The sequence below is a fragment of the Arvicanthis niloticus genome, chromosome 1 (assembly GCF_011762505.2).
Source record: "Arvicanthis niloticus isolate mArvNil1 chromosome 1, mArvNil1.pat.X, whole genome shotgun sequence".
NCBI classification, from domain to species: Eukaryota; Metazoa; Chordata; class Mammalia; order Rodentia; family Muridae; genus Arvicanthis; species Arvicanthis niloticus.
Window position 1 is genome coordinate 143,977,248 of NC_047658.1, and position 116,226 is coordinate 144,093,473.

The following is a 116,226-nucleotide window of genomic DNA, read 5'->3' on the forward strand; positions in this document are numbered from 1 at the left end:
ATGAGAAAGAGGAGGGCAGGGGAAGGGAGGGGAAGCTACACACTGGTCCCAATTTTGAAGTGAATTTTTCTGGTTTGGTTTTTGTCAGCTGACTGAGCAAGTAAAATGGTAAAAAAAAAAAAAATAAAAAAAATAAAAATCTGTAGATACAATGCCATATAATTAGATGGATAAGATACATTTGTATCCACGAAGTAATTTTAAAATCAGTTTCTGACATTTTCTCCAATAAGAATTTGTTGGAGGGCAAGCAACAGGACCAAGAATAATTTCACCTACCTTCTTTCTTTTTGGACAGGGTCTAGCTGTGTAGCCCCAGCTAAGCCTAAAACTTGCAATCCTCCTGTGTCAACCTCCTAAATTCTGGAATTACAGGTGTGCACGCCTAGCTCTTGCCACAGTTTTGCTGATTTCTGTATTACATAAATGGGAGTTGGCTTTGAAATCAGGCTTTGTGTGGAACACTCTGATCGAGAAGTGCTTTGTCTCCCCCTGGTGGTCAGAGCTGGCTCTGCACTGTCAGCGGCACCCTTCCCCTGGCCAATTCAGTCAGAATGGCTAGCATAGGACCTAAGAGTATCATCTAAAACACAATGAAAAAGGCAGGCATAGTGGCACACTCCTTTAATCCTAGCACTTCGGAGGCAGAAACAGGGAAATCTGTGTGAGTTCAAGGTTAGCCTAGAATAAACAGTGAGACCCTGGCAAGATGGAAGACGGTTCAGCCAGTAACTCACTTGCTGCCAAGCCCAAGGGCCTGTGCCAAGCCCTGAGACACACATGGTAGAAAGAGAACCACCTGCTTATTATCCTGCTCCTGCCCTCCACATTGGTGGTGTGGCATGGGCACCCCCCCACACACACACACCTCAATACACTCACAATTTTTTTAACTTTTTTTTTTTTTTTTTTTAAGCCAGGACAACTTAGCTGGCCAGTGAGCCCCAGGACACTAAAGGATGCTGTTTTAAAATAAGGTGTAAAGCACCTGAGGAGTGACACCAGAAGACCCCAGCACACTCCCATGAACACACACATTTAAAAATATTAAAGTAAGAAAATAAAAATAATATTTCATAATTGACCACAGTGTTCTACAGCAGAGACGATCTCACCGCTGGGATAGAAGCCAGTGCCTCCCTGAAGCCGTGTTACACATCTATATGCACTCCCTGTGGTTTTGTTTTCTTAAAGACAGTTTCTTCCAACAGAGCCATGGCGACCCTTGGGGCTCGTGTCTCTGATTCCCCAGTGTTGGGATCACAGGTGTGCATGGCCAGGCCTAGTCCAGGACAAACTCTAAGACTTGTATTTCTCACCTCAAAGGCTTACCAGCTTCTTAAGACACATCCGCGAGAACTTAGAAGTTTATGCCAACCATTAAGGACCTCAACTAAGTAAACCTAAACTCTTCTTTTGGAACATACTTCTTAGCCACATGGTAGTACAGGCCTGTAATCTGAGCACCAGAGAGCAGGAGGGGAGGGTCAGGAGGACAGCCTGAATTTCAGAACAGCCCTCATAAGCAAGTGTATCTCATCCTGTCCTCACCCTATAGAGACAGGGTCTTACTGTGTAGTCCTGGCTAGTTAGGAATTCCCTACGTAGACCAGGCTGGCCTCAAATTCAGAGGTCTATTTGTTTCTACCTCTGTTGGGCCTAAGCCATCATACCAACTCCATTTGCCTTTGAAGGCATTCCCCAAGCTCCACACTCTCCTGGCCTGCTCAGCCACAGGCCCTCTCTGCTCTCTCATGACCTGGTTACAATTTTAGTATTTAACTTCTCCATGTTCTTATAACTATATCCTTAAATTCCCCATACTCTGACTTATTGAAACATTAAATTGTAGCGAGCGCAAGCACGCACCCACCTACACACACACACACACACACACACACACACACACACACACACACGTATTAATGCTGACCTCTCTCTCGCCATGTCTCCCTCAGACCTTGTTAATAGCAATTCTGAGGATTCTTAATGATTTTTTGGTGCACATGATCACACTGCCCACGAACAACTTTTAATTTTTCCCAGTGCTGATACCTTGCTGCACTGTCTAGGACCTCTGAGACAAGTCTGACTAGAGAAGGCGACCTCACGAGGGCCTTAGGAGAAGTGTCAGCGACCCGGCATTAAGTAGTAGCTGTATCTACTCCAGAAAGTCCCCTAGTAAGGCAGAGGCAGGTTCTGCACTGCTTTCATCATCAAAAACTCTTATTAACCTATTATTACATGCTGTTTTTCTCTTCACTTGGTTACTATGATAAATAATACTAATTGAGTTGAGAAGGGTGCCCTCTGTATCTATTAAAATACTGTTAAATTGGTGTTAATTTCTTTATCTGAGTGTGGGAGAAGAGTTTTAACTATGAATTCACTGAGTCGGTGACACTGCTTAGCTAGAGCCTGGTCTCCAGCATGGAGGCCCCTATCTTACAAGTTATCTACAAGAGTCTGAGATGTAGCTGTCTACCAACTGCTGCTACTAGGTACCAACAAGCGCACTCTGTGTACGCATACAAGCACACCCACGTCCACTGCTTCCTTCAACAAACTAACAGAAGCAAGAAGTCCTGTTAAATCCGAGTGTTGACAGGGAAGCTGAAGTATTTCTGAGGAACTATAAAGTAACACAACACAAAGCACAGAGTTCCAGGTCAGATTTATTGTAAACAGGAAAACCCTAGGAGCCCGCCACACTGGCAATGTCACATGCTCTTTCACACTGACTGATTAAAAAGACTTTAAGTCTCTGGCAACTCATGACTTTTTCACAAACCTCCCTTGCGAAGCTCGAGTACACAAAGTCTCTGGATAGCATGTTACTGTTCACGGACCACACCCTGGACCCACGGAGATGAACCGGTTGGGATGCCAAGTGACACACGGGAGCTCTGGAACACACTGAACACCACGTGCAGATTCATGGAAGACGACATGGGATTGTTTCCAATCTCTTCAGGTGCCTTTTCTCATACAGACAACAAACTTTTAACCGTACCCATTTTTTTTTAAAAGAGCTAAGTTACTCAACGGCATGTGATCATTTACAGAAAAGGTAGCAGACTGTTGTTTGTTTTTACAATGATGGATTCAAACACTCAGAACTAAGTTTAGATTCATCTTGTATATATTTTGCAGTTTGATGAAAAGCTGCATAGTCACACTGGGCGGGGTGGCGCACGCCTAATCCCGGCACTTGAGAGGTGGAGGCAAGAGGATCAAGGAGTTCAAAGTCAACTTGGCTGCTTGGCCAATTTCGCAGAGGAGAAGGCAGTGTTGACTCACATCTTCTGATGGGATGGACAAAGACAGGCTTCTCACCGGGAGACTCTTAGAACATGTGGATAAAAGACGGTCGGTTGCAGCACCACGGGGAGAACGGCCTCCAGAGCCGCCCAAGTTCACCGTATTTGGAAAACGTGAAACTTAAGCTGTGAAAAGCCGAGATTCTACAGCAGAAAATCCTGGCAAATCAAGTAATATGGGGCAGGAAAATGTCACTTGGAAACACCATTCTGTACTTTGCCTGAGCTGGTGGACAAACAGGAGCACTTTCTGTTACATTGCCTGTGTGTGGAAACACAGCCACGCTTGTTCTTGAAGCAAGTTTTAATAATAGCAAATACTTTAAAACAGCTGTTAAATCTACAGTAACATTTCCACCTAAAATAGTATCTTGTGAAAAAAATATTTTTTTAAAAGTTCACTCCAGTCATCATCTGTATGTTTATATTCATATATTCAAAAAAATAACACTTAAGGCAAGATGAGACTGGGAGCAGCAGGGAGTTTGGAGTCTGGGGAGACTGGCTGTTTCAGAATGCAATCATTTTATATCTCCACAGAGGTGGCTTTGTATCTGCTGCTTTTTAAGTCCCTAAAGGGGCAAATGTTTAAGTTCACACACTGATCACAACTTCAACCCTAGGAATTCTGGGGAGTTACAGCAGCTGGCGTTAGCACAGCATGTCTCAAGCTAGTCAGCAGTACAGTGTCGGCTTCTGCTGACAGAGCACAGCAAACCAACTACGAAAAACAGAAATGTCAACAGAATTCGATGAGAGAGGACCCATGGGAATCCTGAGAAATTCCGAACTTGGTGTAAGGTTAATCTGCGTTTCTAGCACTGAAAGTTGGGTATTCTGGGGTTTCCAGCATTTGACTAAGAAGATTTAAAAAAGACACCCAAATTTTATAAAAACATTTAAAACCATGCCTTAGTTAATCAGCAAGTTCACTAATAAAGGAACATGGCATTGCTTTGTGCATTATCTGCTAAACATAGTGTTTCCTGTTGGTTTACAGGAAACCATCACATAGAAAGCAGATCTGAGGATAGGTTCTTAAAAAGGTAATCCTTTCTAAATGTTTTGAAGCCTTTAAGAAAAAAAGCTCTTTTTTTTTTTTTTCCAGATAAGTGACTATTTTACAGAATAAAGAAGAAAGATTGTATTGGGATATCTTTCTTCAGATTAAGCAGTTAATATAAGGGCATTTCTTTATATAAGGAATATAAAGGAAAAAAATTAAGATATTTAAGAGATTTTAAAAATATTCTACATCTATAAGATTTTATAATTTTATTACTTTGGGTTTTTAACATTTCTACATAATAATGCCTGATAACTCTGTTCTGTTTGTCTCTCTAATAGCAAGCCAGAAACTACTCCAAGTTGAGACTGCTTTCCCAGGCCCTGGCAGACACAGGAACGCATCTCCTCTCTTCAGAGTTTCGCAGCCATGAAGTTAATATGTGGTTTCACCAGGGGAAACAGCGGCAGGCCACGCTTGAACTCAGTCATGTTATGAATCACTTCAGGCTGAAAAGGGAAAAGGTTTTCTTTAGTGCACTATATTTAAAATTATACTAAACAGGGTATTGATTTTGGGGGAAGGTAAGATAGGGTATAATATAATATGGGTCATAGATTAAGTCTGTTCTATGGTACACGGGACTCTGAGCCAAAGGACTCTTGGCTTTCACTGGGCATACATGGGCTGGTTAGAACACCCAGCAAAAGCCTGATGCGGCTGCCCCGCTTGCTCACCCTTCAGGGAAATGCTAGTCTTTGAAGATGAGTAAGTATGGAGGTACTCGGAAAGAGCCACACACTGCCACCCCAGTGTTGGAATCTGGGAGAGATATGGCTGGAGATGACTCGGCACACAGTGACCAGGTTCACACCAGAGGTGAAGCCAGGAGTAGAGGAATACACCCATAAGCCTAGAACTTGTGAGGTTGAAGCAGGAGAATTAGGAGTTGGAGGCAGCTTCAGCTACATAAGGAGTCTGAGGCCAGTATGACCCAAATGACCATGACAGGCAGAGGCCGAATGACGGGCACTAGAAAAGACCTCAAATAGTCTCAACACCAGTGACCTGAACCTCCACGCTCTCATGTACTCTGATGAACAAACTCCTCTAAGTACAAAGGCCTCAGGTGGCCTAAGGTTTCTTACTTGTGGCAAGGGTGGTGCTTCAGACAAGTTTATATCATTCTGAGAGGGAAACTCTCCAACCACAGGACCTGTAAGAAAACAGTCTTTACTCTTTATTTATTTACACAAGAAGAATTTTCAAAGAAAAATCTAAGCTAGATTTATTCCTTTTACGAAAACAACTGTACCAGGCCCTTAGCACTTCTTAGTTGCTCTCACCCTGCTTTCTGCAAGGCCTGAGTGCTTGCCCAAGTTCTGCTCAAGGGTGTGGCTGGGAGGCCATGTCCTTAGCAGCTCTACTTATCTGCTCTGACTGGGTTAGATCTGAGTGAGGCTCTGCCTCCTGAAAAGCAGGCTAGGACTGTGCAGATGACAGCCCTCCCCTGCCGCCTGCAGGTGGTTCCCTGCAGCTGCAGCGGCTTTTGGAGATGGTGCCCAGATTGGCACAGCCGCCCTGAACAGGCTTTCTCCTCTATCACTCCACTGCCTTTCCCCCAAATCTCTGCTTCAACAGAACAGAACCTGCCTCAGGTCCTTTTCTTTAGACCTTCACTTTTGGTGCTCTATAAGGTGAGTGACTATGGGGAGGGACAGCCATCACATGGCTCAATATCAGATTAAAAATGGAATTTTTAAAAAGTCAATATCCAATACTTACAAGAATCCATTTCCCTGGCAAGAACATGGACGGATACTTTATGTCTCCTTGGTGCATCCACAGCCAACATTTCCTAAGCACAAAGAAAGCCAAGGTCAGGCTCTTGAACCACTAAGAAACTTAAAATGAAGTTCTCTCTGGAGTTCTGAAGAATCAACCATCATACACAGATAGATTGATCAATCGATCGATAGATAGATAGACAGACAGAAGCTTTCTTTTCTTTCCTCTTACATGATTTTACTCTAAAAGATTCAAGAAGGCAAGCAAGACTTAATTTTGGTGCTTGGAATTGAACCTAGAACCTTACACATGCTAGGCAAATGTTCTACCACTGGGTTATACCTACCCCAAGCACTACTAAAAATTACTCATATTTCATAGGTGAGGAAACTGAAGCCCAAGGTAATTAAGTGATTTGCTTAAACTCATAGTTAGAACTTGCTATATAAACCAGACAGGCCTTGAGATCCGCCTACTTCTGACTCCCAAATTCTGGGATTAAAGTCATGTGCCATATGCCTGGCTGATCTTTTTTCTTACATTTATTATTTGTGGGAGATGGGCACACTTGTGGAAGTCAAGAGACAACTAACTATACGATGTCCTGTCTACTGTTTGGGGTCAGCTTTATGGTAAGTACCTTTACCTATTGAGCCTCCTCATGTCTGAACCACCTAGTGATCATAATCCATTCTTTTTTTCCTACCCTTCCATCCACCCTTCTATCCACCCTTCCTTCCTTCCTTCCTTCCTTCCTTCCTTCCTTCCTTCCTTCCTTCCTTCCTTCCCTCTTTCCTTCTCAGACAGACAGAACATTGCTATGTAGCTCAGGTAGGCCTTGAACTTCAAATCCTCCTTTCTCAGCCTACCCAGTGCTAAGATCATGCCTGTGCTGCAATGCCTGGCTCTTCTAGTGCTCTTCACTCAGGACAATCACGACCCTTGTTCCTCTAAGCACTTCCTCCAATTCTGTCCTAGAGGTCCGCTGGTAAGCTGTGGCTGTCTCACCTATCACAGGATGGGAAATTAATACTTGGTGAGTCCTGCCTTGTATACAGCATTCGGCTGCATGAGTTCACATCATTCTCAGTAAGCTGTCATGGTGCTTATCTCAAGGAGAGAAATGCTGTACCTCAGTCAACGGCATGTAAGTGTTCCTAGCATCTCTAGGCTCTTCTGAGGGACTCCCTTTGCTCACAGCTGCAAAGGCCAACAGAGTAAGCCTGGTGTGCAGAGCAGGGAAAGCTTCTCCTGACCTTCCCTAATGCCAGACCTTTCTAGCTTTTTGCCAAAGGGATAAACATTGTGATAAAGCTTCCTCTGATGCTTTAGCTGATGTTACACATCATCTTCTCAGAGGGAAAAGATTACGGGTCAAACCAAATCCACTCAACAGCTGTGAACAGACTCTGATTGTCATAAAACTGGTCCTAGTGATCTAAGGAATCCTTGCTGCTGTAGTATAGTGCCCACGGCAGCACCCACCCCACCCCCGAGTTCCTCACAGCACTCCCAAGGCTGTTCTGACAAACCTCTTTTAGAAGCTTAGAGGCCTGTCTGCATCAAGTACCATGCAATAACTCATCTGAGAACTTCTTTCTTACTCTAGTAAGTTTGCTTCCAAAGTTTGCTTTGGAAAATCTTCCAAAAGAGACTTAGGCAGAACAGGATTCTCTTAACACTGTGCTGGAGGCCTCTGCAGTGCCTCTCTTCGACACTTCCCAGGAAACACAGACACAGCAAACTCTGAAGCTGACTGTGTACTGTTTCCTCTGCTCCCCTGCCCCCTCTGAAAGCTCAGCAGTGATTTTTACACAGCATGGCAGAAGCAGAACAAAGAAAGGGAGCCTGCAAAGCCCGAGCTGCTGTAGTCCCTGAAATCCAGAGAGACTGCACCTAACAGTAACCGGCCAAATCCTTAATCCTATAAAAACACCTTCAGAAACCCAGTCAGAACAGTTCAAAGCAGCAACACACAGTGCAGCAAGTTCACTGTCAACCAAAATTGAGGAGCCAGAGAGATGGCTAAAGTGTGCAAAGGCACCTGCTGCCAAGTCTGACAACGAGGGACCCACATGCTGGAAGACAAAGCACTTCTGCAAGCTGCCTGACCTCGACATGCATGCACCCCCACACATTAAATACATAAATATTAATCAGAAAACAAAAGAAATCTAGATTACAAATCCACTGACCTTGTAGAATTTGATGATATCGTCCTTGGTAAGTGTCTTTAAATATGCAACTTCTATGTTATCTGGAAAGGTAACCAAGCAGTAATTTATAAATATTTTTATACCTTACACAGTCCAAAATATTGCACTGAAAGACAATGCATCTCACTTTAAGCTTGTTGAACACCTACAAGTTTAAAGATTTGACATTCAATTTTTGTGTCCTTGTGAAAGTCACAAGCAGCTTTTGGTTGGCTTTCTCCTTCCACCTCTTGGTTCCAGGAATCAAGCTTAGGTTTTCAGGTTACAGCAGGCATCTGTACCTGATGCTCTTTTCTCCAGCCCAGTTATCCATGTTTTAAAGCCACCAACTACTATCTAAGTGGGCAGGAGACAGATTCCAAGTAAAGTAAGTGTCCATGCTACAGGAGCTAAGACTTGGCCTGGGAACCAGGTTTGGTTCATACACAGTGAGATGTTGGATCAGGGACCAGTTAACTTTGAGTTTTCTAAGCTTTAGTTTCCTTTTCTGGAGGTTGAAGGAAAACAACCACTGAGTAAGATTATAATGACAACCATGAAAAAGACATTTGATAAGTGATGGGAGGCACTTGGGAGTCACCAATATCATTAACAGTAGACCTGACTGCTAGAAAACCACAGGGAAAGAAAGGTATGGTGGTGCACACCTCTAATCCCAGCACTTGGGATGCCGGCCGAGCTCCATGCGTTTGAGGCCAGCCCAATCCTACATAGCAAGCTCAGAACCAGCCAGAGATATATATCGAGACCTTGGCTTAATAAAACAGAACAAACAAACAAACAAACAAAAAAGCCACAGGCAAGAAAAAGGAGTTCACACGGCAGCGACTGGTCTAGATCTTCAGTTTGGTGGTGCCAGAAAGGGAATAAACCTGTCTCCTGGTTTCTACTATGGTTTGGCTTTGTTGCTTTTTCTCTCCTGGAATGAAATAGGAAGGGAATGATACGCAGGAGACTTCGGTTCTTCTAATCTGAAAGCATTGGAGAGCGTTGGAGACCCTGAATTGCTCAGGGATAGCATCTGGAAGTTTAATCCTCTCCTCCCCCTCCCGTCAGTGCTCAAGTGTCTCAGGCTACACAGACATAATAACAGAAACAGTGAAACACACAGAGCAGCTTTAGTTTGGGAGAAGACAGTTTCTAGAAGGAAACTGTTGTTACATTAAATAATAATTTAAAAAAATCACTTTTTAAAGAAGTGTCATTTACAAAATGAATCACCATATGGAATGGCTTGGATGCCCTCAGATTTTCACGGATTCATTACCTCTGTCATAATTGTACTGCTGTGAGATGATTTCCCCCCAGTATTTAGCACACTCTGCAGAGAGTTTCTTTGGTTTGTCGAGTCGGCGAATCGCTAATGCTTGAATGTGTTTTTGGAACGCCTCCTCTGTCATGTCCTCTATGGCCTTTTCCATGGTGAGCAAGAAGGCTTCCACTCTGCTTTCCAGGTAGTGAGGTGGTTTTTCTGACTGGATGATGAATCGCAAGCCCTGGATGCCATTGGCTCGACGGGGTCCACTGAAGACAATGTAGCCTGAAGAGCACATACATACACAGCCCATCAGGATCCCAGCACTGGACTCAGACCACTTTTAGTCTTTCAGAGCAAGTAAAACCTACTTTAGCTCACTCACGTCTGAACAAATATGACCTTTTAGATAGAAGTCCTCTTCCTAAGGACCAAGCAGAAAGGCTCCCTTGAAGAAAACTTGAGGCTGACCTTTTCTTAAAAAACAAAAACAGAAACAAAAACTCACCAACCCACAACCCTCTTTATCCTCCAAACCCTGTGACTTCTCTGACACTGATGTCTAAGCTCAAGTTATCTCCATTCCTCCAAACCACGGAGCTCACTTTCATGCCCTAGCCAAGTCCTCACACAGCCTGTCTCTACAAAGGACTGAGTGGATAATCTATCCCTGGAGCAGCTCGGGGCAATCTGACTCTCTAGGACAAGCTAACTGAAGGTCACACATCTATCATCGTACGTGCTTAGACAGCGCCCCTCCCCCAACACAACCTCCCTCCCACCTCATCGTTTGCAGACTCACAGTATTTTATTTCTAGTTCACAGCCACTCTACCTGCACCTTCCTGCTCAAGTTCAGTAGTGAAACCTATAACATCAAAATCGCCAGGGCAAGTTCTAGATGAAGAGAGAGACTCTAGTAGCCAGAAGGAGAGAAGTCCACGTGGATTTTTTTCCTTTGAGTTCTGAGTCTATCAGAGGTGGGTGGATGGGTGCTACCTTAAGGAGAACCACACCGGGGTCCTGAAGGCCTGTGCATGGGCAAGGTGTGAAGGAGCCGCCCACGTGAAGCAACAGTGCTAGCACTCACTCTCAGAGCAGGGCACAAGCCTTCTGTTACAGCAGCCGCTGTCCAAAGTATCTCGAACTCATAGCAGCCAACAGAGGCATGTTTGCTATGCACTTCAAAGACAGGACTACTGATCAGGTTTGTGGACAAGAGGATGTTTGCAGTATGTTGCACCAGTCATTACTGCATGATGTCAAAGTAGCATCAGGCCTTCTTGGTGCATAGTAAACTGCATGCCCTTGATGGCTCTCAGGATCCAACACTTGCCATGGTGCATGTGAAGGCGCACTGAAGCATCTTAGTCACTTCACTAGTCAGCAGGTCTGCTATCTGGCAACCAACATGCTCTTCTAGCTGGGGACCTGCAGCAAACCTGGGTATAGCAGTTTCTGACAAGGATTTTGTCCTTGCCCACCTTGATGGTCTGTCCTGTCTCCTGCGTGTCGCTAGGCCTCAATGATGTCAGGTAGCAGTGTTTGCAGTCATAGAAAGCCACCTTCCCAGGATGGAATTCCAATGTATAACTGGTGTCAGGCTCAGCCTGTGGCACTTGGAACCCATTGTGGCCTGGCCCAGGAGCGGCACAGAGCAGGAGAATGTGCTGAGTGAGCCAGGGCCTCAGAGCTTTGTGGGGCCAGGGCATTCTCATCTGTCAGTCACTAGGTCAGGCTCTAGATACAGGCCTGAGAGTGCGTGGAGTGTAGAGGCTCCACTTTAGATACCAACAATGTTTGAGGAAGAACAGGCAGCCACAGAGAGTGAGGCAGCCCCTGTTCACTTCAGACAGCAGCAACCACTGGGCATCAGTCTCTGCCATGAGGAAAAGTGACATTACTCACAGGTGCCAGCTGCCTTGCCCTCACGGGTAACATTCCCAACCCTTTTCTACATGTAGCTCTTGGCTTTCCCTCCATCAGCTCTGCGCAGATCTGCTACCGAAGATGCTCTGTGCCCCTGGGGTCTCTGTGCCCCTGGGGTCTCTGTGCCCCTGGGGTCTCCGTGCCCCTGGGGTCTCTGTGCCCCTGGGGTCTCTGGGCCAGTCACAGTCTTCAGGAGATTTGCTACTTGAACACTCTTACAGTGACACTGAAATCCTAGCAGGTCAGCCATTTTGACTTGAGCTCTTTAGAAGGAAGAACTGAACTGGTCACAACATGTCCAGCAGGGGGATTGCTTTAAAATGGCAAGAATGTGTGGAGAGACACACCCATATCCTTTCAAAATTTGTCCACCAAACCAATTGGGGGGAGGGGTGTTCTTTGAACTCCTCTTTGTTCCTGCTGTTTGGTTTTTTGGGACGCCTCCTGCTGCCCAGAATGGTCTAGAACTGCCTGAGTAGCTGAGGATGATGCTTCCGCCTTCCAGTCTAAACTTCTTTCCTCATCCACCAAACCTGCTAGGCTCTCCAGGACTTCGAACCAGGTCTAAAACTCGAACATTATCTCCTGCACCTGGGATCCAGAGACAGGATGAGAGGAAACACCTGCCTTCAGATGCTCAACGCCTGTAAAGCTAAGCTCGGCCACAGGACTTGCTTCCCGCTGCACTACCTACAGGCCTACCCTGAGCATTCTTTCTTCCCCTCTACCTAAAACGGAAGATGTCCTTTTTATGGCAGGAAATACCATCTCAAAGAATCGCTTTAACAGCAGGGCTAAGGAGATACTTCCGTGGCAGAGGACTTGCCCAGCAGGTAAAAAGAGGAGGCTGAGTCTAATCTCCTCACCATAAAAAGAAAGGAAGGAGAGGGTGAGGAAGGGGAGGAAGAAAAACACCAGCAGCTCCTGTATCTGCAAGACGTTAACTGCTCATCTGTGAGAAGCACCTCCAAGGTTTTCACACGGTTTCCCTACAAACAAGATTTTCATATCTAAATAGAACAGGCTTGATACACAGTGCCATGTGACTCTATAAGTGGGAAATGTTGGCTGAGAACAAAAGCTGACCATTAGTCCCCGGTACCCTGCAGCCCCCATTTTCCTCTCACCCAGCTGCTCCTTGGTGCGCAGGGTGTTGAAGCAGGGCTCGGAGATAATCTGGCAGAAGAGCTCCAGGAACATGTTCTCCGAGGTGCTCTGCATGTCCGTCTGGTAGTAGATCTCGATGCCACAGTTGTTGTGAACCTCATTCCTCTGCTGATAAACAAACCATCCTCCTAAGAAGTTTCAAAAAAAAAAAAAAAGGCTCAAAAATTATCTGTGGTGTTAATAAAGTCAGTGATATACTTGCTTACTTGATTTTTTTTTTTTTTTTTTTTTTTTGTCTTAGTATTTTTTGAGACAGTCTCAGCACGCAGCTGAGGCTGGCTTTGAGCTGGTTAGTATTCATCAATTTGAGGCAAGTCTAGACATACTTGGGAATTTCCATTCAGGAACTGCCTCCATCAGACTGATCTGAGGACATGTCTATGGGGCCCTTTCTTGATTTATTGGGGAAGAGTACAGCCCACTGTAGCCCATCGTGGGTGGTGGCACGCCTAAGTATGTAGGCCTGGAAAGTATAAGAAAAGTAGCCAAGCTGGGTGTCGTGGTGCATGCCTTTACTCCCAGCACAGCAAAGCTGATCTTTATGATTTTGAGGCCAGCATGGTTTACCTCGTGAGTCCCAGGCCAGCCAAGGTTACACTGTGAGACCTTATCTTAAACAAAACCCCTCAGAAAAGTAGCTGGGTGACCCACAAGAAGTAAGCCAGTAAGCAGTGTCCTTCCTGAGGGTTTCTGCTTCAGGCTCCTGCCTTGAGTTCCTGTCTTGGCTTCCCTAGATGATGGACTGTACCCTGTGAGATGAGAAATCCTTTCCTCCCCAGGATGGTTTAGGTCAGTGTTTTATCATAGCAACAGAAAACAATTAACACAGCCAGGCCTGCTGTGGGATCCTTCTGCCTCTGCCTCATGAGAGCTGAGACTACATGTGTGCTCAACCACACTATGTCTGCCTGCTCCACAGACAAGTCTTCTTTCCTTAAAAAAACAGTTTTTATTTTTGAGACAGGGCCTCATGTAGCCCAGCCTGTTTTGAAGTTGCTATCCAGTTGATGACGGCTTTGGACCCCTGCTCCTCCCATCCTAACCCACCCAGTGCTAGGATGTTAGGCACATGCCAGAAGGCTTGGCTTCAGAAGCCACTTCCTGATGTACACTGGCAACGCTGTTTCTCATCAGAAGAGGAAGGGTTTGTGGGCTTAAGTTCCATCTTTCCTCTTCCAGTTTTTCACACATATCTCAAAATACTTTCTCCTTCACAGTGCATAAGACTTTGCTTTTCAGCTGTCAATGCCTTCCAATGGAGAATCAAGGGTTACTTAAGGCATCCACATCTGATCAGCTGGCTACATCAGAGTAATTTTCTAACACCTTCATTTTGAGACTGGGATGTAAGCTGTGCTATTTCTGAGCTCGTGACAAGATGACAGAGAAATCAGAAGGCAAAAGACAGGATTCTAAGAGAGGAAAAGAAGAGGCATGAAAAATTCACTCTGACATTCTCTTTCTAGACTGGCTCACTTTACTACATCTGCATCTTCCTTTTGGTTTGAGGCTTGAATCCAGGACACACACACACACACCTGCCATTAAACATGGGCTCAACGTCAGAGCTGCATGCTCAGCCCAAAGGGATGGTTCTTGGTCAGCAGATCCTAACTCTTCCTCTCTGCCAGGCTTGCAGTGGCCGAGGAACACACTAGAAGCAGCCCATAATAACCATTACCTACTGTGTGATGACTGGCCATGCGCAACAGCAGAACTAGCTGTGCTCAACAAAGGTGGTGTGAAGTAATCACATATCTGGGTTGCTTTTGTAGCTACTCAAAGCAAACCCCTGGCTTTAAAGGAACGTATAATCTCGGAACACAGTGACGCCCTTTAATCCACGAGAGCCAAAGTGCTGAGAGCCCTGGCGTTTCAGAGAAACTCCCCAGTGGTTACTCCAGCTGAGGAGATCAGAAAACGGTTTAGTGGATGTTACAGCCTGGCCCTTGCACATTCTGGACAAATGTTCTACCACAAAGCTGCATCCCTGTCCCTACAGAGCCTGGTCCCCAGCCTTGGGCACCATCAGAAGGTGGCAAACGCTTTAGTATATGGTGGGACCTAGTGGAAGGAAGTTCAGTCTTCTTGGAAACACGCTTGAAAGGGATACAGGGACCCTGGCCACCACCCTTCTCTTTACTGCCTGGCTGTCTTACGGTGAGGGACTCCTTCACCGAGTGCTTTTATATACTATTTGGTTTTAAGTACAAGAGCAAATGGCCAAATACCCATGATCTGAAACTTTCAAAACCGTGAGTCCCCACATCTTATACTGGGTATTCTGTCATAGAATACCCAGTGTACTGCTCCCCACATCTTATACTGGGTATTCTGTCATAGCTGTATGACAGGCCAGGGGAGAGGACAGAGCACAGACACGTCCTGTGATGCGAGGCAGGGGACACCAAGAGCGAGGAATGACCTTTAGTGTCAATGCCCTCATTCTTGTCTACTATGTCCCTGCTACAGCTCCACATTGAAACTATCAAAAGAAGCCATGTCAATATAACTATGATCTAACATAAATCCCAACATATAAAAGTATTTCCTTATATTGTCCCCTTATAAAAACATAAGGAATATGTTGTTATCTGCATTTGTGACTATTCTAAATGCTTAGTTTTCCTCAAGTTTTACTTTTGGAGACAGAGTCACATATTCCAGGCTGGCTTCTAACTCATTATCTTGGTGTCTCATCCTCCTGCCTCCACCTCCAAGTGCTGAGATACAAACATACACCATGTCCACTTTATTCTGTGCTAGGATCAAACCACCGGCAGAGTGCTAGGCACCAGGCAAGCACTCTACCAGTTAAACCACATCTCTAGCCCAGCTTTCTCTTTCTCTTTTAGACAAGATTCTCACTGTGTAGCCCTGGCTAGCCTGCAAGTTACCATGTAGCCCATCTTGCCCTTGAACTCACAAAGATTCAATTGACTCTGCCTCCCAAGTGCTGGGATTAATGAGGTACATCACCATGCCCTACATGATTTATTTTTGTGTATAATGTGATGTGTGTGCGTGTCTGTGTGTGTGGTGTGTGTGTATGTATATGTGTATCTGTGCTCATGAATACAGGTACATATGGAGAATAGAGGGCATCAGATGCCCTCAAACTGGAGTGAGTTATAGGTGGCTTTAAGTCCCCAACATGGATGCTAGGAATAGAAGTCAGGTCCTCCCCAGGAACAGTACATGCATGACCTCACCAGATGAGTCACCTTTCCAGGCCACACAGTTCATATCTCATTAGCTGCATAGGAGTTTTATTCTCTGATTCTTCTATATGCAAGTACTAGTCAATCCCAATGTCAATCTCCTCAAAATTACTGCCTGCCTTCAATTTCACAGGGAACTTTCTGGCAAAACTACCTACTTGTAATCATATTCCTATAAATGAGGCTTCCTGTAGATCTCTGACATGAAACCATGTATTATTTCCAAGCATACTCAACTCATATAACATGCCACATTATTATAAAGCACATTTCAACTTACGGTCTGGGAGCTGAACTTCTCTGTACCGGACTAGCTGACTTGGAAGGAGAGGTTTGGTGTGAGCATGCTCAATAAGCGTGTCTTCTACCATCTGCATAACTCCTAATGCAGCCTGGAGGAAAGGAAATACCACAGTGTTTTATATAAAAACACAAGCACATCTTGTCTTGTGGACATCAAAACAGCATACTGGATAGCCCATTACAATAACAAAAATATATGGTCACAAAAACAGATTTTAAATATTAAATTCATTTAATCCTATTCAAATGGATAAAAACTGAGTTTGTCAACCAATACAGTAGTAGTGAAAAGAAACAGAAGTCCAAGCAACTGTCTACATGGTACTGACACAGGAAGTGAAGGCCTTTCTCAGGATAGAGAGGTACTAGGAAGGAAAAGTTAGCTCCATGCCAGTGACCTTGACCACAGAAGCAGAACAGAAGAGATAAACATAACGAGGTACTGTGAATTAAACTACCCTGGGCAAGCATCTGACCCTGGGCATATTGTTTTTGAGGCCACATATGGAGTGGTAGAGAGTCCGGGCTCTGGAGGCAGACTGTCATGGAAATTTTGTAGTGTTTTCCATGTGCTATTAACTAGGCTTGTGATTTGCAGAACAGAGAAAACAGATTTTCATAAGATTACATATCTAGTATGTAGCGGTGTCAAGGCTTGAATGCAGGTCCTGATTTCTGCATTCTGTGAGCCTACACCGCGTAGGGATAATCAGTTCCACTTCTTCTCTGACTGTACAGGCCAGGCAGCAGCAGCAGCAGAGACAGCAAGAGCCTTAGTTAACTATCATAAGTCTATTTCTTGCATGTCTCTGCTTCCACAGAGAAAGCTGCATTACTTCTAATGTGTTTAGCATTGTGCTGGTTAAGTCTTGAGACAGAATAGAGGAAATAATCTCTTACAATGATCCACAAAAGCCTGCTAGAGCTTCACCTCGCACCTGCTTTGTTATGTTTCCATGGAGAAGTGCTTCAATGTGCATCCGTGACAGTAGCTGAGGTATGAAGGCCTTAAGTTGGGGGAGGGTAACATCTGAAAAAGAGGAAGAAATAGGAAGATGTGCATACAAATTTAAAAACAAACAAAGCTTTGTATCTGAAATAGTTTCAGGTTTATAGAAGACTTGCAAAAATACTAGTGTTCCTTTATACCCTTCACCCAGTTTTGTCTAATATTATCATCTTTCAGTAACCTTAATATGATTATCAAAGCCTGAGCAATCGATCCTGACAGTCACTGTTCGGCCTTGCATGCACTAGGCAAGCACCCCACCACTCAGCTGCACTCCCAGCTGACACATTCTGCTAACTGCAGTACAAGCTTTATTTGGATTTTTAAAAGTTTTTTGAAACAGGGTCTCACTGTGTAGCCCTGGGCGCCCTAGAAGTTGCTAAGTAGACCAAGCTGTCCTTAAACTCACCAGGATCTACCAGTCTGCACCAGAGTGCTAGGATTAAGGTGTGTCCCATCAACCCTGGCCTTGGATTCCATTATTACACTAATGTTCTTTTTCTATCTAGGATCTAATCTAAACTCCTATATTGTAATTACCTGCCATACACCCTCACTGTCTCTCACTCCTCAGAACTCCTTTATTTATCTAAGGCCTTCTCCAGGTCATATTACATGTATGTAATAGCAGGGAGATGCACTAGGGAGGCAATGTGCATCAAACGTGTGCACAGGCAAGTCACAGCACTGGATATGTGACCGCAAACTGCTTGGCTCAGGTGGTGTCTGCCAGGTGTTTTCATTGTAAATGTACTGCTCTACTCTGGGTAATGACGGAGTGACCTGTGTATGTTCCACAAGCAACTTGGAAGTGCCCACCACTAAAGACTATCAAAGGCAAATTTTCCCATTATAATTAATAAATACCGGTTGGGGAAAAATTTGAGATTATATAAATATACAGATTTCCCTCAAAAATTTTAAATTAAATTTTTTTACATTAACCATTCATTCATTCACTCATTCATCTAGTATGTGTGGTGGTCCAGAATGGGGAGTAGCAGTTTATGTATGTGGTGGTGTTGAATGTATGGGAAGGAGGGTAGGGGAGGGCAGAGGGGGGAAGCAAAGGACAACATATAGAGTCAGTTCCCTCTTCCTACCACATGGGAACCCAACTCAAGTCATCAGGCTTGGTGGCAAGTACGCTTAACCATTGAGTAATCTCACTGACTGGATTTCCCTCAAATCTTTACTAATTTTAGCGTCTGTAGGTGGGCACTGCCTGGGGCGATTATTATTACAGTATCCCAATAGTAATTTTCCTACTTTTCCCATTCCTTTTCCACGTATAGGTCCTTCTTTAGGAACTAATTAAGTTAATTAATTAAAAATCTATGATAGGTCAGGCATTCTACAGATACTATCTTTCAATCCAAAAGTATGTGCAACTATCTTAATTTTAAAGGTTTAACACACACACACACACACACACACACACACACACACACAAACACACACACCCTTGGAGTCTTATGTATCCAAGTCTGATTTAAAGTCCCTGAGCTCAAGTCACTGCAGAGCTAGAAACATGGTCCACTCCCACTGTGTTGCCTTGGGGATCCCTTCTCTAACACTACCGGCTCCATCTCCATCGAGATCATCTTTCTACTTGTGCTTCTCAACCCTGGCCCCTGATCCAGAAATCCTTCTAACTGACTACTGCTTAATCTATAGGCAGGGCTGGGTGTGTAAACATTTGGTAAATGTCACTAGATCATACTGAGTTGTGAGGCTCTTCCTACCTACCTCAGAGAACAGAATGACTAGAATCAGGTGTGATGGTTTGTATATGCTTGGCCAGGGAGTGGCACAGTTGGGAGGTGTGGCCTTTAATACCCTAGTCCTAGGTTCCTGGAAGGCAGAATTCTGCCTTCAGATGAAGTTGTAGAACTCTCAGCTCTGCCTGTACCGTGCCTGCCTGGATGCTGCCGTGTTCCTGTCTTGATGATAAAGAACTGAACCTCTGAACCTGTAAGCCAGTCCCAAATATATGTTGTCCTTATAAGAGTTGCCTTGGTCGTGGTGTCTGTTCACAGCAGTAAAACCCCAACTAAGACATCAGGGTAGAAAATTAAGTAGAAGAGGCTCACCATCGAGGGCTTCTTTTAACTCATCTTTGGTCCAGGCCACTTCGGTCATCAGCAGGCGGAGGTAGTACATGGCATGCTGGTGAGGCTGCTCGGCCCGGAAGTTATTGAGAGATCGCATATACTATCGAGGGGAAACACAGCTTCATTAATTTTCAAAGTCGACTTAGAAAATCAGCTATAATCCAACTTCTTTTATGTAAGTTGTATAACTAGAATGCAAGGATATTTGCTTCTTTCTCTTCTATACAGTTAAGAACAATACCTATCCTCTGATTCTGAAACTACAGGACATGCATTTTCATTGCCCAGGCCACATCTTTACACATACATACATACATACATACATACATACATACATCTACATGCCTTCACTATGGGACATCTTGCATGCCTCGGAAAGGAATTCCCCAGTCTGCAGGGATCCTCAGAACTGCATATCATCAAAGTCTCCATAAGCAAGTAACATGGGTAGGAGCTACTGGATGCTCAACTGAAAATTCTTCTGGTAGGCAGCCCTCTGTCTGAGGTGAAGGTTGGAATAAAAACTATAAAAAGTTTCTCACTGGAGTTTCCCCCAGAGCCATAGCAGGTTTTGAAGCTGACAGTCAGGTGTATGACTACTGGGTTCAGCTTTCTGAGTAGAAAACAGGATTTAACAAAGATAACTGCATCAGGATCATGAATGCTTTTTTTTTTATACTCTCTCCATTATTAGCAATTTTTATAATATGACAATATAGGGACTGGAGAGATGGCTCAGTGGTTAAGAGCACTGACTACTTTTCTAGAGGACCAGGGTTCAATTCCCAGCACCTACATGGAAGCTCACAACTGTCTGTAACCCCAGTTCAAGGGTTCTGATACCCTCACATAGACATATATGCAGGCAAAACACAAATGCAGATGAAATAAAAATAAATAACTTTTTAAAAATATGGCAATATAACTGTATTAATGAAAATTATAAAGCATGTTAGTAAGACTTACCGCCTCTTTGATAATTTCAAATCTTTTTTTATCAATTTCAAAAGTAGCCATTTTCTCTGTGATCTTCTTTAGCAAAATTGGTTGTTTGTCATTGTAACCTTTCACTGAGAGCTACAGAAAGAGGTGAAGGTATTAAAAAAAATTCAATAGCTTCATCTTAAGTTTGACTTTAAAAACACTTTGAAAATCCCAATACTAGGTATATTATGTAGAAAATAAAACAAGGAACTCAAGCTTAGTTTAACACTAATCACCTTCATATTCAATAGCATCTTTTCCCAATAAAGTCGATAGTAGGTGAACTCCCTTGATGCCTAACTATAGCGGCACCTACCATATCACTCATGTTCTCACACTATGAAACTTAATTACAGAATGCGTCTTAAGTTTTGTCTTTTTCTTTCTGGTGTTGGAGACTGAACTCCAGAACCACACTAAGTATATCCTTTGCCAGGCAACACTCAAAGCCCTACATTTTGTCTTAAGAAAGACTCTCTAATTAATAGTTTAACTAATACTTTTATGGATGTAGTAAAGAGGCAAATATCCCAGGAGACTGTTACTGGACACATTCCAAAACTGTTTAGAAATATTTAAATAATCAGCTCTGGCTGGAAGACATTGGTAGGCGAGGCAGCTCCATGTCTGAGGCCAGTCTGCTTTACTCAGCCAGTCTCAGGCTATCACACAGCAAGATCCCATCTCAACTTTCTGCCTCCTCTAAGGGAAACAAACAGCATCATCTTTGGAAAAGTAAGGCATCCCTAATTTTATTCCATAGCCTAATGCTGCTGTCATTCTGTGTTATCCAACGAGGAACCATAACCCTAACTACCTGCCTATTTTACTAGTTCTGCTGAAATGCCAATGACAAATAAATTTGTAGGGAAAATATAATGTATATACTGTGAGGATTTCGCCTGAGAATCATTGACTTTAACAGCTTTTCAGAAAGCCTCACATTGGGAAAGCACGGAAAAGGAAAGGCCGTGATTCCATCTCTGTGTGCAGCACCTGGAGCAACACAGGATAGATACACTGTAAGGAGAACTAGCCTGTGAGGCTCCTGACCGGCAGGAACCATGCAGCAAGGGTCCTTGACCACAGAAAGCATGCTGTGGACCATACAAACCACAACTTTTTCTTTCTGGTGTTGGAGACTGAACTCCAGGGCCACCACACTAAGTATATCCTGCACCATGCAACACTCAAAGCCCTAACTTTTGTCTTAAAACTGTCAAGGAAGCCAGTTTTATCACAAGTATATGCTAATATGCTGAGAAAAGGTGCTAGGGAGAAACGAACTAGACAATTACTTATTCTTGTGGTTTAACGTTGACCTTTGAGTCTCAACCTGTGGAACCTGAGAACTGTTAGACCGAATCTATTCTTACACATAAAACAACAGCTACCTGAAAAATAATTTTGGTAAAAAGAAAAAGAGACACAAGTAGAAAACAAATGCAATTTAAAGCCTTTTGTGTAACATTTGGGACATGCTCTCATCTCAGCTGTTACAAAGCATGTGCTTTCCCAGACCCGTGGGAACGAAGTGCGCCATTAAACAGGTGTTATTTTGGAATTGAGATATCATCAAGGGTAGGATGTATGTATAACGCATGTAAAACAGTTAATGAAACATGCCACAAAATAAACTGCCAGGTGGATCTGAACACAGGAACTTCTGCCACTGTCCACAGAAATAAAAGATGCTGGTGTATTAGTCAAATTCAAGCACCACAATAGTAACAAATAGCTTTTACTTACAAGTAGAAAAGGACTCAAATACATGGGAAGAAAAACATGCTTTTAAGATTAGTACATTAAACATCTCAAACAAAACATGCACATACAAGTAAGCACACATACATGTGCACAAGATGCTCTGAATTTTCTCAGTCATTTATTAGTAGGCTAATACTAATTTGAATCCTTCAGTCATTTAAAAGGTACAAGGAAGAAAACCATCAACCTTCCTGTTTAAAGATGCACAGGTTAATAGTTCTCCAAGCTCTACAGAAAGCTTCAACAGTGTGTTGCCTTTTCCTTGGTTTGCATTTTACTTACAAGTATTGCATTCATCCCTGATGCAATGGCATAGCTCAAACCTGACAGGCGTGCTGCATATGTATACTCTTTTAAATCATCCTTCAATAACCTGATAAACAGGTATGTCATGTTGCAATGGAGAGGATCAGCATAAATGTAGCGACTAACAAAAAGAGAAACAGAAGAGATGCTTTGATACCTCAGGTGTGGCATGACAATGGAGAAACATGACCGAAGAGTATGGATATGCAGCCTCGTGATCTGACCTCTAAGGAAGAGGGTAGGCCAGCCTCGCATTTCACAAAGAGAGGGCTTCATTCTGTTTTTTTCTGAAGCTCAAGAGTTCAGATACAGAATGGGTGAGAGCTAAACCTCGACCGGGCAGTTTGGATTGAGGAGAAAAATATGACATTCTGATGAAAGATGTTAAAGAAAAAAAAAAAAAAAGGAACTCTGCATACTATGAATGGTACACAGTGGAATGTTAGAATAAAAGCTAACTTAAAAATTAAATGAAGAGAAAATATGATAAGCAATAAAGATTTTTAAAAAGAAAACTCATACCCACAATTTAAAATGCTTCCATCAAATCAATATAAAAAACGTGATGAGTGGAAGGCTCTAAGACATGGGTACTTACATACATCCCATAGATGGTATTTTGGAGGTCATAGCCCAGGCCTGCTAGCTCTGCTGCATATGCATACTCGTTGAGTGAGTCTTTGAGGAGCTCAAGGTACAAATAGGCCATGTTACAGTGCAAGGGGTCCACATAAGCAAACGGGCTGCAAGAAAACGTTCACATAACAGAGCTGGTTTATTACTTCCCAACGTGCTGCGGCCTCTTGAGATGGGTGAAGAAACTCAATAACAGTTCGTATAATTTCCCAAGGACATGGTTAATTCTTGAATCTGTTTCTTTTTGTCACGAGGAAAAAAAAAAAGGCCTAAGAGAGAAGATGTCAGAAATATCTACGTGTGTGCACTGGTGGCATTAAAGTGGGAGCTGATGGTCTCAAGTGGTGTAGGACTGACAAGTCAGAAAGGAGAGGCAGGGGAGAGTATGGAAGGGTAAACTGCAGGGCTGTCCTTCAGCTGCCCGGAGGAGACATGACGACGCTAAGGTGATCCAGCATCTGTGTGTCCTCTCTCTTGGAGTCCAGAAATATGAGACTGGGAAACCTGTGCACGCTTAACTGTATGGCCTTAAAAAGAGAAAGACTGAAGAGAATTGTGAAAGTGTTTGCCTACCCCTAACCAATAAAGCTAGAACACAACTGGAACATTAATCAAGTTCATCATAGAACTGCAGCTAGAAGTAGAAAAAAATTCCACTAGGAAAGTATTTATGCGAGAGTGTGTGAAGAGAGAAGAAACAAATAATAGTATCTAACAGTTAAATAGAAGCAGGTATCAACTTTCCATCTCTCAGATAGGAAATTATTCCCCCTGGCTACCTGGGTTGGCAGCAGCGAAGTTTGGGATTCAAACGAAAGTTAAATAACCCACTTAGTTGACTGTATAACACTGCTTACCTTTATCAGCACCAAGAAAGAGCCATGAATTCAACAATATATATTATCACACGATTTCTATAGCATTCCCCTCTAGACTCTGAGAGCAGATAAGGGGTAACTCAAGCAAAAGCCCTGTGTGCTCAGGACTTAGAATTAACTGGGAGAAACAAGCCATAGGCTTAAATCTGCTACACCAGGTGGTGACAAGGTTATGAACAATGATGGACAGAGGAGGCAGGGAACAAAAATTACTCCATTAGATAAGACAGTTAATCAGGCCATGGTGATACAGGGCCAGCTGGGACTGTCCCTAATGCAAGCAGGGGAAAGCCTTGGGGAGATCTGGCAGGGGGACAAAAGAACTCTACTGACTACTGCTCCAGACCCAAGTGATGTGCTTTCAGCACAGTTACTACGCCACACTACACTACACACCTGTGTGTGGAAAGAAATGTTAACTGTTTTATCCAAGCTAGTAATAAAGCAAGAACACAGGAAAAATACTTAGGCACTTAAAAAGTTAAAACCAAAGAGAAAAATCTAAATGGATGTTGCCATTAATTCTTTGAATATGTTTGCACGCACACATCTATCACCTATTCTATGGCATGCATATTTAATTCATAGGTCAGCTTGTGGTAGTTGGTTTTCTCCTCCCATGTGAATCCTAGGGATTGAACTCTTGGGGCAGCACCTGTACCTGCTGAGCCATCTCTCTGATCTTCATTTAATTTTCTTACAGTAACAGATGAAATGACAAATCTCTTTAGGCATTGAGCAGCTTTAAACTTAAGGTGCTGTACGTACACACACACACACACACACACAGAGAGAGAGAGAAAGAGAGAGAGAGAGAGAGAGAGACAGAGACAGAGACAGAGACAGACAGACAGACAGACAGAGAGCGCACTAGTGCCCATTAAAACAAAAGACCACAACAAAGTCATCTCTCTGGCAACGAGAGCATCAGGTGGGGCTGAAAGTCAGGAGCACCAAGATTAGAGGTTCAGTGTCACATGACTCAAGCCGAGAAGAGAATTACAAGTGTCCTAGAATACCAGGTCATACAAATGTGTGCTAGGGCACTGCAGTACTTCTAAAACTTGACTTTTAAGAGACACCATGATTCCACAGAAATATGTAAATTCTGGCTCAAATACATTGTAATCAGATACTATACAGATACATCTGTTCATAAGGCCTTGAAAGCTGTGACTGTTACACAGAATTGAATCTGACTTCTGAAACGGTGAAATTTGCAACACACATGTACAATTTGTTTTCTAGTTTTTCTTTTTTTTTTTTTTCCCCTCTATGTTTTAGTTTTTGAAGACAGGGTTTCTCTGTGTAGCCCCAGATATCCTAGAGCTTGATTTCTATACCAGGCTGGCCTCAAACTCAGAGATCCACTGGCCTCTGCCTTCTGAGTGCTGGCATTAAAGGCATGTGTCACCACGTGTGACTTACAATCTCTATTCAAATGTATGTATGACAAGGTCAACAGTGATTCTCTAGGGAAAAATAGATCAGGGGAGGGAGATAAATCTGTGGGAAGCAAACATTTTCAATTTCAGACACTGTGCTGAGCAAATCCGAGGAGAAATATTAGAGTTTCTCAAAAGCTATTGTGAAGCAATCAAGTATTATAGAGACAGCAACCAAGGGAAATGGAGACAAGTAGCTTAGAATATTAAATTATCTGTCGTGATGGGTGTGGTGGCTCACCTCTGTAACCTCAGCACCCAGGAGGCTAAGGCAGGAGGATCATCATGAATCTGAGAGCGGTATGAGGGCTTTATGTTGAGCTCTGGGTCAGTCTGGCTAGGGTGAGACTTTGCCTCAAAAAGCCAAACCCAAGGAATAGGTCAGAGGTTAGGAATGCCTGCTGCTCTTCCAGAGGACCCAAGCCCAGTTCCCAGTATCCACGCCAGATGGCTCATAATCACATATAACTGCAGGTCCAGAGTACCTACATATATGTATATATGCACATATACAGACAAATACACATACATAGAAATAAATTAGAAAAATTTTATAAACACCAAACCAACCAGACAAACAAGCAAAGAATTCACTCCCACTACCCAAAAAAATTAAAAATAAGTTGAAAATTTATCCATCTAAGTAGTATGGAGCACTATGCATATTCCTGTAATCTTAACATATTTACTCACGAAAATCATTAACTTCATATTTACATATTTTCCTTTCCAAACATTTAAAGTTATCTCGTTATGTCTTGCCATTTGAACAAAGCTCAAAGAAGCTTTTTATCATATTGAACATTGTTACATGATGAATTATTAATTTTTAAAAGAACATTGTATTTTAGAGATGTAATATTTCAGTATGAGCCAGGTGTGGTAGTGTATGTCTGTAATGCCAACACTAGGGGTAAGGCAGGAGAACAGCCTGCCACACTGTGTGCTCACTTATATTATTTCAAAGTATTCTAAACTTTAGCAGTTTACAACCACTAACATTTGACCATGAAATAAATGCACACACGTCCGAAGACTGGGGATGTGAGAGTCAGGTCAGTAATCCTGGTTCAGGGTCTTTAGTGAGGCTGTAGTCATGGTGGTCTCTGTCTTTAGTGAGGCTGTAGTCAAGGTGCTCTCTGGGCTTTGCTCCACTGCAGGTTAACTCAAGCTTGAAGATCCCTCCCTAAGACACGAGGAAACCCCAGCTCCCTCTTTTCCCTCTGTGTATACACACATTCATGTGTACCTTTACAAACATATACACATGTATTTATTCACACTTGTACACACCCCTGGGCACACATACAAACACACACATGCACACAAGAACACAGACACATACACAGGCAAGTTTCAGGAATTGAAAAAAATGAACCAAGAAAAACATTCCAATTGTTACTTCTTTCCTGATTGAATCTTCTGGGTAAATGTGTAACTCCTTCAGATTCCGAAGTCCTGACTGCTAAGAGGCCCCTCCTACTAAGAACTAACATGAATCGCTTTAGCTAAAGGGTATTACACTCAGTAATGCAGGGAAGAATAAACTCTGGTTCTCAGCAATTCTTTGCAGCCTTTTCTTGGCTAGGAGAAATTTAATTCTTATTATTTCAAGACACAGATGCTTAAGAACAGAAAACTCAACAAAAATGTAACTGTTGATTTTTTTAAGTTGTTCAGCTAGATTCAATTACATACCTGAAAAATTCAAAGTTGAGACAAGCTTTCGGCAAGAAAAATTTATCATCTTGTTTGAACCAAAGCTTACTCATGGCTGTATCCTGGGACAGAGAAACAGTGTGGTTAGGCAAACAGAGATACATTCCAGAAAAGTGTCCACCCAAAGCACTCTTCAAGTTGAGGTGCAAAGGCTGCTGCTCCACAACCATGAAGCACCCAGGCGAGCGGGCAGACCTGAGAGAAGACTATGCTAGCCCCTGTGACAAAGCAGCCAGCCCTCTACTCCCCCTGGATAGGGAGATGAGAGCACAGTGGGGAGACAGATGGGAAACAATAATACCAACTGCTCTGACATCATCTTTTTGGACACTGGAAGCCCTTTCAGATCAGTGTGTCAGACAGCCCCAGGGCAGCAGTTCTCTATGCTCAGCCTATAGGTTGTGAGCCCTTTGTATGTGGGGTGTCACACATCAGATGTTTATATTATAATTCCTAACAGCAGCAATATTAAAGTTATGAAGTAGCAATGAAATAATTTATGGTTGGGTCACCAGCTATAATAAAGGGTTGCAGCATCAGAGGGGTAAGAACCACTGCTCTATGGTGATCCACAACCCTCGCTGGCTGGGATTCACATCCTTGTGTAGTCTGGCTCTCCTCAGGGTTAGTGTGCCTAACTAACAAAAATGACAGACAGACTCAACAGCACTCTGTCCTGAATTCTAAGGCTCTGGCTCCTGTCTTGGTCACTCACTTTCCTCTTTCAGTCTGTCATCTGGGTAAAGCCAGCTGCCGTGTCAGCAGCTCTATGGAGTTGGGAAGTCTACATGCTGAACACCACGGCCTGTTAACCACAATATTGTACCCGGGAAAGAATTCTTCAGCCCTAGTTCAACCTTCCAAAGAGCAAAGCCACAGACAGCTCTTGACCATAACCTCGTTACAGAACCTGAACCAGAACCCCAACCCTCAGAAAGTATATCTTTGTGGTTTTTGCTGACTTTTAAAACCATGTTTGTGGTTTTGAAGCTGATAGGTTTTAGAATAATTTGTTATCCTGCAGTAGAAAACATACGAAGACGAGCAATCTAATAGAGCCTTAACTTACTTCATTCATTGTATACGACAAATGTGCTAAATGTTCATATTAAACTTGGAATTCTGTTAGGAGGTGTAAATAAATGATGTAATGTGCTCACCACTTTATTCTGATAAAACATTTAAAAACAGCCCACCCAGGGATGGGGGCACAACTGCAGTGCCAGCATTTGGAAAGCTAGGGGAGGAGCGATGAGGTTACTCAGCCACACTGCGTGTAAGGTCAGCCTGGGCACCACAGCAAGGCCCTGACTGGAAACACAAGGACTAGGACACAGCTCAGCGGCAGAGCTCTCGCCCAGAGAGATGAAGTCAATAAAGTTTCTCCTTTTTGTAACATAGTAACTCATTAAAGTCATCTAAAAAGGGAAACAGACCTAGTTGCTTAAGATAAATGAAATCCATGTTCCTAAACAATAATATTAGGTCATCTGAAGACAAAAACAACTGAAGGGAGCATCTACAGTCTTGAGTTTTAGTTTGTAAGTTTAGAATCGAGACTATGTTGCGACTTTTCTACAACTTTATCCAAGGTGTGAAACAATACATGAAAGAAACATTCTGAAAACAAAATGGGGAGCCCTTTCCTTCCCCCTCCCCCTCTTGTAACTTCCAGGAGCTCCGAGCAGCCGCTGCTAGTATCGGAACCTCCATATTTAGGGTAGCAGGTCCAACAGCCTCCCTCTACAGGCTTTCTTCTAGGCCTCAGACTGGCTCCTCTCACCACCCTGCACGAGGTGGTGCAAACCCACTTCTTTGTCAGGTCTTCAGTGGATATGGAGAAGAGCCTTTCAACTGACTTGATTAGAGTCCTGACTATTTTTCTGCAGCAAATCAAGTGTCTCGATGCTATGTTGTTCAGGGTTTTTTGCTGTTGCGTTTTTTACTTCATGTTATTTCTTGTATTCTTTTACAGCACTTCTGTTGTCTCTTAGGATATGATGAATCCTAAATTAACAAAGTTCCAAATAGAAGAAATTATCTTTATTTCTCTGGGTAATAGGTCGGCCTTTATGCTCAAAACCACTGATTCTGTGGTATGGTAGGTGTCCCTACAGAACAAGAGACTCAGGAGCTGAAGCAGGAGGATCATTTGACCCTCACGAGTTGGGTAACATAAGACAACACCACTGCCATCCCACGTGTATAATCCAACAAACCAACCAACTGTAGATTTAATGCATTACCTTAATAAGAGCAGGGTACGGTGTTGCATCTTTTTCTAATGACAAAATCTCAAAATTTGTAGGAATAAATTCATTCTTTGTTGGAAGTTTAAATTTCCCATTCAGGTCAGCATTTTGCCATTTCTAGATGAATAATAAAACACACACATGAAAGCAATTACTAACATAACTCAAGTTAAAAATACTGTCTTTGGGCTGAGGCTATACCCTGGTTTGATCTACAGCATATGCTGCAAAGCAATGACAAATGTTATCTGAACACAGTGGCTCACACCTGTAAACCAGCCTGGCTGACTTCTTGGCCAGCCAGGGCTAGATAATGAGAGACCCCTCTCAAAACTACAAATGGAGAGAGATGGAGAGGGAGGGAGGGAGAGAGGGAGAGAGGGAGAGAGGGAGAGAGAGAAAGAGAGAGAGAGAGAGAGAACAAAATTGGTGTCTTTGCTCACTATGTAAGCAAATCAGAAGGAACGTCCTTCCATCATATACAAAGGGCTACAACCAGAATCTTCTGATAGATTTTCATGCAACTTGAGTTTATCTTTCTGGTACTAAGAGATTTTATATTCATATATACATTTTTTTCTTCAGTTTCTAATCAGCTGCTTAAAGAAAAATCTGAGGGGAGCAACATTTGGAATGTAAATTAAATAAATAAAATAATTTAATAAAAATAAAAATCTGAATTAATGGGACAAAGAGAACCTAATAAGTCCCTATCTGTTCTAGTTCTTTAAAAACTGATCATGCACACAGGCTTATTTAAATCACACTTTCAGTTATGCCTCCATTTATGACCTGAAGTCCAGGCTAGCGGGACTTCTTTCACTTCGGTACTTTTAATTTTTCCACTTATTAATTTTGTATGCAGCTGCACACACCCACAGCACTTGTGTGGATGTCAGAGGACAACTGCAGGGATCAGTTCTCTCCTTCCACCCACCACGTGGGTTCCAGGGACTGACTGAACCTGCGTTATCAGTCTTGGCAGCAGGTGCCTTTAACCACGGAGCACTCTCACCAACCACCACTTCAGGTGCTTCTTCCAGACCATGCAAACTGTTAGGTAAGCCAATAACTCAAGACAAGGGCAAAACAAAGACATGACTTAGGTCTAGACTAACACATGAAATAAATGGTTCCAGCAGCTCAGCGGGACAGAACCAGGCCTGTCATTGAACCCTAATTTATACACTGTTGACTGGCTGTTAAAGGCTCAGATTCACAAATAAAATACGTTTTATTATTCAAAGCCCAAAAGTCAAGGAAACGCCATTAACTATAAATTCAGTCGTCTGTTGCCTAGCTGACACGTCACAGCTCTGTAGATGCTGGAATTCGAGTTCCGAGTCAACATTTGCAGTTCTTTGGCATGGGGACAGTAGAGAGTTGAGCAAAGATTTTCACCCACAGCTTAAGTCTCCAGAAAGGCTGAGCTGAGGCTAAGAAATACACAGCAAGTCTTCTCCCTGCTGTACTTCCAGATAAACTTAAAAAGAATTCTACAGGGCAAGGCTGTTGTATCCATGATTCAATAAACAGGGGCGTGAGGCAATCTCTTTGTTTTCAGATTATTTTAGCCCCAGCATTGACTGAAGAAAGAAGAGTTTTCTTCAGTTTAAGAATATGGACTTGCCGGGTGGTGTTGGCGCGCGCCTTTAATCCCAGCACTTGGGAGGCAGAGGCAGGCGGATTTCTGAGTTCGAGGCCAGCCTGGTCTACAGAGTGAGTTCCAGGACAGCCAGGACTACACAGAGAAACCCTGTCTCGAAAAAAACAAAACCAAAACAAACAAACAAAAACAACAACAACAAAGAAAGAATATGGACTTAGTTACACCCTGGAGGGCATCACAATGTTGGAGATGGAGATACCTGAAGTATCAGTGATATTTTTTTTCTTAAATTCTTTTTTTTTTTTTTTTTTTTTAAATCAGAGAGATGGCTCATCAGGCACTGGCTACACTAATGGACACCTGTGCTCCATCCCTACAACCCATGTGGAAAGAAAGGACTACACAAAGTTGTCCTATGATCTCCACAGATATATCATGCACACAGAATTAAAAACTATTTTACTGGGCTAGAGAAATGGCTCAGCAGTTAAGAGCACTGGCTGATCTTCCTGAGGTCCTGAGTTCAATTCCCAGCAACCACATGGTGGCTCGCAACCATCTGTAATAGGATCTGATGCCCTCCTCTGGCATGTCTGAAGACAGCTATAGCATACTCATACATAAAAATATATATATAACTTATTTTACTATGTTGAAAAAACAAGTTTGGGCTGGAGAGATGGCTCAGAGCACTGACTGCTCTTCCAGAGGACTCAGGTTCAATTCCCAGCAACCACATGATGGCTTACAACTGTCTGTAACTACAGCTCTAGGGGATCTGATGCCCTCATACAGATATACATGCAGACAAAACACCAATGCATATGAAATAAAAATTAAATTAAAAAAAAGAAGAAAGGTTCATTACTTGTAATGTTTTCTGGTACTTTTGAGTAATGCAAAGCCAACAAGGCAAGACAGAAAAAGATTCTATGAAGCTAAGCAAAGCCTCAACCACTGACAAATGTGGTAAAATGCAGGGTAAACACAAGTGCTTGGAAACAAATCACAACTCTCATGTGTTGACGACAAGAGTAAGCAGACAATGAAGGGAAAATATAATGCTACCCAAAAGTAAAGCCGTGTGCAGCGCAGCCAGGACCGTAGCACCAGTGTGCACCGCAGCCGGGACAGTAGCAACGCTGCCGCTCTCTGCAGCCCGACTTCCTCAGCCCCTGCTTTCCTGGCGCTGTGCGACTGTGTTCACAACACTGCAGTGCTTGGATGCATAAAGTTGGGAGTCTATATTGCAGCCCTGGTGGTTTGATAAACACACAGGAAAGAAAGTGCCAGAGCACATCACTTCTTGAAAAGCTCCGCCTTCCAGCTCTCTAGCTCCTCTTTCACTCTTCCCAGGACGGTAAGGACAGTGGTGGGCCAGCACTCTCTGCACCTGGGGCCTACGCTGAAGGATGGAGGGAGCCTGTTCTCATGGTTCCCAACTCGGGCTGACTCACAGGTGACTTGATCCTACCTGAATGACGTCCTCTGGGATAGCTTCTTGCTTGTACTGTGTTCCATACCACTGCTCTGTGCGGTCAGTTTTCCCTTCAAATGATTTGGAAACTATTGCCACCCTAGAGACAGATGGAAAACACAAATAGAAACGAGGCCATAAACCTATGATACATATATCATATGTATAGACTTTGACCCATGAAAATGTAAACAATGTCCAAGAGTGGGTTGAGCTGTGTCCTAATTTGCTTTCTGTTGCTGTGATAAACACCAGGACCAAAAGCATGCTGGGGAATAAAGGGTTTATCCCATCTTAATCCTTTACTGAGGGATGTCAGGGCAGGAACCTGGGGCAAGAACGGAATCAGAACCATGGAGAAATGCTGCTTACATGCCTGTTCCTCATGGCTCCCTCAGCTTGCTTTTTAATCACAAGTAACCACTGCTTACTGGGCTAGACACCCCACACCTACATCAACGTTAGTCAAGAAACCTGCCCACTGACTTGACTATAACCCCATTTGATAAAGGCATTTTCTCAATTGAGGTTTCTCATTTTCAGATGATCTAGCTTGTGTCAAGTTGACAATAACTACCTCAGACCTCTTAAAACCCAATCAACAATCAGCACGTGCACAGGCTTCCGGGCACGGTCCCATTATCCTCTGTTCACGGCCCATTGATTTTAGTGGAAAAAAAGGGCAGCTATAGGAGAGATTTTGGCTATGTATGCTATTGCCTAATTTAAAAGAAGGGAAAAACTGAACAAGGATGGGGATATGGCACCTGTTTGTGATCCCAGTTGAGGTGGGAACATCATGAGTTGGAGGCCAGCCATACATACTAGACTCTAACAGAAACAAAATCAAAGTTATTAAGAAATGATCCTTACAGAAGTGTATTCCTTCCCAGGATAGCTTAGGCTTAGAGTTAAGAGTAATAGCTTAGAATGTAGGTCCATCTAGTGATCACACAGACTCCAAATGTGGGCTGGAGGCACAGCTCAGTGTGGAATACATGCCTAGCAGATGGGAGGCTATGGATTCAATCCTTAGCACAGAACTAAAACATCAAGGCTGTTCCTTCCCTGACAAACCCAAAGCAACCTTTACTAACTTGCCACGTGTCTGTTTTATGGTCTACACCCCCACTCCCCAACTCCCAAGACAGGGTTTCTCTGTGTAGCCCTGGCTGTCTTGGAACTCATCATGTAGAACAAATTGGCCTCAAACTCAGCGATCCACCTACCTGTCTCCTGAGATTAAAGACTTTCACCACCACCACCTGGCTCTATTCTGTGTTGTTTTCCTGCCAGAAACTAACACCAAATTTATCTACTCCACAGACACTGGTCTTCCTGCTATTGGGAGAGAAGGGAACAAGGAGAAATGCCATCTTTCAGCCTATTAAGAGCTATCTTTGATGAGATACCGGAAATTACCTAGAAGAGAACTCAAATGGGGGTAGTCAAGAAATGTGATGTTTTGAATGAGAAACAACCTCCATAGTCTTGGGCATTTGTATGCACAGTCCCTGGCTGGGGACCCTGTTTGGAGAGGTGTAGGAATGTGGCCTTGCTGGAGGAAGTGTCTCACTAGGGGTGGGTTAAGAAACATTACATGTTTCTAGTTTGCTTTCTCTCCTCCGCATTTGTGGTTCACGCTGTGAGCTCACTGCTTCTCGCTCCCACAGCCATGCTTGCTGCTACACTTGCCTGCCATGATGGTTTGTTCTAAAAGCGTAAGCCAAATAAACTCCCTCTTCTCTAAGTTTCCTTGGCCATGGCACTTTAACACAGCAACAGAAAAGTAACTAATGCAAGGAGGGGAAGCAGAGGCAGAATGTCCAAAGACACAGACTATTTTAAGAATCACTGGGCTGAAGAGACAGGTCAATAATAGAGCACTTGCCTACCATAAGAGATGCTGTGGGTTTGATCTCAGGCACCACGGGGGATAAGGAGAGAAGAGCAAGAGCCTTTTATCAGCAAAATCTTACCCGCCTCCTACCTATTTAAACTGAAATTACATTTACACCAGCACACTCAAACCCACACTGGGACAAAGCCCATTTTGAACCTTTTAGATTGAGGAATTCTACACAATTAGCTTGACTGGGTTAGCATAAAGTCAGTTGGTTTTGTTTCTTTCTCAATCCAAGTCAAAACTAGGTCTATATCAGCACTTACTCCATCGGTCCTCTCGGGTGTTTGGTTGGAGTCCTCACAGCTGAATGCCTAGTGCTGCCATCAACACACCCATGTGCACAATCCCATTCACTGTCAGAATCTCCATTTCTCTTCCCATTTTCATGTATCAAGTATGTGTGGCAGTCTGAGAAGTGATGATGCATGCATGTGGCAGTCTGAGGAGAGGTGGTGATGCATGCATGTGGCAGTCTGAGGAGAGGTGGTGATGCATGCATGTGGCAGTCTGAGGAGAGGTGGTGATTCGTGCATGCATGTGGCAGTCTGAGAAGTGATGATGCATGCATGTGGCAGTCTGAGGAGAGGTGGTGATTCGTGCATGCATGTGGCAGTTCGAGTTGTCCTCAATGCTCTTCCACTTTATTCACTAAGGCAGGATCTCTCAAGCAAACCCAGAGCTTGCCAATACTTTAGTCGCCCTAGCTAGATTGTCTAGGGATTCCCTGTCTCTGCCTTCCAAGCTTGGAATTACAAGTGGGCCTTACCAAGGCCACCTGTCACTAACATGGTTCTAGAAAGCACTTTAACCACTAAGCCACTTTTTCTAGCTGCAGAACCATGATCTCCATTCCAAACTCCTTACTGGATTTCCAAAACAGCATTGGCTAATTCTGAATTACCTTCTATTTTTAACTCATTCTGCAGAACAACTGTACTTGATTTTATCAACCGTCTTTAAGGCAGGCACTAATCAGTTCAATTCATCTATTTGCCATTCAGACTGGTCTACCTGTCACTGATCACTACCAATTCCAGAAAACAAGCTAAATAAGAAGAAACATACTCCACAAAAACACAAGAGAAGAATCAGACCTTAAGAGGTCAATGAGCTCTGTTGTGATGTCCACAGGGAATGATGCATGTTGACAATTCCTGCTCCCTGGGGGCTGCATGGAATCTCAGCAGGGAGAAGCATGTGCTGCACAAGTTTGGCAGCCTGAATTTGATCCCTGGAACCCATGTAAAAGTAGGAGAGAACTGATTCCATGTATGGTAAGCACATACCCACTCCCAATGGTGGATCGGAGACTGGGAGGATTAGGTGGGAAGGAGGAGAGATGGAGTGGAGGGAGACAATGAAAGGGAAGACAGCTAGAATTCAAGAACACTGAAGGGCAGCATGGAAACATAGTGCAGTGGAAACGTCCTATATGATAGGAAGGCAATCGTAATGAAGTCTCTAAAAAATGAGGAAGACAGATACCTCCTGGCCATCTCTTGTCGTTAAACTAAGCTTCCAGTGTCAGGATTGGGTTTCATTCAATTGAATTGTCCAAAAAGGGTTCCATGGAAATTCCCAAACAACCCAGGCTGTTGCCAAGACAATAGGTTGCTCTCCACAAACTGACGGCAGACTCCATTGCTGAAGACAACACCCACACAACTCAGTAAACATGGAGAGGTCGAGCTGGTGCCTACCTAGAACCTTCACCCCAACATGCCAGTGTCTATGACATGGGAAGGTACTCTGCTGGCCACCAAAAGAGAAAAAGTAAACACCAACCCAACCACAAAACCTTCGCTCTAAAATCTGTCCTACCTGTAAAATATTGCCTAAGGCAACAGTGACACCAACTATCGTAGTAACCAACTGGCTAGTTTGACTTAAAGCCACTCCATGAGATGAAACCCATACCTGACATTGCTTGGGTGGCCAAGTCTAGATATCCCAGAGACCTAGGGTAAAACTCAGTCCTACTACTGGTATTTAAAAAAAAAAAAAAAAGTAACAATAAAACAAGTCTTAATGATATTCTGCTATACCTATAGATCAGTGCCTTATTCAGCCAACATCAGAGAAGCATCTTCCTGCAGCAAATGGGAACAAACAGAATGCTACAGCCAGACTCCTGAATGTGTGAATGAGAGGGTCTCTGACTCTGGATTCCTCTGATTGTTGTCTCCTGGGCTCTTTTTCTATTGTCTTGTTTTATCCAACTTTGATATGGTGGTTTTTGTTTTATCTTATTATATATTTTTTATTATGCTGTGTTATTATCTCCTAAATGCCTGTTCTTTTCTAATAAGAGAAAGAGAATAGATCTAGATGGGAGAGAAGGTGGGGAGGAACTGGGAGTAGAGGGAGGGAAACTGTATTTAAGTTGTGTTATATGAGAAAAGGATCTGTGTTTAATAAAGGGGGGCATCTGGAAACAAAAGGTTTGCTAGCAACAGATATTAAAGGACATTCATTATAGGTTCCAGAGAGTGACTTCTTGTGAGACTTTTGCAACTAATGCCCAAGAGAAAAAGAAGTCAAAAACTGAAGACTAGAAAGAGGCCTCACAGGTAACTATGTCAAATCCAGTTACTCTAAAGGCATGACCCTGGCAAGTCGAAACCTGGGTGTGGCAGATACGCTGACTCTTGTTCTTTGAAGCCTTGCCAAAGTCTCAGTGAAGATCTAAATTAGCAATTTAGCCTTTGCAGGCTTCAGTTTCATTATTTTTTCTCCAAAGGAGATTCACATCAGGATAACTTTACTTCTCCACTAATAGAATTCTACAATTTCATAACAAATCAGATTTTTATTTGTTTCTGGTGCTGGAATTGAACCCAGGACCTCACACATGCTAAGTACATGCACTATCATTATGATACACCAACAATCCCACAAACTAGATTTTAAAAATATATACACAAAAGAAAAAACTGCAAAGCAAACAAATAAAAATTATATTAATGAAATAAAATCAAAGAATAACAACAAAAGACAAGTGCTGAGGAGACCCAGGAGCATGCAAAGTACTGAAATATGTTTATGTCTGTGTGCTCTGTGTCTTCTTAACCACAGAGCCCTGCCTCCAGCCCATAAATGTGTTTCTTTAACTAAGAAGGAATCAAGCAAGAAAGATGAAAAATGAGCTAAAAGCTTGAGAAAAAAATTTTTAACTTTTCTTGAACTCTTACCATACCAGCTTTGATTCTGCAAAGATAAATACAGTTCCTATCTTGAGGAAATGCATGCATACTTGATAGAATGCATAGCTTAAAGCAAACTATACTAAGCTAGTTGAATGTTAAGAGACTATTCCTTTCTTACTTTCAAAACACCATTGGCCTGTACACAGTGCAGGTGAACCAAAAACAAAAAAGCTGAAGCCCAAGATAGGGCGTCAGACACAGTCACAGTCCAGGCACAGACTGGGAGGTCAGACATAGTCAAAGCCCCAGGCAAAGACTGCCAGTTCTCTGCATACAAGGAAGCAGAAAACACTGTTAGTCTTTTGGAAAAGACTGGAGGATATGAAAAGAGGCAGGACACTAGAGATGGGCCAATACTTGTGTTTTTAAAGAAAAAGGAACGGAACCTGAACACCATAAGCCAGTGGATTAAGCACAGACTACTGAGAGTTCTACAGCCAACACTTAGGCTATGAAACAGAGAAGACAGTCCCTGAGTGGGTTCATCATGAATAACAAGTCCCAAATTAATAGAATTATTTATGACTTAAACTAGGAACACAGCAAAGACACTCTTGCTACACTGTGAAAGAGTATGATAAAGACACCAACTGGCCAGGCATAAGAAGGTGAGTTCCAAGGATGAACTAGTAACGGGCGGCACCTACAGACCAGCAAACAGTATCAACACTCAAAAGAAACTTCTCTACCTTAACATTAGCGAGTTCCTTCTCATGCAAGGATGGAAATTCCTTGGGTGGCACAGCATAAGAGCAGCATGCAGACAGGCCACATTAAATAACCTCTCGTGTTCCTTTCATTCTGAGAGTTTCCTTCCCTGGTTGCAATATTAAACTTGTCTCAGTGGAATTAAAAAGAAAAATGTACACAGTTTGAGCAACACAGTTCTGGCCTGGCAGTTGGCAAGCTTACCCCAGGCTGTTGTACACTTCCGTAGTGACCTGCTGCAGTTACAGTGACAGCAGTCACAGATCTAAGCCTCTATAGGAAAAACACTTCTCTTTAAAGAGACAGTAAGAGGAAAAAGAGTCTTGAAATCTAACTGCACAAAATAGCAAATTTAGAAACATGCAATTTAATCACTAGTAAAGCGCAGGCTCCAGCACATGCACTCCCAAAAATGCTGGTACTGACTTGCAGCAAAGATTACAATTTAAATCATGATTTTTCACACACGCGCACGTATGTGCATGCATGTGCGTGTGTGTGTGTGTGTGTGTGTGTGTGTGTGTGTGTGTGTGTGAGAGAGAGAGAGAGAGAGAGAGAGAGAGAGAGAGAGAGAGAGAGCAAGCATGCCATGTATGTGGGTACATGCTACATTGTGCATGTATGGTCTGAGAAAAACTTTGGGGAGTCACCTTAATGTGGGTTCTAGGGTTCAAATCAGATTGCCAGGCGTGTGGGGCAAACCTGTTTACTTGCTGACCTCAAATTCACTAAATACCCCATGCTGACCTCAAACTTGGCAGGCTTATCCTCAGCTACACAGTGAGTTGAAGGCCAGCCTGGACCATGGGAGACTGCCTTTAAAAAAGACTGGTATGGTTGCACATGCCTGTAATTCTGGTTCTTAGGAGGGAGAGGTGGGAGGATCCATGCAGCTTTGAAGCCAGTCTGATTTATGTAACAATTTACAGGCAAGCTATAAAATGAGACCCCTCTTTCAAAATACAGATCTTGGGCTGGAGAGATGGCCCAGTGGCATTTGGAGTTCTTCCAGGGGACTTAAACTCAGCTCCCAGCATCCACACTGGGTGACTAACAACTGCCTATATACCCTCTCACTTCTAAAGGCACCCTCACACCCGTGGCACAAATCAGACACAAATAAATTAAATCAAAATCGATCTTAAAAACAAAGAAACTGAACACAAGATAGATTATAATTGTTTGTGATTGTATACATGAAAACAGATTTAATTTCTGTATGATCTCATAACTTATTTTCATTGGGAAAGATTTCTAAACCTTGACCCTTAATGCATTTTTTTAACAAAAAACTAAAGCATTGTATTAGCACTTAACATAGTCTGATAATAATCCACGCTAATCTGAACATTTTCTCCATTTCATCACTAAATAAAACACTCAACTAAATCCTCACTCCAGATGGACAGTGTCAGAGCTGTGCTGGGTGAGAGGACACCTGGCCTGTGTCCTTGGCTGTGTCACCCCTCTCCTGGTGGGAGAGGAAGATTCTGGCATTTATGTGCTATGAGAGGCTAAGAGTAAGGAAATCTGAGTCTGAACTGGTTTTTTTCTTTTCTGTATTACTGTCACTGGACTTTAAGGAGGGTGGAGGAGGGAGCTGGGCTACAGCTGAGACTGATCATGGACTGAGGGCAGACGGCTGAAGCTTGCTGTTGTCATTATGCTACTCTCTACTTGTGCAGTCAAATTTTTGTGAGTGATATTTTGAGAGGAGGTTTCATGTAATCCAGGGTTAGCCTCAAACTCTCTATGTAACTGAGGCTGGCCTTGAATGCTTACTTGCCAAGTGCTGGAATTGTGGGTGAGTATCATTTTAACAGGCTTGCAATCATACTTGACTTAAAAAGTTCACAAGTCTGCCTCGGTGGTGCACACCTTTAGTCCTGGCTTTTGAGGCCAGCCCGATCCACACAGTGATGGGCAGGTCACCCAAGGCTACAAAGTGAGATCCTGTCTCAAAAGTAAGTAAGTACATAGAAATAAAAGTGTTTTATTCACAATCATAATTTTTAAGATTCTAACCATGGAAAAAATTTAGTAACAGTAAAACCTGCAAATGACTTACCGGACATTTTCTGGTCTGAGTTTATCAAGAACCATGTCTATCAAGTCAGGTCTAAATTCTTCCAATAAATATTCAGCTGTGAGCACTCCATTTAGGGGATAATACTTTGAAAAAGTAAAGTATAAATGATTAATATTTGAAAGTTATCATAGTTTATTAACATACACAGATATATAATAAAATAATAATATAATATAATACACTTTTTATTTTATATGCCCCTTTTTAGCAAGGTTCTGTTGCCTATCACACCTTTCTCTTCGGCAATGCTGGGGACTAAACCAGGGCCCTGTGCACACCAGACCGGCCTGCCCCATCATTAAGTCTCATACATGATGATTCTGCTAAGTACACAGACAATCTTCATATATATTTACATTACTGAGACTAAGATAATTTGGTTTGGGTGGGATGAGGAAGTAGGATCTTATTCTGTAGCTCAGGCTAGCCTGAAACTCAAAATCCTACCTCAGCCCCCTATAAGCCTGAGCCATCACTACACCTGGCTCTCATATTTCCTTTGAAGAAAAACTACAGTCTATCTGGTTAAAAACTGACACTCGCTAATGAAAAATTGACAATGAAATACTGACACCTAGAGGATTTTTAATACATAGTGCACAAGCTTTTAAACTGTATTCTCTCAAATTTCTAGGAATGAAATCAAACATTTACAAAGCTGTAAAAAGAAATGGATTATATTCTGGCTCCTGTATGAAACTATTATAGAAGTTTTTGTCATTGCTTTAGTAAAAGTAATTTCTAAAATTGTGAGATGGATTGACACATGATGAAAATGTCATTGGGCAGCTTTCCTAGATACTGCTTCAGGTACTGAGGGCAAAGGGTAAAAGACACATGAAGTCCCTGCTCTCTGAGAACATGTCTTGTAACTGGAACAATAAACAAATGGTGTCATATTAATACTAGATACTGTGAAGGAAATAAGAGAGGCAGAGACAGGGGCAGGGACATTGTTTTAGTTTGGGAGGCCAGGGAAGATCATCCTGAAAGCCATCTATGATAAGAAGATGCAAACACTAGAGACATACTCTATGTACAGTCAACAGCAAGTGCAAAAGCACAGCTAGCCAGGTCTGATGGTGCAGGCCTGTCCAACAGCCACTCAGGAGCTGAGGAAGGGGACTGTAGTTCAAGGCCTTCTGGAGCTACAAAGTGAGCTCAAGACCTGAGCAACTCAGTGAGAATGTTTCAATACAACAGAAACAAAGAAAGAGGCCTGGGGATGCAGCTCAGCGGTACATCCCACCAATCCTGTGAGAGGCATGGGGTCAATCACTGTTGCTATTGAAGGGAGACCGGTATGCTCAATGTTTGGAAATTAGAAAGCTACTATGGCTAGAGCAGCACGGGACTAGAAAGGGAGGCTGCAGAGAGGCTATGAATGTGGCCAGAGAACATGGTACCTCTCCAATGCCAAGGATGCTCTGAAATGTACAACACTAAGGAAAAACTATTGTAGAATTTTAAACAGAAGAATAAAACAATCTGAATTCAGTTTTCAAAACCCACTGAGGGGCTGGAGGTATGGTTCAGTTTTAGACTGCTACCTAGTATGCATAAGGCCTTGTGTTTGATCCCAATGCCACAAAATAATTTTAAGGTGTGTGCCTTAAAAAATAATAATAATTTAAGCTAGAAAAGTAAACAAACTATGGTGGAGAACAAAATGGAAAACAGAGGTAGGAGACTGTGTTATTACTTACAGGTAAGAAACAACAGTAGCTCAAACTAACACAGTAACAAGGGACACGAGGGAAACAGATGATATAAAATGATCACAGAGGGAGCACTTGACAGATGCTGGAGAACTGAAAGATGCAGCCAATAAGCAAAGCACCCACTGTGGTGGTGTGAATGAAAATGGCTGCCCACACAGGCCCAAAGGAAGAGGTGTGGCCTGGTAAGGAAGTGTGTCCATGGGGGTGGGCTTGGAGGTTTCAAATGCTCAAGCCAGGCCCAGGGTATCAATAATGGACTTAACCTCTGAACTGTAAGCCAGCCCCAATTAAATGGCTTCTTTTATAAGAGTTGCCGTAGTCACAGCAATAAAACTGTAACTAGGACAGCCCATGTGATGAAAATGCTACAGAAAGTAATTTTTAGGATAAGAAGCAGTAACATTCTAAATTTATCTCATCATCAAAGGTTGCCCAGTGCTAAAATGTCTGAAGTTTTGTGAGTCACAATTTGTATCATTTGTGTAACAATGACAGTAACATGGGGAATCTAAAAGATTCTACACACCACTGTGGACAGGAAAACCAACTTACGTGCAACTTTCCTGCGATCTTAGATGTATAGCCTCGTGGTCTCTCTTTATCTTTAAACCTGAAAGCAACAGCATTCAAGTCCTAGAACAGAGCGTTAACCAAGTAGACATAAGTCAATTATTCAGAAATACATTTTAGTGTTTTGTTTGAACTACAGGCTTCGTACTCCAACTTTATCATCATTACACTCATGAAAACTGGCAGTAGTTGATTGAGGAATGTATAAGGCATGGAAAAACATAAATTAAAACTTATCAAATAGGCTTAAAATAAATAAACAATTCTAAACGAAACAAACAAGTAATCTAAGAGGCGCCATGCCTGGGCATGAGGGCACACGTTTGGAATTCTAGCACTCTAGGAAGTTGAAGTAGGAGGCTCAGAAGTTCAAGCTAGCCTGGATGGCACAGCAAAAGACTATTATTATTTTTTTAAAATTCTACTGCCTACATTACTGAAATAACTAGTCAGGGAATCAGAAAAGTCTGAAAGAACCTAGCGAAATCTGAAACTTCTAGGACGATGACTTGGAGACCTGTTGCTGCCACATTAGAAATTACTGTCATAATTTCTACAAGGTATAATTATACTTTAAATTTTTGCCAAGTTTAGCAGGCTATTCCTTGGGCTGGGAACATAGCTCTGTGCTAGGGTATTTGCCTAGCATGCACCAAGTCTAGCACTGGATCCCTAACACCAGTGGGAAAAGGATACCCAATCTAAAATACATGTCAGAATTTTAATAGGTCTTTATATTTAAAGTATTTCTTTAATCTATTTTAAAAGAAGCCTTTTACTATTTGAAAGACAGCCAGGGTGTGGTGTCTCATCACTTTGGAGGCAGAAACAGGTGGATCTCTGAGTTTAAGGCCTGCTGGTCTACAAAGCTAGTTCCAGGACAGCCAGGACTGCACAGAGAAACCATCTCAAAAATAAACAAACAAATAAATATAAAGTCTGAAAGATAAACACTTTCTGGTTTTTTTTTTTTAAAGTCAGATATGATGGTCTCAGGCTTTAACAGCAGCACTAGACAGGAAGGGACAGGTCGAGAGCTCCGTGGACTCCAGCCCAGCCAAGTTTACAAAGTGAGAGGTAAACAAACTGTCTCAGAAAAGGGACGGGAGTGGGGTTTTCTATTCATTCAATAAAATCACTTTGAAGAACATAATTATTATACATGAAATAATTTATTGTTTCTTTTAGTGTTTTATCACCAGATCTAAATGGAACAGTCCTATGCAGCTTTGGGCCGGAAGTGACACAAGCCCTGAAACGTGCCAGTTTCCCTCCTCAAGAGGCAACACAATACCTCAGCCCCTAACTCATGCCCCCACTAACAAATCCAACAGCAACCACTAAGTCTGAGTTAAAACAACTACACATTACAACATTTTAGACTTTAATTTGGGAAAACCCAGAAGTTTAACTAGGCCTTAAATTAGTTTACATGTTTGTTTTTGAAAAATAGATGCCTTAAGAAAAATTTTGGTGAAACAAAAGTACCTTGCACTCTTGGAAAACCCATTCTTGAGGTCCTTCTGCACGTAGCTTCTGAATGTATTGAAACATGTGCAAAATTATATCTTCAACATGTACTGGAAAAAAGGGGCACACTTAAAAACAATTCAGTCCTGGAATCCTTCAAGCACGGGCTCATTCCTAAGTAAGTCAGGTTAAATGGAGATAGTCCCTTTTAGAACACGGAGTCCTCACTTCCCTGAGCCTGGTTTTAGATGTCCCACACACAGCCCTCTGGACTCAGGGACATGTGACAGAATAGACATTGGGGCAGTAAATGAGAAGCCACATATACATTTTACCAATATCACATAAAACCAATTGTTAAGGGGCAAGGGTTATGACAAACAAAGGCCAGGTTACACGTGAAAAATATAATGGATAAAGCGTATGAATTAAAGTGTTACAGCTTCTTCCTACAGCATGAGAAATTAAAAAATAAATCCAATTAATACTTACATAACCCTTCTTCAGTTAAGTCCACATTAATGATAAAAAACATAAAACCTCGGGCTCCTTCCTTCTGTCCACCAACCAGGGTATTTACCCAGCCTGCAATATTCAAAGAAAAGGACAATATAATTAAATGTGTGGCTTTTCTCTTTTTTAAATTGTATGTATTACTGTGTGTGCATGGAGTATATACATGGCACACACATGTCAGAACATAAGGTGGACAACTTTGCAGACTCAGTTCTATGCTTCTAGCTTTACGTGAGGTACAGCGATCAAACTCAAGTCGTTCAGCTGTGATGTGACATTATGCCAGCCCTGGCTTCTTCCATAACAAGAGATTTCTGAAATGCTCATACTAGAGCATTTAGCATTTAGAGGATGTAGCTCAGTAGCAGAAGGCTTAGTTATAGGAAACCCTGGTTTCAAACTCGAACACTACGCGTGCACACACAGAACCCCTAAGTTTTTGTTTTTGTATTTAATATTTTAAAAATACTAATTTTATTCATTTATATGAGTATGTATATTCACACAAGTGTAAGTTATGGGCATTTATGAGCTGCTTTGAGAGTGCTAGGGTGAAAACTCTGGTTTCCCGTTAAGGCCACAAGCACTCTTAAGCTCTAAGCTATCTGTCCAGCTCCAACATTAAAGAATTTAATTTTATTTTGTGTACATGTGAACTCACACATGTACCACAATGTGCAAGTAGAGGCCAGAGGACAACTCTTATAAGGTGATTTCCTCATGCCACCATGTGGTTCCCAGGATGTGAACTCAGATCATCAGGATTGGGAGAAAGCACTTTATTGGCTGAACCTTGTCACTGGGCCATGGGGAGGAATGGTTTTCTCCACCTTTAGTTCTTTTTCTATTTTCATGTGTGCATGTGTACTAATGTATTTCTACATGTGTATGAGCACAGATGTGTGGATGCACATACATTTAAGGGGCCACGGTTGATGTGCAATCATCCTGGATCATTCTTATACCTGATTCATTCAGGCAGGGCACTGCCTTCAAACACAGAGCTCACTGATGTAACTAACTAGTCTCCCTAGCAGTTCTGGGGAAGCTGAAATTACCAGTGGACACTGGGCTCTGGGAATACAAATGCCAGTGCTCATGCTTGTATGGCAGGAGCTTTAACCACTGAGCCATCTCTCCGCCCCTAGTTTTCTAATTGTGCGCTGTGTGTGTGTGTGTGTGTGTGTGTGTGTGTGTGTACCACTACCACATCCAACTAACATCCATACCATTCATGTGAAGAAATTAAGAATTAAAATTGGCCAGGCAGTGGTGGCGCACGCCTTTAATCCCAGCACTTGGGAGGCAGAGGCAGGCAGATTTCTGAGTCCAAGGCCAGCCTGGTCTACAGAGGGAGTTCCAGGACAGCCAGGGCTACACAGAGAAACCCTGTCTGAAGGGAAAAAAAAAAAAAAAAAAAGATTTAAAATTGACCCTGTAGGAACAAAATTAGCTCAGAAAGCAAATCAATTCCTGACAAGAATTAGACATGTGCTTAAATGTGTACAGTAACACACAGTAGGTCCTTGAGAAGACTTTGGAACTCATCTCCTTCCTAGATTCTAAACCTTTCTAGTCTAATGGATCAAAGCAGCTAAATAAACAATATGTAAAGAAATGGTTGGGAAAAAAAAATCCATCATGGGCTTTTCTTTATTGCTTTGAGACAGTTCCGTTGTGTAGCCTAGCCTGGTCTTGATCTACATTGTTGGGAGCTGACTTAAGTAGAAATCGGCTAGATCAACTTTGCAGCCATCTGGAACCATATACCCTGATGAAAGACTTGGTTGTCAAAAGCCTGTAACAGCTGAAGCACACTCTGATAAATATATTGTTTATCCCACATAGCTTGTTTTGCTGTTTAGTGACCTCAGCTGTATGGTGCACGTGGTAAAGTGTTTTCACCTGTGTTCTCCTGTTTGCGTATATAAATACCTCAGCATTCCCTTCAATAGGGGAGACATGAGAAAATAGAAGAGACTGAATCATACCCTGTCTTGTCTCCATTCTTCGCGTCTCTTGCCCCAAGAGCCACACTCTCTCCCGAACAGAGCACTTAGCCCCAAAAGTGTTGAGGCAAAGTGTTGAGGCAGAATGTGGGCCTCAACATTAGTGGCGCCCGAACAGGGACCCCAGTAAGCGGGATACAGTGGAAGACACCCTGCGCTGGAGAACCAGTAGACCGACAGAGTCTCAACGTTAGAACTCCAGTAAGTGGGATACAGTGGAAGACACCCTGCGCTGGAGAACCAGTCGACTGACGGAGCTGGCTGAATTCGGAAGTGAAACAAAGGTGATTGCATAGTAACAAAAACGGGGCAAGAAATAAGTAAATAGAAACAGATGAAAAAGGATTTAAAGATGCAAGGAGTAAATTGCAGGCTGCTCTGAGTCAAGAGAGCCAAACAGATAAAGGTTATAGTAACAAAAACGGGGCAAGAAAAAAATAAGCAGAAACAGATGAAAAAAGTTTTAAAGATGCAAGGAGTAAATTGCAGGCTGCTCTGAGTCAAGAGAGCCAAACAGATAAAGGTTATAGTAATGAAAATGGGGCAAGAAATGAGTAAAAACAGATGAAAAAGGCTTTAAAGACGCGAGGAATAAATAGAAGGCTGCTCTAGACAGAGAGCTAAGCAGAATGATAATGTTAATTGGTTTAACTTTCAAAATGGGTGTGATTCTGAGTTAGTTATATTTTTCTGGATAAAAACTCAATGTAAAGGTTTTTCTGGTTACTGGCTTAAGGAAAGGCTAATTTGGGAAAAAAGGTTTTTCTATGAGTTTTCTAATGAGGTCATTAAGGTAGTAGTTATGTCTTCCAGAATTATATGGATCAGACATGACAGAGGTAGGCCTCCAGAACACTAGATTTCAGAGAATCAAAATAATTATCTTGATACTAAACCTTGTTTTGAGATTTGTATATTGCAGAATACACAGCTTTGGAGAATGAATCTTATCACCTGCATGTTCACTGATGCCCTGGACTTCCAGCTGGATGTAGTTAAGACAGACTTCAGATGCTTATCAATTTACCCTTCCCCTCATTCCTCTTCTAAAATCTCAACGCCCATGTTCAGCTTGAAGAAGTTAATGAAGAGTCGGCGCCCCAATTCCCTGGACTTGGGGACTGAGGTGGTTAATATTAGTCTGTCTTTATCTGTATAATTGTTACTAAGCTGATGCAAAATTCAAGGATTTCATTGGTATAAATTTGTGGGTACAAGGCTTAGACCTTTCACTTCTCCAACAGGGGAAGTTGTGTGTTGCCTTAAAGAGTGTTGCTTTTATATCAACGGTTTAGATATTAAGTCTCTTGTCTTTCGGGTTCATGCTGTTCAAACTGATGGCTTTGGTACGGCAACAGATAACAAATGAAACCCATACAGGTCCGCTATTACAGGCTGGAAGTAGGGGACTCTGAAACCTCTGTCATCAAGATTGACAGGGTTAACCCCTAACTTGCGTGCTAAGCCGGTTAGCCAATGACGGGTAAGAGAGCATATCGAGACCCTTGCCCCTAAAATAAGGGAGGCCTCATCATCTTAAGTGAGGCTGGGGTCCTTTGCTCCAACCTAGGACAGGCACGGTTTCCGTAAGTTTTCCCAGCCTTCCCTTTTGAAAATTTAAAAAGGGGGACCTGTTGGGAGCTGACTTAAGCAGAAAGCGGCTAGATCAACTTTGCAGCCATCTGGAACCATATACCCTGATGAAAGACTTGGTTGTCAAAAGCCTGTAACAGCTGAAGCACACTCTGATAAATATATTGTTTATCCCACATAGCTTGTTTTGCTGTTTAGTGACCTCAGCTGTATGGTGCACGTGGTAAAGTGTTTTCACCTGTGTTCTCCTGTTTGCGTATATAAATACCTCAGCATTCCCTTCAATAGGGGAGACATGAGAAAATAGAAGAGACTGAATCACACCCTGTCTTGTCTCCATTCTTCGCGTCTCTTGCCCCAAGAGCCACACTCTCTCCCGAACAGAGCACTTAGCCCCAAAAGTGTTGAGGCAGAATGTGGGCCTCAACACTACATAGCCCAAGCTAGCCTTGAACTGGTGATCTGACTGCCTCAGCTTCAGAAAGGTGGGGTTACCGGGATGTGCACTGCACACAGCTGGGCTTTTACCTTTTTTTTTTTTTTTTTAAAATTACTTATTTTATGTACATGAGTACACTGTCACTCTCTTCACGACACACCAGAAGCAGGCATTGGATCCCATTACCGACAGCTGTGAGCCACCATGTGGTTACTAGAAACTGAACCGGACCTCTGGAAGAGCATGCGCCATCTCTCCAGCTGGCTTTTACCTTTTTCACCTCTTCTTCATTTATAGCATGGCTGAGTATATGGCTCAAGAGTAAAGCACTTGTCTAGCATGTAGAAAGGTCTGGGTTCAATTCCAACATGTATGATGATAACTTTTAAAACAGCTCACTCTCACTCATCAATGAATACTAAAGGGTAAAACAGATTTGTGAAAAGGAGTCGAAAACAAGAAGCAGACACACACTAACAATGACCACCTTACTCAAACTCCCAACAGTGTATTCCAAAACCCTTCCTTCCTAGGTGACCTGAGGGACCCAGTGAAAGATGGGGGGCAGGGGTGATGACATTCAGAAAGACACTTACCCTTTGACTTGAGTTCTGACAACAGGCTTCCAGGCCCTTCATGCCCAATCAGATGACCAAGGTAATGACCAGGGTTGGACTTGTAGTACTGCTGGAGGTCTGGTATGGGAAACGTCACGTACAGATTCCTAATGTCCTTAATGGGTACTATTTTATAAAGTTGCTGGGGAGAAAAAAAAAAAAGACAAATCACAAAATATCTGTTGCATACAACTTCTACAGAGTGAAATACTTACTAATAATGAAAAAAATACTGATTTTGGTAAATCAGATGCCAGACTGCACAGGAATGATGACAAAGGAATTGGGTTCTCATTCGGTGGATTTTTATATGGGCTAAGTGATCTGAGTTTGCTGCCCTAGATCCTAAGGCTGCTGTGGATCCTTGCCTTCTGGCACTGATAATACTTTTAATAGCCTGCCAAGGTCACAGCTACCAAACTATTCTTAGCATGCAGAGACCAAAACATTTTGGTGCATTTTCACTAATACACATTCCTAACACACATAAAATTTATTGAATTGCCGTGACAGTTACGTTCACAAATGAAAAGTAACAGAAATGTGTGCACGCACTTTAAGATGCTCTTCTTGGAAAGGGTGCTCAGGAAACGCAGGTAAAGGGACGTTTTTATTCTCCACTTCAGAGAACAACTTCACCACCAGATTAGTCAGGTCATCTAAAGATTCTACAAGAAACAAAGATAGAAAACAGAGTTTAACCAATCAGAACTGAAGCACAGACAGAAACGAAGGCCTCAGGACCTTGTGAAATGTCTTATGGTTTTAAAAGGAAAGCCTGAAAAAAAATAGAAAATCCCTGTATCCAGTAAAGATGAAGCAGTCAGAGCCTGCCAGAGGCCCTGTGCAAGCCCGAGAGCTACGTCTCACTCACAGTCACTTCTGCTGTATAGACTCAAATATCCAGACAGTCCTCAGAATGTATTACCTCACACACATCATCCACATAGACTTTCTTGTAATAAATTCAAAGCAAATACCAAAGACAACAGAATACTAGCCTTGTTCCTGGCTGGCTAGGAACTCACTTTGTAGACTAGGCTAGCCTGGAATTCACAGAGATCCACCTGCTTCTGCCTCCCAAGTGCTGGGACGAAAGGTGTGCACTACCACAACCAACAACTACTTAGCTGTATTTAGAAAGGTTTACACAGCCAGACAAAAAGCAGACCAGGCTTGTTTTACGACAAGTGAACTCAAGAATGCTAAAATATATTTGATACAAGAGATGTCAGATGGAGGGGCATGGAGGCATTTACTTATAATCCCAGTTTGGCAGCCAATTTTAGAGGTTTGTGAGTTCTAGGCCGGTCTGGGCTATTTATTATAAGTGTTACACAAGAAAAAAAATGTCAGAGGATATGTTTATCTATTGATGGAACATAAAACTTGAGGCATGGTGGGCTGCCAACTACTTTGTCCACATCAAGTATCAATGACAGTAAAGTCTTTCTACCACTCTCCAGCATTTCTACCATTAAAGTATAAAACCATGTTGGGGTTTCTTTTTTCTTTTAACATGTGCCTGCATGTATGTATGTGTACCACATGCATGCCTGGTGCCCATGGAAGGCGGAAGAATATGTCAAGATCCCCTGGAGCTAGAGTAATGGATACCTGTGAGCCACTGTGTAAGTGCTGGGAACCGAACTCAGGTCCCCTGTAAGAGAAACAAGTACTCTTAAGCACTGAACCATCTCTCCGGCCCCACAATGTAACTTTTTAAAGGTAAGGCATCTGAATAATACTGCCAGTCCGACTTTCCCACTAAGCTGAGAGCACCAGAGCCCAGAGAACTGAGTCTCTTCTAACTGTGACACTAGTACTGGGTAACTTCAGTGTCTATGTTTGATCACTACTTATTTGCCAAATGTTTGGATGGTATTTGCTGCTACAGCCAGAGGAACAGCTACAGCAAAGCCAGAAAACAATGTTTTTGTCCCTTTGTAACAGAGACCCTTCCACATGGCTAGTCTTCCTCTTGTCCCTAAAGAAAACATGAATCATCTATTGATCCTAGGAAGAGTGTCCTGATCAGGAAAATGACACATCGGATGTTTTCGGACCCTTACTCTATCACCTCCACTAAATCAAGAACACTGAGGGCGGAGCTCATGCCTAATTTAGCTAATGCTTAGTGTTTATCCAAAACGGATTGACAGACATCATCGTGCATTTTATCTAAGATACAAACCAGCTTTTATGTACCTAGTTTCTAGGACTGAGCTCTACATATCCACTAGTACAGAACAGTCTACGAATCTTTAGTATGTTTAGTTACATTTATTTCCATGTATGTGAGTGTGCCTGCATGTGGAGGCCTGAAGAAAACCTCCAGCTCCCATCGCTATTTCACAAATTCAAAGTTAGATGTTTAGAAAAGTGCCAAATCTCATTGGCTCACAGCCACAGGGTTAAGCAGGCAGTGGGTCTGGGCTTCCAAGTCAGGCTGTTGGTCTCTATAAAGTGTGAATTCTAACTGCTATACCACACTCATACACTTTTAGTATCTGTTTTTCCATTCTGTCTTGTATCCAACCCATATTTAATTTTAGGCCAAGTTCCCATTTATAATCTCAAGGCTTGGGGGCAGGAGCAGGAGCAGAAGCAGGAGGATTACCACAAACTTGAGGCCAAGCTGCTCTATGCAGTCTGACCCTGCCTCAAATAACAATAAAAGTAAACTGCCTTCAGAAGGACTAGAGCAACTGAAAGTCCCATTTACCACCAGCAACACAGAACAGCAGCCACTTCCAGAGGTAGCGCTGCTCCAAGCACGCACAGCGAGGACAAAACCCAATAGGGAAACACGTGTGCTCACTGAGCCACACCTCAAAAGGAGCCTCTGCTGTTCAGATACTTCCTCCCTTCTCCAGGGTCTGTTTTCCTCTCCTTTGCAGATCCCTGACTGCTATAAGGTCAATCTGGCACTCTTCACCGTGTATCTTGTCCCTGCTTTTACACATTTAGAAAACGCACTAGTAATTCCCATGTTCTTCAGGTCTCCAGTTAAAGCTCTCTAAACTTCTTTTTGAAAGACAGTTCCTTTAAGTAAAATTCCCATTTGTTGATCATTTTCAAAACTATAAGCAGGTAAACACCTGTACCTAGATTCTTCTAATATTTTGTAAATAGTCAAAATGGACAAAAAACAAAAAACATTCCACAGATGGTCTGAAGTTTTGAGCAGTTCTTACCTCTACCTAAAACACAAATTGCCATCAGATTTGAGGAATAATACGTGGAGTGAAATTTCAGGAGTTCTTCCCTTACATCAATGCCTTCTTGGTTGGGCCGAGTCTCTAGAGTATATTTGTTTCCTAAAAAAATGAATGAAAAGGTATTTCTTAGAAAAGGCAAAAATTTGTGAACCTTATAGTTTCATTATTACTGACATTGCTATAAGGTGAACTTAAGAAACTAAAACACATTAGCCAACTCTGTTTGAACATGAATAAACAGGGCGGAGCAATACAGTAAAAATAGATTATTATTAATTTTGTTTTTTTGAAGTACGGTCTCTATGTAGCTCTGGCTGCCCTGGAATTCAATATGTAAACTAAGCTGGCCTTGAACTCAGGTCTGCCTACCTTCGCCTACACCACTGACTATTTTCAAATAGAGTTTTCCATAAAGAACTAAAAATGCGTCAGGCAGTGGTGGCACACGCCTTCAGTCCCAACACTTGGGAGGCAGAGGCAGGCGGATTTCTGAGTTCGAGGCCAGCCTGGTCTACAGAGTGAGTTCCAGGACAGCCAGGACTACACAGAGAAACCCTGTCTGGAAAAACAAAAACAAACAAACAAAAAAAGACAAAACAAAAAAACTAAGAATGCTATATGAAAGCTTTGCTTCTTGGACTAGACATGGTAGCATTTGCCTACGATCCTACCAGTTAGAGGAAGCTGAGGCAGAAGAATTACAGACTTAGTTTACATAGTGAGTTTGAGGTCCACCTGGGTTAAACAATAAGACTTTGTCTCAAACAACAGCAAACAAGTAGAAAAAGAGCAAATGGGGAAAAGAATCTGCAGGGTGCAGGTATTATAACCATTTTTAGATAAAATGAGACCCACTGACTTCCACTCACACTCACGCTGGTTCTCAATTCCATGTGCATCCTATAATTAACTGAACAGACTTGCTAGGGGAATCTTTGGGGAATTTACCAAGTTACTTGTGGAAAGAAAAGAACGAATTTACTATTCTGAGAAGAAACATTAAATTTGTGATGTGAATGCTCATGGGTTTCACCTAAATTGGGAAAAATAGGATGCAGTGCTATTTTTATAGCTCTGAAGTGATGTACGTGGTATGCTGGTGTGAGCTCTCTTATGAGAGTTAAGGTAAAACCACAAGTCAAAACCAGTGACGTTCTGAGAGACCCTGTAAATTAGGGACTGCTGCTGCAGTGAGATGCAGGAAGGAATCCTGGTGAACCCACATATCACACAAAAGATACATGTATTCCAGATGGTAAAATAAATAAATAAATAAATAAATAAACACTATAGCTAGAAAAGCAGTTTTTAAAAGCTGAATAAATGTTCCTGAAGATCTTTTCCTACCCAAAAATCCACAATCCAAAAATCTAGAGAGCAATGTGAATACAGCCGAGAAAACAACTACAAATTCTGTCTCCAGACACACACTGTCCTAGGTCGATGCTAATTTAGATAGGGGTCACTTATACCAAATTATAATGCTGCCACTTGGATCCTGAATCCTACATGGCTCAGCCAATACTGAAGCAAGCCCTAGCTCTGACTGAAGACATCTTGCACCCTAAGTCTGCTGGGAGAGAGCCCTGCCTTGGCTGGCATTCTGGACAATGAGGAATTCTTGTCCTGCCTCCATCAGGTGAAACAAAGTAACTGGAAAGGCCTCCAAACCTGTCAAAGGAGTCACTTACTTTATCTGTAAAACAGGAGATTGATATGGAGACGTGCCCAGTGGTGAAGGGTGAGGATCGATCCCTGACTCCTTCACGTTCCCACTGTGACAGACATCTTAGGTTGTTACAGAGATTTAGAAATGAAAAAGGGAGGGCTGTGGATGAAGCTCGGTGGGAACACGCTTGTCCAGCGTGTCCTTGGCACATCCTCAGCACCACAAGGAAAAGAATGTGATGCACAAGAGAAGAGGGCTTTGAAATTGTAAAATCCATTAAAAACAGTGTATTTTCATTATAACAACCACATTAAGTTTTATTTAATACTACAAAAAGTATACAAACTTAGTACTAATGTCTGCATATTTTCACTCTAACAACTATTTGAATTGAAGACAAAAAAAAAATCAACCAACTAACCAACCAAACATATAAACAGTATTAACAGTAATTAATTAGTACAATAATTAGTATAATCATCTGTAGCTCCAGTCTCAGGGGCTCTGATACCTTTTTCTGATCTCCTTGGGCACTAAGCACACATGTGGTATACATACATGCAGATAAAACACTTATACACATAAAGTAAGTCAAAAAATTTAAGTTCTTTCAACTTAATATTCTAAAAACCCTGAATACTACAGTTTTTTTATGCATATAAATTTTTCTGGAAAACTTAAAAGGGCAATTCCACTATAAATGGCTGAGTTTATGCAAGTAAAAGAACCTGTTCCAAAAAGAGGACTTCAGGCGACATCTCCCAAGTGGCGTCATCAAGGACCTCCTCTCCCCTTGATTGACTCAGTTCTGGTTTTTTAGTAAAATTTCTAGCTCTCCATAGTTATCCATCCCCAAAAGAAGAGTGTAATTCAATGGTGGATTACTTATTGAACAGGCATGGAGTTCTATACCCAACATCATAAAAACCAAGGAATAATAAACAAACAAACAAATAAATAAATCACAGCACTTGGGAGGCAGAGGCAGGCGAATCCATAGTGTTCGAGGACAGCCTGGTCTACAGAGTGAGTTCCAGGACAGTCAGGGCTACACAAAAAACCCTGTCTTGAAAAACAAAACAGTATCTATATATTATATATTATATAATATATTTTGTATATAATATATATTTTTGTTTTATTACATAAAAAAAATATATATATATGGAAAAACTTAGGAAATAGTAAGGATTAAGTTAGTCAAAAATATATCGAGTGTTTTCACATCCACAAGCGTATTGGATTTTTTTTATCTTTTTTTAAAGATTTATTTATTTTATGTATGAGTATACTGTAGCTATTTTCATACACACCAGAAGAGGGCATCAGATCCTGTTACAGATGGTTGTGAGCCACCATGTGGTTGCTGGGAATGGAACTCAGGACCTTTCCTTTGGAAAAGCAGTCAGTGCTCTTAACCACTGAGCCATCTCTCCAGCCCCCACAAGTGTATTGTGATAATCAAAAAACAAATTAGTTGTCTCTGAAGGATGGCAGGGAACCAACACACTATTTTGGAAATTGGTAAACAAATAAAATGAATCGAGCATTTGTCTTGCTTTTTGTGTAATGATTGTACCGCTGGCCCACCAAATAGTAGAAAAGGGGGTTTTCTATTCATTGCATCTATAAGCTAATAATCAATAGAGAATAACAGAACTAAGAAAATCAGATGTAGGGAGGGAAGACACTGAGGATCAATATTTACTATTTCACAGACAGAGAAACATCACATGCCCAATAGAAGAACATCACTATCATAAAGTTGTCATGTTAAAAGTCAAGGGCAGGAAGCCAACTAGCCCAGCATGAGTTCTGCTTGTGTCTGTGACTGGCCCAGTTGGCAGGAGCTCATGCTGCTGTGGTCACTATTTTAGGCTACAGATCATGGCTAGTACATCACTGAATATTTCCACTGAACTTTGTAAAGAATTCAGATAGAGCACTGAGTGGCCAGTGAAGAAAAGCTCTCATCCTATCGATTACACACACTCCACCACACATCACAGCGCTATCCTGTCTCTCTCTGTGATAGGGTACCATGTGACCCAGACTACCTTAAACTCTCTATGTAGCTGAGGATGACCTTGTTTGAGCTCCTGATCCTTTGGCCTCTACCTCCCAAATGCAGCAATTACAGGGTAGACTATCACATACCACCATACGTTTTTTATAACTGATTCTCAGAATAATGTTTCCCTGCTACAAGCCTGAGAGGCTAGGACACTTGATTCTAAGTGGCTTTGACCTAAATATCTGTGACAGCGGTTGGGGGAAGGGTGCAGACTTTCAGCTACAGCAGCCTGGGGGATGTGGACATCTGCCAGCCAGTGCATACATTTGTTGTTTCTTTGTCTCACTGGCCCAACAAATGGTTTTACAATGGAACACACTAGAACTCCGGTTCAAGATATACTCAGGGTAGAAGCTTTGGAACTAGTTTTATATTTTTGTAAATCTAATCAGATTTGGAAGCAGAAGAAATGGCTCAGGAATTAAGAACCCAAGTTCTGATCTTAGCACCCACATCAGGTGACTCGTAATTGCCTATAATTCCAGTTTCAGAGGACCTAATACCCTCTTCTGGTTTCCATAAGCACTCTCATACATGGCACACATAGAACACACAGATAAACAACATAAGTGATAATCAATCTACATAAATGTTATGTTTAAAATTAATTATTCTACCAGGCATGGTGGCACATGCCTTTAATCCCAGCACTTGGGAGGCAGTGGTCAGTAGATCTCTGTGAGTTCAAGGCCAGCCTGGTGTCCATAGTGAGTTCCAGGACAGCCAGGACTGTGTAGGGAAACATTCACTATGTCAAAACAAAAAAATTTAAAACTTAAAAAAATATATTAATGATTCCTTTTAAAGTATGATTTCTTTGTATTCTAAACTGTGTGCACAGCATCCAGTAATAGCACTATATATCTATAAATTGTTTAATTAAAAAAAAATTAATCTGATCCAATACCTGCCATTTTGTGTGAACACCAAAGAGTTAGAATCAAAATGGATAAAGACCTAACAGAAGATTTCTAGGAAACAACACAGAAAAAAATTTCTTGCTACTGGCCATGGCAATGACTTTTATACCATATCACAGATTCAAGCTGCATAAGCAAAATAAATGAAACTACATGAAACTAACAAACCTTTACATAAAAGATCAAAGGAAACCAACAAAACGAAAAGGCTCATGCCTCGTAAAAGATGTGCACATTGCACATGTGACAGTGAGGGAACACCCGACATCTGCACAGAACCCTCACAACTCCGAGACAGAGAACAAGGAGCCTGATCAAATTATGGGCAGGGGAGGACAGATACGGTGGGGGGGGGGGACATGCTGTAACGCCAGCACTCAAGGCCAGCCTGGACTGTGAGACTGTCAGTGTGGGCTGCATGAGCAACACACAACTGTAATCACAGCACTCGGGGAGCTGAGGGGAAAGATTGTGCTTTAAGACCTTGTCTCAAAACCCTAAACAAAAACAAGCCAACAAAAACACAAAACACTCTAGAAAAGCATGCAATAAAAGCCAGCAAGGTGGGAGGAGGAAGAAAAAAAGAGATAGTGATCTTGGAAAATCGTGCCTGATTTGATGCCTGGGAAATCCTGGGTTTGCCTGACTTCCTCACCTAACTTTAACCCTGCTAGTGCAGACAATGCCCTTCACATACTAAGAAATAAAAAATAACTTGCCAAGTAAACATGGCCCCACTCATAATCTTGGAACTTGTTACATAAGATTACATAACAATTTAGAGTACACAACAATTAAGAACATCGGCACCCACAGAAGAAGCACAGCCCCGCCCACAGTCCACCTAAGTGTCGGTCGCCCACACTTTGACTTCTGCTTCATCTCCTTCCCAGGAGACTACACCCAGTTGCTCTCAGTGTCTAAGGGGTTCCAACTGAGAATCACTTGAGAATAACCATGAATATATTTTCTCCTTTCCTGCTCCCAGACTGCTTATGAAAATACTCAACTGCTCCCACTTTAGTTTCTGTGGACTGGGGAAACAAGAACCCACAATCAAATAACAAAACCAAACACAGAAGAACAAAGGCTTCCAATTTAAGAAGCCATAGAACTAAAACCAAAGATATGTATGGGGAAAAAAGAAGAAAAGCCATATGGATACCTACCAGGGATTCAGATTTAAAAAGAAATAATATTAAAAAAAAAAAAAAAAAAAAAGAAGGAAGAAAGAAAGAAAGAAAGAAAGAAGAAAGAAAAAAAGAAAGAAAGAATGAATGAATGAATGTGGTGGTCAGGCCTGGGATCCTAGCACTTGGGAGGTCAGGGCAGGCGGATCAGGAGTTCAAGGTCATCCATCCTCCACACAGTGTAATAAAACCAGCTGAGATCCAAAAGACCCCGGGGGGCGGGGGAGGGGGGGAGAGGGAGAGAGGGAGAGAGGGAAGGAGGGAGAGAGGGAGGGAGGGAGGGAGGGAGGGGGAGAGAGAGAGAGGGGGGGAGGAAGGGAAGAAAGGGGGAAGGGAGAGAGAAAGGGAGGCAAAAGAAAAGAAACAAAGGAAGAAAAAAGATGAAGGAGGAAGGAAGGAAGGAAGGAAGGAAGGAAGGAAGGAAGGAAGGAAGGAGAAGGGAAGGGAAGGGAGGGAGGGAGGGAGGGAGGGAGGAAGGAAGGAAGGAAGGAAGGAAGGAAGGAAGGAAGGAAGGAAAAGAAAGAGGAAAGAAGGGAGAGACCGAGGAAGCCTGAAGGAAGATTTTTCTAGGAGTACAATTAGGAAACTATTATGCCTACCTCTCTAACTGTAACTTCTACAGACACCTAATTCTATAGTTAAGTCAATTTCTCTGGATCTATTGTATATCTAGGAAATAGTGTCTAAACTCAAAGACATTAATTTAGAAAATAAACAAATGTATAAGTATATTACACAATATATTATCATTGTTTTTTATTTTATAATAACTAAAGTATTTTTAAAAGCACAATAACCTTTCTGGGTAACTGCTTGTAATCGCAGTAGTAGGGAAGCTAAAGCAGGAGGATTTGAAGTTTGAGGCTAGCTTGGGTTACAGGGCAAGAGCCAGTTTCAAAAAGACAAGGACAAAGGGTGAGGGTGTAGCTTAGTGGAGAATGTCTGCACAGCATGTTTGAAGCCCCGATAGCAACCATACACGGCTCCGAACTGTGCCACTCCTGAAATACATGGACTCTTACTTGAATGGGATTCAAACTGGAACAAGAAATTATGAAAACACTGTGCAGGGAACCTGTGAGACTCAGTGAGATCAAGTAGCTCAGCAGTGGAGGCACGAAGCTGACAAACCTGTCCCGAATTTGCTGAAGGGGTGTTTGGGATTCCCCGTAGCTTTCTCCAGCTGGAAGAGTCTCCAGGCATCGTTCATCACGTTCTTCTCATGCTCTGAGTCGACGGCATTCACCTCTCTGTCTTTACAACTGGCATCAAACAGGGGGCACAGGAAAAACTGGGCAAACCTAAAAACATAAAACAGAATTATCAACTTGAGAACTGTGACTTTGAAACAATAGCTTTTAAAATATTTTTGAAACCTATAGTTAATATGAATTACATAAGATCTGAAGAAATTAGGGTTGAGGACATAGCTCAGGGACACAATACTTGCTAGAATGCATAAGACAGAGGGGGAAAAATTAGGGTCGGATGTGGTGGTACACACCTCTAATCCTAGCACTCAGGAGGCAGACACTGAGCTAGAGACCAGTTTACACAGTGAATTCTAGGACAGCCAAGAACATAGTGAGACCTTGTCTCGCTTTAATTGGGGGTGGGGGGAGCACCATTGTTCTGAGAAAAAGAAATATTAAAAAACTACTAAACAATAGAAGAAAAGTACAGTATTGGGCATATGTAAATCCAGAGGTGTTGATCTCTCCAGAGATGCTAAAATGAGTGAAAATATCAATATATTAACATCAAAAGGTCAAAACTGACCTTAAGAGACAGCTGTAGTCTACTTAAGATTAGCAGTTTGGGGGACTGGAAAGATGGCTCAGCAGTTAAGAGCAACTGATTGCTCTTCCAGAGGTCCTGAGTTCAATTCCCAGCAACCACATGATGGCTCACAACCATTTGTAATGGGATCCAATGCCCTCTTCCGGTGTATCTGAAGACAGCAACAGTGTAATCATATAAATATAGATAAGTCTTTAAAAAAAAAAAAAGATTTACAATTTAACACGTCTGTGAAACTTAAGTTTCCTTAAAAGAGGGAAAAGCAGTTGATAATTCTTTGTCAAAGTACTTGCCATGTTAGCCTATCAGGAACCTACAGTAAAAAGAGAAAACCAAATCCTAAAAGTTGTCCTCTCTCCTCTGTATATGCATCAAGACATATGCACACATTCTACCTCCAACATACACTCACACATGCTCACACACACTCATACAAACACAATTTACACACTACCACATACACACTACAGTCAGAAATTCCTATCACACACATTTACATACTAACATATACCCTTATATACACATATTACACACACACACACACATCTCTCAAAAACACACATATTCACATACACACATACATATAACTCTTTTAAATAATTAAAAAATATTAAATGGACAGCCTGCAGTGGAATCTCATTAAAACTCAGGCACCTCAGGACAGACAAATTAAGTGACTTGAATTTTAAAAGGTGTGATTTGAATTTTAGGAAAACTTTAATTAGTAGAAAAAAACAGTGCAATGAAAAAGCTCAAGCATGTCACAGCAGTCTGACTAACCATGATTACGAGTTCTTATGAAATACTAAATAGTCTATGAATTTTTAATAAGCATCAATTCAACAAATAACATGGTACGTAACTCTAATATAAGCAACTAATATACCTTTCTTGATTCCACAGGACTAACCTCCCAGAAGTCCTGAGTTCACATGGTGGCTCAGAACATCTATAACTGTAGTCCCATGGTGACTATAACTGATGCCCTCTTCTGGTGAACATACATGTACATACATAAATTAGAAGTAAAGGTGCCTGCCACCAAGTCCGATGACCTGAGTTCAATCCCCAGGATCCACATAGTGGAAGGAGATAAGGGACTCTCACAAACTGCCCTCTGACTTCTATGTGCATCCTGTGGCATGTGCATGACCCCATGCACACACAACACAAAGCACATCCAAGTAATTTAAGTTTTTTTTTAATAAAAGACATTATGCTATCCTAACAGAGCCTGGTCCATAAAATACTTCCAAGACACCCTTAAAGTTGAAACAGCAGGAGATAGTGTGCATCTGAGCTGGGGAGGTGGCCCAGTGAATTAAGTGCTTTCTAGTGCAAGGTGAAGTCTTGACTTGGGATCCCCAGAACCTACATAAAGCCAGACAGTAGCACCAGGTGTCTGTCCTTCCAGCACCTCTCAGGGGATGGCAGGCAGACCACCAGCCTTGTGTGGTCTGTGGTAGTAAAAGACAAGAGACTACTTCAAACGGTGAAGTCAAGGAGCGACATGCAAGGCTGTCGTCTGACCTCAACATATACTCTGTGGCATCCACATGCCTACATATGAACACATGCCACAAACCATTGGCACCCACACACCAGTGCATAGAATTTTGCTTTGTTTTGTCTTTAATTCTATATTCACTAAGTATCATTAAGAAGTATGAAATTAAAGAGAAAGAGAATATCTAAGATATAGCATTCTGGAACACTAAGTGCGTTTTAAAAGAGATCTGTGACATTGTCTCAAATTAATATTTTTTTTTAATTCCTAAAAAAAATTTTTAAATGTTTATGAGTGTTTTGCCTCCATGTATGCATGTATACCATGGGTGTGTCTGGTACCAGAAGAGGGGAGAAGAGGGAATTGGATCCCCTGGAACTGAAGTTATAGATGGTTATGAGCCACCAAGTAGGTAGTAGGAATTAAATCCAGATCCTTTACAAAAGCAACATGTATTCTTGCTGCCGAGCCATGAGCAACCAGTCCTGTCATAGGTTCTTTACCATGTGTTAAAGACGCGAGTCCAGTTAGACTGAGAAAGCTAGTGAGGACTTTATAAGTCAATATAATATTTTATAGGCCTGCAGGCCAGTTTACAGTTGTGTCATTATTTTCCTTCTACCATGAAGTAAATATGTGGCATCTCTCATTACCTTTTCTGTTTTATAAAACACAGTCAGGGTGGGGAGGTGCATGCATGTGTGTGTGTGTGTGTGTGTGTGTGTGTGTGTGTGTGTATTATTGTTGTTTTGTTGTTGTTGCTATATTATTATTTTGGTTTTTCAAGACAGGGTTTCTCTGTGTAGCCCTGGCTGTCCTGGAACTCACTCTGTAGACCAGGCTGTCCTCAAACTCACGAAGATCCACCTGCCTCTGGCTCCTAAATGCTGTGATTAAAGGTGTATGCCACCACCACCTAGCGTACATGTCCAGGGTCTCACTGTGTAGTCCTGGCAGGCCTGGATCTGATGGGGCTCTATCTACCTCTGCTTACAGAGTAGGGGGTTAGAGGTACTCACCACCATGCCTGCCTGCAGAACATGGGACTCCATCTTCCTCTGCTTACAGAGTGGGGGTTAGAGGTATCCACCACCATGCCTGCCTGCACCATGCCTGCCTGCAGAACATCTTTTCTTTTAAATAAAGCTACTTTATTTGCTTATCTTGGGCAGGGTGGAAAGAGGGGAATGCACGTGGAGGTCAGAGGACTGCCTGCTGGGCAGGGTGGAGGAGAGGGGAACCCATGTGGAGGTCAGAGGACTACCTGCAGGGGTCATTTATCTCCTTCCATTATGTGGATCCTAGAGCAAACTCAGGTCAACAAGCTTGGTGGCAAGGGCCTGCACCCAGTTGACCACCAGACCTATAATATCTTTGTTAAAGTATAAAACAGTGATGTCATTTTTATAAAAACAATAATTATTTTGATTAATGTTAGTAACTGTACAAAGTTCACAAATTTACAAGGCACTCAGTATTACCTGTCCAGGGCTCCTTCCAAGTGTTCATGGGAAACATCGAAATAATAATTGGTGTGTTCTCCACTAGTAAATGCATTTGAACTTCCAGCATGTTCACTGAGAAACTGGCTGTATTCATTTTCTTTAGGATATTTCTTGGTTCCCAAAAACAGCATATGTTCACAAAAATGACTTAAGCCAGGAATATTTGGAGGGTCTGACAGTGAACCTGAAAGAGAAAACACATAGACTTAATCACTTCTCAGTATTAAAGGCTAGTAAATGAAGATTAATTATAAGTGATTTGACACTCTTAATGTGACAATGCACAGAGGGAGTTAAGTGCTCTGAAATGCCATTATTCAGGTAGTAAACAAGAAGACCTAGATTCTAGTTCTCTCCTGGACATCACTTAGGGGGGTAACGTGGGCCAACTGTGTGATGTCCCTGGGGAGTCCTGTTTGAGGAGTTATAAGAGTTTCTTATTTCTAATTTTCTATTTGCGGCTGTTTTGAGACACAGTCTTTCTATGTACCCCATGCTGGTCTTCAACCTGCAGTAAGCCTCCTGCCTCCAGCTCCCGACTGCTAGTGTGCCATTACACCCAGTAAAGCTGTGACATTTTAAGCAGAATATTTTACTTCTTTTGCCTTAGTTATGTCTTTTATATATTCCTATCTTTGTCCTTTGAATACAAATTAGATATTTGCACCCTGGACTACATAGAGAGTTCTGGGACAGCCAGGGCTACACAACAGAGACCTTGTCAGAAAAACAAAACAAACAAAGAAAAAAACCAAATTAGATATTTGCAAAATACTTCATTAAGGTAAGCAATAGTTATTTGTTCAATATTACCTTATTTCCCCAATACTAAAATGTCACTAAAGATTTTATTTAAAAAAAAAAACACTATTAAAAACAAATAGTTTCCCATTAAGCATAGATATGTGTAGGAGATAACAGGGCTAAAGTGACATTACAGCCGGGCAGTGGTGGCGCACGCCTTTAGTCTCAGCACTCGGGAGGCAGAGGCAGGCGGATTTCTGAGTTCGAGGCCAGCCTGGTCTACACAGTGAGTTCCAGTACAGCCAGGGCTATACAGAGAAACCCTATCTCGAAAAACCAAAACAAAACCAAAAAAAAAAAAACAAACAAACAAACAAACAAACAAACAAAAAAACCCTAAAGTGATATTACATACAGAAGAAATGTGTACTCAAGAAACTGTAAAATAGCAAGTTAAATATGCCAGAGAAAATAAGAACTGGCTTAAAGCATGAAACGAATTTCTTTGCGGCTACAATCACCTAAGCTGGAAGCCTAACCAGACCCTATTAGATGTGCTCCAGGCCAACCTGGGTTAATAGTGAGATCCTGTCTCAAAATACCACAAGCAGGCATGGTGGCTTACATCTATAATCCCAGCATTTGAGAAGCAGGAGGATCATGTCAAATTTGAGGCCAACATGGGCAACACAGTGAATTTTAGGTTGCTTGAGCTACAGAGTAAAGCCCTGTCTCAAAACCAAACCAAAACAAACAGCAAAAAATAATAAAAATAATAAGAAAAAACGAAATTGTGATAAACTATCGGGTTCTTACACTCACAGCACCGTTTATCAAACGCTATTGCCGTCGGACCGTCCACAAGACTACACTGTACCTATGTGCACATCGAGTGCCGCTGATGACTTGTCCGTGGTGGGATCACTGATGAGAAGCACTTTGATGCCATTGGCCAGCTCCAGTCCACGATATTCCCGTTTGTCTTCAGGAGACTTGACAATTTGGTCTTCTATTCTCTGGATGGCGGGATTACTCATTGTGCTATAAGTCTGTTTTGGGAATCTGGAAAGAAAAGGATATTTGTTATATAGTAACTGCTCAAGAAAGCAAGGGAAGGAGGGAGGGAAGGAGGGAAAAGAAAGAGAGGGAAAGAGAGAGAGAAATGAATGAATGAATAAATAAAAGAAGAAAGAAACAAAGAGTTGGTGGCACATCCCAGCCCTCAGGATGCAGAGGCAGGAGGATCTCAGAGTTTGAGGCCAGCCTAGTCTAGAGTCCCAGAACAGCCAGAGCTACAGAGAAACCCCATTTCAAAAAACCAAACCAAACCAAACCAAAAAGGGGGAGGGGAGGGAAGAAAAGGGACGGAAGAAAGAAGAAGCATCAAGCTAATTAATATAACATCATCCAAAACAGAAAATAAGAAACACCTACCTGGCTGCAGCTTCTGTTGCCGCAGCCTCTGCTGGGGAGTACTCACACACACAAGGCTAAGCTTGCTTTCCCACTGAGCCCTGAAGGAAATGTTTTATAGGCTACTTACAGGGTGTAGCCATCCCTCTTCTCCACCTCATACCTCTCACAGAGGCATTACCAGTGCTGTTCTGTGGAGATACTTTTGTTACCTAAATGAGCTTCAGTGAGGACTTGACACAGGGTGATCTGGTCACTGTGCTCCTACAATTGGGTTTTTAAATTACCAATAACTACTTTCATACAGATATCAAAGGTATCTGCTAGAGAGTAAGGTGAGACGTTGTGTGAGAATCTTTACTGAGTCAGCCAAATTGCTCAATCTGATGGATTCCATGGTAGGCTGATCAGGAACACACACACGTATGCTCAAATTATACGGAATAGTCTCCACAAAGAACAATGCTGTGAAATATGTCAAAACAAGATAAACAGGCTGCGTTATGAAAGCAACAAAAGCCAGGGCATGAAATAATGTAAAGCAGGGAAGGCCTCAAGTGATTTTTGTAAGGTGTTAAAGCACTGCCGGTGCTACCAGGACAGGAGGCATCTAGATACCTCATCTTTCCAAGGACTTCCTCAGGCAGGCAGGTCTTCCTGTTTTTCTCCAGGGAGGCTGGAGACAGTGATAGAAAAAAGAAGCATTAGCAAATGGGACCCTAGAGGGTGCTTGTTGGGGTTGGTACAATGAAAGGATTTCAGATTTGGGGTTTTGCATAGATTGATTTTGGTTTTGTTTGTTTGCTTGTTTTTAAGTAGAACAGATATTACTAGAAACTGATTAACAGACAAAACATTAAACCTCAAATATTGGCTAGTTCCCATTCGAAACAGGTAAAGCTAAAATGCATCTGAAACTACAGAAAGAAAAAAAAAAACAACAACCTATGCTGGTACCCTGGCTTCTTACTTAGAATACAAAAGTAGATCTTTAATAAAGACTGACAGCCAGGGCTTCTGACATACCTCAGAGGTAGAACACTGGCCCAGTATGCATAAGGCCCTGGGCTAGATAATCCACACTATGACAATAAAAAAAACAAATAACTGACCAATGGCTAGACCTAAAGATAAACCATAGGGAACATAAGTAAGCATGCAATTATTTAGATAAAATAGTGTGTTAAAACCTCAAGACATGGGTTTGAGAGATGACTCAGTGGCTACACCCTTGCCACGTAAGCATGAGAACCTGAGTTCAGATCCTCAGAACCCACAGAAATGTCAGGTGGGTGGGGTGGCTGTAATTCCGGCCTCCAAAGGTGGAGCCTGGATCCCCAGATCAAGCTGGCCAGCAAGACTAGTCACATGGGATACTAGGGGTTTGCCAGAGAAACCTCCTCACTTCATCAGTTACAGTGGAAGACTAATCAAGGGTCAATCTTAGGCTTCCAGATACACACGTACACACGTGTGACCCCCACATACACATGTGCACATGCATGCGCACATGCACGCTACACATACATGTGAAAATATGGAGGGAGAGCCTTAGGCACTAAGAGAAAAGTCTAACCTAATTTTTTGCAGAATGCTTTCCTCTCTGAAATTATATGTGAGTATGTATGTAATCAGAATAAAGCTGGTATATCAAAGAGATTTGCTATTACCACATTCTCATATATCTTCTTTTCAGAAAAGATATTTAGATTTTGTTTGGCTGGGTTTGTGTTGTTTTTGTAAGACAGGTTCTCTTTACATAGGCAAAGCTATCCTCAAATTAACTCTCCTCTTGCCTTGGTCTCCTGAGAACTAAGATTACAAGTGTGTACCACCATGTTTGACTGGTATTTGGTTTTTTTTAAAGATCAGTAATATTGTAATACTGAATGTGCTGTACTGGTCTTAACTCACATAAAGCAGGACCAGAGAGGCGGCTCTGTGGTTAAGAGCACGTGAACTCAGCTTTAGTTCCCAGAACCCACCAAGTGCCTCACAAGCACCTGTAACTCCACAGCACCAGGCACACAAGAGCGGCACATACAACATGCAGACAAAGCACACATATAAAACAGAAAGTTTCAGTCATATCATGCTTTATACAGGCAATGCTAAAATGACACTGCCCTGTATAGAATGCAAATATTTTCTTTAAAAACAAACAAACAAACAAACAACAACAACAGCCGGGCGGTGGTGGCGCACGTCTTTAATCCCAGCACTCGGGAGGCAGAGGCAGGTGGATTTCTGAGTTCGAGACCAGCCTGGTCTACAGAGTGAGTTCCAGGACAGCCAGGACTACACAGAAAAACCATGGGGGGGGGGGGGGGGGGAGTAAAGGCTGGAGAAATGGCTCAGCACTTTAGAGTACTGGCTTTTCTTCCAGAAGATCCGGGAGTTCAATTCCCAGCACACATACTGTAGCTTACAACTGACCATTATGCTAGTCTCAGGGGATCCAATGCCTTCTTCTGGCAGGAGCCAAGGATATGTGTGCTGCACAGACTTGAGTATAGACAAAACACCCATATAGATAAATAAAAATAAACACTTTTTAATGTAAAATACAAAACTGGGACCTAGGTCTATAAAATGCCTTGGTCTATAAAACGCCTACCATACAAGCATGAGGAACTGAGTTCAGATCCCTGAGATCAATGTAAAAGCTGGGTGCTGCAGTTCACTCTAATCCCAGTACTGGGGGTGCAGAGACAAGCTGGTACCTAGAGCTCAACCAGTAACCATTATTGTGGAGAAAACACTGTATTAGCACCTCAAGACAAGGTTCTAGGGGTTGAATATGATTCAACACTGGCTATATAAGCTTGAGGACCTGAGTTTGGATCCTCTGAGCCCAAGTAAAACACTGCTATAATTCCAGGCTCTAAGGTGGAGTCAGCAGATCTCCAAAGCAAGCTGGCTAGCCAGACTAATCATACTGGGAGCTCTGGGTTTGACTGAGAAACCTTGACTCAATGAATAATTTGGGGTGGGGTGGGTGGGGTGGGGTGGGGGCTGGCAAGATGGTTCAGCAGATACGGGTGCTTGCCACCAAACCAACCTAAGTTCAGCCCCTGGAATGCAAGGAGCACACCAAGCCCTGCAAGCTACCCTCTGACTGTACATGTGCACCAGCTCACACTTATTCTCACATATGCACAAATAAAATGAATAAAGGTGGACGACAATGACTAAAGACTATACTCCACATCAGCCTCTAGCTCCTACACATATGCGTGTACACACACACACACACACACACACACACACACACACGGGGTAATTTGGAAGTGAGACACCATTTGGGGAATGGGGTTGTATGTGTGAGGCCTCATACTAGAATATGTAACTGATGACGATACTGAATCCCTGATCAGTCGGTCTACCTCCCCAGTGCTGGGATTCCAAGCAGTGCCAACACGTCCCACCATGCCCCAGTGAAATGCCATGACTAGCAACTACTTCCTATGTCAGTAGCCATACTGCAGAAACTCATAAGAAACATCTGAATGCAAATTCTAAAGCTCGGTGTTTGTGACAAAACACACACCTCAGGATAAAAAAAGATGGCGTGTGTAAGACTCCAAATAGCCCGGCAGTGGTGGCACATGCCTTTAATCCCAGCACTAGGGAGGCAGAGGCAGGTGGATTTCTGAGTTCGAGGCCAGCCTGGTCTACAGTGAGTTCCAGGATAGCCAGGGCTACACAGATAAACCCTGTCTCGAAAAGCAAAAACAAAAAGACTCCAAATAAGGGCACAAGGACGTTTTAGGTAACAAGTCTGGGTAACGTAATACTCAAAAGACACATTTGTTTAAAAGCAGCAAATGCCTTTAGTACATTGTTTCAAAAACTTTGAGTTCAATATAGAATCACTTTAGAAATGTTACTTTCCAGGCCAAGTGATGGTATACACTATAATGTCAAAATGCAGGGCTGTGGCGGAGGCTCAAAAGCTCTGCAGTGGTTAGAGACCAAGACACTCCCCACCCTCACAGCACACACTATACCCCAAGACCTCCTCTACACTGTACACAGGTGCCCAGCACTGGGGTGGGGGGTGGAGGGAACCCAATTCCCATCTATTGGCAGAAAGACTGTATCAACAAAAGGAGAAAGATATATAATAGGGGAGAGGATACTCTAACTAGATATCACATCCCCCCCACCCCCACCCCACCCCCTGCAAAAAAAAAAAAAAAAAAAAAGTAAGCGAGGAGGGGAGAAAGGAAGAAAGGGAAGGATGGAAGAACAGAAGAGAAACGGGCATAGTCATGCATTCCTTTAACCCTAGCACTTGGGAAGCACAGGCATGAAGATCTCTGTGACTTTGAGGCTAGTCTGGTCTACATATGGAGTCCTAGGCTAGCCTGGGCTACATAGTAAGACTGTCACAAAACAAAAACAAACAAACAAATAAATAAATGCAGTAATAAACAGTGCAGTGTGCAGCACACAATGTGCCTCGCCCACCCAGAGAGGTTCTATAACGGGGAGAGAGAGAAGGCTGCTGCTGAAGCTTTTCTTTAGGCAGAAGCTAAACCTAAAGGTTTTTTTTTGTTTTGTTTTGTTTTGTTTTGTTTTTTTACCTCCACTACCATCATTTACATGCAGCTTCTGCTATTAACTTGCCCAGGAGATGCAAGGATTGTAAGTGATTTGAAATTAGTGGTGATGGCTTCCCGCTAACGCACAGCAGAAAGACTAGATCTAGCTCACTGTGATAGTACGCAGTGTTTAATTCTCTGGGGGCTTAAAACTTTAGAAGCAGATGAGGAAGCATTTAAGCCTGAAAGCTCAGCTTTTGGGATGTGGACAAAGGTCATTCTCAATACATAAGGAGTTTCGTTTGGAATCTGAGACCAACCTGCATGGCGTCCTGTCTCAAAAAATTAAAACAAAACCCCACTTCATTATAGAAAGATAGTTAATTCAACTATGAGCAACACATATGGTACTTCTTGCAGGTTTTCAATTTCCTCTGTCCACATTTAAATTTTGTAGGAAAAAAAAAAATGTTTAGATTGTGCCAGGTACTTGTAATCCTAATAACCAGGAGGCCAAAGCAGGATGAACAAGTTAGAGTGCAGCCTGGGTAATGTAGCAAGATCCTATTTCAACCTCCACGCACAGTAAAACAGAAAGTAGGAAGCAGGGATGCAGAATTCCAGGAGACTGACAGCTTCAGGCCCAGCAAACACTACATCTAAGTGAGTGGAATCCATCACAGACATGGCTGCAAGCATTTGGACACTGAAGTGGTAGCTAATTTATATCCCTTGTGTAGCTGAGAAAAAAAGGGAGTAATACATTAAATACATTATAAAAGGAAGTTATACATTAATGCAACTTCTTTTAGACATTTGTACATAGAATCAAGATTAGCTAAAAATGTCCCAACTAGCAATGCTGCATATCAAATACAACGGCTTTCTGATGAAGTGAAGGAAAGAAAGAAAAAGAAAGAGAGAAAGAAGGAGGGAGGGAGGGATGAACCAATATTTTAAAAAAGACTCATTCCCAGAGTTTATTAGCAGCCTCTCTACAGAGGACTCCTACCTTCTGGAGGACTGGAAGACAACTGAGAACGCCTCCTCGGATGGATTCATCAACAGCTTGCCTGTCTGTGTACTTATATTTATACTTGGGAGATCACATGTCTCTCTGTCTCAGCTTCCTCATTAGCATAAGCCTAGTCTTCAACAAGGAAGCATCCCAGTGTTTTAGATGAGGAGCAAGTGCTAACTCACATGCTTTCCCAGACACTTATTTAGTATTTTTAACTTGTCAAAGTCAAAGTTGTAGGAGCAATGAAATCGCTGTCAACTTTGGGGATATTAATATGTTGGAAACTTCCTGTCATCACTCAGCATTCCAATAATTTCTAAGCATGCCTCAGTTTATTTAGTTTGTGCTTTTCTTCAGAATGTAAAACAACTATACTCACAAAAGAGCCTTCCATACTACTCAGTCCTTTTTAATTTGCGAACTGGCAATGCTGGCTTCCCCCGGGAGACTGTCTAGATGTAAACTATCAGGATCCACCACAGACCTACTCACCACATTCTACGATGTAACAAGATCTCCAAGGAAGCTGGTCTTCTACCTAACCCTAGAAGCTGAAGCTCAGGGATGGCAAATCACTATGCAACATCATTTCACCAAAAGTTACAACGTACACCCTGCTGGGTTGGGCCTCATATCCAACCAACATTTCAGGACACTCATGAAGGCTCAGGCCCCAGTGTACATCCACCCACTACAAAGATTAAGGACACCAGAGCCCTTGCTCTGCAGGACACAGATCAGGCAAACAGGAAAATCATACATCTTTTAAGTTGGCGACAAAGTCATCCGCACAATAAAGTAAGAAAACAGCAGTACCTAGCCCAGTTTAGAAGAGAGAAAGAGAAGCAGACAATCAGAGTAGAAGGAAAAAGGAAGAAAGAAGCCAGACCTCTTGCTAGAAAAAAAGCAGGCGACCACAGCAGAAACTGCAGAAGCTCAGTGTTTATCAGACTGCAATGTACCTGGAGCGTCCACCTGACAGTCATGGGCTGGAGACGGAGCTCCGTCTTCCACTAGACGCTCAGCATGTGCCAGGCTCTGGTTCCATTCCCAGCACCCCCAAAACAAAATTAAACACAATGATATTATGAAGTAAAACACATGAAGATCTGGATTTCATGTTTTCCAAAACATATCTGCATAACAGAAAGTCATTTCCAAATCCCTGTACCAAGTGTTTTTAAGAATTTAAATTTTTACTTTATTTACTTGTGTGTGTGTGTGTGTGTGTGTGTGTGTGTGTGTGTGTGAAGACAGACAACTCTAGAAAGTCAGTTCAGGCCTGTAGGCTTGGTGGTAAGGCCCTTTATCTGCCCAGTCATTTTGCTGGCCCCCAAGAACAAGTGGTTTGAGGAGTGGGTGGGTGTGTTCCACACAGGGATTTATAATCCTTGAGATTTATAATGCTGGAGACAAACAGATTTATGACTTAAGTTTCTCATACCTCTTAAATTGAATGTGATTTTACTGCTTCTAAAATGTTACTATGTAAATAATCTTTTATTCGGATGACCTTTCCCGTCTTTCTCGTGCATCATTAAGTGTCCCGCAGTCTGTTTAATAATAGATTGTGAAAGTTTACTTTGCTTCCTGTTCTCTTCCCACCCCAGTTGCGCTCCACAAGATTTGAGTTAAAACCAGTTTAGAAATAATGACCTGTAAAGTTGAACAGGTAAGTGGTCATGCCAATAGTTACCTCTATAAATCAAAACCTCCCTCTGTGGAACCCACCACCCACTCAAAAAACTGTAAATGAAAACCGTATCTTTCAACAGGCTTGCATGTGGAAGGAGGGCACAGAGTTAAGCACCTAGAATCAGAAACAACACACACACACCCTGCTCCTCCCCCGCAGTATGGGGAGGCCTAAGACACCTCAACATACTAACTACAGGAGACCACAATTATCCAGTAAGTTACTTAACCTAAAAACCAATAGCGGCATGTCTCAGGGGACCTCTGCCCACTGCTCTTCGGTCTTAGGGCAGGTTCTCCCTTGTTCTGAAAGTAGCTAGCCCATAGAAGCAGGGCTAGACTAGGATCCTGTGGGCTAAGTCACATTTACCACAATGGGAAACTGCCTTGTTCTGGACAGAAGCTTAGCTGTTCTCACTCTGGAAAGAGTTCATGATCAACACCTGAAATCTCACATGAATCAGAGTGGCCGTGATGCAAACGAGCCCTCTAGCAAGAGCACTTCAGAGATCAGTTCTTTACCAAGTTTGTGTTCCAGTGCCTGCTCATCAACAGCTGTGAATTCCCATGAGACATTTAACTCTCTTTTCAGGGACTTTATAAAGCTTAAGCAAGGAGGGGGCTGAAGAGATGGCTCAGCCGTTAAGAGCACTTGACTGTTCTGATGTCCTGAGTTCAATTCTCAGAAATTACATGGTGGCTCATAACCATATGTAATGGGGTCTGACCCTCTCTTCTGGGGTGTATGAAGACAAAACACCCATATACATAAAATACATGAGTAAGTAAATCTTCAAATAAAAAAGGTTTAGGCAAATGAACTAAACTTCCTCTTTATGCCTCTTTCAGTTATGGGGGTTTTGACAGATGTAGTTACAGGCGGGGCAAGTGTCTTCACAAGGCCCTTCTGCACGTCTCCAGGTTATTACAAAATGCGAGGTGGACAACAGCGTATAAAACTGATCCCAACCATCACTCCCATTTTTGTTAATGTCCTTCTGATGTACTAGCTCGCTTCATCTTCCCATTCTCCTCACACAGTGGTTCAGAGCTACTGGGACGGTGGCCTTCCTCAACTCCCAGAAGAAACAAAACCCAGTGATTAAGTGACTTGCCCAACTGTAGTCAGTCTGGTAGTTGACTTGTGGCAAAGCAGGAATTACAGAGAAAGAGGAAGCGTGGGAAGGGGAGGGGTTGAAGGTGTACCTAAAGCAAACAGACATGGCTTTCCTCAGCTCCCAGTTTCCACCCTCAGTCCTTCCTTGACCTCATTCTCTTTTCAAGATACCAAATAATAAAATAAGGTGAATCAAAACATCTGCTCTCTGGGCAGTTTTTGATATTTTACTCCTTCTCTGTATAAAACAGAGGCAAGCAGTGCAGGATGGGCTGAGGCTGCCAAAGAAATGCCTGAAACAAACAAGCCATAAGAAAGGTGAATTTGGGCTGGGGATGTGGCCCAGTTGATAGAATGCTTGCCTGGATAGCCCTAGGTTCAAACCCCAGCGTCAAATAAACTGATATGGTGGTGCTGTCCTGCAACTAAAAACATCTGGGAGGTGGCCACAGGAGGATCAGAAGGTCGCCACAGGAGGATCAGAAGGTCAAAGTCATCTTCTGATATACAGTGAGTTCCAGACAAACCTGAGATACAAGAAACCCTATCTCATAAAAGAAAAATGCAACAGACACACAAGTTGCAAGAGTATATGAGACTTTTTTTCCCCTTAGTTTCAACTCTGACATAGTTTTCTTTTAGTTCCATGGTGGATCTGTGAATTTAGCTTCTGTGTACTGAAGCAGTAAGAACCATTTTTACATTCCAGAAGAATCCAACCTGAGTTACTTCTTTGAGGCAGTGATTGTGAAAGTTGAGCTTTCTAACGCTACTGACCATTAATGCAACAGGAACTAGGTGTGAAAAGTCACTGAGTACACTTGTGACACTGACCCACTTAAGAAAAAAAAATTATTATTTTTAAATTCAATTTGGGGAGGTTTTTTTTTAAACCTGAAAATGTTCCTTTTTCTTCTGTTTAATGCTATTTAAACCCATTATATTATAGTTGCTTAATATGTAAGTTGCATTGCTATACATAAAATACACTTTTTAAAAAAGGAAATGTGTGGCAGAGACTGCAAAGAATCATCATCTCTTGTATGAAAATAATTACTGCAGTAGACATAATAGGTTTATATGTGACTTGTTTTTTTAAAAGTATGCATGAAACCATGCAGACAGAAAAAAAAAAAGAATCATAACCACTTTGGTAAATAAATATCTAACTATATGAAACCAATAGTGATTTGTACTAGGAAGTTAGCAGGGGCTGGAGAGCTGGCTCAGTGGCGGCGGTTAAGAGGGCATATGGCCCTTGCAGAGACCTGACTGCGAGTCCCAGCACTGATGCTGGATAGCTCCTAACCTGAAACTCCAGTTCCAAGGGATCCCATGCCTTCTTCTGGCCTCAGGTGCACTGTACTCACGAGCACAAACCCAGACTCAGATACACATATACACATAATGAAAGTTTTAAAAAACAGTTCTTCATCTGAAAAAGAACATTTACAAAAACAAGAGCAACAATCTCAGGTGAAACAAAAATAATGCAGTCCCCCAACCCCACAGCAGGACACCAGCTCTGCTCAACCCTGCCCTGGTAATTCTGAACAGTCCAACTAAAGCAAGAAAACAAACAAAAAACAAAGACAAAACAAACAAAAAACCATAGTAGAGAAGAAAAAATTACCAAGTAACAAGGGCTGTGCTAGTAGAAAAATACTAAGAATCTAATGATAACTTCCACCCTGCAGAGGATATAGTGGATCATGGCAAACCAAAATAGCTTCAACTAGAAAAGGTCACAATAAATCACAAAACCACACTTCTACATATGTTGAAGGGCTGTGGAAGCACTAGAGACCAAAACTGGAATTCCAGAGGCACAAGCCCCTAGGCTAAGTCCTTCTCCACACATCTTCTCCAGACGTGTTTGCCAATTCTGAGTGCAGATTCAGCTTGTCCCACACAGGGAAGCTCTACTGTAGAGAGGGGTACTATTGAGGCTTTGGTGACAGCATGAGGTTGATGTGCTAGGTTAAGGCTGCAAGGAGCTCCAAATTTTACGCTAATTCTTCCCACAGATTCTCTAAAATTCCCTTGCATAACTAGCTACCAGGATAGATAGAAGAAAATGACAGCAAATGTCAAGTATCAGAGAAGCCACACAGGGCACCAGAACTCATACACCGCTACAAGAACACAAACCCATACAGTCATCTTCCAAAGACAGTTACTAAAAGCACAAAGGTTCACTCCTATAATTTCAGACTTCCAGAGTATGGGGAAGGAGGATTGCCACAAGTTCAAGACTGGCCTGGACTACAGAGTGAGACAGATCCTGGCTGAAATATAAAAAAAAAAAAAAAAAGGGAAGGGAAGGGAAGGGAAGGGAAGGGAAGGGAAGGGAAGGGGAGGGAGAGAGCAGGGGAGGAAAGGGAAGGGAAAGAAGGGGAGAACAACCAAAAACTGTCACTAAATAATAATGTTGACACTGTGACCTAACAATTCTAGTGTTAAGACTGACACAGTATTATTATAGTAACACTATATGCACTATAGCTCAAACTACAGATGCTGATGCCTAGTGACCATGAAGAGAAATACTGAGGTTCAATCGCACAAATGAGTAACACATACCAAGGACAGACCAAAACACAACAGTAAGGTTAGGCCTCACACTATGAGGTTGAGGGGAAGAGGCTGCATTCGGGAATAAGTGCTGCACAACTGTATGTGTATCAAGCACAGAAACAAATCAAGCTATTTGTTCAGTGGGAAGGCCAGTACTTTGGGGAGGCACAGTAATTAAAAGGAACACAAGAAAGTCTTCCTGCTCGTGTGCTGGTTATACAGGTATGTTCAGTTTACAAAACCACATCATGCTATACACATATCACATCTTCTCAATCAAAAGTCCTTTCGAAAACATCATAAAACACAGTAAAAATTTTTTAAAAAATCAATTATTAACATAAATACCAATCATCAAAAGTTATCCTGAAAACCTTAAAAATATTCTAATCCAAGATGGCTAACACATAATAGCCTAATGACTGTGACAATTACTCTAACTCTGCTGTGTCCTGTGACAGCTACTTTTGCTGATGTTATCTTGAACACAAGAAAGAGGAAACTCAACTGAGCTTGGTCTGGTGCCACGGGCCTGGAAACTCAGCACAGGCCTGGAACCTCAGCACTAAAGACTGACAGAGGAGGATTATGAGTTTAAGGCCAGCCCAGGGTAACAGAAGATCTTGATGGGGGCAGGCAGTTAGGCATAGTGGTGCATGCCTCTAATCCCTTAAAGGCAGAGGCAGGTGGCTCTCTGAGTTTGAAGCCAGCCTGATCTACATAGAAAGTTCTAGGACAGCCAGGGTCTATGTATAGTCTATGTATGTATAATGAGACTCTATTCCAACAACAAATAACAATCACAATGTTTAAAAGGCAAGGAATCCTATATAAGAAAAGCACAGACACCAAAGGAAAATAAGAAAAACTAAATATTTGAACTCATTGTTACTCTTATTTCAAAAACTAGCTTTTAGTAATTACTTAAACTCTAAGTAAAGATTTAAAAATAAGGATGGGTAGGATATAGCTCACTTGTATTCATCTAGGATGTGCAAAGTCCTAGGTTTAATTACTAGTACCACAAAAAGCAAACAAAACAAAAGGCCTTGATAGTCTCTAAAAACAATTAAATGGCAAGCACTAAATGCAACAAAAAGTAAAAGCCAAACCATTGTTATTAGTAGTACTAGTATTGTCAACATCATCGTCATCACCATCATCACTTAAGGAGATGGTCTTCTACTGAACCTGGTGGTCATACATTCAGCTGGATGGCTGGTCAGTGAGCTCCAGGAATCAGCCTATCTCCACAGTCTCGCCAGTGCTGGGATAAGAGACAGGTGCTACCCTTGGGTACAAGGCATCAGTGCTCAGGTCCCCATGCCTGCCAACAGGGCAATCACTTTACTGACTAAGCTATCTTTCCAGCCTCCCAAGTGATAACATTTTTAATAAATTCTCTCCTCAAATCTTTCAACTTGTAGAGGCTAGAGGGATGGCCCAGCTGCTAAGAGTGCTTGAAGCTCTTCCAGGGGACCAGGGTTCAGTTCCCAGAACCCACATAGTGGCTTACAACTGTTTGTAATTCCAGTTCCAAGGTATCTGATACCCTATCCTGGCTTCTGTAGGCACCAGGCACACATGCAGTGCACATACAGACACAACAAGCAAAATACTCATACACATAAAGTAAAATAAATATTTTCCAACCTTTATATCAGACAATCAGGATTTGAGTTATAGATATACAGCCAGGCAGTGGTGGCAGACGCCTTTAAGTCCAGCACTTAGGAGGCAGAGGCAGGTAGATCTCTGAGTTCGAGGCCACCCTCATCTACATACTGAGTTCCAAGACAGCCAGAGCTGCATGGAGAAACCCTGTGTCAAAAAACAAAACAAAACAAAAAATTATACAAATTCTTTATTTTTAAAAGAATATCATATAAAGTTATATTTCTTCAAGTTCACACTTAACATGTATACATGGATTATCTTTCTTAAAGATGGTCTATGAACCCAAAAGAACAAAGGCAGCTAAAAGACTGATGTCACAATTTCTAAACACAAATCCAAATCAGTTATTGACCTGTAACTAATTCTCTCAGGACAGGCCTCCAAGGCAAGCAAATCACAAATACCCATATTCTGTACAGAGGGTATATCTCATCATAAATACCCATATTCTGTACAGAGGGTATATCTCAAGGACCCTTTTGTATACTACACACATCCTTGTTGTAACACAATGGTTAAAAAAAATCCACTGACCAGTTTTAGCTTGCTTTAGTAGCTATAGTTCATCATTAACAAATGATCTCTTTGCTCCTCAAATCTGGGCTATTGCAGACTCTTTGGGAATTGGACTTTCTCACCTCACCAGGAAATCAAGTGGAACGCTCACTTGGGTTACTAAATCGGCAGGCACACCCTGCATCAGACTTGGGCAGATTCTATAGGTTTTCTCCAGGACGACACATTCAAATAAACTTCAGTAGGCCTGGCTCATAGAAGGCATGTACAGATGGCAGCCTTATTATTAGAATCATCTTTGTTATTGTGGTCCAATGGTGAGACGATAACAGATTGCCTCAGTCACCACTGTGTTATTACTGGCATTCTTACTGCAGGCTCGTGCAAATTCCAACAGTATATGGTCATCTCCAGAGGTCAAAAACATTGGGCAGACTATCAAGACTATACATTCCTATATAATTGCTATTAGTGAGGCAATACTTTATAATCAGTAGTTTTCAGCAGTTGACAATTTCACCCCCTCCCGGGAGACATCTGGCAATGTTTGGAGATGAAGACATTTTTGACTGTCACAAATGAAGAGTGCTGAAGCCAGAGGGGCTGCTAAGCGTCCTGTAGTACACGTGACAGCGCCCACAGTAAGGGATTATCCCAGCTCAAAATGTCAACAATACTGAAGATGAAAGACTATCCTTTCCAGCTCTACTTTATCATCCCCCAAAATAAGGAGTGAGAATCATTACAACTTATTCTATAAGCTTAAGACCAGGAGACGGCCTCATCAAAATGAATAAACTATCATAAACTCCAATCTACCTACCTACCTGCCATCTAAACCAGAAAAGGCTTAAATGAAAAGGAAGAAAGCTGACCATGAAGGAAAGAGGAAAAAGAAGGGACCTTGTATTGGAATGCACAATCCAGGGCATGAATACAGAGTGACCCTTAAAAAGGTGCACAGACCCTTGCGGATGCCACTCAGTTAGAATCTTGCACAGCACATATGCGTTTTTTTAAGGCTATACATTCACTGAACCATTAGATAGATCCTGGGAAATGAGTCCTCAAAGAAGTGATTTCGCTAGAGTCATACAGGCATTAAGCAAATTTGGATTAGGAACCAAATCCAAATCTTCACACACCAAGCCATGCTCTTAACCACTTGACTAATTTAACTCGCCTACAGACTCCACAGTTCTAGAAAGATGGCTACTTATAGGTAACAGAAGAGCAAGTCCCTCTGCTCTTTGTGCATATTCTTTCAAAGTCAAGCTTACTGGACTTGAAGGCACTATTCTCTGCTCACTGAATTTACAGGCCCCAAACCAAACTTGGCTTTGCCCCCTTTGACTGTCCATCCCACAACAAGACTAATTAACAGAGAAAAGAAGCAAGATACAAATGTTTCCAGGCTACCCATCCCTTTCTTCTTCACTCTGCTCTCTGGATTACATAGATAGCATGCAGAGTTAAGACTTGTCCTGAACTCTATTTTCAACTTTCAGGGTGTTTAAAAATAGGAACTTGAGCCTTATAATATCTTTGCCCCTCAGTGGGACAAGTACAGCACCCTCATCCTTTGCAGCCCAATGGGAGAGACAAAGCTTGAGTCAGATGCAGAGGTGTAATCAAGGAGAACCTACAAGAACACCTGCAAATGTCTGCCAAGTTCAAAGGTTATGAATAAATAGGGCAATCATTCACCAGTGACACGGAGTGACAAGGGCTCAGGGAGCAGCTCCACAGGATGTGTCAGCAGTGATGACACAGTGTTGGTCACAATGAGGCAGGGTATCGTAAAGGAGGAAGGGACATGTAGGACAACAGGTACCAGGGTCCTCTCAGTCAGGGAAGAGATGCAAATATGCAAAGAATAAAAGCCAAAATTAACCTTGTAATTCACTGATGCTGTCTGTCTAAGTTGTAGCTGTCAATACATACAGATACAGAAATAAATATAGATGTAAACATGTCTGTATGTATATGTTTCTTGAATGTGTATACATATGCACATACATGAATAAACATATACATGTATTCATCCACATATCAGATAACTATTTATTTGTATACACAAATTTCTTATCTGGGGCTCTGACTCTTCCCTCCCTAAATAGCAAAGTATGTCTACAGCAGCATTAATTAATTAATTTTTTTTTTGTTGTTGTTGTTTTTTGTTTTTGAGACAGGGTTTCTCTATGTAGCCCTGGCTGTCCTGGAACTCACTCTGTAGACCAGGCTGGCCTCAAACTCAGAAATCTGCCTGCCTCTGCCTCCCAAGTGCTGGGATTAAAGGCGTGAGCTACCAATGCCCGGCATGAATTTCTTTCTTATTTTGGTTTCTCCACTAAAAACAGCTATGGCTCCTCCAAGAAATGGTTGATTCCATGACTAGAATAAGTACAAATAAACACGGAACACCTTGGGGAGCAAGAAATGATAAAGTGCTAGCAGAATGATTAGACATTCAAAGGGCAGAAGCTGGCATTCAGATTGCCAATGCCCATAACTAGAGCAATTTGAGTGTTGCACTAAATAATGATAGTAAGGAATTAAAACTAACCATGCACAGTGACAAGCTGTAATTGAAGCCCTCAGGAGGCACAGACAGAAGGATCAGGAGCTCAAAGTCATTCAGTACACATGGCTACATAAGCTCCTGTCTCAGAAAACAAAAATGCTGAGGCTGAAACCTCTATGAAGATCTGGAGAGACATGTCAGTTGATAAAGTGTTTGCCATGCAAGCAGGAGAGCCTGAATTCAGATCCCAAGCATGCATTTGAGAAAACTGGAGATGGTAACACCTATGATCCTAGTACTGGAGAGGCAGAGAGGATTCCTGGTTCCTGGAGTTGCCCAGCTAATCTTGGGGGGAGTATGTGTTCTTCAAAGTCAGTGAGAGATCCCATTCATTCATTCATTTACTTATTTATTTAGGTTTTTCGAGACAGGGTTTCTCTGTGTAGTCCTGGCTGTCCTGGAACTCACTCTGTAGACCAGGCTGGCCTCGAACTCAGAAATCCACCTGCCTCTGCCTTCCAAGTGCTGGGATCAAAGGTATGCGCCACCACTGCCCAGCGAGAGATCCCATTTCAAACAGTCAGATGAAGAGTACTAGAAGACATGTTGACGTCTAGCCTTCACACTATACACGCACACATGAGCACACATGAGCACTGCACACAAACATGATCATAAACCAAGAGCAGGGGCTTGATTTACAAAAGGTTAGCAGGTAACGTGCCTGCTGTGGAAGCACAAGGACGTGAGTCAAACAGCACCTACAATAAAGCCAGGAACGTCCACACTCATCTAAACCCTGGTGCTGCAGTGTAGGGTAAGGGTGATCGAGCTGGATCCCTGGAGCTTAAGTGAGAGAAAGTAAGCTGGTGAGCAATTAAGCAACATCACCTTTGGCCTCCACACAGGAGCTCAGGCAGGGACACACACCAGACACACACCACAACACACACACATACACAGGGCCAGCCTGGGTTACATATTGAGACAGTCTCAAAAATAAATAAATAAATAAATAAATAAATAAATAAATGAAACAAGTTTAGTTAAAGCAACAATGTATTAAGTAGTTTTAAAGTATTTTCCCAAAAGATAACAAAGGGAAAAAAATAACTATTTAAGAAAGAAGGCTAGGGCCAGGCAGTGGTGGTGCACGCCTTTAATCCCAGCACTTGGGAGGCAGAGGCAGGAGGATTTCTGAGTTCGAGGCCAGCCTGGTCTACAGAGTGAGTTCCAGGACAGCCAGAGCTATACAGAGAAACCCTGTCTCGAAAAACCAAAAAAAAAAAAAAAAAAAAAAAAAAAAAAAAGAAAGAAAAAGAAAAGAAAGAAAGAAAAAGAAAAAAGAAAGAAGGCTAGGATGAACTTTGAAATTAATCAAAGTCAGGCTAGAGGCCAGTGACCTCTAGACACCATTTGCTAGCACACAATGAGAGCACTGGTATCAAGCCTGTGGCAGACTCTCAGAAGCTGGAAAACCCAGTAATCAATCACCAGGAGACATATGTAAACCCAAACCAGGGACACTCTACAAGGTGTGTGAACTCCAGAGTCGAGGTTTCAAAAGGTAAACGAAGACTGTGGGAACTATTCTTGTCTAAGACTAAAAACATCCACAAGAAAAGACAACACGAATTCTGAGCTGAACATCTTCATTTCCGATCTCGAAGAAATGATACGACTGTGGCAAATGGTAAATCTGAGGAAGACCTGAGGTCTGAGTGGCAGTAACATACCAATGTTAATTTTTTCTTCCTTCCCTCTCTTTTGCTTTTTGTTGTTCCTCTATTTTCAAGCTAAAATGTAATTTACATATGTATGTGTGTGTATATATATATATATGATATATATATATATTGATATATATATCATATATATATGATAGTTACAATGTGATATTTTCACATTTGCATATACTGTGGAATGATTAAATGAATTAACATATCCATTACTTCATATTTTTATCATTTTGTGGCAAAGGCATTTGAATTTTATTTTCTTAGCAATTTTGAAACATATGTCACCATTCTTAAAACTTATTTCTAGGCTGGGCTACAGCTCAGTGACACAGCACTTGACCCTGGGCTCACTCTTTTGACACAGAAAAAAAAAAAAAAGTCTTTAAAAGCCTTGGTCTTTTCTTACTCTACAACATGAATTTATAGGTCCAGCTTTTCCCCCAAAGCCTTGTGTACCCTGGAGCATCATATTCTAAGGACTGACTGTTGGCCAAGTTTATAGGCCTACACAAATTACACAGCCTTGTAAATGTCACCTGGTGCCTCCCATCCTCCTTCCTCTGTGGGATACACTTACTCAGAACACCATGGGAGTCTTCTACAAACCTCAAAGAAAAACCACCTGCCTCTGCATAGGAGAACTTAAAGAAGTCAATAATCAGATCAAGAGCCAAGGTCAAAACCTCATCCCTCTGATATAACAGTGTGCTCAGTGACTTCAGAGACAAAAATATCTTGACATCCCACAGACTCAGCAACTTTCCAACATCCTGAAGCTTTGCCACAAACAAGTCAAGCTGTGGTTCTGGAACCAGATAAAACCCAGAGGTAGCAGAAAAGCAGCTGACCAATGAGACAACTGTGTGACTGAGAAGCCAGCACTGTAACTACGCCTCAACTCTTCCAATGATCAAGAACCTGGTGATAGAGCACTCTTGGAAAATGTCCAATACAAGATACATGTGGCTTATACCCATAATCCCAATATTGGGAAGGCTGAGTCAGGAGGACCTCAGGTTTGAAAGTTGTCCTGGACAGTAAGTACAGGGAGAACTACATAGGAAGACTCTGACTCATTAAAAATAAATAAAACAAAATTCTTCTGATTCAAAGCACCCAGAATTGGAACAATCCAACATGGATGAACCCAGGACCCCAGACAGACAGATTTAGATACTAAATGGATGCCAACACATGCTAAGCACTGGGCTAGGTAGACCAGAGAATAGACCAGAGGTGACCCTTGCTCCTTCTGAGCTCCTGCCCAAAACAGAAATGTCCTAAAACCAGGTATCCTATAAGCTGAGCAGATCAAGCCCAGTGCTCACTACTGGACCCTGGTAGCACTCCTTAAAAATACCTAGCACCTTGAAGCTGGAATATACAACAGCATAGAGAAAAATGGCAGTACACAGAAATTTCTAGAAAGGCCTCATTCACCACCTCTCCCTCTAGTTTGTTTAGAGACATAGTCTCATGAAGGCCAGGCTCGCATCCTCCAGCTCCTAACTGCTGGGATTCCAGATGTGTGTCACCAAGCCTAGCGCCCTTTTCTCATTATTATCAGTAAGTAACACTGAGGTCTGTACTTCTTCCCTTGTATCTACTCCCCCGATGTTTCCCATTCTGTTTCCTAGGCTTTTCCTCTCCACTAGCTTCTTCTTTTTTTGGTTTTCGAGACAGGGTTTCTCTGTGTAGTCCTGGCTGTCCTGGAACTCACTCTGTAGACCAGGCTGGCCTCGAACTCAGAAATCCGCCTGCCTCTGCCTCCCAAGTTCTGGGATTAAAGGCGTGCGCCACCACTGCCAGGCTTAGCTTCTTCCTTTAACATCTACAGACACCCTTATCCTCCTTGTTTTTGCTCAAGCCTGCTCTTTCCCAGGTATCTAATTTTTCCAAAATTAATATCTCATTTTTTGTTTTTCAGAATGACTGTGTCAGATCCCACGAAACTTACCCTCTATTCTTTACTGTTTGCTGATGACCAACAAAATGGCCTTTTATCTTTTCTCAATATCCCATTCCTCATCAAGCCCTTCTGACTGAGCACATCGACCATTCAACTTCTGCTATCATCTTCCATCTAAAGTGAAAATTTCTGGTTTCTTTGGAGACTCAGTTGTGCCTTGTGAAATTTTTCTGGATGTTGTCTGATGAGAGGATGTTTTGCTGAAGCAGATACTGGAGGGGGCGTACATGATGTTTGGAAAGAGTATAAGTAGAAACCAACAGACAACAAACAACACTCTTGCATTGGTTCACCTTACAACACTTCGCTGATCTTTGCTTGTTATGACTTCATAGAGAAAAAAAAAAAACGAGCCAAAGAACTTCTGGTATTCCAGCTGCTTCTTGCCACTTCTGCAGACTAGTGCTGATATGATGGAGCCTCACAGCTTCTTCTGGATCCAGCTTCTGCTACTGATTCCTGTTTGTTATTTTGGACTGGACTGCTAATATCCTGACAATGAAGACTGGCATTGCCCCCAAAGAACTACTTCTAACAGGTCCACATCCCCCTTGTCCTATTAACCATCTTTCTCTCCTACCTTTGGTTGGTGGGCTAGAAGCGGGGCTGAAGGGTTTAAGAACCTTTATTAAGGGCTGGAGAGATGGCTCAGCGGTTAAGAGCACTGACTGTTCTTCCAGAGGTCCTGAGTTCAATTTCCAGCAACCACATGGTGGCTCACAGCCATCTGTAATGGGATCTGATGCCCTCTTCTGGTGTGTCTGAAGACAGCTACAGCATACTCATATAAAATAAATAAATAAGATCTTTAAAAAAAAAAAAAAAAAAAGAACCCTTATTAAAGTAAGTTTTAAAAAATCTAAGCCTACATCTGTCCTCTAAACTCCTAAACTCTCCAATTTCATTTCCTCTTTATCTCTAAACAACAGCAGCATTCTACAAGGCCATGTACCCTCTACATCTCTCCATAAATATCTTCTGTACAAACCACACGTGTCCATATTCTCAACTCTACACCCAATCTAAGAAACCACCTTAGATATTCTCACCAAAGTCCAGTCATATTTCAATGGTTCTAGCAAGTCTCCCCTGGCTATCTATCGTTTCAGACTCAGGCCACTATGTATATCCTTTCCAAAACAACCTCCCTAATCTAACTTCCCCACCTCTACCAAAGATGCCAAGCTACCTTCAGGGAAGTGATGTAATAACAACTAATTCCTAAGGCACCTGAATGAGCCCAGATGAATTTATATCTGGCTGAGCCACTTACTATGTATCACTGAACAATCTAATCCCTTTGAGCATCAACCTCTATTTTAAAAAAGGAGAATTAACAACTACTCTCCTGAAGAACTCTCGGGGCCACTAAACAACATGTGGAAATGTATAATGTATAAAAGGCACTCAATAAATATTAACCACTAAACTTTCAGGATTAACATTACCAAGAACAACAAGGATCTTACAGCTGGATCTATTTTACCTATATCAGAGGTCATTCTTATTTTAGGGTCTTCTACAACCATTTCTGACCTTTAAGCAGAGGGAATTAAAGAAACTTCAGCACTCACTAACCTAACTTGGACCTTTTAGTTGAGTCCTTCCCCTACTACCTATGTATAAACTGAACCTCCATTCTACTTCCCTTCCTATTTAGACTATTTAGTCTTGTCCACTATCCTGAGAAGCCCTGTGTCATCCACCTTCCTGAAGGCAAAAGCCAGTTGCCTACAAGACTGTGCCACTGTGCCCCACGGTGGTACCTGACCAACCTGTTCCCTGGTTGGCATGTCTTAAAAAGAATAGCTACCTGCCAGACAGGACCAACATCTCACCTATATGGCCTTCTTCCAGTCTGCAGCTCAATCTCCTGTGTCTTCTCTACTCTGATTGTCCCTCCTAGTCTAGCCTGGCCCAGCACTTATCTTAAAGTCATTAATTCTAAGACCTTGGGCTCCACCCCTCCATGCCTAACCAGTCATTATAGGCTGCAGGATCCTCTTTCACACATCCTCTAATGAGTCTCTTTATCCTTGCCTTTTAGACATCCGTGTGTTTGTGTGTCAGTGTCTGTCCAGCCCATACCAGCCTACAATTCTTGGACTCATGCCTCATTTACCAAAGCCGCTGGGACTACAGGTGTGTGCCACTTCATCTAGCTAGCTCCTTTCATGCTTATCCATCCCCGACCTTATCCCGCCCCTGTACCAGGAATCGAACTCAGGGCCTCATACATGATAGGCAAGGCCTCCACTAAGATACGCCCCTGACCTCTATTTGCATTACTCTGATGTCTACTTGATTTTCAAATTGTGTTTCTAAAAACCAGTGAGATTAATCATTTAAAAACAGCTTCCGTATGTCATGTCATCGCTGAAAAGTATGTGGAGCTCTTTACTTCCTATGGGACACAAACCTTACTGTCTCTTAATGATATTATGAGTTTTCCTGATTCTTTTTAGTCTTTGCTAATCCCATGTCATCTACCTCTAAGTCTACCAACTATGCCCCATTGATCCAAATTTTATGGTTCAACTCCTATGTTCTCAGTAAAACTGCCCCTCATCTCGAAGGTAGAAGAGGGCTTATCCGCAGAGCACCAGCACTGTGAGTGAGCAAGAGTCAGGCAAGTGACAACAAGGGAAAATGATTATTTTGTAAACAAACCAGAGAGATGGGGACGGAACAGATTCCATAGGGTCTTCTTGGACATTGTAGAGACTATGTCTCAACTGAAAACTTTTTGTAGTTAAGAGATGAAGTAACTTAGATTTCAAAAGATGGTGCTATAGTGGGTGGCAAGACTTGTATAGAGAAACAAGTTCAGACACAATGAGAGCAACAAAGAGGCTATTCTATTAGTCTGAGTGACACAGAATAGTGTACGTGAGGGCAGCAGAAAGAAGTGGTTAGGATGAACATGCTGAGTGGATAAGGTATTTAAGAAAGAAGTTGAGGATGAGTAAGTTGTTAGCTTAAACAAGCTGGAGAAGGCAAGGGATGGAATCAGCAGTAGAGAACACGCCTACCATGTTCAAGGTCCTAGAATCAACATCCAGTATTGCAAGAAAACAACCAACCAAAATAAACTTATTTTTTAAAAAAGACAAAATCAGGGCTGAGGCAACAGCTCTGTGGGTAAAGTGCTTGCCGTGCAAACATGAGGACCTGAGTTCAAATCCTAATGGGGAGATGGAAGAGAGAGTCAGGAGAATTCCAGGAAGTTCATGAGCTAGCCTGGAGTACACAGTGGCAAAACGCCAAAGAAACCCTGCTTCAAACACAGTAAAAGGCAAAGACTGCACTCAAGTTGTTCTCTGACCTCCACATATTCACTGTAGCATATGTGCATGACAGAGCAAAGCCCTGAAGGAACAGACTTTGCGGGAAGAGGTTAGGATTGGAGGATAGAGGTGGAGTGTAGGGGAGGAGACAGAGATGGGTGTAGGGGAGGAGACAGAGATGGGGTGTAGGGGGAAGACAGAGATGGGGTGTAGGGGGAAGACAGAGATGGGGTGTAGGGGGAAGACAGAGATGGGGTGTAGGAGAGGATAGGGCTGGTGGTGTAGGGCAGTTTCAGAGAAGTTTCAGCATATACAGGGCACTAGGTTCAATTGCAACACTGACAAAAGTTATCAAAATAGTTTGTGGACACAAAAACATATCGAGGGGCTAGAGAGATGGTTCAGCAGTTAAGAGTACTAGCTACTCTTTCAGAAGACCTGGGTTCAATTCCCAGTACCCACATGGCAACTAACAACTATTTGTAATTCTAGTCCCAGGCATGCACACATGTACAAAGTGGGCAGAAATACAAGCAGGCAAAATACCCATACATATAAAAATTAATACATACAAAGAAAATGTTTGAATGGGAAGTTTATTACCCAAATCTGAAATTCAGAAGACTGATCTGAGTAGCAAAAGGCTTAGCTCATAGAATCTCTGTAATGATGGACAGATCAGCATCAGTAATGTCCCATACAGAATCCATGTAGCCAGATGTCTTGAGGTGACTGGGGAACTGAATTGTTCATTTTAGTTAACTTAAATAGATGCATGTGGCTCCATGAAGCCATCCTCTGACCTCCACATGAGCACCCTGACACACATGTACTCCCTCCCACACACATCATATATTAAATGAAAGGGTATTCCAGAACTGGAAATGAACAGGTAGAGAATGGAGATGTAGTTCAGTTGGTAATGAGTTGACCTATGTGTGAAATCCTGGAATCAATCCCAACACCACATAAACCAAGCATGATGGCTCATGCTTGTGTGGTGATGTGAATCTATCATCTTAGGAGACAGAAGATCAGAAGTTCGAAATCAGCCTCAACTACGCAGTTTGAGGACAGCTTGGGATACATGAGACCCTGTCTCAAACAAACAACAAAAAACCCACACAAGTGTCTGAACTTGCACTGGACATATGTTTCACACCTGTAATTCTGGGAGAAGAAAGGACACCTGCCAACCTGCCAATCTCAAGTCAACCTGTGCTACCTGGCAAAACACTAACGAAAGGAAGAAAGAAAAAGAGAGAGAGAGAGAGAGAGAGAGAGAGAGAGAGAGAGAAAGAAAGAAAGAGAGAGAAAGAGAAAAGAAAAGTAGTTTGGACCAGAGTTGGCTATAATCATAAAAACCTGTAATTTGAGCACTCTAATGTCTGATGTCTGAGGGAGGAAGATCTCGATTCCAATGTCAGCCCCTGTGCCACAGAGCAGGGAGAAGTTTTTATTTTGAGTTAGTACAGAACCATTGGTGGTATCTAAAGAACAAAATGGCTCAGGGAACATGACACAGTAAGGGGATTAATCCAACAACAAGAATCAGTTTATAAGAAGTCAGACTGTGACCTGAAAAACAAATCTACCCTGAAGACTCTACACACTGACTTATCAGAACAAGCAGTCTGGGGACGTGGAATGTTGAAGACAGAAAGCCAAAATTACCTTGGCCTGCCTGTAGTCCTCTTAGCAGCCATCCAACACCACAGTATGTCTGATTAACACCCGACGACTATCAGTAAAACCTTTGGCATGTAAGTACCACTAGCTTCCATCAACCCAAAAGCTAAGGATGTGGTGAGATAGCATCACAGCCTATATAAAGATTTCTCCAATTTGCATTTGTTAATTGCACTGATCTGTGCCCTTCTTGTGTTCTGTGAACTATAAAAGTCCATGTAAACCAGGAGCAGGGGCTTATACCTATAGCCTAGCACTTGGGAGGCTGAGGAAGATCACTGTGAATCTGAGATCAGCCTGAGCTACACGGTGAGCTGTAGGCCAGACTGAGGTATAGAATTGGATAATCTTTCAAAAAGAAAAAAAAAAAAAAAAGTAACCCATTCTTTGTATGGTACCAAAAAAAATTTTTATTACAGATACACTTTTAATAGGCAAAGGGGAGAAGCATTTCTTTGGAGACGAGTAAAGTTTCTATTCTAGTTTATTTGTTTAGACACAGGTCTCACTTGTATCTCAGACAACCCCCTACTCCTGATCTTGCCTCTCTGTCTGTCAAGTACAGAGATGAGAGACATATGCCATTCCACCACAGCAGCACTAACTCCAACTCCAAGGAGACCCAGCATCATTCACATATACGCACACATAGAGACATACAATTAAAAATAAAAATACTAGGCATGATGGCAGCACTTGGGAGCCAGGGACAGGAGGATCTCTATAAATTCAAGGCCAGCCTGGTCTACATAGTGAATTCCAGGACAGCTAGAGCTACATAGTGAGACTCTGTCTCAAAAAATAAACAAGCAAACTAACAAATACTGAAATTAACATAAAAATAATCTTTTTTAAATGGAGAGTTTAGCCAGGCAGTGGTGGTACATGCCTTTAATCCCAGAGGCAGAGAGGTAGAGCAGGTAGATGTCTGAGTTCAGGGCCAGCCTGATCTACAGTGTGAGTTTTAGGATAGCCAATGCTACACCGAAAAACCCTACCTTGAAAACAAAACAAAAAAGACAAAAACAAAAGAAGGGGGCGGGGAGTTTTGAAGGGTGGGCTGGGTAGCTCAGATGGTGAAGGTGCTTGGTATGATAACCTGAGGACCTGAGTTTGATTTCTGGAATCCCATATAAAGGTGAAAGGAGAGAATCAACTCCACACATTTGCCCTCTGACCTCTAAACATACATACAACCATACATGCGTAAACATTTAAAAAGAATTTTATGAATTCCACCTTGAAAGAAAGGAAACAGATATGATTTTAAGGGGGAAAATACCTTTCTAAACAAATTAAAAGCAACAAATGTAATTATCCATTATTTATGACTGAAAGCTCCTTGGGGGACAGGATTTAAGACTGATTGTCTCTGCAATCCTGAAAGTGCTGAGCACAGTGGGCAATCAAAACAACACCGACGTTCAATTAATGAACACAAATAAAGGCCAAACTAACAGAAGTAAGGCCAGACTGAAGGCCCCAGTCAAGGTTCCAGGGTCCAACACTCCTAGGAGAGCTAGCCTTGACAGCCTGGCTGGAAGATTCTCTGGGTATGTATCTAGGAAATCTAAACTACAAGAAGTAAAAGATAAAGGAAAGCAATGTTTATGAAACTCATACAAAGGACTCCCACTCATACCCTTCACAGTGGTAAGATTGGTATGCACCCTAATTTTTGAGGCAGATGGGCAGGACATAACTTTTTATTTTGCAGTCTGGTGCTGAGAATACCCAAGGATATCCTGTCCTTTTTTTTTTTTAAGATCAAAACCTCTGGAAGAGCAGTCAGTGCTCTTAACCCCTGAGCCATCTCTCCAGTTCACTACCCTGTCCTTTTAAACTATTAAAAGGCATTTGTTTAGTTAAAACCGGTTTAAAAACCTGAATCATTTCCCAAGACTTTGTGCATTACAGGCAAGCACTCTACCACTGACGGAGCTGCAACCCTAGCCCTAAAAGGTCTGAATAGCTTAACAGTCAATCAATCTAGAGTGGTACACTACTGTTGCCTAAGCATGGGGAACAGAGAAACACAGAATACAGCAAAGTTGACTAATGCTCTGTCCCAAGAGGTTGCCAAGGACAGAAATTTTATAGTCCCAACATCTACTACAGCTGCACAGAGAACTACTCTTTTATTTATTCACTTTTATTTGTTTAAAGCTTTTAGGTTTACATTATTTATTCTGTGTGTGGATACGTACCCGCTTGTGTGTACCGTGACACTTGTGTAGGTCAGAGGACAACTCACAGAAGTTGGGTTTCTCCTACCATGTGGGTTCTACAGATCAAACTCATACTGAATGATTTTGATTCGATGTGTTCATCTTATTTTGCGTGTGCTTTGCCTGCATGTAGTGTGCTTGATTTTCTTGGAGGCCAAAAGAGGGCATCAGATTCCCTGGAAGTGGAGTTATGGATGGCTGCGAACCACTCTGTGGGTGCTGAGAACTGAACCTGGATCCTCTGCAAGAGCAACAAGGGCTCTTAACCTCTGAGCCATCTCTCCAGCCTCAGGGAGGATCTCTGTGCTTTCAAGGCCAGCCTGATCTTCATATCGAGGTCCTATCTCAAAACAACAACAAAATAATAATTAACTAGTTAATTAATGGCAGGAGGAAGTAGAATATTCAAGCCACCTAGCTCTATAAAACTTAAAACAGATGCCCCTCAGCATGAGAGCATGTTTGTAACCCCAGAAGAATCAGGATCACCACAAACTTGAGGCAAGCCTGGTTTATGTGGAAGTTCCAAGTTCCACACTAGTGAAGGCTATGGAAGTCTCACAACACAAACAAGACTGGGAAAGAGCTCATTTGTTAAAACCCACCCAGCTCCAGTCCCATCATTCTCTAGTACAGCATAAACCATGTATGGTAGTACGCCTGTAATTCCAGAATCTGGAGATGAATGTAGGCAGATCAGGAATTCTGTCATCCTCAGCAGGGTAGGGAGTTCAAGGCTACCCTGGACTACTTGAGGTCCTGTGTAAAAAAAAAAAAAAAAAAAAAAAAAAAAAAAAAAAAAAAAGAACTCTGGAAGTTTTCTATAATCCAGCACTCAGGGCGTTGAGACAAGAGGATCCCAAGTTAAAAACCAGTCCAAACCACACATTAATAATTTGTCTCAATTTTTTTTAACTCTAGAGGCATGCATAGTAGCGCCTGTCCATATACTTCCCAGAACCTCACCTGTGGTTAGCATGCCCACTTCTCCCTGCTCCAGGGATTTTTTTTTCCCCACACTGGAATGGATTTTATGGTGTAGTAGGAAATAAAGGGAGGGAAAACAAGTCCCATAGAGTCCTTGCTACTAGCCTCTCTCAGTAACTTGGTTACCTTCATAGCTCAAGCAGTAAAGACTAAGCCCAGCAGGCAAGTTTCTCTGCTTCCGGTCTCTCCTTCCTTACATCCTACGTAGATCCTTACATCCAATCTCCAAACCTCCCAGTTTTATTAGCTCACAACTCTTTGAGGAGGGCACGGAGTACTGGGGATTGAACCTAGGGCTTCACACACAGTAAGAGAAGCAAAAGCTCTACTATTGGGCTATATTCCCAGCCATGTTTTTTTTTTAATTTCAAGTTTTTGTTTTTTTTTTTTAATTTATTTGTTTATTTTATGTATGTGAGTACACTGGCACTCTCTTCAGAGACACCAGTAGAGGGCATCAGATCTCATAGCAGACAGTTGTGAGCCACCATATGGTGGCTGGGAACTGAATTCAGGACCCCTGAGAGAGCAGTCAGTGTTCTTAATGGCTGAACCATCTCTCCAGCCCTTATTTTTGATTTTTAAAAAGAATCTCCCTAGGTTGCCCAGGCTGACCTAGAACTCCCTCTGCAGGCCTTGAGCTGCAATCCTCTTGCCTCAGCCTCCCAAGTAACTTTACATTACTTGCCTGTGCATCACCAGGCCTGCTTCCAATGAGACCCTCTAGAATGTTCATTATTATTCAAAGATTCTAGGGGCAGGAGATCCCAACTACAATTCAAGGCCCAGGATAGCATTGTACAGCATTTGTGCCTTCTTAATTCCTCCAGGGAGATTTCCTAAAACTTCAACTAATCTGTTCACTGTCCTCCCGACCAAATATCTGCACACCTGGCCTGGATTACATCCACACACGCCCAGATTCCATGACTTCGGCCATTCCTCCAAAGATCAGTCTAGATCTCCTGACCCTCCTCTGCCTCTCATCCTGCCCACTGTCAAGCTCATCGCTTGTCAAATGATTTCAGCCAAATCAACGTTGCTTGGAAGGCAGATCACATAGGGACAAAGCCCAACACAAGTGTGCTACATTCAGCGGGTCCTAAATATTAGTAAAACCAGGGGGAAGGGCTTTCAAATGATGATCTAAGTAGAGCAAGATAATACTGCCCATCTCTCCTGATTCACAGTAAAACCTCCTTACCCTCTTATTACGGACTGAAAAAATGTGTTTATACATAGAGCAGAGCAGAGTGAATGAAGCACGCCACTAACTGCAAAAACATGCATTCTAAACTTGGTTTTGCCATAATCTCTGCAACCGTAGGAGAAATCACTAAAATCTCTCTGAGCCTGTGTTGGCTTAGGTGTGAAACAAGGCAGATGCTGTGCGGGATTCCAAGGTATCTTTCGGCTCCCCAGTCCCCATCTGCTCACTCCCGCCGAGGCAGGCAAACTTTTACAGTTCCCAACGCTCCTCGCCCTAGTCCAGCAAACTTGGTCCCCGCGAGGACAGAGCTGCGGAGTGAGAAGCGGTCTCCCACGACTCACCGGACAGCCTCACCTCACCGCACCGGGGCCCGCCTCAGGTGGCGGGCTGCTCACGGCGGACAGCCGGAGTGCGCAGCTCCCGGAGCGGCCAGGCTGCCTCTGGCGGCCCCGCGCTCCACTGCACTTGTGGCGTTCTCCTAGCTATCCGCGGACACCGTCCCCGTCTGCCCTCCCCGCCAGGCCCAACCCTCCCCGGTCCCCCGGGGCGGCCTCGGCGTGGACGTCCACGCACCCGGCGGGCCGGACTGGCAGCGTGAGGGGCGGCGGCGGCGCTAAGTGCTGAATCACCACTTTGCAACAGCACAGCACAACCACGGTGACCCGCGGGCCGCGTGGGCCTGGACGCTCGGGGCGCTTACCCACACAGTCGCTTCGCGGGTGGCGGGCGGGCGCTGAGGATGGAGCGCAAGGTGCTGGGCAGCGCGGGGTGCAGCAGCCACACGAGCCCGTTCCGCATTCCCCGGCGCAGCCGCTGCGATCTCGGCGAACGCTTCCTTTTGGCGCTGGGAACCGGCCCTGCGCATTGCGCATGCCCAGTCCGCCGCGCCGCGCCGCCTCTAGGGAGCGGGGGAACAATCTCCGCTCCGGGTTTTACGTGGAGCCGGGCGGGAGGGGACGGCCGCAGCCTTGGCCCGGGCTAGCTGGCAGGCAGGTGGGTCGTCGTTTCAGCGCCGGAGCCTCGGAGGCCCGGCAGCCAGTCCTTCCTAGGCCAGCAGGGTCCCGGTCCGGCTTCACTCCGGCGCGCCGCTGAGGCCGAGGGTTGTCTGGCCTCGGCGTGGTTTTGGGGGCACAAAGCGGTAGGTCCCCCGGCAGATCGCGGCCCAGCAGGTGTTGGAACCAAGTCCTCCCTGAGGGCTGCCTTACGGAAACGTATCCGCTAGGCCCGCGGGCTCCCCCTGGAGCGCGGAAGGAACGTGGACTGCGGAAGCACGGACGCGTGGGGACCTGTCGGGTTGTGGGGAGTAAGGACAATTCAGATCTCGGGGAAATGCACGAGCCAAGGCAGGCCTCAGCAAAGCAAGGCCTCTGTAGACTTTCAAATCCAGAGCAGGAAACTTGGTTTTGAGACGGTGTCCCAAGTTGCTAGGCAGGTCTCAATGTGACTGAGGATGACCTTGAGTTTCTGACCTCCCAAATGTTTGGGATTAGGGGTGTGCTCCCCGCACCAGCACAAAGCGGGAAACCACTGCTATCTAGTACTGCTACTTATACTGCCAGAGGACTTAGGTAGTCACTTGTGTTTCTCCTGAGACAGGCTCTCACTGTGCAACCCTGGTTGGCCTGGAACTCGCTGTGTAAACTAGGCTGGCCTCGAAAGGTCATTACTTTTTAAAGACATGACTTTCCTCCCTGGTGACTTCTCGGTACTTTGCATCTACAGATAGCCTAAAAGTGGTTATGAATCAGAATTTCCGTTACATTTTACACAGATCAGGATGGGGGCGTCTTTAAGAAATAGTTTAGGGTGATAATTTCCGAGCTTAACTACTTTTAGGTGTCTGATAAATCAAACACTGTAGCCAAGCACAGGGTTCTCTATTATTGCTACAAATGAAAACTCAGTCAAAGTTGGTACTCGCTGAGATAGCCTGTGCCATAAAAGACGGTGTGTGGAGGACTGGAGATACAGATGGGCAAAAAGATTTTACCAAGACCAGAGTGAGCAACCAGAGCATCTATTGAAATACATTGCAGAGGCTGAGGATATAGCTTAGTGTATTGCTTCCCTAGCATGCAAGAGCCCTAGGCTGGATCCCTGGCACAGCAATAAACCTTATGTGTTAGTATCTGCCTATAATCCAAACGCCTGGAAGGCACAGGTGAGAAGATAAGTTCAACGTAATCCTTGGTAATTTACTGAATTTGAGCAAATATACATGAGACCCTGTCACCAAAAAAGGAAGAGGAAAGAGGGTATTCTTCTGGGGCCAGCAAGATGGCTCTGTGAATAAAGAAAGGTGCTTGCTGTGCCAGCCTGAGTTGAATCCTGGAGCCCATATAAAGGTGAAATGAGATAACTGATTCCACAAAGTTGTCCTTTGACACAGTCTGTGGCACAGTGGACACACACACACATGCACACAATGTGTTTTGAAAGGAAAGAAAATACACTGCAAAGACCCAGAGCTCCCAGAGATGTTATGAATCTCTAGTCATCAGCCTTGTGATAATCTGAGCGTGCTTCTTGTGTAGACTTGATACAGCGGTGTCAGGACATCTTAAGACAAATTGCAGCTAGGTATTATTGTGGTTAACTCTCCAGAGGTAACAGTCCTGCTAAGAAGCCAGCAGCCTTGTTCTGAACCAGTTCTACCCTGAGGCAATAGGAGCCTTGTTCTGAGGCTAACAGTTCAGGTCAGTCCTCAGTCCCAGAATAGTGTCCACATCCCTCTCTCCCAAGTCTCCAAAGTTAAATAGATCGCAGACAAAGCATGATAAAGATTCATCTTCTGAAGTTTCTATATAACTGAATGGGGCACTGCAGACCCTATTTGGTATTGCTCATCATGAAAGGACTATGAAAATTCAGGGCATCTTAAACATTTGGAGAAAGGAGGAAGTAGCTAAGAGACTGGAGTTTGAATAATGACGGAAGATAAGATCAAAAGATCCTCAGTGGTGACAGGCTGGCATTAATGTCCTTAGTAATGGTTGATGTCCCTGAAAAACCATCAAGACCATAAAGGCCTATAATAAGTATAATACCATAATATCAGAAGGTTATGCAAGCAAGAACCAAAGACACAAAGCAAACTTTAAAATGAGAAAAAGCAAGCTTGGTATTGGTCCAGTTGGTAGGATGTTTCCCTAGTATGTATTCAGCCCTGCGTTTGATTCCTAGCACTACAGAAAACTAGGTATGGTGGCAATTGCATGTAATCTTAGAACTCAGAAGGTAGAGGCAGGAGGAGGATCAAAAGTTCAAGGTCACCCACCCTTGGCTAAGTTTAAGGCCAGCCTGGGATACAAGAAACTCTCAAAAATTGGATGGATGGATGGATGGATGGATGGATGAAGAAAGGAGGGAGAGGAAGAAAGAAGGAAATAAAAGACAGAGGCTGTGAGAGTCCAGGCTATCTGGATAAGCTACCTAGGAGTTGTCCCAACCTAGGGATCTAGAGTACACTTTCAAAAGACTTCAATAATTTTCTTTAAGATTTCATTTTTAGATTTAGTTATGTATGTGGAGGAGAGGGTATGTGTAGCTAAGTGCAGGTGCCTTCAGAAGTCAGAAGTATCAGAGTTATAAACAGCTGTGAGCTACCCCACATGACTTCTGGGAGCCAAACTCAGGTTCTCTGCCAGAGCAGCAAGTACTTGTAATAGCTGAGTCATGTCTCCAGCTCTCAAACCTTAAGTATTTTAATTTAGTGTTTGGTTGGTTGGAGTATTTTGAGAGTTTTTCCTCTACTTTTCCTGAGGAGTCAACCCAGAAATAACAAGTTTTATGAAGGGGAGCTCACATGCATTAAAGAGCCTCTGGATCAGAGGGTCACTCCTACTGGGAAGTTTGACTTTATTGTGCCCCTAGAGTGGCTACTGAGGTCTTCTAGGTAGATTGTCTGATAAGAGATGTTTTCAATACTCATCTCCACAATTGAAATTCCCATTTTCTGAAATGTCTTCTAAGAATGAAGCAGGAAAATATAAGTATTGGCCAGCATTGCTGACTAGTCTGTTCTAATGCTCAATCATTTGTAGCTAGTGCTCCTAATGTTAGACTACCAGGCACTTGGGACTTGGTTTTCGCTGTATTGTGGAGCAAGGGTGTGAAGGCAAGTGTGCCTTTTTCAGAAGTCTAGGTTGTAAAAAGCATCAGAAAATGGAGACTCTGAGACACTGGCAACCTGGGCATCAGTGATGGCAGCCAGCATTGTACAGCAGACTCATCCATCACTCAGTGAGGAGGAAGCACAAATTGGTTCCCTGTAGAAAGTAGTAGTCCATCTCCTTAGGCTTATCCCAGTGGCTGGCACAGGACCTAGCCATGTCAGTAGCTGGAGAAGATGAAGGGATCCCAGAGGCCCCATTGAAATTTTCTGGACTGGCACCAGGGAAGAAATCATCAATACAGGTTTCTGGATTGTCCATCAATTCTGATGTGCCTGGAAATCCAGGTCCCCCAAAATCAATCAGTCAATCTCAATATCTCTCTCTCTCTCTCTCTCTCTCTCTCTCTCTCTCTCTCTCTCTCTCTCTCTCTGTGTGTGTGTGTGTGTGTGTGTGTGTGTGTGTGTGTGTGTATAGAACAGATGGAGGTCATCAAGGGAGTCAACCCTCCCTCCACCCTGCAGGTCCTGGCAATCAAATCCATTTTGCCAGCCAACAACCTCACCTGAAGACCCATCTCACAGGACCATAGTTATTCACATTTATCAGAATGCCAATGGTCTCTCTCATTGTTAAGTTTGTTAAGTAGTTACCTTTGGTATTAGTAAAAGGCTGAAAAGAATCATTAAGAAGTTTAGTTATGTTTTAACTTTGTTGTCTCAGCATAAGTAACAGAAGCAGCATAGAAAGTATCAACATGCTGTTTAGCATATGGCTTCCATCCAGAAATACCAGTGTTGGAATCCCATAAAAAGAAACTTTGAAGCTGGTGGTGGTAGCACACACCTTGAACTCCAGCATTCCTGAGGCAGAGGCAGGCAGATCTTGGAGTTCAAGGTCAGCCTGGTCTACTGAGTTCAGGATGGGCAAGGCTACAAAGAGAAACGCCATCTCAAAAAAAAAAAAAAAAAAAAAAAAAAAAAAAAAAAAAGGCAAACTTTGATTGCATAAAGTGCTATGTAGGACTCCCAATAACAGTCCATTCCAGTCCATATGATGGCAACAGAAGGTAGCCTTTCTGACCAAGGACTGAGCCCTACACATGCTTTTTGTCAAACTTGGTAGCTAGTCTATGGGCTGAGGGTTTCATCCTGTCTAGCTGTGTTTGACTATAGAGTAGGTAGCATGAAAAAATCCTGAATATTGACCAGAGTTATCACCTAGGTCTTCTGTGACTAGCAGCTAGCCAGTTCTCCAGTATCAAGTCACTTTGCTGGTCAGATGGGATAGACGGTCAGTTCTGTTTATGGCTGGGGAGGAATGTGAAAAAAACAGTCATGGAAAGAGACAACACAGGAGGGAAGTCAGGACTGTTCAAATACTTGAAATCTTAGCCAGGAAAGCTGTGAGCACTAGGAGAAAAGGTATCCTAAGACAGGTTCCATGGATTGTAGCAAGGTCACTCTCCCTTAGGAGACTTTAAGGTTTTGCCCAATAAGGGCAAAGGAAAAGCTCTCCTGAGGGAGGGGTTCCTTAGAGGAAGGAGAGCAAAATAACAGTGAGCAGGCCTCCAGTGTAACACCCTCACCACAGCATTTCTCCTGGGGGCGAGCTGAGGAATGCTAAGGTAGAGAAGTAAGGACAGAAGGTATCACAGAGTGGTTAAGGAGGGCAGGTAAAAAGTGGAACAGTGGCTGTTAGGACGAGAAGAAACTCTAGAGCCAGTGAGGGACAGCAGTAACCTTGGGGTGAGGGAGTAAAGATGAGGTAACCCAAATCTAGGAATAGTTCTTGAAGGCCAGGCATGGTGGTGCACACCTTTAATTCCAGCACTCAGAGATAGAGACAGGTGATCTCCGAGTTCAGGGCCAACCTGGTCTACACAGAGTTACAATTCAGCCAATGCTGACATTGTGAGAACCTGTCTCAAGATTAATTCACTAGCCTGGGGAGATGGCTAAAGTGCTTAATGAAAGAACATAAGGAACTGAGTTTAGATCCCCAGCACTCATGTAAAAAGCCAGGCAGGCAGGCAGGCAGGCAGGGTTGCATATGCTTGTAACCCCAGGACTTCCAGGTGTAGGGGGGAGAGGGGGAGGGTACATACCTGGAGCTCACTGGCCAGCCAAGTTAACCACAGCAAGGCTAAGACAAAGTATCTCTGGAACTGGCTGTCCAGCTAGCTAGCCTAGCCAAAACAATAAGTTCCATACTTAGTGAGTAGTCTTGTCTTAAAACAAACAACCATAACTGAGGAAGACACACACTGTAACCTCTGCTATTCATAGGTGTACATTTCCCTGGATGAACAGATATATGATAAATTCTCTGAAGTGAAGAGTCCTGTACAATCCTGAGAGAATAGGAAGAGAAATCTTATAAAATTACATCATAGAATTCAGAAAAATATTACACTAGGGAGGTCTGGAGGTTTATGAAGGTGCATGTTTGACTTGGGTCTTGTCCAAAGACGAGATGGAGAACTTTAAGTGACTCACAGTAACAGTCTGTTTAGACTTCTGTGGGTAGGACAGTTTTAACCCTGGGCAGAGGAACCCACAGTGACAGGGCCTGTGACTGGATCACAGCTGGAGATAGGAGATACGGAGGTGTGCCTAGAGGAAAGGCCAACTGTAGATCTTCAAAAGGGCTGAGATGGAGCTGGGCATGGTGACACACGCTTGTGATCCCAGCACTTGAGAAGTAGAGGCAAGGGGACCAGGAGTGTGATATAGCAAATTCAAGGCCAACCTGGGCTACACAAACTTCATCTCAAAAACATAATAAATAAATAAATAAATAAATAAATAAATAAAAACGGGGTGGGGTGGGGGATGGGAGGTTGGGGAGTGCTTGGAGAGATGGCTCAGTGGTTAACCTGTGGAGAGGGGGCTGTCTCAGTCTCTGTTCCCTGCCTTTGGATTTCTTTCTTTCCTACTTGGACTGCCTGGTTGGGCCTCAGTAGGAGAGGATGTGCCTAGGACCTGCTGGGACTAGATGACCCAGCCTGCGGTGGTTTCCAAAAGGGGCTCCCTCTGAGGAGAAGGGGAGAGGAGAATAGTGGGAGGAATTTGTAAAGATGGGGCTGGGAAGAGAGGAGGGAGGAGCTGGGGTGTAAAGTGAATAAAACAATGAATAGTAATAATAATGGAATGCTTACTACCCAGCAGAGGACCTAGGTTGCTTCTGCTCCGGCAGAAGATTCCCTTCCACCTTTAATGATTTTTTTTTTTTTTTTTTTTTTTTTTTTGCATATTGTGTATTGATCTGAGTCCAAGCTCTGGAGTCTCTCCATGGTCTTTCCAATCAAAAGGAAGGGTGGTTTCTAAAGTTGAAACCCTTTTAAAGAAGCCTTGTCCCCTGGATCCTGGCTGGCTATAGGAGTTTAAGGACCAAAATGTCCGTTTAGCCCTTTTATCCTCCTCTGCTTAAGTATCCAAGGTTTGGTTCTTGAACATCGGAAAGTAAGACAGGTTTACCAGTCTTAAAAAGGATGGAATGGACTTTAGTTATAGCTTTTTTTGTTTGTTTGTTTTGTTTTTTGGTTTTTGTTTTTTTTCAAGACAGGGTTTCTCTGTGTAGCCCTGGCTGTCCTGGAACTCACTCTGTAGACCAGGCTGGCCTCAAACTCAGAAATCTGTCTGCCTTCTGCCTCCCAAGTGCTGGGATTAAAGGTGTGCACCACCGCCCAGCTTAGTTGTAGCTTTTGTGAAACATTTAGTTTAACAATAACATGCATTTTTAGATAAATCCTGATTTTGTCAGCAGTTTCCCAAGTAGCAAAAAGCCTAACAATAGAAGGTCAGCATCTTGAGATTTTATATAAGTCCACTGACTTCAACCTTAGGAATTTTAATTACCATTAATTACCATTAATTGTCATACCATTTTAAAGCTTTTTTTTTTTTTTTTCTTACTCAGACCTTCTGTGATGCAATTAGGCTTTCTGGTTTTGTCATTTTACATTAGAACAGTTTCTTTTTCTTTTCCTTTTCTTTTTATTTATGTATTATATGTGTATATTATGTATATATTTGTGTGTGTGTGTGTGCGCGCGCGCATGCATGTACGTGTAGGCACATATTTGCCACAGCACTCATCTATCTGGAAGACAGAGAACAACTTGAAGGAGTCAGTCACTCCTCCTAGATTAATCCTACTCTTGTCCTTAGGCTTAGTAATAAGCACCTTTACCCTCTGGCCTGTCCCAAGGACAGAGAAACTTACAGAAATAAAACCTTGTTCCACTCCAGACCCAAAGTAGTCTAGCTGGTAAGGCCACAGTAATCTTGAGAGGAGACTCACAAACCAAATCTGCCCATTAACCAGTTATGAGGGCAGTGGGAAACTGACCATCCCAGAGAAAGCAAAACATATGTCGACCTGTAGTTTCTCAGATCAGGAATGTGTGAGGAAAGGGGCACAGAGGGTGGCTAACACCGTCAGCCATATGCTGTGCTTCCTCCTGCTCCAGAAAGTGGTGGCAGAACATGCTGGAATTCAAAACGGAGAGAGAGAGGACAAGGAAGAGGGAGTCCTCACAGTATGTCTGGATTTGCCCTGGCAGAAGTGAAAAGGGTTCCAGAAGGAACGCAACGTGGCAGTACCTCACCCTTATGAACTAACCATAGTTGTCTACTTTTCTTTCCCATCCCCTTAAGGTTCCACCAAAGAGACCTTGACCAGGAACTTCTTCGTCTATAACCCACAGAGCACCAGTAGACTGTGGCCACAAACTGGGAGTCTTTTGGACACTCAATCAATGTAGTTCTAGGCAGAGGCCATCGGCTACCTCCAAACTGCTCAGCCAGCCCCAGCAGGCACAAAAGTAAGAAGTAAGAGAGGCTTCCCTGGATGGGCCACCAAAATGCTAAGACATTAGATAGGATCTAAGACAAGGTGAGTCAAGAATTTATCAGGAACAAAATAATCAAAGAGAAGATCTACTGCAGTCTGCTGCAGAGACACAGCTGGCTACTCCTGGAGGAGGGATTTTAGTTAAAAAAAAAAAAAAGTTGCTAGGTTTGGTCACAGGAAACATCTGCATGGAACTTGTCTGGATAGTCAGGCAGATATCTTTTGCTGAGTAATAAACTTGGTAGTGTGAGTTACTTCTGTGTACAACAGTGTAGCTCACTAGGGGTCAGACTCCAGGTTGTCTGGGCATACTTATCTACTTGTGGGATTTTCTACACTAGGATGAGGACACCCTAAGAAAGATTGTTGCTGCAGTGATGGTGCAAGCCTTTAATCCCAGCACTTGGGAGGCAGAGGCAGGTGGGTTTCTGAGTTTGGAGGCCAACCTGGTCTACAGAGTGAGTTCCAGGACAGCCAGGGCTACACAGAGAAACCCTGTCTCAAAAAAACAAATGAAAGAAAGAGAGAGAGAGAGAGAGAGAGAGAGAGAGAGAGAGAGAGAGAGAGAGAGAGAAAGAGAGAAAGAAAGAAAGAAAAAAGATTGTTGCTGGTGCTTCTATGCTTTTCTGGATAAGATAAGGGTTCTGCCCTGAGGTAATGAATGCCTACTCTGCTCTCTTAGCCTTTCTCATTTTCTTACAACTAAAGCTAACAGGTAAAAATATCTGCAAACCTCTTGGTAGTAACTATAAGTGCATGGTTTTAAATTATCATTGTGTGTGTGACATGTGGGTGCCATGATGCATATGAGGACAACATGATGCAGTTCTCTCTCCTTCCATGTTTATGTGAGTTTGGTTATTGTGCTCAGATCATCGAGTGCTTTTACCCATCTCACCCAAAGCTGCTAGTGCTAATGCAGTCCCAGCTTGGGGGCTGTGCAAACAAGGGGCCCTGAAGTCTAAACTTCACTGGCATTGTGATATACTCCATGATCTGGTGGAGATGGATGCACTGTATATGAAAGTGCAATGTTAACAAATTCAATAAAGGTTATGGTCAGAAAGAAACCAACACCTTTTGAAGCTCTACTTCGGATCTGCCGTTGTACATATACCTTTCATTATCTTTGCTTCACTCTCTGTCCAAAGGGGCATTCCTCACCAGAGAGGAGGAGCTATGTCAAGGGAGATGCAATAACTTGCCAACAATTGGTCAAAACAGTTGCTGTTTTAGCCCCAGGTGGGGCTGATGCACAAAGTTACCCTCAGCTACTTAAGTGAGTTTGAGGCCAGCCTGGACTATATGAGCCCCTGTTGTTCCAGGGTCTTGAGTATGATGGGGCCTATCTTAACTTAGTTGTAAACTGACTCAGGGTCCCAAGGTGCTGAACAGTTAATAGTTACCAAAGGACAACCTGAGATAGTGGCTCCAAGATCTTATCTTATGCCAATGAAGATTAAAGACATGGACCCGCCAGGCGGTGGTGGCGCACGCCTTTAATCCCAGCACTTGGGAGGCAGAGGCAGGCGGATTTCTGAGTTCGAGGCCAGCCTGGTTTACAGAGTGAGTTCCAGGACAGCCAGGGCTACACAGAGAAACCCTGTCTCGAAAAACCAAAAATAAATAAATAAAAAATAAAATAAAATAAAGACATGGACCCTTATGAAAGTATGCAAAGAAGTGAGTTTTCTAAAGATTTACAGAAAATTGAGATTTTGAAAGAAATTTCCAAGTATGTGGAGAGGGGTCCCAGAGAAGAAAAAGCCATGACCTTCCTTTGTCTAGGGTTTTCATGGGCTATGGCAGAACCTGGGTAAAGACAGAGGGGTCATTGCTACAAGGTTGGTGAATTCTCCTGGCAATCATGGGCCACACTGATGGAGAACCCACACACTCTATGCTTGTCCCCTTGGCCCAGCCAGGGAGATGTTCATGTCCTGTTCATGCATTGCTCACCAGTAAGCCGTGACTGAGCTGACTTCAGCTCTGTCAGTCACTGACACAGACTGTCTGCTCCCTGTTGGTCACTTAGCCAGTGTTACTACCTTTGACCCAACAGGTATCTATCTGGCTTGCTGTTAGCTATATTAGGCTCTCTTTGTTTCTCATGGCTACAGAAAGTGGCTGTTGTTAGCAAACTCCTTATTTACAGGATGCTCTGGGGTCCCTTTCCTGAAATAGGTGGGACTATCTTAGAAGCTATCTTTACTTAACTGTTACAATCAGCTGCATTAGAAGGAGAAAATATACGAAAGGATAACAGTGCCTCCCTCACATGTGTTCTCTGGCCAGGGTTCTGGCCAGAGTCCTGTCCCACCACTTCTGTTTAGCTTAGTAACCTCATACTAACTAGTTGCCCTCTTATAGATCCTCTTCAGTGTTCTAGACTTTGCCAGTTTAACCCTTATTCCTCCTTTTAACTCCAGCCTCTGTTCTCACTGTAACACAGGAGAGGAACTTGCAGGTTTCACCAGGGGCCCTTTTCCCTATTACCCACAGAGAGCTGGCTTCCACATCCCTGTCAAACAAGCAAGCAAAAAGTTTAGTTTGAATATAGAACTTCCTAACTCCAAAACCCATGATTCTTCCATCTGCTCATGTGTTGATTGGAAAGATATTTATTATTTATATTCCTAGTGCCAGATGTTAAAAGTGCTGAGGATGATAAAGCAATGAATTTAAAAAGACAAGGTTTTTTTCTTATTTACCTTCTAGCTATATGGGAAACAGACAATTGTCAAATAAATTAATACATTATATGAAGAATAAATAAAGCAAGGGAAAACAGTAGAAGGCCAATTTAAAATGAGATGGTCAGGAAAGACCTTCCTGAAAAGGGGAAATATGAGCAGAGCTCAGACTAGGGATATTTTAAAAAGTAAACAGAAGGACTTGGTTTATGTATACCTGTTAACCCTACACACAAGAAGCTGAAGCATGGGCATCTCAACTTTAAGGTAGGAAACTAGGCAATGTCCTGTAGTGGTGAATAGTTAATCCACTTTGGTTCCCAGTGGGTCGAGCATGCTGCACCCACCCAAGATTCACAAATGAAAGACAAACACACACACACACACACACACACACACACACGAGCTAATTTTGATATGGCTTGACTAGCTCAATGACTGGGCACTTCTAAACCTCCCTGTGGCTAGCACACATTCCCCTCAGTTATCCCTGGCTTACCACCTTCTAAATCTATATTTTATCTTTGCTGCCCTGTTATTTTCTGGGCAGCTCCCTTTCCACCTATATTGCTGGATGATTTCTCTCCTGCAGCTCTTAAATCTGATCCCTCTGCCTAGGAGTCATGGTGATTCTTTCTCCCTCTTCCCCTTGGTCCCTTGCCTTTGCAATCCAAAAGTCTTGCCTGCCTGGCCACTGGCTGTCCTGCACATCTTTATTACCAATGAGAGCAAGCTGGGGGTAGCGGGGTAGCAGGGAACCTCAGTGTGTGGCTTTTGGGAGCCGAATTAAGACAAAGAATCAGAACCATTTCCCAACAGTGTCCTGTATTAAAAGCAAAAACAAAATTGGAGCTGAGAATTCAGCACAGTTGGACAGTCCTCATCTAACTCACCCTGGGTTTGACCTCTAGCATAACCCTGAGTGTGGCCCTTGTGTATAATCCTAGCATGTGGGAGGCAGAAGCCAGAAAATCTGGAGTTTGAAGTCATCTTCAGCTAATAAATTGGAGGCCAGCCTGTGCTACTTGAGACTTGCCTGAGAACAAACAAGCCAAAAAAAAAAAAAAAAAAAAAAAGCCAGAATAAAACCAAAGAACAACCAATGATAACATCAACAATAAGAAAGTGGACAAAGAGAAGAGCTGTGCTAGACTGTTTCCCACTTGCACAAACACCTACACATCTGGCTCAGAAGAAAAAGACATTAATGCCCTGAAATTGTTCCTTGCCCCAAATGGAAACAGTACATGTTTATTACAAGTATTCTTTTATATTTATGTAAATTATCTACCATCTCAATTATTCTCAATTATTTTCAGTTTGTCTGCTAAAAGCCTTGTCTACCAGCCCATTTAGAATAGAGTTCACCATATGGACCTGAGCCAGGAGTTCCTAATGAACTGGTTAGACCAAAGAAGAAGGAAGCAGGCAAGCTGACAAAGGCTAACAGTAGGGATTGTGGATCAGCATTTACCTCCTAACTGGTGACCTTCAGAAAAGGGATGTCGTTAGAGTTTGGTGGATATAACTCAGTTGTTACATATCAATCCAGTATGCCCAAGACCCTGGGTGCAATCTACACCACCATCTAAAAATATTCTAACTAAGCTGGGCAGTGGTGGCACACATGCCTTTAATCCCAGCACTTGGGAGGCAGAGGCAGGCAGATTTCTGAGTTTAAGGCCATCCTGGTCTACAGAGTGAGTTCCAGGACAGCCAGGGCTACACAGAGAAACCCTGTCTCAAAAACCAAAACAAAGAAGTTTTAACTAATCTAATGTATACAGAGAGACTGTATGTACACAGGCATACATGGATGCACACACGCTGGGGTTATAGCTCAGGGGCAGAGTGCTTTACTAGCATGTGAAAGACCTTGGGTCCAATCCCCAATACAAAAAAAAAAAAAAAAGGAAACCCAAATCTCCTATATTTTAAATATACTGAGTAAACATGTTATGCTAATTAACTAAAGATAAATAAATAATGAGCCAACCCCCCCATACTTTCTTTTAGATAAGATCTTGCTAAATAGTCCGGGCTCACCTGGAATTCACCATTGTGTGCTCCAAACCCAGGCTCCTCCTTTGACTTTCAGAGTGCTGGATTACAGGTCCTAGAACACCCAGCTAGAGTTAGTTTTAATTATTCAACACATTTTTTTTTTAACTGAATAGAAGTAAATAGACAGTAAAGTCACAAAGACCAAAGTGAAAGGGCTGGAAAGGAAGGACACAATCCCCAAGAGAAGGATCCCCAATGTCCTTCCAGTATTTCTGAGACAGGGTCTCATGAAGGCCAGGATGGCTTCAAACTCACTGAGGATGTAGCTGAGGATGTGCTGGTACTTCTCTCCTCCTGCTTCCACCTCTGAGTGCTGGGGTTACATATGTGTGTTTCCATACCTGGTTTATGTAGCGCTGGGATCAAACCCAGGATTTGTGCATGTAGGCAAGCACTCTGCCAATGGAACTACATCCCCAACCCTATAGAGTCTTCTATATATGCCCTACATATGCCTATATTTATGTTATCTATCTATCTATCTATCTATCTATCTATCTATCTATCTATATCTTTTACTGTGTATATACAGCAAATATATACTTAACATATATAAATATACTAAAAATATAAGCAAATATATTTAACATATATTAATGTGCTAAATTATGTGTATGCGATATATATGTATATTAAAAGATACAACAATTCCATCATAAAACATTTTAGCCTCAACTTCCTAAGTTAGTTTCCTATGGCTGTCACAACAAATAAATACCACAAAATTGGTGGCTTAAGTGACAGAAATTTATTCTTTCTTAGAGATGATCAGAAGTTCAAAATTGCTGCTGCTGGCGGTGATGGCACAGGCCTTTAACCCAGCACTTAGGAGTCAAAGATAGGCAGATCTGAGTTCCAGGCCAGTTGGTCCACATAGTGAGTTCCAGGACAGCCAGAGCTACACAAAGAAAACAAAAAGAAGAAAAAAATCAAGGTATTTTCGGATGCAGGGCCACACTTCCTACAGTGTCTGGGAAGAACCCATGTCTTGTCTTTTCCAGTTCCTGCAGTTGCCAATATGCTTGACTGATATCAGTTCAGGATGCATCTGTCTCCACATTGCTGTCTCCTCTGTGTTTTTTCTTTTTCTATCTCTTATAAGATCATTTACCATTGGACTTAGGGTACAACTGATTATTCCAAAATCATATCACCTCTTCTCCTTGAAGTTAAGCACACCTACTAGGGCAGATTTTTCAAATAATTTAACATTTGCAGGCTTCTAAAATTTGAGTGTGCTTCTCTCTCTCTCTCTCTCTCTCTCTCTCTCTCTCTCTCTCTCTCTCTCTGTTATACATGTGAATATGCATGCTCACCTATGTTGTTGACACATGTATACAGATGCATGTGCATGTTCATGTGAAGGCCAGAAGTTGACCTTATGTGCCTTTTGTATGTGTGTTGGGGGCCGACTTTTAGCAGAAAGCGGCTATCAGCTTTGCAGCCATCTTGAGCCATATACCCTGACAAGAGACTTGGATTACAATAGCCTACAACAGCTGAGCACACTCCGATAATCTTGGTTTAGATACCTTGGGTGTGTGAGATTAAAGGTGTGTAATTTAAGAGTATGATTTAGAAATGTAGAGATTGGATTTAGAGACAAGACCTAAGGGCATGATTAAAGGTGTAACTTAGAGGCGTGGCTTAGAAGTGAGACATATAAAAGGCAGAGGCAGACAGAGAAAGCAACAGATTACTTGACATTAGGTAGAAGACACTTGGCTCTAGAGAGAATCAGAACAGATCAGAGAATCAGACAGAGGAGACAGAGAAGCAGACACTTCAGAGAGTACAACTTGGAACTAGGAATTAGGTTATAGAGAACAACTTGGAGTTAGTTATTAGACATTAGGCACTTGGCACTTGGAAGAAGAAACTTGGAACTTGGAGGCACTAGGAACTTAGGACTTGGGACTTGGAGAGAGGAAGAGAGACTGAAGAATAAACGGGATTGAAACACATTCTGTCTGGTCTCCATTCTTTGAGACCGCCCTCACTCTCTCTCTCTTGCTGAACCCCGACCCGCGAACCGGAGCGGCAGCTTGGACCAGGATACAGCGGCCGCGAAACGTGGGGCAGCCCAGGCCTCAACATTTTGCTCAGGCCGCAATATTTTGGCACCCGAACAGGGACTAGTGCGGTTCCCAACATATATGTGCTCAGGATTCTACCCTCATACTTGCAAAGAAGGTGTTTTATCTGGAACCATCTTCCCAGCCCCTTAGAATGTGTCTGTAGTCACCAACACCCAATCTACTACACCACATTGCCAGCTTCTCACACACCTGACCTCTTTGATAAATACATTGCAATATGAAGAAGAGACGGAGGAGCTTGTGGGCTAAAAGAGGGCTCAGAATCAATAAGTCATGACAAATGTTTTATAAACATATGAAAATGTAAGGAGATAAAAACACCCATGCCAACATTTTTTTTTATTTTGTTGCCTTGGAGACAGTGACTGACCTAGAACTTGCTATGTAGATCAGGCTGGTCTTGAATTCACAGAGATATGCTTGCCTTTTCCTCCCCATTTTTTTAAAAATGTGATTGCACTATGTTGTCTCACGTTTGTGATTTTCTTGCCTTAGCCTCTTGAATGCTAGGATTACACTATGCCACCCACCCCCAAATATGTTTTTTTCTATTTTTGAGCTAGGATCTCGTGTAGCCTAGACTGGTTTTGAATTCACTGTAGTTGAGAATGATGTGTTCAGCTTTCTAAGCCACTCTTGAAAAAGAATCTGGGTTTTTCTTCTTCTTCTTCTAAAAGATTAATTAACTTTATGTATGTCAGTACAGTGTTGCTGTCTTCAGACACACCAGAAGAGTATATCAGATACCATTACAGATGGTTGTGAACCACCATGTGGTTGCTGGGAATTGAACTCAGGACCTCTGGAAGAGCAGTTAGTGCTCTTAACCACTGAGCCATCTCTCCAGCCCAGGTTTTCCTTCTTTGATTTTGAGATTGTATTTCAATTACTTTTCACTCTTCCCCTTCCTCCCAGATTCCTCTCCCACCTCTCCTTCAAATTCATGACCTCCTTTTCATCAACCGTTATTGCATGCATGTATGTATTTGCATATACATATATTCCTAAATATAACCTGTTGAGTCCATACAATGATACTTGTATGTATGTTTCCAGGACTGACCATTTAGCACTGGACAACCAATTGGTATTCTCTTCCCTGGGAAAGAACGTCTCTCCTGCTCCCAATTTTATTCAGTTGTCTGTAGTTCTCTGTGTAGAGTTGAGACCTCATAGGCTTTTCTCCATGTAGTTTGGTCTGACATGTTTGTTGGTGTCTTCCTTGTTTAGCTTATGTTTGGGCTGTTGTGTTGGTGAGACTTTACAGGTATAGCTTCTGATGTCCCCAGGAGATAAAATCTCACAGCAAAGCCCCTGGCCCTCTGGCTCTTGCAATCTTTCTATCCTGTCTTCCACAATCTCACCTGAGCCTTTGGTGCAGGAGTTGTACAGTAGTTGTATCCCATGGGACTGAGCTCCACAACTCTGCATTTTAATTGGTTGTGGTTTTCTATAATAATCTCTGTTGTTGCAAAGATTAGTTTCCTTGTTGAGGTTTGAGGACTACACTTATCAGGCTAGACCCTGAAGGAGGGCATTCAAAGTCTGGGTATGCAGTGGGATGGCAGAGGTGACACAAAGGGTCATATGTGTGTGTGTGTGCTTGCTCAAGTACATGTATTTTGGGTGACTGGAAGACACTATGAAGCCCAGATTGATCTCAAACTCAATGAATGATTCTCCTGCTTTCAGCTTCCCAAGTGCTAGGATTACAGATATGAGTCACTGTGCAGGGCGTTTTGAAAATGAATCTGAAGCACTTATACCAAGCATTACTAATAGTAAGTATTGTTACTATAATGGTTAAGACAATATGATGTTAGCGTGAAGACAAACAGCCATGAAGTGTCGAGTAATACCCACTAAAACTGTGCTTTAATATAGTTATCCAAAAGCTAGCCCATAATTTCAATTTTAGCTATAAATAAGCCCAACAGAAAAGAGAACAAATGTGCATGAAAATACATGTGTTATAATGTCCATAACAGTGAAATTGTTATAGTCCCAAACTGGAAACAATCTAAATGCTAACTGACAGTAAAATACACAAAAACTAAACTCTGTAATATGCATGGAATACTGAACAGTAGCAAAAATGAACAAACATGAAGGGAGGAAGCAGGAGGCAGGAGGCTCAGTAGTTCAAGGCTATCCTTGGCTATGTAGCAAGTTCTAGGCCAGCCTGAACTACATGAGACCCCATCTAAAAACAAACAGAAGGAGTAAAGATTAAAAATTCAACTTATGGGCTGGACAGATGGCTCAGTGGTTAAGAGCACTGGCTATTTTTCCAGAGGTCCTGAGTTAAATTCCCAATAACCACATAGTGGCTCACAACCATCTGTAATGGGATCTGATGCCCTCTTCTGGTGTGTCTGAAGATGACGACATTGTATTCATATGCATAAAATAAATACATCTTTTTTTTTTTTTTTTTGGTTTTTTTCAAGACAGGGTTTCTCTGTGTAGCCCTGGCTGTCCTGGAACTCACTCTGTAGACCAGGCTGGCCTTGAACTCAGAAATCCGCCTGCCTCTGCCTCCCAAGTGCTGGGATTAAAGGCATGTGCCACCACTGCCCAGCTAAATAAATACATCTTAAAAAATAAAAATAAAATAAAAATTCAGCTTATTTCGTGTAGGAAAAGGAATAAAAGGGGTCTTGAGAGAGTCCCTATGAGGAAATGACACTTACATTGTCAGGGCAATGTAAAGACAATTGTGAGAGTAGCTGAGGGAAGAGCAAATGTGGGAAATACCAAAAGAAAATATTCCAGGAGAAAGTCTGGCATGTTGTGGGCCTGACAAGAAACCAGGAAACTGAACAGACAACCTCTACTTTCCTGTTCCCCATTAACCTTTATGACTGAGATTGTACTATTTAAAAACACAAACCAGTAATCCAAATATGGATTTGGGAAACTCCATACTTATTTTATTTTATTTTTTTAAAGACAGGGTCTCATGTACCTTGGAACCTTAAACTCACTATGTTGTCAAGGATAACTTGAACTTCTAGTCTCCTGCCTCTACCTCCCTAGTAGGATTATTGGTCTACACCACCATGCCTGGTTTTATGTGGTGTGGTTACCAGAGCTCTGTGTAAACTAGGTAAGCACTTGATCAACTAAGCTACATTCCTGCACTATGTAAGCATTTTAAAACTAGTTTTTAAACAAGGTTAAAATAAACTGTGCTGTCTTCATAGTTTACAAGAATATGCAGACATACTTTTTTTTTTTTTTTGAGACAGGGTTTCTCTGTGTCCTGGCTGTCCTGGAACTCACTCTGTAGACCAGGCTGGCCTCGAACTCAGAAATCCACCTGCCTCTGCCTCCCAAGTGCTGGGATTAAAGGCGTGTGCCACCACCGCCCGGCTGCAGACATACTTATTGATGTTCAATTCTGCATTCATAGCCACAAACATAAGAGTACCTAACATGATCCTACAAAATTCATACTTAAAATTAAGAATAGTATCCTCAGGGCTGGAAGGATGGATCAGAAGTTAACAGCACTGGCTGTTCTTCCAGAGGTCCTGAGTTCAATTCCCAGCAACCACATGGTGGCTCACAACTATCTGTAATGGGATCCGATGGCCTCTTCTGGCCTGTAGACAGAACCCTGTATACATATGGCACCCTCAGCTATTCACTGAAGAGTAGCGTGGAGATTACACAAGAGCCTTAAAAGATCTTACAAATAGAAATGAGGCTTAGGTGCAAGTTTTCAGGACTTGGAAAAATGCTTAATTTATGTTAATCCAGAATGCAAAATGATTCAATTGTGATGTTACTGATTTTAAATATACATACAGACAACTTGAAAAATTATTTCAAGATATAATAGTGGTGTGTGCTAGGAAGTGGAAATCCAATACAGAAGAGGTACAGAAGCAAGAACTCAGCAGATGAGGAGGGTGTCTAATGAATTATTCAGAAGCATTTCTGAGAACTGGAGGAAGTGAGCTGCCAGGCTGAAAGGATTCTAGGTGTCTGGTCCAATCTATGAAAGTAGGTTTGCATATAAACTCATGGTTGTAAAACTTCTAACTTAGCCACTAAATGGAATGCTCAGCTGTGAATAGGCAAAATACTGACTTAATAAAAACAGTAATATTGAACATTCTGGACAGAGAGAGTATAAAGGATGATAAAGTTTGGGAGCAAATCCTCATGTCTATAAGTCAATAATTAACATTTAAAAAACTGATGAAACAAAATGTAACAGTGTGTAGAAATTCCTTACAAAGCTGGAAATATACCAATATTAAAAAATTTCTTTTCAACCAGGCAGTGGTGGCACATACCTTTAATCCCAGTGATTGGGAGGCAGAGGTAAGTGAAACTCTGAGTTTGAGGCCAGCCTGGTCTACAGAATAAGTTCCAGGATAGCCAAGGCTACACAGAGAAACCTAGTCTTGAAAAAACCAAAGCCACCAAAACCAAATACAAAACCAAAAAGAAAGAAATTTATACAAGTTTTTTTTTTTTTCTTTTTTTTTTTTTTTTTTTTTTTCCGAAACGGGGTTTTTCTGTGTAGCCCTTGGCTGTCCTGGAACTCACTCTGTAGACCAGGCTGGCCTCGAACTTAGAAATTTGCCTGCCTCTGCCTCCCAAGTGCTGGAATTAAAGACGTGGGCCACCACTGCCCGGCTACACAAGTATTAATTAGTGTTTTTACATTAATAGTTCATCTTCATCATTGCTTATTTTAGATATGTTCAATGTACTCTAGTTATTTATTTACTTATTCAATCAGGGTCTCTCTAGTTCTGGTTTTCCTGGAAATCACTAAGCAGAACAGGCTGGCTTCAAACTCACAGAGATCTTCCTGCCTCTGGCCCAGAGTGCTGGGATTAAAGACATGTGCCACTACTCTTAGCATTAATATAATATAATATAATATAATATAATATATGGTTTAAGACAAAAAAATTGCATAAAGACCAGATGGATTCTTCCTGATCAAATGGAGGAGTTTTAAAAAAGATTTAATTTATTTTAATGTACATAAGTGCCCTATGTATATATACACTTACATAACAAAAGAGGGCACCAGATTTTATTATAGATGGTTATGAGCCAACATGTTGTTGTTGGGGATTGAGCCTCTGGAAGAGCAGACAGCAGTCTTAACCACTAAACCATCTCTCCAGCCCCAAATGGAGGATTTTTAAAAAGTGGTTTACCTTTTCTTTATGTGCATTTGTGTTTTGCCTGCATGCATGTCTGTGTCAAATCCCCTGGAGCTGGTGATACAGTGAGTGATAAGCTGTCATGTGGTTGCTGGAGATTGAACCTGGGTCCTCTGGAAGAGCAGCTGAACCATCTCTCCAGCCCTTAAAGGGAAGTCAGGGTTCCTTTATTGTTTGAATTGATATTCTTGGTTCTAAGAAACATAATTGGTGAAATGTAGCTAGATAGTAAATATTTTGTTGACTAATCTTATAACTGCCCTTTCATAAATCATGTTCCAAATGGAATATACAAGCATGGTTATATGCATGATGTTGCTAACAAGAACAAATGTGTTCATTCATCCGGAAGCTGAAATGAAGTGCTCTGGACTCCAAATACTTTCATTGTTGGAGAAAACAGTTAGCAGTAGGTTTGTGACAGGACACTGCCTTTACAGTGCTCTTCAGTGTCCATCTTACACCTATGGAAGAATGTTTGGTATAGGTTTCATTATGTCCCTGTAATGTTAAACATTCACTTTAAAAAAAAAAAATGTAAAGAACAGAGTATGTGACCCTCTGGCCTCTGAGTCTGCACACATGGGGCTCATCCATTCACATTAACACACATACTACACCACACACACACACACACACACACACACACACAACTACAAGAAAGACTTTAAAACTCTTAATTTTTTTTATGCGTATGAGTGTCTAGTTTACATGTATGTCTGCGCTTGGTGACTACAGAGGCCAAAAGGGTCTCAAAGGGTTGTGAGCCATTAAGTAGGTACTGGGAACAGAACCTGGGTCCTTTGGAAGAGCAGCTGGTGTTTTTCACTACTGAACCATCTCCTCAATTCCACAAAGAAAAAATTCTCGAGCTAGGCTTGGAGCCCAGGCTGCAGGAGGTGGAGGCAGGAGGATCAGGAGTTCATGGTCATCTTTGGCTACATAGGAGTCAAGAACAGCCTACAATATGTGAGACCTTGCTTAAGAAGAAAAAAGACGTACACATATCAGATAGAGGGATGGTTCATTGGTTAAGAATGTTTCAATGTTTTTCCAGAGGACCTGAGTTTTTTTCCCAGCACTCATGTCACGCAGCTCATGATTACCCTCTGCTGGTCTCCTTGGCTTATGTTGTG

The 116,226-nt window shown here is 42.5% G+C and overlaps 1 protein-coding gene across 7 annotated transcripts; it reads right to left on the reverse strand.

Annotated features, from left to right (window-relative positions):
- Positions 1–2,657: 2,657 nt before the first annotated feature.
- On the reverse strand, positions 2,658–99,130 carry Ide (insulin degrading enzyme). Of its 7 annotated transcripts, XM_076919829.1 has the most exons (27): positions 94,771–94,903; positions 91,853–92,213; positions 65,906–65,963; positions 64,752–64,936; positions 63,107–63,314; positions 59,450–59,619; positions 52,442–52,564; positions 49,800–49,912; positions 49,224–49,386; positions 44,563–44,655; positions 44,089–44,180; positions 42,583–42,663; positions 40,289–40,392; positions 32,398–32,500; positions 29,309–29,431; positions 27,042–27,124; positions 22,983–23,127; positions 20,294–20,404; positions 19,307–19,427; positions 17,143–17,234; positions 16,182–16,293; positions 12,641–12,808; positions 9,598–9,870; positions 8,310–8,371; positions 6,112–6,184; positions 5,475–5,542; positions 2,658–4,835 (listed from the first exon to the last, which is right to left on the reverse strand). In XM_076919829.1, exons 3-27 carry the CDS (start codon positions 65,908–65,910, stop codon positions 4,740–4,742), a joined length of 2,967 nt encoding a protein of 988 aa, XP_076775944.1. In that variant the 5' UTR covers positions 65,911–65,963; positions 91,853–92,213; positions 94,771–94,903; the 3' UTR covers positions 2,658–4,739. The 7 variants fall into 7 exon arrangements, with proteins under 7 accessions (XP_076775944.1, XP_076775922.1, XP_034356754.1 ...); XM_076919807.1 differs by lacking the exon at positions 91,853–92,213 and having other exon boundaries at positions 94,771–99,130; XM_034500863.2 differs by lacking the exons at positions 91,853–92,213; positions 94,771–94,903 and adding an exon at positions 94,412–94,555.
- Positions 99,131–116,226: the final 17,096 nt, after the last annotated feature.

Excerpts from the sequence above, each read along its gene's own strand:
- Ide (XM_076919807.1), bottom strand. The coding sequence starts at position 94,942 with ATGCGCAATGCGCAGGGCCGGTTCCCAGCGCCAAAAGGAAGCGTTCGC. Across the intron at positions 65,964-94,770 it reads CCCGCGAAGCGACTGTGTGG|CCTCCCTGGAGAAAAACAGG; the intron begins GTAAGCGCCCCG and ends CACTGTCTCCAG. Across the intron at positions 8,372-9,597 it reads GCAGTACAATTATGACAGAG|ATAACATAGAAGTTGCATAT; the intron begins GTAATGAATCCG and ends TTACCTTTCCAG.